Source organism: Pseudophryne corroboree, chromosome 6, assembly GCF_028390025.1.
Source record: "Pseudophryne corroboree isolate aPseCor3 chromosome 6, aPseCor3.hap2, whole genome shotgun sequence".
NCBI lineage: Eukaryota > Metazoa > Chordata > Amphibia > Anura > Myobatrachidae > Pseudophryne > Pseudophryne corroboree.
In genome coordinates, this window is record NC_086449.1 from 195,107,913 (window position 1) to 195,252,091 (window position 144,179).

Genomic DNA, 144,179 nt, shown 5'->3' on the forward strand with positions numbered 1-144,179 from the left:
AGTGCCAATGCGTGTTTTTCTGTCAGATGAGTATTCTGTCACCTCTGACATTGCCGCTCTGCTCTTCGTTCTGCCCTGTCGGTTTATGTAAGCCACTGTTGTTACGTTGTCCGACTGCACTTGAATGGCCTGATTTCGTAGAAGAGGGGCCACCTGAAGAAGACCGTTGTAGACCGGTTTTAGTTCCAGGATGTTGATGGGCAGGCTGACTTCCAGGCTTGACTACCGTCCTTGGAAGGTTACTCCTTGAGTGACTGCTCCCCAGCCCCGAAGGCTCGCATCCGTGGTTAGAAGCACCCAATCCTGAATCCCGAACCTGCTGACCTCCAGAAGGTGAGGTAATTGCAACCACCAGAGGAGCGAAATCCTAGCCCTCGGCGACAGACGAATTCTCTGGTGCATGTGGAGATGAGATCCCGACTACTTGTCCAGAAGATCTAGTTGGAAGGTCCGAGCGTGGAACCTCCCGTACTGGAGAGCCTCGTAAGAAGCCACCATCTTTCCCAACAGGCGAATGCATTGATGAACCGACACCCGGGCTGGCTTCAGGACATCCCGGACCATAGCCTGTATCACCAACGCCTTTTCCTGTGGAAGAAACACCTTCTGCACTCCTGTGTCCAGGATCATTCCCAGAAAGGACAACCTCTGGGTTGGTTCCAAATGTGACTTTGGAAGGTTCAGAATACAACCATGACTCTTGAGGAGGCATGTTGTGAGAACAATGGGCTGCAGCAGCTTCTCCTTGGACGATGCCTTTATCAGCAGATCGTCCAGATATGGAATGATGTTCACCCCTTGATTGCGGAGGAGAACCATCATTTCTGCCATCACCTTGGTAAACACCCTCGGTGCTGTGGAGAGGCCGAACGGCAGGGCCTGGAACTGAAAATGACAGTCCAGCAATGCGAAACGGAGATAGGCCTGATGCGGCAGCCATATCGGAATGTGGAGATACGCATCTTTGATATCCAGGGATACCAGGAATTCCCCCTCTGCCAGATCTGATATCACTGCACTGAGAGACTTCATCTTGAACTTGAACTCCTTTAGAAAGGGGTTCAGTGATTTTAGGTTCAGAATGGGCCTGACCGAACCATCCGGTTTCGGTACCACAAAACGGTTCGAATAGTATCCTTTGTTCTGCATGTGAGGTGGTACTGGCACAATGACCTGTGCCTCCACCAACTTCTGGACAGCTTCTTGTAGTACAGTGCTGTCTGCCAACAGAGTTGGTAAGCCTGATTTGAAAAAAACGATGAGGGGGGAAGACTTTGAAATTCCAGCCTGTATCCCTGGGATACAATATCTATCACCCAGGGATCCAGGCCGGACGATACCCAGACGTGACTGAAGTGTCTGAGTCTCGCTCCCACCGGCCCCACCTCCAGGCCGCGCGGTCCGTCATGCAGAGGACTTTGGTGTACCTGATGCAGGTTTTTGTTCTTGGGAACCTGCAGCGGCAGGTTTCTTGGACTTAACTCGACCTCCCCTAAAGAAGGTATTGGACGGTCTGGCCTTTCTAGGCTTGTTAGGCCGAAAGGACTGCGTTACAGATGAAGAAAAGGATTTCTTCGGAGCTGCTGAGGGAAGAAACGGAGACTTACCCGCTGTAGCCGTGGATATCCACGCGTCTAGAGCTTGCCCAAAGAGAGCCTGACTTGTATAGGGTAGGGACTCCACACTTTTTCTGGATTCCGCGTCGGCCGACTACTGGCGCAGCTATAGTCCCCAACAAGCTGAAACAGATATGGAAGAGATTCCCGCAGACATGGAACCCAGGTCTTTCATGGATTCTACGATAAAACCTGCTGAATCATGTATGTTGCGTAAATATAATGCCACATCATCCCTATCCATCGTATCCAAATCCTCAAGTAAGGTAGCCGACCACTTTACTATTGCCTTTGCAATCCATGCACTAGCAATAGTGGGACGTAATATGGCCCCTGAAGCAGTGTACAGTGTAAGTGTGTTATCAATTTTTCTTTCAGCCGACTCCTTTAAGGCGGTAGATCCTGGAACAGGCAAAAACACCTTCTTTGAGAGTCTGGACACAGATGCGTCAACATTCGGCGGGTTTTCCCATTTTTTCCTATCCTCAGGGAAAGGAAACGCCACCAGTACCCTTTTAGGGACCCAAAAAAAATTTTCAGGATTTTCCCATGCTTTCTCAAATATAGCATTTAATTCTTTTGATGCAGGGAAGGTTAGCGAGGCTTTTTTATTTTCAGTGAAAGAGGCCTCCTCAGCCAGCTCAGGTGTGGTATCATTAACATTCAACACATCCCGGATAGCCTCTATCAACAATTGCACCCCCTTTGGAAGAGATTTGGAACCCCACAACATATCCCCATCACCGTCTGTGGTGTCAGAATCGGTATCCGTTGTCTTGTGTGACATGCACAAGCGCACGCTTATGGGGGTATATAGCGGAGCGTCCAGAGGTACCAGAAACCGGCCATACTGCCATAGAGCTCTGTAATACCTGGGTTGCAGATTCATTTACTTGCAATCCTGTTAGAAATCTGAGAAATCCAAGATTTGATAGAGGAAAAGCACTCAGGTTCCCTTGCTGGTATCTGTGCTAAACCAGTGCTATCCTGATTACATGGAATGGGATCATCCTGGGAGGATAAATCCTCTGCAGCATATGACACAGTGTCCCTGGACATAGCTAAAGGAGACCACCAAACACTATACACACACACAGGTGAGGGCAGATAGAGTCCCCTCCCCCCCCAAGAATGGCAATAAAGACAGAGATTGGAGCCAACCCACACACAGCGCTTTTACCAAAGGGAGACCCCTTGTCAGCGCTGACTGTGCACCTTAATAGGACACACAGTCGTATTACAGCCTCCTCCCCTTCTGCAACCCCCTGGTACCGTGTACAGATAGCTGGAGTTGCTGTGGAGGGACCTGTTCTCCTTCTCAGCGCTGTGCAGGCAGGAAAATGGCGCTGAAACGCTGCTGGGTCCGCTCTGAGAAGTTCTGCCCCTTAATGGCGCTGTCATCCCGCTCTTCATGGATTATACTGGCCTGAGGAATTAGTGCTGGCTGAGATCTGAGGACCCCGACAGGCTTCTGGACCAGTGTACGGGGTAAGCACTGGCCCAGGGCTCCCCTCACAGCGCCGCACCATGTACCGCTGAGCCTTCCCAGGAGTTAATACTGCGCTCCGTCCCCGCTGCTGCCATCTTCACACCGGCCCTCCACTTGCTAGGGGGGTCGGTGTCTCATTCACCACATCTTCAGCTCTGTAAGGGGTTGGCGGCATGCTGCTGGGGCGAGCAATCCCCTGTGGCGGGGAGCGATCCGACCCCTCTGGTGCTCAGTGTCCAGTCAGCGGAGACAGTGGCTCAGACCCCGCAGGGCGGACACTGCTCCCCCCCACCCCCCCCTTAGTCCCTCGCTGCAGGGAGGCTGTTGCCAGCAGCCTCCCTGTAAAATAAAAAACCCTAAAATAAACTTTTCTAGAAAAGCTCTGTAGAGCTCCCCCTGTGACCGGCTCCTCTGGGCACATTTTCTAAACTGAGTCTGGTAGGAGGGGCATAGCGGGATGAGCCAGCCCACACTCTCAAACTCTTAAAGTACCAATGGCTCCTGGTGGACCAGTCTATACCCCCATGGTACTAATGTGGACCCCAGCATCCTCCAGGACGTAAGAGGTACAGTATATGAATACAATAAATGTAACTAGATAACAGCATAGCTGTTTCAGGTTCGATTGCTACCAAGGTTGTCTGTGTGTTGTTGTTTTTTTAACACGGGGCCTGATTCAGATTGGTCAGCAAAGAAAAAAACCCCACAAAACTGGGCAAAATCATGCTGCACTTAAGGTGGGGCAGATGTAACATGTGCAGAAAGGAGTTAGATTTGGGTGGGGTGTGTTCGAACTAATATCTAAATTGCAGTGTAATAATAAAGCGGTCTAACATTTGTGGGCTACATGCAAAAGTAGCCAGTACCCTGCACAGAAACAATATAACCCACCCAAATCTAAACCTCTCTGCACATGTTACATCTGCCGCACCTGCAGTGCTGCTTGGTTTTGCCCAGTTGTGTGCTTTTGCTTGCTTTGCTAATATAACCTGAATCAGGCCCTCAGAACGTAAGCTCCTATGGGCCAGGGACTGATTACGTAGAACAAGTAAGTGCATCCTAGCAGGTTGCCCCAATAAGTGTCGCAGTCGTACATTTTTATTTCTTTTAAAGCAGCAAACATTTACAAGGCAAAACCAGGTTGGTTTTGCCTTGTAAATGATTGCCGCTATAAAAAAAAAAACGTACAAGTTTCGCCGGAATCTCGGTGGTCCAGTCGTCTTGCGTTGCATTACATCCGGCCTATTGTGCGAAAGTGCCTGTATAAAGAATTATGATTATTTGTATTAGGTCAAACCTTTCTAAATATACAAATTATATATATATATATATATATATATATTATATACAAAAAAATAATAATATATATATATATATATATAATATACAAAAAAAATAATAAAAAAATAATAATATATATATATATATATATATATATAAATTGCAATACACAGAGGCACTCCCGGACTTCCAACTTGGTGAAACAAATGCGGTGATTTAATTCAACGTTTCGGGGAACTGCCCCCCGTCATCAGGACACACACACGTGTGACGGGGGCAGTTCCCCGAAACGTTGAATTAAATCACCGCATTTGTTTCACCAAGTTGGAAGTTCGGGAGTGCCTCTGTGTATTGCAATTTGTATCCAGGGATCTTTTGACCCAAAGGAGAGCACCCTGGCAAGGTATCAGTAGCTATCCATGGAGTGCCGGCTGATGGAAAGTGCTATATATATATATATATATATATATATATATATATATAATGTATTTTTGCAGCAGTTTCTGTATAACTAATTTTCCAATACCTAAGAAGAACGATCATACTTACTGAATCCAGAGGTGTCATGCCAAGTATTGCTGTGTAATATGAGCACACATGAAATTTGCAGGCAGGGGAGACAGGACTTGCAGGAAGGCTATCATTTTCTCTTGCAATTTAATTAAATCCATAAGTTCTTTGTGGCTTATTGTGCAACATATTTACTCAGTTTAAAGCTAAAAAGGCAGTGTCATAATAAGCGAGGTACTTTAACGAGGAAGCTCTAGTTGTCATAACTTGGATCAGTCTCAAACAGATCACTGTTAATGAAGTGTTTTTTTGGACAAACAAATTATATTTGCTACTAATGAAATCCACATTCCTGTACAAGGTCTTTATTCTGTTTCCATGGAAACCACCACCAAAGAGGATTGTGCCTGTAAATGTGGAGACATTCTACTGCTGCCACTCTGCTGTACAACATGCCTCTGCAGAAACCGGCCATAGGCCTCTCGGAGCCTGTAATGGACAATAACACAAATCTAATTATATTAGTAAAGGACAGCAACATTAGATATTTGTTCTTTCCATTTTCAACTTCTGGTTAGTTAGGAAATGAGAGAAAAACACTTTTTTGCGGTGGTGCTCTTAGGAAATACAGCTAAAATAATAACTTTTATTAACAAACCTTACAAATCCTTGTAAGGACTCTGCAAAATTGAAGTATGTGATTGCGTCCTATGGTTGAATTCCACAGGACATCGGATGGCGAAAATATCAACACATGCAAATAATAAACAATCAGAATTTGCTGATGCTAATATAACTGGAAGCAGACTCTGCTAAATAATATTAATCCAATCAGTACAGTACTGTGTGAGAAAGAAAACCCACAATATAATCCCAACGTAAGTACATATTAATGCACATTAAACAGTGGGAAAAGGTCCACAACAAAATGACAGACCTCTGTTTGTCAATCATCATTCAGTAATTGGTTAATAAATGAGTGCATCTAGGGTCATACAAGGTGCCGCTATTAAATAACAAGACTGTAGAAAATCCCCCTCTGTTTCCTCACCGGCTTCCTCTTACCTATCCTTTTTATTTAATGAGCGATTTCCCCCTGGTATGGACACGCGGGCCTTCCGGTCTTGGTATGATTTAGGACTCTGGAGGGTCGGGCAGCTGGTGGATGGGAGTGGGATCGTCTCCTTTTCGGATTTACAAGAGAAATGGCATTTGCCGCCGAGAGATTTTTGGCGTTTTCTGCAAGTTCGCCACTTTTTGGTGTCTCAGGGCTATCCTGGGAAGAGACCCCCAACCCTCACGCCATTCGAACGCCTCTGCGATAGCCCATCACCTCCGCACCATTCTATCTCCTTGATATACAACCTTCTATTGGCAGACTCCAGCTCAACTCTCCCACCCTTCACTGAGACGTGGGATAGAAATCTCGGCCGGGAGCTCGGCGAAGATGTTTGGGAGAAAATATTTAAACAGGCTCATGCGTGCTCCCCTAGTACACTAGTAGTAGAGACTCAATACAAATTGATCTGTCGGTGGTATAGATGTCCTGACATTCTCTCTAAGATGGGTCTTGGAATCCCCAATACCTGTTGGCGCTGCTCTTCTGGCCCAGGAAACCCGCTCCATATATGGTGGTCGTGCCCCTTACTCCAACCCTACTGGAAGGAGATACTTTCACTTTCTGCTGAAATTACGGGAGAAGAGGTACCAACGGATCCCCTGTTTTGGTTGTTTCATTACTCGTCCAAACCCATCTCAACAACGCCGCCAAAGCGGTGATTCCTTTCCGCTGGCGATCCTCCTCCCCTCCAACCGTTAGGGATTGGTTGGATAGAGTAGATCTTTATATGGATTTGGATGATATAATAACATCTGCTGATGGGGATTATTCATCCTTCAGGGACACGTGGGTTAGATGGCTACTTTTTAAAGATTCCCCAACCTTTAGGTCCATCCTCGCCTCCAGTTCTTCCACGTCCTCTTAGACATTTCCCCACCTCAACTTACTGCTCCCCGTTGTGTAGTAGGCAAGAGACTCTCGCTTTGGACCAGGTGATTCTGATTCTTGTTCTTATCCTTTCCCCTTTCATTTCCTCCTCTACTTCTTTCCGTACCTTTTCTTTCCTCCTCTTCTTTACCCTGTTTCCTGATTTGTGCTAATAGGGTTAACAAGACATGTTTAACTATCAAATTATTCTTTTTTACGTGTTTGAGCTGTTATAAAACGTTGTTTACATGCTCTCCTGTTATTAGCTATAGGAGCTAGACAAGCCCGCAGTTGTATTATGATACTATTCTTTATTGCATTTGTCTATATGTTAACCATTTGCCATTGCTACTGTTTTTCCAATAAACATATTTTGCACTAAATAACAAGACTGATGTTATAATTTTAGTTGTGCTCATAAGTTTATATACCCTAGCAGAATTTGTGATTTTCTGGCCATTTGTCAGAGAATATGAATGATAACTCACAAACTTTTCTTTCACTCATGGTTAGTGGTTGTGTAAGACATTTATTGTCAAACAACGGTGTTTACCCTTTTTAAATCATAATGACAACAGAAACTACCCAAATGACCCTGATCAAAAGTTTACATACCCTGAAGATTTTGGCCTGATAACATGCACACAAATTGACACAAACGGGTTTGAATGGCTACTAAAGGTAACCATCCTCACCTGTGATCTGTTTGCTTGTAATCAGTGTGTGTGTATAAAAGGTCAGTGAGTTTCTGGACTCCTGAAAGACCCTTGCATCTTTCATCCAGTGCTGCACTGACATTTCTGGATTCTGAGTCATGGGGAAAGCAAAATAATTGTCAAAGGATCTGCGGGAAAAGGTAATTGAACTGTATAAAACAGGAAAGGGATATAAAAAGATATCCAAGCAATTGAGAATGCCAATCAGCAGTGCTCAAACTCTAACTAAGAAGTGGAAAATGAGGGATTCTGTGGAAACCAAATCACGGTCAGGTAGACCAACAAAAATTTCAGCCACAACTGCCAGGAAAATTGTTCGGGATGCAAAGAAAAATCCACAAATAACTTCAGCTGAAATTCAGTACTTTCTGAAAAAAAGTGGTGCGGTTGTTTCAAGATGCACAATAAGGAGGCATTTGAAGAAAAATGGGTTGCATGGTCGAGTCGCCAGAAGAAAGCCATTACTTCGCAAATGCCACAAAGCATCCCGCTTACAATACTCCAAACAGCACAGAGACAAGGCTCAAAACTTCTGGAACAAAGTCATTTGGAGTGATGAGACCAAAATTGAACTTTTTGGCCACAACCATAAACGTTACATTTGGAGAGGAGTCAACAAGGCCTATGATGAAAGGTACACCATTCCTACTGTGAAACATGGAGGTGGATTGCTGATGTTTTGGGGATGTGTTATCAGAAAATACTGGAGGAAAATTTGCACTCATCAGCCCGGAAGCTGCACATGGGACGTACTTGGACGTTCCAACATGACAATGATCCAAAACACAAGGCCAAGTCGACCTGTCATTGGCTACAGTAGAATAAAGTGATGGTTCTGGAGTGGCCATCTCAGTCTCCTGACCTCAATATCATTGAGCCACTCTGGGGAGATCTCAAACGTGCAGTTCATGCAAGACAGCCCAAGAATTTACAGGAACTGGAGGCTTCTTGCCAAGAAGAATGGGCAGCATTACCATCTGAGAAAATAAAGAGCCTCATCCACAACTACCACAAAATACTTCAAGCTGTCATTGATGTTAAAGGGGGCAATACACGGTATTAAGAACTGGGGTATGTAAACTTTTGATCAGGGTCATTTGGGTAGTTTCCGTTGTCATTATGATTTAAAAAGAGTAAACACAGTTGTTTGACAATAAATGGCTTCACCCAACCACTAACCATGAGTGAAAGAAAAGTTTGTGAGTTATCATTCATATTCTCTGACAAATGGCCAGAAAATCACAAATTCTGCTAGGGTATGTAAACTTATGAGCACAACTGTATGTTTAATTATATTAAGTACATTTTTAACTCCACTACCCTTCTGCAGCCACACACCGCTGCATTCTTATTTTCTATTGGTCAAGGCCGTGCTGTAGCTCATTATCTTTCAGCTGTCTCAATGGGAGGCAATCGGGAGACTGCCTGTCGCACCCCAGCGGTCACAATGCCGACGCCGGAATCCCGACAAGCTGTGAAATGCCGCTACCAGAATACTGTTGCCACAGGCTTTTCTCCCTCTGTCCATGACACCCACAGAGGGAAAATATATCCTGTAATAAGCGTAGCAAGCCCGCAAGAGGCTTTCTAGCCGGCAGACTGGTGGCCAGGATCCCGCTGTCAGGATCATGACAGCTGGGATCCCGGCCGCCGTTAAAAAGGAACGTATTACATTTCAACAGCTCTGTCGTTTTCTTCTTTACCTAGTAACTGATGCAAAACGGGTTTATTTGAGTACAGTCTTTCAGGGGAAATAAAGAGGTCATGCGGTGCGAGGTCTGGGGAGTATGGAGGGTGTTCTAGCACTGCAATCTGTTTCTCAAAAACTGCTCCACAGAGAGCTGTGTGGACTGGTACCTTGTCCTGGAAGATGAAACCATGTTTTCACAACGCTGTCTTCTTTCCCACAAAAGTTGCTAGAACATATTTGTAGTAATGCTGATTCACTGTTGCACCTTCTGGTACCCAGTCTTCCAAAATAAGTTGTTGTTTTTTTAATATCAAGGGTGTTAACATGGCTATGAATTTGGATTTGCTTTAACGTGTGTTCTTCATTCTTGGTGATGATGGTGTTTTCAAGAGCATGGACTGGCATTTTGTCTTAAGAGCGTACTGGAAGATCTAGGTTTTATCACAGGTAATAACTTCATCTAAAAAAAATATTGGTTGGGTTTGAAAAATGGCAGGTATGAGCTGATTGGCTGGTACATTATCTTCATTCAAAGCTTAGTAAATAGACCCCACAGCCTGTGACATGGAAGTTAGGAGCTGATTGGTTGGTACTTTATCACTGTGCTATTCATCACTCCCCAAGGCTTGATAAATGGGGGCCTTAATCTTTTGTACCACTCAAACACATGTGCATGTGACATACAATCTGACCCATAAGTATTGGTTAGCATACAGAAAGATTAAGTGGCTGTTTTGTTTAATTTAACCAAAAATGTTAACATGTTGCTCTACTTTTGAATTATGCATTTTGACAACGTGTGGGAAAAACACAACTTCTTCCAAAGCAGTTTGACAGCAAACTGTGTGAGAGGGGTGAAACTTGCAAAACAGTTCTGGGATAGTTCAAAGTCGGTATTCCTCCCCTCCCTTTTAATTTGCACAATATGGTATATTTTGTACAGTCTTATTTAATAGTCACACCTTAGATGTACTTGGTTAGAGATAACGTACCACAATCAGCTCCTGTTATGCTACTGGCAGTGTTTGAAAAATGACAGTTAAGAGCTGTTTGTTAGTTTCTCTCTCTCCAAGGCTTAAGCTGTGTACACAGAGATGTGTCCCCAGCCGATATGTCGGCCCGACAAATAGAATCCTGGGTATACATTAGAACGATGTATGAAGGACAGAGCAACAAATCACTCTGTTCTTCATTAACAAAGAACTAGGTCGCTAGCGTTATCGCCCAGTTGGCCGTGCAGATGTCGCTAGCGACCGCGGGCACCCGCTTACCCACTGAGAGATTTGGCCAATATGTCACTAATTCAGACAGAAATTACATACCGGGCCATATATTGCACCAGTGTGTACCCAGCTTTAGGTTGGAACACACTAGAACAATGTGTACCCAGCCGATCTGAAAGGCCCCTGCATCAGCAAGTGCGTACACACTTATATAATGTAGGGGACGACAGCGCGATGTAGGATCACAGCTGACCTGCAAGATATCACGTGACCACTGGAACGTGCAAATCTGGCATACACAATATTAAGATGTTCTGATTTGGACAGAAACGACATATCGGTCTAAGATCGTTCCAGTGTGTGCCCACTATGTACATATGCCCCCTCATCACACAGTGTTTCCTTGTATCATGTTCCATTGTAAACTCTAGAGGCGCATCACCAGAGATTATCAAAATCAATGAATGTGTGGGAACCCCCAGCCCACATGAGTATCATTCTGGTTTAATCATTACTTTCTGTTTGAACCTGCACAGGAAACTACTCCTACTTTGTAGTAAGTGTAATTATAAAAGTCTTATCTCACACACAAAAAAAAAAAAAAAACCCCGACAATATAACAAAATATCAAATAAGATTTTCACTATATTGATTTTGTTTATTGATTCTGTGCTGGAAGAACTGTAAAAGCCAAAGTGCATTTTATTTGTATTTAAGTTCATATACACATTGCACCATACATAAATAATGACATTGTAAAAATGACTCCGTATTTACAAGTATAATATATATTTCCATATAATATATAAAACATTTTATATTAAATCTAGGGCATGGTATTTGGGAGAATCTCTCTGTAAGGAGGAGTGTGTGTGTGTGGGGGGGATTCCACGCTGAAAACTGTGAGGGGTAGTAGGTGGGTGGGACCTTGCTGTTCACAAGGAGATTAACCCATTCCCTACCAGAGGCCTACAGAACACTGCAAAGCAGGATAAAACTCAAAGCAAGCAAGGCAGTTCCAGGCCTCTGCTGTAAGGAAGAGGTTAATAAATATGGCACCTGAAAGGTTTGTCACATGGCATTCTGCAACTCCTGTTAGTGAGCAAAGGGGGCGTCATTTTGTAAAGCTGTGTACAGTTGTGCACCACCCAATCTGTTATAGCTGTTTGCAGCAGCATTCCTTAAAAACCATGCTGAAGTATTAATCTCTGCAGGATAAAATGGCGTATATACCCTACAACATAATGATGATACAACTTAGGCAATGGTTCCCCTTTCATTCCATAGTTACTTTGTGTTTTGAGTCGGAAAACCCCATCTTCTGACAAAGAGGCACGAGGTGTAGTGCTTAGACAGCTCTGAGCATGAGAATACATGCCTCCCTGACAGCTAAGGCGTTTACCAAGGGCGCTCACCCACTCAACTTGTCTGCTCACAGTGGTACATATCCTTCCTTATTTATATATCAATTGAAGGAAGTGGGGTACACAGACCGATTGCTACCGCCCCAACAGGACCTCCAGCCAGCAAGGACATGAAGTGATCATCTGACGAGAGTAGCATGGCCCCCAGCCTTTTGCAAAACTGATGCGTACACTGTGAGGGTCGTAAGGTCCATCTGCGAATTCAGGGGGTGGGGGGAGATGCTGAAGGACGCACGATTTTTTATAGTCAAACACTTTGAGGGAATATCCAGGCATCACCTTTCGCACAACAAGGGATCGACAGGTGGGTGCATCAAGCGTTGGAGAGTTAACAAAAATGGGATGGTCACTGCGGTTATAGGCCCACACCCCATCCGCCTCTTTGCTTAGCAGAATACCAAGTCCGATCTTCCCCCGTGTCCTGGCTGCAGCCTCACTCCGATTCTCCAGGCTCAGCTGGCCCAGGCAGAAGCCACTCCCTTGAGGTAGGTCATAGAAGATGCTGACTGAAGGCTGGCACACGGCGTAGAGACGGCCCACACGTGTCCGGTGCTCCCAATACGCTACACTGCACCAATGCCCTTGCTTGCTTGCATCAAGAGAGAGGCTGGTGTCTAATGAGGCAAAGAGACAAGAATCAGTACTCAGTATTTTGTCACCAGTGACAGCATTTTACACAACTTCAAGAGACAAAAAAAGAGAAACAGTTTATATCATTTCAAGTGCAAATGTAACAGACACACACACAGACATTTAATGGGTAGCAAAATATACACTAACACACAGACTGTTGGGGATATTCAATTACCCGCGGTACATTACTGCTGGTAATATCACTCATGGCTATCCTATTAGCATCAGGATTGTGATACATGCCTCAGCACCAGTCCAGTGGCTCCCCTGACAGCGGCCCCTTCATCTCATGACCCCCGCCCACCTGGCTGGGGCAACCAGGGCGGCTGTGGGTCACAATGCTGAGCGCCAGCTTCCAGGCACCCACCCTGCAGTCCACGGCGGCTGCTGCGGGCATGGGGCACTGACTGGAGATGTCGCCATGGCTTTGATAAGCAATGGCTTTTCGAGCCTGTGGTGGCAAAAAACACACAAGCATTACTGAACCTGTGTGTTTTCGCACAAATATAAATAAATAAAACAAATTATATATACTTTTTATGGGAGATCTAATTGAAGAAGAAAAAATCATCAGTGAGACATCAGGAAAAATTGCAAAACACCCCATTTTCCGCTCCTAATGTCTCATCGCACCTACTCGGACCCCCCTTACGCCATATGGTAAATGCAATAGCCTGTGAGTTTACAAACAGTCACAACATTTTATTTATTTAACCACTAGATGAAAAAAAAAAAATCAAAATATAAAAAAGCAGTCATTTAAGAGGCAAAGTCAGGTTGGTTTTGCTTTCCAAATTATTGCTGCTGTACACATAGTGGCTAAATAACAAAAACCTTGTTTCTACCAGCAACTCAAGGGTTATTACATTTACCCTATAAAATCACTAGAAACTATTTCATCATCATGAACACCAGAACCTCGGGAGGGCAAATTGTTTCCTTTGAATGAATAAGCTGTATTTCAAATAATGTCTTGCCCAGTGTTTTTTTCAGTAAAACTAACACCCAGGCAGCAGTTACTGCATTGGCTTGCGTGTGACATATCGTCATACAAGGTATCCGAATGATAGATCTACACTGTCTAGTTAGTCAGTAGGTTGACAGGTACAAAAAGTTGACATGACAATGGTCGACACATTTTCCCAACATTTGCTTGAGTTACTATCAATGTGAACTATTACTAGGAATAGTAACCTGTGGCGAGAGTCTACGTTTCTACTGATGGTAGTTGCAGAACATTAAATATACAAAATCTACCCTTTTGTGGTCTACATTTGTTATGTTGACTTTTTGATGTTGTCGACTTATTAACAGTCTATCTAGACAGTGTAGAGCTTCTATACCACACCCATCACACAAACATCCACTATAATGCATGCACCTATGGAGCTTTGGCGAAAAAAAAGAAAATAGAAAGCTAGAAATGAATAGGCAGTAAAAGTTTCACATGTAGCTGTGTAAAGCAATACATCAGCTTAAGGGGGATTCAATTAGCTTAGCTTTTCGCTGTTTTTAGGGCAAATGGGGATTCGCCCTATGCAATAGCAGGGCCAGATTTTCGCCTAGGCAAAATATACAGCAGGGGCGGAAAACACATGGATTGGCAAATCAACATGTTTTCCGTTGAAAATGCGGGCCATTTTCTCAGATTGAGGAATTTTTTCCAATGCCTTTCAATAAAAAAAACAAAATGGAAGGAGGGAGAAAAGGCATTGGCGAAAAACACCTTCAAAACGGATGAAAACTCAGTGGGGCAAATTCATTAGCTCCAAAATGATCAGAGCTAATTGCATACCCCCTAAGATGGAAATCCCCTTTCAAGGATCATGACAACTTGACAAAAGGAGGCAAAGCTTTATTTTAGGTATATAAGCGAAAGGAGAAAAACAAAAGGCCGAATATTAAATCTAAAGACAGAGACTGGGAGTCTTGTTGAGGGAGACAATGTAATAGCAGATCATCTTAATTATTTTTGCTCAATATTCACTACCGAAAGAGTGTGGAAGGGGCCACAGATAAGTTGCAGGGGTATTCAGGAAAATGAAACAAGTACATTTACAGAGGAGGAGAAGGTCCTAACAGAACTCTCAAAGCTGAAAGTGGACAAATCTATGGGGCCAGATGGGATACATCCAAGGATACTACAAGAGCTTAAAGAGGTGCTGGTAGCACCATTAACAGAATTATTCAACCAGTCACTAGCTACAGGAGTAATTCCAGAGGACTGGAGAAGAGCGAACGTAGTTCCACTGCACAAAAAGGGAAGCAAGGAAGAGGCAAACAACTACAGACCAGTGATTCTTACATCAGTAGTAGGGACACTGATGGAAACACTCTTAAAAAATCCAGCAATTTACAGGACCCCAAACAGCATGGATTCAATGGGGTGGGGAGATCATATCAAACAAACCTCATTGACTTTGACTGTGTAAGGTTTTTTACACTACCCCACATCACAGACTGATAAATAACCTCGAAAGCTTGGGATTGGTTACTAAGATTGTTGAATGGATAAGATCTTGCTTGCAGGATAGAAAACAGAGAGTTGTAGTAAATGGAGTACAGTACATTCACAGGAGGGAAGTGTTACAAGTGGAGTACCCCAGGGATCTGTACTTGGACCAGTGTTTTTTTTATATCTTGATTGCTGACATTGCAAATGACATTAAAGGGAAAGTATGCCTTTTTGCAGATGACATAAAAGGTATGCAACAGGGTAGACGCACCAGGAGGGATAAAACAAATGATTGAGAATATAGGTAAACTAGAGGAATGGTCAAGACTGTGGCAAAAACAGTTTAATGCCAAAAAAAAAATGCAAAATCATGCACTTGGGTATCAAAAATCCAAAATGCTAATGGCACTATACTGGGAACTACTGAGGAGGAAAGGGATCTAGGAGTCTCTATTTTTCAGGTGACTTAAAAGGCAGGTAAGAAATGTAACAAAGCAATGGGGAAGGCTAGTCAGATGCTTGGCTGCATTGGGAGAGGAATCAGCAGCAGAAATAAGTAATAATGCCACTGTATAGGTCATTTGTACAGCCTCATCTAGAATACTGTGTTCAGTTCTGAAGGCCATATCTTCAAAAGGATATTAATACATTAGAGACTGTACAAAGAAAAGCAACTAAAGTGGTGCATGACCTACATCACAAAACTTACCCAGAAAGACTAAAAAAAAATCTCAATATGTATAGTTTGGAGCAGAGAAGGGAAAGGGGGGACATGATAAAACCCTTGATAAATTTGAAAGTTTCTAACAAAGTCCAGGAGGGAAACATTCTTCAAATGAAGAGAAGCAATAGCACACGAGGATATGCACTGAGACTGGAGGGAGGAAGCTAGTAGGTTTAGGGGAAATCTGAGGAAAAATGACTTCACAGAAAGGGTAGTGGACAAGTGGAATAGCCTCCCATCAGAGGTTGTAGAGGCAGATAGAGCAATTTAAACATGCATGGGATAGACATAAGGATATCCTTACAAAGAAATAAGGATCTAATAAGGGGGGTAATTCAGATCTGATCGCTGCAGCAAATTTGCTAGCTAATGGGCAAAAGCATGTGCACTGCAGGGGGGGGGGGCAGATATAACATTTGCAGAGAGTTATATTTGGGTGGGTTATATTGTTTCTGTGCAAGGTAAATACTTGCTGTTTTATTCTTACACTGCAATTTAGATTTCAGTTTGAACACACCCCACCCAAATCTAACTCTCTGCGCACATGTTATATCTGCCCCACCTGCAGTGCACATGGTTTTGCCCATTAGCTAACAAATTTGCTGCTGCGCTCAGATCTGAATTAGTCCCAAGGTTTCAGATAAATATATGGTAATAAAAATAAATAAAAAAAATTAAAAAAAAGGCAGACTAGATGGGCCAAGTGGTTCTTATCTGCCATCAATGGAAGGAGTTAGATTGAGAAGGAGCGGGGAAAGGGAGGAGAGGGGAAGGAGTTATATTGGGGTATATTCCATTAGGGTCGAAAGCTGCCGTCTGTCGAAAAGACGTCAGTTTTCGACTTTTTAAGGTCGAATCGTGATTCGACCTATTAAATCCCCGCCATTTTTATTCGACAAGTCGGGGAATTCGACTTGTCAAATAGTACGTGAATCGGCGGTATAGCTGCCGATTCACGTACTTTTGAGGGAAACGGGGCCAAATTCAACAGGATTTGGCCCAGTTTCCTACCATCTCAGTCAGACATAAAAAAAAATTTAAAAAAAAAAGCCGGACTGAGATGAGGGACCTTAGAGGAGGAAAGCCGCGGGCATACAGGGGAGAGCAGCCCTACAGCACCGCGCTGCAGAAGGATGTCTCAGCCGCACCGCTCATGGCAGCGTCCACCCAGGCTCCAGCAAGTGAGGTCACACTTGCCGTGAGGGCTGGCGGCTGTGAGACCTACCGGCTGTAGCGCTGCTCTCCTCAGTCTGCCCGCGGGCTCTCCCCGCTGGTCTCCCCACTCTCCTCCGCTCACAGGTCTCATCTCAATTCAACTTTTTTTAAAGTCGAATTGAGATGGGATTGAATAGGGGTTGTCGGATCCATTCCGACAAATGCATGTCGGAATGGATCCGACCCTAATTGAATATACCCCTATGTGTCTACATTTATATTATTTTTTTACAGTTTAGTGTTAATTACACTGCAAAACTGCAGTCATCTCTGAAATTTGTGTAACTTGGTCTCTATATGGCTTCTCGCAGTATTTCTATGCTGTGGACACTAAGTGGCTACTTCATTACCTAACTAATAGGGATGCCTGAGAGTTAAGCTGGGTACACACTGGGACGACAGGGATTCATTCAGCCATCGGAAGGAATGCCCGTCAACACAGATTGTAAACAAGGACGCTAGCGATATCGGTAGGTTTTATGTGTAGCACATCAAACCTAGCGAGTGTCGCAAGTGTTCGTGGAAGAGCGCAATCCTGCATACACACTGAGCGATGTAAGGGATATGTAATCTCAAAACGGCATTTCAGAATGACATCGCTCCAGTGTGTACCCAGCTGGGGGTAGCCCCCAGCCCGGTCGTCAAGTACCCTTAATAGTTCACATTTTCACTACCATTTACCTGGTGCACAGGTGTATTCATTCCAGACATTATACAAATCCACTGGTAGTCTAGAAAACATGAACTATTAGGGTCCTTGAGGAGCAGTTTGGTCATCCCTACTTTAGAGCGACTTGACCTGAGGGCAAATACAATTGCCCATGCATACTGTATGTATGTTTTAAGAGCCTGAATAAGACCTACTGTATGAATGGCTCGGAGAAACCATTAGACATAAATAGACTCTGTAATTATCTGGTTTAAACAAAATAGAACCAGTGATTCGAAATCAATATATGAAAGTGTGAAAAAATAAATAAATAAATATCTCAACCTTCTATTTTTTTTTTTTTTACCATTGATAACTATTTATATATTTATTTTAAACAATGCTCCCCCCACCAAATAGTCTAATGATAATGGGCCTAATTCAGACCTGTTAGCTGGGCAAAACCATGTGCACTGCAGGTGGGGCAGATATAACATTTGCAGAGAGCGTTAGATTTGGGTGTGTTATTTTATTTCTGTGCAGGGTAAATACTTGCTGCTTTATTTTTACACTGCAATTTAGATTTCAGTTTGAACACACCCCACCCAAATCTCTCTCTGCACATGTTACATCTGCCCCCCCCCCCCCCCCCCTGCAGTGCACATTGTTTTGTCCAACCGCTAACAAATTTGCTGCTACGATCAGATCTGAATTATCCCCAGTATTCCTTCAACAAGAGGTGGCAAATGTGACCTAAAAGCATGCTACTGCTGTGGTTCCGCTGCACTGTAACCCAACAGGACTCTAACAGCACACCACAGCAGTCTACTAGCTGCAAACAGGATGGGCCATGCTGAACGCTGGGTAGATATTGGTGGGATTACAATGCAGGTGGCACCAGTCACCCAGAGCAGGCTCATTTTGGTGAGAACTTAAAGTTGCCGGAGGCAGAGGAAAGAAGGTAAACACAACTTTCCATGAGAAAAACAAATCTGGGGTAAAAACCACTTGTAAGGGTTTTCTACAAGGTAGATTCTGTGCAGTGCTTCAAAAAAATTTTTTATACCCTCAGTTATAACACCTAAAAGTACTGCTCATTAATTGCTGGCTTGTACACAGCAGCCCCCGTTGGTGAAGTAGGAGAATAGATTGTACATTCCTGCTTTGCTGGCAAGTCTGTTTTAACATGACATTACATGGCTTCTTAATAGATGTAAGATATAGGATGATTAACACTGAACATACAGCTGCTGTTCAGTCCATCATATATATTCTATGGTCAAACCCCATTCATCATGGAAGAGACCTAAAAATTCAATCGTGGCACTGGAAAGGGATGGACTGAATAAAATGTGCACGAGGTCCCTTTAAGATGGTGTAGTTCTCTTTCTCTAGAAGCAGCAAGCTGGTTTTCAATTAACTGAAGTGATAAGTTGAGTGAGGGAGGAAAGAGGAAGAGATAAGACACCAGGCAGAGTATTCCGCAGGAGGATACCAGAACCTGATTAGGGTTACTTCAACGTGCCAGACCTTGTACCCTGCCCTGGGCCCCTCACACAGGAAGCTGCCTCATCCTGCAGCCATTGAAAGAAAAAAGTAGGACGAGGGGAAGGAACCATGCAAAGACTGTTAAGAGTCATACATTTAGACATAGGGTAAAAGGTCACCTTAAAATAAACAGAAATGGGCAGATATGAAGCAGTGCTCTGATCATAAAAAAACAAACAAAAAAAAACACGCATATAATACTCCTAAGTAGTCATTTAGGACTCCTGTGGATGGCCAAATTCTATTCCCAGAAGCCCGTTTAAAACCAAGAAGAGCCACTGGATTGTAATTTGTGCCATTCAGTACCAGCCATCGCCCCTGCATCACACAAGCACTCTCTCATAACCCCCCTGGTCTCACAACAGGCCCTGGGGATAAGGAGAGAACCATATGATTTTACTTTAGGCCTGGCTATTCTTGCACTAAATGGAAAGTCTGTGACAGAAGCTTGGAGAGGACATCAAAGAGCTCTGTGGTCTGAGAGGAGACGGCTCCTGTAGAGTACGCACATCCTAAATCTTCCCAGCCCTACTGGCAAACTCGGATAGGGGCAGGACGGAACTTTTCCTGCCAAAGACTTATGTAATGACATGATAACTAGAGGCATGTAACAGAACTAGCCACATATTCCGTACTGCCTCTAACTTCATTGTGTAAAAATAAGAATTTACTTACCGATAATTCTATTTCTCGGAGTCCGTAGTGGATGCTGGGGTTCCTGAAAGGACCATGGGGAATAGCGGCTCCGCAGGAGACAGGGCACAAAAGTAAAGCTTTTACAGGTCAGGTGGTGTGTACTGGCTCCTCCCCCTATGACCCTCCTCCAGACTCCAGTTAGGTACTGTGCCCGGACGAGCGTACACAATAAGGGAGGATTTTGAATCCCGGGTAAGACTCATACCAGCCACACCAATCACACCGTACAACTTGTGATCTAAACCCAGTTAACAGTATGATAACAGAGGAGCCTCTGAAAGATGGCTTCCTAAACAATAACCCGAATTAGTTAACAATAACTATGTACAAGTATTGCAGATAATCCGCACTTGGGATGGGCGCCCAGCATCCACTACGGACTCCGAGAAATAGAATTATCGGTAAGTAAATTCTTATTTTCTCTATCGTCCTAAGTGGATGCTGGGGTTCCTGAAAGGACCATGGGGATTATACCAAAGCTCCCAAACGGGCGGGAGAGTGCGGATGACTCTGCAGCACCGAATGAGAGAACTCCAGGTCCTCCTTTGCCAGGGTATCAAATTTGTAAAAATTTACAAACGTGTTCTCCCCTGACCACGTAGCTGCTCGGCAGAGTTGTAATGCCGAGACCCCTCGGGCAGCCGCCCAAGATGAGCCCACCTTCCTTGCGGAATGGGCCTTAACAGATTTAGGCTGTGGCAGGCCTGCCACAGAATGTACAAGTTGAATTTTGTTACAAATCCAACGAGCAATCGACTGCTTAGAAGCAGGTGCACCCAACTTGTTGGGTGCATACAGTATAAACAGCGAGTCAGATTTTCTGACTCCAGCCGTCCTTTAAATGTATATTTTAAGGCTCTGACAACGTCCAACAACTTGGAGTCCTTCAAGTCGTCTGTAGCCGCAGGCACTACAATAGGCTGGTTCAGGTGAAACGCTGATACCACCTTAGGGAGAAAATGCGGACGCGTCCGCAGCTCTGCCCTATGTCGAATGGAAAATTAAATAAGGGCTTTTATAAAACAAAGCCGCCAGTTCAGATACTCTCCCGGCCGAAGCCAGGGCCAGTAACATAGTCACTTTCCATGTGAGATATTTCAAATCCACATTCTTTAGTGGTTCAAACCAATTGGATTTGAGGAAATCTAAAACTACATTTAGATCCCACGGTGCCACCTTAGGCACCACAGGAGGCTGTATATGCAGTACTCCTTTGATAAAAATCTGGACCTCAGGGACTGAGGCCAATTCTTTTTGGAAGAATATTGATAGGGCCGAAATTTGAACCTTAATAGATCCCAATTTGAGACCCATAGACAATCCTGATTGCAGGAAATGTAGGAAAACGACCCAGTTGAAATTCCTCCATCGGAGCACTCCGCTGCTCGCACCACGCAACATATTTTCGCCAAATACGGCGATAATGCTTCGCGGTGACTTCCTTCCTTGCCTTTATCAAGGTAGGAATGACTTCTTCTGGAATGCCTTTTCCTTTTAGGATCTGGCATTCAAACGCCATGCCGTCAAACGCAGCCGCGGTAAGTCTTGAAAAAGACAAGTACCCTGCTGAAGCAGGTCCCTTCTCAGAAGTAGAGGCCACGGATCGTCCGTGACCATCTCTTGAAGTTCCGGGTACCAAGTCCTTCTTGGCCAATCCGGAGCCACTAGTCTTACTCCTCTTTGCCGTATAATCCTCAATACCTTTGGTATGAGAGGCAGAGGAGGAAACACATATACCGACTGGTACACCCAAGGTGTTACCAGCGCGTCCACAGCTATTGCCTGCGGATCTCTTGACCTGGCGCAATACCTGTCCAGTGTTTTTTTGAGGCGAGACGCCATCATGTCCACCATTGGTTTTACCCAACGGTTTAATAGCATGTGGAAAACTTCTGGATGAAGTCCCCACTCTCCCGGGTGAAGGTCGTGTCTGCTGAGGAAGTCTGCTTCCCAGTTGTCCACGCCCGGGATGAATACTGCTGACAGTGCTATCACGTGATTCTCCGCCCAGCGAAGGATCCTGGCAGCTTCTGCCATTGCCCTCCTGCTTCTTGTGCCGCCCTGTCTGTTTACATGGGCGACTGCCGTGATGTTGTCCGACTGGATCAACACCGGTCTTCCTTGAAGCAGAGGTTCCGCCTGGCTTAGAGCATTGTAGATTGCTCTTAGTTCCAGAATGCTTATGTGAAGAGACTTTTTCAGGCTCGACCACACTCCCTGGAAATTTCTTCCCTGTGTGACTGCTCCCCAGCCTCTCAGGCTGGCCTCCGTGGTCACCAGGATCCAATCCTGCATGCCGAATCTGCGGCCCTCCAATAGATGAGCCTCCTGCAACCACCACAGAAGGGATACCCTTGTCCTCGGCGACAGGGTTATCCGCAGGTGCATCTGAAGATGCGACCCTGACCATTTGTCCAACAGATCCCTTTGCATGGAATCTGCCGAAAGGGATTGCTTCGTAAGAAGCTACCATTTTTTCCCAGGACTCTTGTGCATTGATGTACAGACACCTTTCCTGGTTTTAGGAGGTTCCTGACCAGGTCAGATAACTCCTTGGCTTTTTCTTCGGGAAGAAAAACCTTTTTCTGAACTGTGTCCAGAATCATCCCCAGGAACAGCAGACGAGTTGTCGGCATTAATTGGGATTTTGGAATATTCAGAATCCATCCGTGCTGCTTTAGCACCTCTTGAGATAGTGCTAAACCCATCTCTAGCTGTTCTCTGGACCTTGCCCTTATTAGGAGATCGTCCAAGTATGGGATAATTAATACGCCTTTTCTTCGAAGAAGAAATATTATCTCGGCCATTACCTTTGTAAAGACCCGAGGTGCCGTGGACAAACCAAACGGCAGCGTCTGAAACTGATAGTGACAGTTTTGTACAACGAACCTGAGGTACCCCTGGTGTGAGGGGTAATTGGAACGTGGAGATACGCATCCTTGATGTCCAAGGATACCATAAAGTCCCCTTCTTCCAGGTTCGCTATCACTGCTCTGAGTGACTCCATCTTGAACTTGAACTTCTTTATGTACAGGTTCAAGGACTTCAGATTTAGAATAGGCCTTACCGAGCCATCCGGCTTCGGTACCACAAAAAGAGTGGAATAATACCCCTTCCCTTGTTGTAGAAGAGGTACCTTGACTATCACCTGCTGAGAATACAGCTTGTGAATGGCTTCCAAAACCGTCTCCCTTTCTGAGGGGGACGTTGGTAAAGCAGACTTCAGGAAACGGCGAGGTGGCTCTGTCTCTAATTTCAACCTGTACCCCTGAGATATTATCTGCAGGATCCAGGGATTTACCTGCGAGTGAGCCCACTGCGCGCTGTAATTCTTGAGACGACCGCCTACCGCCCCCGAGTCCGCTTGCGAAGCCCCAGCGTCATGCTGAGGCTTTTGTAGAAGCCGGGGAGGGCTTCTGTTCCTGGGAAGGAGCTGCCTGTTGCTGTCTCTTCCCTCGTCCTCTGCCTCGTGGCAGATATGAATAGCCCTTTGCTCGCTTATTTTTAAAGGAACGAAAGGGCTGCGGTTGAAAGGTCGGTGCCTTTTTCAGTTGGGGAGTGACTTGAGGTAGAAAGGTGGATTTCCCGGCCGTAGCCGTGGCCACCAAATCCGATAGACCGACCCCAAATAACTCCTCTACGCATCGCATGTCCACTGTCGTGTCCATAAAGCTCTTCTGGCCGAAATGGACATAGCACTTACCCGTGATGCCAGTGTGCAGATATCTCTCTGTGCATCACGCATATAAAGAAATGCATCCTTTATTTGTTCTAACGACAGTAAAATATTGTCCCTGTCCAGGGTATCAATATTTTCGATCAGGGACTCTGACCAAACTACCCCAGCACTGCACATCCAGGCAGTCGCAATAGCTGGTCGTAGTATAACACCTGCATGTGTGTATATACCTTTTTGGATATTTTCCATCCTCCTATCTGATGGATCTTTAAGTGCGGCCGTCTCAGGAGAGGGTAACGCCACTTGTTTTGATGAGCGTGTTAGCGCTTTGTCCACCCTAGGAGGTGTTTCCCAGCGCTCCCTAACCTCTGGCGGGAAAGGGTATAAAGCCAATAACTTCTTTGAAATTAGCAGTTTTTTTTTTTTCGGGGCACCCCACGCTTCATCACACACGTCATTTAATTCTTCTGATTCGGTAAAAACTACTGGTAGTTTTTTCACACCCCACATAATACCCTGTTTAGTGGTACCTGTAGTATCAGCTAAATGTAACATCTCCTTTATTGCCAAAATCATATAACGTGTGGCCCTACTGGAAAATACGGTTGATTCGTCACCTTCACCACCGGAATCAGTGCCTGTGTCTGGGTCTGTGTCGACCGACTGAGGCAAGGGGCGTTTTACAGCCCCTGACGGTGTTTGAGGCGCCTGGACAGGCACTAATTGAGTGTCCGGCCGCCTCATGTCGGCAAACGACTGCTTAAGCGAGTTGACGCTATCCCGTAATTCCACAAATAAAGGCATCCATTCTGGTGTCGACCCCCTAGAAGGTGACATCCTCATATTTGGCAATTGCTCCGCCTCCACACCAATAACGTCCTCATACATGTCGACACACACGTACCGACACACAGCAGACACACAGGGAATGCTCTATACGAAGACAGGACCCACTAGCCCTTTGGGGAGACAGAGGGAGAGTCTGCCAGCACACACCAAAAAGCGCTATATATGACAGGGATAGCCTTATGATTAAGTGCTCCCTTATAGCTGCTTTTATATTAATATATTGCCATTTATTTTGCCCCCCCTCTCTGTTATACCCTGTTTCTGTAGTGCAGTGCAGGGGAGAGACCTGGGAGCCTTCCTGACCAGCGGAGCTGTGACAGAAAATGGCGCCGTGTGCTGAGGAGATAGGCCCCGCCCCTTTTCCGGCGGGCTCGTCTCCCGCTATTTAGTACATTTAGGCAGGGGTAAATATCTCCATATAGCCTCTGGGGCTATATGTGAGGTATTTTTAGCCTTTTTAAAGGTTTTCATTTGCCTCCCAGGGCGCCCCCCCCCCAGCGCCCTGCACCCTCAGTGACTGCCGTGTGAAGTGTGCTGAGAGGAAAATGGCGCACAGCTGCAGTGCTGTGCGCTACCTTAAGAAGACTGCAGGAGTCTTCAGCCGCCGATTCTGGACCTCTTCTTGCTTCAGCATCTGTGAGGGGGCCGGCGGCGTGGCTCCGGTGACCATCCAGGCTGTACCTGTGATCGTCCCTCTGGAGCTTCATGTCCAGTAGCCAAGAAGCCAATCCATCCTGCACGCAGGTGAGTTCACTTCTTCTCCCCTCTGTCCCTCGTTGCAGTGATCCTGTTGCCAGCAGGAATCACTGTAAAATAAAAAACCTAAGCTAAACTCTCTAAGCAGCTCTTTATGAGAGCCACCTAGAATTGCACCCTTCTCGGCCGGGCACAAAAATCTAACTGGAGTCTGGAGGAGGGTCATAGGGGGAGGAGCCAGTACACACCACCTGACCTGTAAAAGCTTTACTTTTGTGCCCTGTCTCCTGCGGAGCCGCTATTCCCCATGGTCCTTTCAGGAACCCCAGCATCCACTTAGGACGATAGAGAAAGCTGGGTGCATAATAAGGAGTCTATTAAGATTATTTCGGTTATGACAAAGATCTGCAACAAACATCATGTATTTGCAATTTGCAAATGCCATTTTCTGCAATATGCAATCAGTCACAAAGCCACTGGTGCGATATTGCTATTAAATTGCTTTGTGTGTGCAAAAAGTTACTTTTGCTATAGTTTGTAGTAAAAAGGTACAACCACAAACCATGAAGGTAAAATACACGGTTCTCTGAAGCTCCTCACACATCTTCAGAACAGCGAGCGTTATGGGATCTGACACAGCTGAAAATAGAGGAGGCTTAGATGCTGGCCCTGCCCCATGTGTGAGTGAAACCACTCCACAATGTACTCTCCTGCCTAGCTGTCACTCATATATCCTATTTTCCTAATCTGGACCTCTATCATTTGTGGTTTCCAGAAGGTGCCAAGAAAAATTGTAAAAAAAAAAAAAAATTCACTCCACTGAGTATTAGCAAAACATTTATTGGATACAGAAAATAAAAAAACCTAGCAAATCTTATTAAAGCCTCCTACCAGATCAAATGCAAAAAAAAAAAAAAAAAAAAAAAAAAAAGGGCCTTGGACAACCTCAGACACCCTGGGGGATTCATTTTGCCTTTTTTTCTTTTTAATTTTAATGTTTTATTTTGTGGTTTTCGGTATTCAAGTCAATGTTATGCTACACTACGGAGTGATTTTCCAGTTTTCCAGGCAACATCAGAAACATCACAAATAAGAGGTCCAGCTTTGGAAAACAGAAGATAGGCGAGTGACCTGTGACCTGCTTTATTTCATGCCTTTACCCGAGAGTGCATTACCTAGGCAACCTGTGGCACTCCAGCTGCTGCCGTACTACACATCTGAGCATGCCATGACAACATTTCAGTATGCCTCAACATCAAAACAGTGAGCCGGATGTACTAAGCAGAAAATGCGTTAAACCCCCTGTTTACCGCATTTTCCTGATGTACTAAGCCCCGTTCGGCTGGTCAGCGCCGCGGCGGGGTTCGCCAGCTTTAGCTGGCGATAGTCCATAGAAGCCTATGGGCTTCTCTCCGCGGCGCTGTGTGAGGGATCCGATCGGATCCCTCCCAGCATGCCCTGCGGCCGCCCCCCGTCACCCCGCGCATGCCAGACTGACTCCTGGGGCCGAATCCCGGAAGTCAGGCTGCCGCTGCGCATCGCGGAGGACAGCTCTTATCGGAAGAGCTGTCATCCGCAATGCTGATCGCATATGTTAGTACATATGCGATCAGCGTCGTGGTGCAGGGCGGCGATGTACATTAGTACATCCCGCCCTATGGCAGAGTATGGTTGAATATGCAGTTCGGAATGTAGTCATTTTGTTGACATGTACAATTCGACAAACATGTTGACAGTTATGCCAACATTGTTGAAATGTCGATGTGACACGTCAACATCCTGCGCTGTCCGGAGGGCAAGGGCTAGGCTGTGGGTTAGGGCTAGCAATACAAACCACTGCAGGAACAGCTGGAAGTCACTGTCTTCTGACTGCGGACCTGCCGAATCCGGTAAGTCATCACTAGACCACCAGGTATATTGTATCAGCATTCTAATCATGCTGACCTTAAAAAGATGTCGACACGATGAATGACAATATCAACATGCCAGCCATGTCGACAACACATACTGCATGCTGCAGTTCCATAGGTTGCTTACCCCTGACTCGAGACGGTGCCGACAAGGTGGATGGTTATTTCTGGGTATACTTTAATGACCACAGCGTGTCATCTACAATGCACACCAGAATTTAATTTCAACGTACGCCATAAACTTTTAGTATGTTTCTTAAGATTAATCCATTGTAACCAGGACAAGAATTTCCTTTTTTTTAACCTTTTATTGGTTTCTTTGGCCATTTCTATCTAGGCAGCTCCTGGCGCCCTTTATACATTTCATTTTAATAGAGTATTCTTTGCAATATAAAATAGGCATACACTAATATGGCCATATAAGATGACATGACAACATGTCAACTAGTGCTGGCCAAATTATAACATGCAAAAATGACAGAGATACACATACTGCATGCGGCTCTCCTGTGTTATAGGTTTTAAAACCCCCAACATTACCCCATTTAGAGTCCATGCATTTTTTGACAAATCATTAAACTTGTATATATGGTTCCAGAAGTGTCTCTGGATATGTGGAACAGACATTGGGGCAGATGTATTAACCTGGAGAAGGCATAAGGAAGTAATAAACCAGTGATACGTGCAAGGTGATAAAGGCACCAGCCAATCAGATCCTAACTGTTAATTTACATATTGGAGCTGATTGGCTGGTGCCTTTATCACCTTGCACATATCACTGGTTTATCACTTCCTTATGCCTTCTCCAGGTTAATACATCTGCCCCATTGTTCCTACACAAGGCATACAAATGTGCATATGTACAGCTCGTGATAGCAAGCTGGTATTGCTAGTAGTAAATGGAAACCTTACACTACCCCATATGCTATAGGATGTCATGAAGAGTCATTAAAAAGAGACAGGTCTTGATAAGGTTTATAATAAATGTAAAAAGTTGCATATTTCATATAGTTATCACTTCACAAAATGAAATGGCAGTGACAATGCTGATGAATGAAGTACTATAATACCCCTTTCACACAGCCCAAAATTTCCCGGGTTAAAACACATGAACGCGCATCAACCTGGGAAATCTCAGTGTGAAAGGGTACAGGGACAAAATCCCGGGATTTCTGTCCCTGCATTTCAACCCTGCAATGGACCAGGGTTGGTCCCTGGAACCTGGACAGTGTGAATGGTGCAGGGACATGTCCCACCTTCCCGGGTTGCCTCTGCTGATGCCGATTGGCTATTCAGGGCACTTCCTGGTCTTGTGTTTTTCTGAGACGCCCATTCTCAGAAAATGCAGGGCCATCCCGGGTTCAGTGTGAAAGGTGCCGACCCGGGATGTCCCGGCTCCAAATGCTGGTATAAACGGGCCCAACCCGGGAATGTCCCTGCATAATCCCGTGGCAGAATTCCCGGGTTTTGCCCCTGCATTTCTGGTGTGAAAGGGGTATAGTTGAAGTGGTCAATATGAGGTTACATTGTACTGCGCTGCAGGTGTTACTGTATATATTTACACCAAGCCTCATTAACCAGAAAAAGATATCTGTGGATGCAACTAGCCTTAGAGGGTGATTCAATTACATGTGCCGCAAGCAATAACCACCACTGGGCAATGGCACCCTACATCATACATTTTATTTTGCACACTCATAGGGGTGCACAGGAACAAGTAGGATGCTAGGTTACTGTATGTATGAGCCATGTGAGCACTGCACATCGTACATCACGCCTGGACATGTAATTTTACTTAACCTCAAGTGTCCTGCTTCTCTAGACGGTGTACTACACTTAGGTGCACATGCCCTTACTGTAGTCTACTCTACTCTAGGCCATCCCGGTTCCTCCTCTCCAGACGTAAAAGGTGCCAAAATACTGATTTAGGCACTCGTAGTACAGAAATGCATACATTTATGCCATAAAAATGGATCCAATAAGGCTCACTGTCTTACATTAACCCATCTGTGCAGACAAAGAGTAAACTTATTTTTGGTACATCCTGGATGTGGCTGCTTACCAGGTGTGGTCACTACCTGTCCACAAAGAAGCTACACTTTCTCTTTAAATAATTCACATCGCTCCCTATTCCTGTGGAGCTCCCAGTGAATTTACACCGAAACAAATGCACAGCACCCCTAAACTTACCAGAGAAGGTTGAGGAGGCATACACAAACATTAGAAGAACACACAGAAAGTGCCATGGTGGGAACAGAAGCCATGGTCCCAGCACAATGTGGCAGCAATGCAGAGAAGAAGTGTCTATTCATGACAACTGAAGAGAATGGTGATCTCAAAAACATTTATTAGCACACCATAGAGATTTGACTAACGCTTACCCTTAATATTTACATTATACAAATACAGAGAACAAGAAAAAAAGTCTAGAATTGCTTAATAAAATATCATATATAACATACAAGTATTTTTTTTCAATGTACTTCCTTTTCTCCATAGAGTACCAAGGCACCCATATAGAGGGTCAGTTCATTCACTTCAAAACAGCACAGGCAGAAGCCTTACAGGCTTACACACTCCCCTCCTCACAAGGTCAGGATCTTGTGGTCTCCCTGTGCAGAGGTTTTGGTTTAGAAGCAGGATAAAAGCAGGATGTTTGTCTGAGGTTACCCTGCCCTCAAATAAACATCCCGCAGCAGCCTCATCCCAAGCACAGGCTGAGCAGTGTGAAATTGCTGGCTCCATTCTACATTGCTCCCATATCCTGCTTGTGCTGAGCAGGGCACGTCTTCTAGAAAAGCTGGGAGATCTGGGATGGGGGGGGGGGGGGGGGGGGGGAGCGGAGGAATGTATAGGAGGGGAGGAGTACATCAATGTAGAAAGGAGAAAGCAAAGCGGTAGAGGAATTTGACTGAAGCAAAGGCCTGGAATGTTGGGTGGGAGATTAGGGCAGAGGAGAGAAACCATAAGTGGGGGGCAGAGGGAAGGTGTTAAAGGGTCTGTGAAGCAAACAAAATACTAGGCAGTTTGGAAAGGTGGCTTCTGTTCTGCAAATTAAGTAAGGAAAGCAAACTCTTGATTAAAGACTGCAGTTATGGCGAGGCATGGGTCTACATTGAGAGAATGAAAGCTCAGAGTGCACCAGGACCTGCCTTATGCTGGCACAATTACAAAAAAAAAACTGCTGCCAGCACTAACAGGGGTAATGTGGGCAAGGGAACTTCCTAGCCAAAATGGAGTAGTCTGACTGTGGCCTCCCAGCAGACATGCTGAATTTGTAAATAGCATAAGATTTACCTACCTCACCTATAATACAACTTCATGTGCCTACGTCACCCTGAGATGGGAGAGACTGAGCTACAGCGGAGTGTTCCACCTTAAGTCATCTCCAGCTAGGTGTCACGGAGGACACACAGACACAGCACATCTATGGAAACACATACTTTTTCAATACTTGATGACTACAGTGGGTGTATAAACACTTCCTCAGGGAATCTCAATTCTTATTACTTTTTATTGACGGAGCAGCAGTTTGGGTTTATTTTTTCCATAAAGTCAATAGCATAACTAGCTGTGCTGAGCTAAAGATCATCAGACTATGCAGTTAATAGGTTAAGTTGGCCACACATGGTACAATACTGCCACTCTGCTTCAGTGACAAAACCAGAATCCTTTTGGCTATACCCAATTTGAACAAAAACCAGTGGTCCCAGGTTTATACCGAGTAGAATAGTTCTGGCATCAGCGGGGCTCTTTAATGTGGTTATAAGAGGACCACACACAAAGCTATAGCAGTCACCTTCCAAGTATGCCTGATAACGATCAGACTGATTTCAGTTGGCTTATTGTAGAGCCCAGGGATAGTTCTTAGTTTTATGACTGCATGCTGCAATATCAGGCCAATATTGCAGTGTGTGTGTGTGTGTGTGTGTGTGTGTGTGTGTGTGTGTGTGTGGCCAGCATTATGTAGACAGACCCTGGCTGCAAGTAAATGCAGCAAGTTATTGGTGCAAGACCTAACGGACCCATTGCAGGCACAGGGCTACTTGTTCTCAAAGTGATTCCAAACTACAGAGACTAGGAAGTGTGGTAGAGCGAATTAACGGATGGCTGCAGTGCAATCACGTTTGACTAACATAACATTTATAGCAGCTCCCCCCAGAGACTTCACGCTATAGGAAAGGTTATTCGGATTGTTAATGGTGACAGGACAACAGGCTTTCCTGTTTCTCAGGGCACAGAAATTTCAAGACAATAACAGGGGGGAACTAGGGGGCCTGTCCTTAAAAAGCATTTACACCATGTGAAGAAATACCCAACACATAAATCAAAACATCCCTTGTAGTAGGCTCCAGACAGCCTATCATGAATCTATTGTTAACAATAACAAATCATATTACATTATTAAAAGAAAAGTAGCAGTAAGCTAATTTACTAAAACTTTAGTGCTCACCCGTTTACATGTACCGCAATGGGACCTCAGACAGTTTTAAGGGGTACATTAGTCTGTTAATAGAACCTTAACTAAGCCTTGGATGGAGGTAAAGTACCAGCCAGCCAATCAGCTCCTAGTTATGTCATAGGCTGGGTTTGAAAAAAATGACAGGAGCCTATTGGCTGGTACTTTATCTCTGTCCAATTTATCTCCATCCAAGGCTTAGTAAATAGACCCCTTAGTATCAAAATACAGGCAATACAAAACAGAGGATGTATTCTTAACTAAAGGGTACTTTGAATAAACACACACAGGGTAGTACCGGTTAAATATAAGCCACCACAAGGGAATTCATGTTAATTATGAAAACAATTCAGTTGAAAACCTTGATGACCAACAACTTCCTGTATAAAAGGTTATGAACCTTTTATTGTACTTTAAAATACACCAAACACATAAGTGGTTATTGTATTAAATGAAGAATTAGGGGTATCCACGACATGATGGTCGCAGATCGCAAGATTGGAAATAAAAAAAAAAAAAAAATAGGATTTTAGTACCTACCGGTAAATCCTTTTCTCCTAGTCCGTAGAGGATGCTGGGGACTCCAAAAGGACCATGGGGTATAGACGGGATCCGCAGGAGCTTGGGCACACTGCAAAGACTTTAACTGGGTGTGAACTGGCTCCTCCCTCTATGCCCCTCCTCCAGACCTAAGTTATAGGAACTGTGCCCAGGAGAGACGGACATTTCGAGGAAAGGATTTTTGTTTAAAGTATGGGCTACAACATACCAGCCCACACCAGAAACATACCGTACAACCGGAGTAACAGTAAACCAGATAACAGTATGAATTAACAACAGCAACAAGCTGAAACCAATAAATACACACCCCGTGTATAAACAAATTTAACCCGCAAGAATACACTGCAAGTAACAGTCCGCACTGGGATGGGGACTCCAAAAGGACCATGGGGTCTGTACCAAAGCTCCAGACCGGGCGGGAGAGTGCGGACGATTCTGCAGCACCGATTGAGCAAACATGAGGTCCTCCTCAGCTAGGGTGTCAAACTTGTAAAACTTAGCAAAAGTGTTTGAACCCGACCAGGTAACTGCTCGGCAAAGCTGAAGTGCCGAGACCCCTCGGGCAGCCGCCCAAGATGAGCCCACTTTCCTGGTAGAGTGGGCCTTTACTGACTTCGGCACCGGTAGGCCAGCCGAAGAATGAGCTTGCTGAATCATACAACAAATCCAGCGTGCAATAGTCGGTTTCGAAGCAGGATGACCAATCCTGTTGGAAGCATACAGGACAAAGCGCCTCTGTCTTCCTGGCAACAGCCGTTCTGGCGACGTAGATTTTTAAAGCTCTCACAACATCCAGAGACTTTGGAACTGCCACAGCATCCGTAGCCACGGGTACTACAATAGGTTGGTTAATGTGAAACGAAGAAACCACCTTCAGCAGAAACTGTTGACGAGTCCTTAATTCCGCTCTATACAAATGGAAAATCAAGTACAGACTCTTATGAGATAAGGCCGCCAACTCTGACACTCGCCTGGCAGACGCCAGAGCCAACAGCATGACTACCTTCCAAGTGAAGAACTTTAACTCAACCTTACGCAAAGGTTCAAACCAGGAAGACATAAGAAACTGCAAGACCACCTCAAGATCCCATGGTGCCACAGGGGGCACAAACGGAGGATGGATATGCATCACTCTTTTCACAAAAGTCTGAACCTCTGGGAGGACAGCCAATTCTTTTTGAAAGAAAATAGATAAAGCAGAAATCTGCACTTTAATGGAGCCTAATTTCAGGCCTGCATCGACGCCTGCCTGCAAAAAATGGAGAAACCGACCTAAGTGGAATTCTTCCGCAGGAGCCGTTTTAGTCTCACACCACGAAACATACTTTCTCCAAATACGGTAATAATGTTTCGCCGTAACCTCCTTCCTAGCCTTAAGGAGAGTGGGAATGACCTCCCCGGGAATACCTTTTCGAGCTAAGATTTGGCGCTCAACTTCCATGCCGTCAAACGCAGCCGCGGTAAGTCTGGAAACACGCATGGTCCCTGCAATAACAGGTCCTTTTTTAGAGGAAGCGGCCAAGGATCTTCCACAAGTAATTCCTGAAGATCCGGATACCAGACCCTTCTTGGCCAATCTGGAACGATGAGAATCGCCTGAACCCTTGCTCGTCGAATGATTCCCAGTACCTTTGGAATGAGAGGAAGTGGAGGGAACACATACACCGACTGGAACACCCACAGAGTCACCAGGGCGTCCACTGCACTGGCTTGGGGGTCCCTTGACCTGGAACAATACCTCAGAAGCTTCTTGTTGAGGCGAGACGCCATCATATCGATCAGCGGAATTCCCCAATGCGTCGTCACTTCTGCAAATACCTCTTGGTGAAGAGCCCACTCTCCCGGATGGAGATCGTGTCTGCTGAGGAAATCTGCTTCCCAGTTGTCCACTCCCGGAAGGAAGACTGCTGACAGGGCGCTCACGTGTCGTTCCACCCAGCGAAGGATTCTTGTGGCCTCCGCCATAGCCGCCCTGCTCCTTGTTCCGCCTTGACGGTTGATATGCGCCACCGCTGTGATGTTGTCCGACTGTACGAGGACAGGACGACCCTGAAGTAGGCTTCTTGCTTGTAGCAGGCCGTTGTAAATGGCTCTTAACTCGAAAATATTTATGTGGAGACAAGCTACCTGGAGCGACCATTTCCCCTGGAAATTTCTTCCTTGGGTGACAGCGCCCCAGCCTCGGAGACTTGCATCTGTTGTCCGTAGTACCCAGTCCGGGATACCGAACCGGCGCCCTCCTAGGAGGTGAGAACTTTGTAGCCACCACAGGAGAGAAATCCTGGCCTTGGTAGATAGACTTATCTTCCGGTGCATGTGCAGGTGAGACCCGGACCATTTGCTCAGCAGGTCCCACTGAAATACTCAGGCATGAAAACCTGCCAAATGGAATGGCTTCGTACGCCGCAACCATTTTCCCCAGAACACGAGTACAGTGATGAATCGACACACTTGTCGGCCTCCCTGACCATCGTCTGCAGTTCCAGAGCTATTTCTTCCGGAAGAAACACTCTCCGTAACTCCGTGTCCAGAATCATGCCCAGAAAAGGCAGCAGAGTGGTCGGAATCAACTGAGATTTTGGCAAATTTAGCACCCAACCGTGCTGTCGCAGAACCGACAGTGACAAATTCACACTTCTCAGCAACCGTTCCTTGGACGTCGCCTTTATCAGGAGATCGTCCAAGTACGGGATAATGGTAACCCCTTGCTTGCGAAGGAGAAGCATCATTTCTGCCATGACCTTGGTGAAAATCCTCGGGGCCGCAGAAAAGCCCAAACGGCAACGTCTGAAATTGGTAATGATAATCGTGTATCGCAAACCTGAGGAAGGATTGATACGGAGGATATATCGGGACGTGTAAGTAGGCATCCTTTATGTCGACTGACGCCATAAAATCCCCCCCTTCTAGGCTGGAAATCACAGCTCGAAGAGATTCCATCTTGAACTTGAAAACTTTCAAGTATGGATTGAGGGAATTTAGGTTCAGAATCGGTCTGACCGAACCGTCCGGTTTCGGTACAACAAAGAGGCTCGAGTAGAACCCCTCCCCCCGTTGGGACGGGGGAACGGGAACAATGACCCTCTGTTGACACAACTTTTGTATTGCTGCCAGCACCACCTCCCTGTCCGGAAGAGACACTGGTAAGGCCGAAATGAAAAACCGGTGAGGGGGCACCTCCTGAAACTCCAGCTTGTATCCCTGAGATACAATCTCTAGGACCCAAGGATCAAGGCCTGATTGAATCCAGACCTGACTGAAGATCCGCAGACGGCCCCCCACAGGGAAGCCCCAGCGTCATGCGGTGGACTTGGTAGAGGCAGGGGAGGACTTTTGGACCTGGGCGCCTGACACTGCAGGCGACTTCCTTCCTCTTCCTCTACCCTTTGAAGCGAGGAAGGATGAACATTTTCCACGCCTGTATTTATTTGGACGAAAGGACTGCATCTGCTGATGTGGTGCCTTTTTCTGTTGTGTGGGAACATAGGGAAGAAAAGACGACTTACCCGCAGTCGCGGTAGAGACCAGGTCAGCCAAGCCGTCCCCAAACAAGACATTACCTTTGAAGGGGAGAGCTTTCATAGCTCTCTTGGAGTCGGCATCAGCATTCCATTGATGGATCCACAGCGCCCTCCTGGCCGAGATCGCCATGGCATTGGCTCTTGATCCCAAGAGACCAACATCCCTCGCCGCATCCTTCAGGTAATCTGCAGCGTCCTTGATATAACCAAGAGTCAAAAGAACATTATCTTTATCAAGGGTATCCATATCAGCAGCTAAATTCTCAGCCCATTTAGCAATAGCACTACTCACCCATACCGACGCCACAGCAGGTCTGAGCAATGCACCCGTATTAGCGAAAATGGACTTCAGAGACGTCTCCAGCTTGCGATCCGCCGGATCCTTGAGAGCTGCCGTGTCAGGAGACTGAAGCGCCACCTTCTTGGACAAACGAGATAGAGCTTTGTCAACATTTGGAGACGCCTCACATTTTTCCCTGTCATCAGAGGGGAAAGGATACGCCATGTAAATTCTCTTGGGAATCTGCCACCTCTTGTCCGGCGACTCCCAAGCCTTTTCACAAAGAGTATTCATTTCATGAGAGGGGGGAAACTTCACCTCAGGTTTTTTCCCTTTGAATAAACAAATCCTTGTTTCCTGCACCGCAGGTTCATCAGAAATGCGTAAAACATCTTTTATAGCCACAATCATGTACTGAATACTCTTAACTAATCGTGGATGTAAAGCAGCCTCAGTGAAATCGACCTCGGAATCAGAATCAGTGTCGGTATCAGTATCTACCACTTGGGTAAACGGCCGCTTTTGCGACCCCGATGGGATCTGCACCTGAGACAAAGCATCCTCCATGGATTTCCTCCACACCTGTGTCTGCGACTCTGATTTATCTAACCTCTTTGACAAAGAAGCCACATTTGTATTAAGTGTACTTAACATTGTGAGTAAATCAGGTGTCGGCTGTGCCGACAGAGCCAATTCCAGACCCGCATCTGCTCCCCCGGTAACCTCCTCCGGGGAATAACATTCAGCCTCAGACATGCCGACACTATCGACACACACACACACACACACAATGCCTCAGCTAGGGGACAGGCCCACAAGGAAGCCTGGATAGAGAAAGACTGAGGGAATATGCCAGCTCACACCCCAGCGCCCATATATCCCACCAAAGAACATGTGTGTAAAGCGCTGCTTCAAGGACAATAAAAATGCACCACAAAACTCATGCAGCCGCGTGTATGAGGTAAAATGACGCTGGTGAGCGGTGCGGCTAAGCCCCGCCCCTTCCCGGCGCGCTTCAGCCCGCTAAATTTGAAAATTGAAAATCCCGGCGGGGGTTGAAAAACGGTGGCCTTCTGCCGGCTTCCCAGACCTCAGTAACTGCTGCCCAGGGCGCCCCCACCCAGCGCCCTGCACGTGCCGTTGGTGAAGTGTGTGGGAGCATGGAGCGCAGCGCTACCGCTGCGCTGTACCTCGTCACTGAAGTCTTCTGCCTACTGCATACTCACCCGGCTTCTTTCTTCTGGCTTCTGTGAGGGGGGTGACGGCGCGGCTCCGGGAACAAGCAGCTAGGCGCACCAAGTTATCGAACCCTCTGGAGCTAATGGTGTCCAGTAGACTAAGAAGCAGAGCCCTTAAACTAAGTAGAAGTAGGTCCGACTTCTCTCCCCTCAGTCCCTCGCTGCAGGGAGCCTGTAGCCAGCAGGTCTCCCTGAAAATAAAAAACGTAACAAAAAGTATTTTCTAGAGAAACTCAGGAGAGCTTACCTAGTGAGTGTCCAGTAAGTCCTGGGCACAAAGTCTAACTGAGGTCTGGAGGAGGGGCATAGAGGGAGGAGCCAGTTCACACCCAGTTAAAGTCTTTTCAGTGTTCCCAAGCTCCTGCGGATCCCGTCTATACCCCATGGTCCTTTTGGAGTCCCCAGCATCCTCTAGGACGTAAGAGAAATAAAAAATGAAAATCATGTGCCCAGCTTTCTGTATAAAACATTGTACAACATGGGATGTAAGCTATATACCCATGGCTGCACCTGGAGTCTAAATAGCCAGAAAAGCAGCGCCAGCTCAACCGACAGGCTCCGTGCTGTTGCTGGCAACTCAGATTGGTAATGCAATCCAGTGTACTTTGGTCTAAAATTAAAAAAAAACAAGGAATGAATGAAAAGAAGCTATTGCTCCTATAGTGCACCTGTCTTCCTGTGATATGGGAGGAGGACAGTGTCACTAGGCCAAAAGTACTAGAGCATTCCCGAGACTCATTGTAGGCAGTGTATGCGCCTTAAGGGCCCCATACACTAATGCGACATGTCGGACCCTTATGTCGCAGGCGATCACCCCAGCAGCCTTCCGGGCGGCAGGATCGCATAAGATACATCGTATGCGGTCCTTTTGCTTATGATGTACCTTGTGCAATCCCAGCCATGCCTGCGGGGTCAGACATGTCGCTAGTGCAGCACAGTCAATCTAGGGGATCCGATCCGATCCTCACGGGACCACGCATCAGATCAGATCGGATGTAAAACACATCCGAAATGCCCGATTTAATCCGATATATCGTCCCACATGGCCAAAATCGGATGAAATCGGGCATTATCGTTCTAGTGTATGGGGCCCTTTAGTCTGCACAACGCATAGTGTAAAACGCAGTCTGTACATACACAGCACCAACACTCCACTGTGTAAGCAGAAAGAAAAAAAAAAGGGAGGAGGAGGAGGCTAGACATCAGATTCTGTGAGAAATCCCAGCACAAAAATGCAGGACCCATGGAGACTTTAAAAAAACTCAGTCACCACTTTATTAGGTCTAGAACTGGATAGGTTCCCCCTTTTGCCTAAATTATTTATGGACTACACAAGATGCTGAAACCATTCTTTAGAGATTACCATTCATATTGGCAGATTAACGTTGCACAGTTACTGCAGATTTGTCGGCTACACAGCTCCCATCCCACCACATCCCAAGGGTACTCTTTCATTGAACTTCTGTCCATGGAACCATTTTCAGGTGATGTATTTGTGACATGAAGCTTTGTCCTGCTGGGATTGTCATCAGATAAAATATGGATAGATTGTCGCCATAAAGGGATGCCAGCAACAAGGGTTCAGTATGGTATGCCGGCGGTCGGGCTCCCGGCGACCAGCATACCGGGGCCGGGAGCCCGACCGCGTGGCAAGCGCAAATGAGCCCCTTGCGGGCTCGTCATGCTACGGGCACGGTGGCGCGCCACGCTATTTTATTCTCCCTCCAGGGGGGTCGTGGACCCCCACAAGGGAGAATAAGTGTCGTTATGCCGGCTGTCGGGATTCCGGCGCCGGTATACTGTGCGCCGGGATCCCGTCAGTCGGCATACTGAAGACCACCCCAGCAACAATGCTCAGTAAATATTAACAGACCTAATGGGTGCCACACCATTGCGCCAGCCTGTAGCACTGACAAGGCAAAATTATCCATGGATGTTTACAGCAGATTCTGACTGATACCCCTTTTCCACTAGCTCAAAAAACACGGGTTTTTGCACGGGGGCGCGCATTTACCCGTGTTTTTTTGCTAGTGGAAACGGCTCCCTCTGAAAAAACCCGGGTCAAGTGATCCGGGAATCCTACCCAGGTAGCTACCTGGGTAGGACACGGGAATGACCCGGGTAAGGTGTAGTGTAAACGGGTTACCTGTGTCAGCCGACATGGGACCAGTTTACAGCATGTGAAGATCCCATACCTCCCTGACCGCAGGGTCTCACGGGCGGTCGGGAGGGGATAGCGCATGCTATCAGCACTGCTGTCTCTCCTGCTATGCAGACAGCAGCGCTGGCCGAGAAAGCGTGTGCCGGAGGCTGGGGGCAGCCCAGCAGTTTACAGAATGCTGGGCTTGCCTCCAGAGAGACGGTGGGCAGCATGGAATTGGGGGCGTGGCCTAACGGGACAGAGGCCATGCCCCGGGGTTCCCGATCTGCCGGTTTTCCTGGCGCTTGGAGATGACGACATCTGCAGTAGACACTGTACACGGGTGCAGTGTAAACGGCGTCTATACAGGATTATTCCCAGGTCGGCGCCGTAGTGGAAAAGAGGTCCGTCTCGGGTCTGACCTGGCTTGGAACAGTGTTCCAAATCCCGGGTCAGACCAGATACTTCTAGTGGAAAAGGGGTATTATTACACTGTATCATGACAAAGCAGAAATCAGATTGGTCAGAACTGGTGGAGGTTTAATTTTTCTCTCCAAGGGAAAATTATCTAAAATACACGTCGTCATGTTGCCCATAGCAACAAATCAGATTTGAACTAGCATTCTGTTGCATTCATAAAATAGACAGAATCAGATTGGCTGCTATGGACACCACCACCAATCGTCTGTTTTAGACCGCAAGTCTACCCCCCCAGGTTATGGTCTTCTGCTGCTGTTGTCCACCAGTTCAAGGTTAGACATGTGTAATAAGGGATGCTCTTTTGCATACTGCTGTTGTAATGTGTTGTTACTTTGGTTAAAATCGCTTTCCAATTAGCTTGTATCAGAATGTTAATTAGAATGGTCAAAGGAAAATAGTCAATTATATTATTTTATTTTTTTGCCCACAGAACTACCACTCACTAGATTTTTTTCTTTATTCTCTGAGATTTTATTTTGTGAAAACTCCAGGAGATCAGCTGTTTGAGATACGGAGACCACCTAACAAAATCAGTCCACAATCAATGTCCCTTAAACCTTTATTCCTCAGCCTGGAGTTTGGCCTGTAAAACCAAACATCTTGTCCAGGTCTGCGTGCTTTTATGCATTGATTTGCTGCTACATGATGGATTGTTAATACAAACATCTCATCAGCCAGACACACAGACTACATGGCCAATAGTATGTGGACGCCCCTTCTGATCGGAGTGATTGGGGATTTCAGCACCACCTATTGGTAACAGGTGGATAAAATCAAACGTGCAGCCACGCAAACTACACAGTCAAACATCTGAAATAGAATTGGACATAATGAAGAGCTCAGTGTAACTGTCATGGCTCTATCAAAAGGAGGAAGTCCTTTTCAACAAGTCCATTTATCAAATGTCTGGGTTGCTAGATCGGCCACGGACAACTAGAAATGCCATTTTTATTAGTTGAAAAATATATCTAGGAGAAACAAAAGGTCAACCACAAAGTGGTAGATCACAGAACAGGACCACCAAGTGAAAATAGAAAGAAAAAAAATAACCTACTGCTCCTGGAAGCAACATTCATCATGGATTTGGTGTCCATGACAGAGAAGCTCACAAAAACCTCAGATCACCAAGCACAATGTCAAATGTCAGCTGGAGTGGCATAAATCACAGCGCTATTGGACTCTGGAGCAGTGGAAACATTCTGTGGAACGACAAAACAAAACAAGATTCACCATCTAGCAGTCTGACGTATGAATATGACCCCCAGGATTCATACGGTCAACTGATGGAGGAATAATGGTCTAGGCACCTTAGTTCCAACTTATAACACATTTCTAGAGAAATGTGCTTCTATCTTTGAGAGAGTCCATTAAACACAATGGCCGCGATGTGCCATCCCAGAACAGAACATTATGAGCAGCAACATAATATTTTAAACACCCCATAGTGGTACATAGGAAAAGTAGCGATGCTGAGGGTATCTTTTATGGCAGATATATACACCAATCATTGAGGTGATGTTCTGTGGCACATCGTCCTCAACTGAATTGGTGCCTTACTGGAAACAGTTTGGAGAAGGCTTTATCCTGTTTCAGCATGACAATGCCTTCACTAACACAGAAATGTCCTTTAAAAAAAAAAAAAAAAAATGGTTTACAGGATTTGGCATGAAAGACCGCACAGAGCCTCAACATCCACATTTAGGATGAATTTGAGGATCACTATGCCACAAATAGCATTAACACCTGTACGGAAAGCCTATTCCAAATTTTAAAGCCAGTAAAGAAAAAAAAAAAAAAGTACCCTAATTAGTAGAACCAACTACAGAAACTTTTTTTTTTCTCAAAAAAGCCCATATTTGTTTGTCCATTCGGACAGGGCAGAGCTGCGGACTCGTCCCCAGTTCTCTCCCTAAGGTGGTGTCAGTGTTTCACCTGAACCAGCTTATTGTGGTGCCTTGCACCTACTAGGGACTTGGAGGACTCCAAGTTGCTAGATGTTGTCAGGGCCCTGAAAATATAGGTTCCAGGACGGCTGGAGTCAGGAAAACTGACTTGCTGTTATCCTGTATGCACCCAACAAACTGGGTGCTCGTGCTTTTAAGCAGACTATTGCTAGTTGGATGTATAATACAATTCAGCTTGCACATTCTGTGGCAGGCCTGCCACAGCCAAAATATGTAAATGCCCATTCCACAAGGAAGGTGGGCTCATCTTGGGCGGCTGCCCGAGGGGTCTCGGCTTTACAACTTTGCCGAGCGGTTATTTAGTCAGGGGCAAACACGTTTGTAAAATCCTACAAATTTGATACCCTGGCTAAGGAGGACCTGGAGTTCTCTCATTCGGTGCTGCAGAGTCATCCGCACTCTCCCGCCCGTTTGGGAGCTTTGGTATAATCCCCATGGTCCTTTCAGGAACCCCAGCATCCACTAGGACGATAGAGAAAATAAGAATTTACTTACCGATAATTCTATTTCTCGTAGTCCGTAGTGGATGCTGGGCGCCCATCCCAAGTGCGGATTATCTGCAATACTTGTACATAGTTACAAAAATCGGGTTATTATTGTTGTGAGCCATCTTTTCAGAGGCTCCGCTGTTATCATACTGTTAACTGGGTTTAGATCACAAGTTGTACGGTGTGATTGGTGTGGCTGGTATGAGTCTTACCCGGGATTCAAAATTCCTCCCTTATTGTGTACGCTCGTCCGGGCACAGTACCTAACTGGCTTGGAGGAGGGTCATAGGGGGAGGAGCCAGTGCACACCACCTGATCGGAAAGCTTTACTTTTGTGCCCTGTCTCCTGCGGAGCCGCTATTCTATTATAAGAAACTATTATAAGAAACTTCAGCTCAGAGAACAGTAAGACTGGAATAGGTTACTTTAAGTATAAGCGGCCAAATGGGAATTGGTGAATATTTAAATAAATTCTGTTGCAAATAAATCACACGGCAGCAACATATCCAGGGTAAAAAAAACAAAAAAACAAAAATGAAGATGACATGCCTTTTCAAACTCTGTCTTTCAAGACCATAGCTATAAGGTCATGAGACAATATGAAATACCAGAAACAGTATCCACAGCTATAATAGGAGACAACATGGAATATGAAATTATAATTTCTGAAAAGTTGGAAGTCAAAGACCATTGTCTCTTTATAAACCTTTATGAAACAATGTAACAGGTTTTTAACCACAAGACTCATTATACAACATCAGCCATAAATATGAAAACCACTTACAGGTTAAGTGAACAACACTGATTATCTTGCAACTCTGTCACGGGGTGGGATATATTAGGCAGAAAGTGAACACTCCATTCTTGATGTTGATTTGGTGGAAGCAGGAAAAATGGGCAAGCATAAGAATGTGAGTGACTTTGATAAAAGGCCAAATAGTGATGGCTGGACAACCGGATCACACTGGGGTGTTCCCAGTATGCCGTGGTTATAACCTACCAAAAGTGGTCAAAGGAAGGACAAACAGTGAACCGTCAGCAGATCATGAGCTCATTAATGGACATACAGATGTGTCCTCATACATCATTGCTGCAGTCGCACCAAACAGCACCTCTGCTTGAGGTAAAAAGGTATCAGAAGTTGCACACAATGTCACAGCTCCATGTTGACCTCTGACCACCACCAAAAGTGCGTACAATGGGCATGTGAGCTTTAAAAATGGACCATGCAGCCATACAGGAAGGTTGTCTGATCTGATGTATCACGTTTTCTTCTACAACACATGGACAGCCTGGTGCGTGTGCACTGTTTCCTAGGGAAGAGATTGCACTAGGATGCACTATAGGATGTAGGCAATCCGCTGGAGGCAGTATGATGCTCTAGGCAATGTTCTGCTGGTAAATCTTCATTCATATCTATGTTACTTTGACATGGATCACTTACAGTACCTAAACATTTTTGCAGATCAGGTACACCCCATAATGGCAATGGTATTCCATGATGCCAGTGGCCCTGAGCAGGATAAACTGTAGTTCGGGAATACTTTGAGAAACATGACAAAGATAAAAGGTGTTGACTTGGCCTCAAAATTCCCTAGACCTCAATCTGTGGGATATGCTGGAAAAACAAGTTATACCGCTTTCAGGGGGTAATTCCAAGTTGATCGCAGCAGGAAATTTTTTAGCAGTTGGGCAAAACCATGTGCACGGCAGGGGGGGGGGGGGGGGGTTTGGGGCAGATATAACATGTGCAGAGAGATAGATTTGGGTGTGGTGAGATCAATCTGCAATCTTAAATGCAGTGTAAAAATAAAGCAGCCAGTATTTACCCTGCACAGAAACAAAATAACCCACCCAAATCTAACTCTCACTGCAAATGTTATATCTGCCCCCCCCCCCCCCCCCCCCCCCCCCCCCCCCCTGCAGTGCACATGGTTATGCCCAACTGCTAAAAAATTTCCTGCTGCGATCAACTTGGAATTACCCCCTCAGATCGCAAATGCTCGGTCATACCCGGGATTTGGAAAGTGGTCCTTCCTGGGAGCGACCCGGCATTGGACCCTGAGAACTAGCTTCCCGACCTGGCAATATGCCGAGTTGGACTGCCAGCAAGGAAATGCGGCAGCATCGCGGGTGGGTGCGGAGGCGGCGCTGTGAGATGAGATCATCTCCGCGCCGCCTCTCCCTATGTTGTGAAGGTACCGGGTCGCATCACCCCGGCTAACCTGTTCACACTGCACCTGACCCGAGAGACTTCTCCTCGGTCCACCGACCAAGAAGAGTGTGTTGTTCCAACACCGCGCCCCAACCTAGTCCGTCGTCAGGAGGACCCAGTTGGATATCCAGAAGGGACAGCCCCTGCTCAATCGTTGGTCCTGGAGCCACCAGCTCAGTGACAGGCGGACCTCCGGAGACAGGGAGATCATATGAGATCTGATCCGGTGAGGCATGCTATCCCACTTGGTCAGAATTAACTTCTGTAGAGGGCGAGAATGGAATTGAGCATACTCCACCATGTCGAAAGCCGACACCATGAGACCTAGCACTTGCACTGCCAAATGTATCGACACTTGCGGACGAGATAGGAAGCATCGAATCCTGTCCTGAAGCTTCAGGACTTTCTCCTGAGACAAGAACAACCGCTGGTTGTGAGTGTCCAATAACGCTCCCAGGTGTACCATGCTCCGAACAGGAACTAGGGAGGATTTCTTCCAGTTGATTAGCCACCCGTGGGCTTTCATGAACCGGACAGTCAGATCTAGACGACACAGGAGAAGTTCTGGGGAATTTGCCAAGATCAACAAATCGTCCAAGTACGGTAGGATCCTGACCCCTTGACGGCGGAGTGTAGCCGTCATGACCGCCATTACTGTGGTGAAAACTAGGGGAGCCGTTGTCAAATCAAAGGGTAACGCCCGAAATTGGTAATGCAGGTTGCCCACCGCAAACCACAGGTACTGCTGATGAGACACTGCAATAGGAATATGCAGGTAGGCATCCTGTATGTCCAAGGAGACCATATAGTCCCCAGGCTCCAAGGCCAGAACAATAGAGCGCAGAGTTTCCATACGAAACTTGTAGACCCGCACATACTTGTTCAAGGGACTTCAGATTGAGAATGGGCCGTGAGGACCCGTTCGGTTTCGGGACTAGAAACAGAGGTAAATAGTACCCATTGCCTCTCTGAGCCAGAGGCACCTGTACTACCACTCCTGTGGTCAGGAGGGAATGTACCACCGAATGCAGAGTGTTTGCCTTTGCCGTGTCCAGAGGAACATCTGTCAGGCAAAATTGATGAGGGGGGACGATTCTTCAAGGGTACGGTGTAACCTCGAGTGATGACTTCCCTTACCCAGGCATCGGAAGTGGTCATTAACCATTCCTGGTCAAAACCTAGAAGTCGGCCCCCCACCCCCTGGGATCCCCCAGAGGGAGGCCCGCCCCGTCATGCAGCAGGCTTGTCAGTTTTGGAAGCAGGCTGACGGGCATCCCAGGCCCGCTTCGGTCTGGGCTTGGCAGCTGTGGAAGCACGAGCTTGCTGTGGGTACGCCTGACCTTTTGCTTTACCTGGAGGACGAAAGGGCCAAGGGAAAGTAATTTTAGCCTTCTGCGTAGAAGGAGCCGTACTAGGTAGGCAAGCTGTTTTAGCAGTAGCCAGATCAGCCACAATCTTATTGAGGTCTTCTCCAAAGAGAATGTCTCCCTTGAAAGGAAGCACCTCCAGGGTTTTCTTGGAATCCATATCCACCGACCAGGATCTCAACCAAAGGATACGCCTGGCCAAGATGGACGTAGTAGCAGCCTTGGCCGCCAGCACCCCGGCATCGGAGGCCGCCTCCTTAAAGTACAGAGAAGCTGTGGCAATATATGAGAGACATTGTCGAGCATGCTCAGACGCGTTGGAAGGCAGCTCCGCCTCTAGCTCCTGAGCCCACGCCTCAACAGCGCATGTTGCTGCAATGGTTGGCCTATGCACAGCCCCCGTTAGGGTGTAAATCACTTTCAAACAACCCTCCACATGTCTATCCGTCGGTTCCTTCAGAGAGGTGACGGTAGTTACTGGCAGAGCAGAGGAAACTACCATGCGTGCCACATGAGAATCTACAGGTGGAGGAGTTTCCCAATTTTTACATAGCTCCGTAGGGAGAGGATAGCGAGCCAACAGTCTCTTATACGGTGTGAATTTCGTTCCGGGATTTTCCCAGGATTCCTGATGTATGTCAGCCAGGTGTTGAGAATGAGGTAAAACTTGTTTAACCACCTTCTTACGTTTAAATCTGTCCGGATTTTTAGAGAGACAGCCGCAAGGCTCAGGTTCATCAGAGACCTGAAGAATGAGCCCGATGGCCTCAATCAAATCAGGGACATCCACCATTGACTTCCCTTCCCCATCAGAAGCATCGGAGTCCGTGTCTGTGGGGTCAGTATATGCACAATCCTCCTCAGAGGATGTGTCCGGAAGAGCAGTAGATTGTGAGGAAGTAGCGGCCCGTTTAGAAGACGTCTTAGTCTTAGGTGGGCGAGAGTGAGATTTAGATTTAGTCAGTGACCGGTTCAAGTGCTGTAACTGAGTTGAGATTTGATCCGCCCATGGCGAATTAACTGCAGGGACCATAAACTGCTGCATTGGCACAGGTGGTCCCACAGGGGTGTCTGTTTAGTTACGTATTTAACAGCGTGGAAAAGGTAGCCCCAGGTGGGTCATTTGTTAACCCCGGTGCTACAGACACACTGGGGGTTAAGGAACCCCCTGAACCTGAACTCTCTGCTGCCATATTTTCCTCCAAAATGTCTGCAACATCAACACCACGCAATGTGGGAGAAGCCCCAGCTCCGTTGCCTCGTGTAGTGGACATAATAAATAAGCACAATATAGGGCAACCTGGTACAATCTTAGCAGAGATATACCTATCAAGAACTCCCAGTGCAGTGTGACTTTCCTGTCAGAGATTAGATAGATAGAGATAGATAGATAGATAGATAGATAGATAGATAGATACACACACACACACACATACATACATATATACTATAAATCACAAAGAAAAATACACAGCAAGTATATCTTGTGAAATACCTGTATCAGTTCATAAACCTGACACACTTCGCCCTCTCAGGTTACAGAATATAGGAGTAGCACACGGATTGAAATACCCGATATGGCAGCCACATGCACACACACACATATATATATAGTCACAAGCAACCATGCAGAAATTATACACCATAAAACTGCACTGGACTAGCAATACAAAGTAATACTCAGTATAGCTATATATGTAAACAATAGATATAACAAAACACAGTAGGTACTGGATGTATATCACAGGGTGTTTGTACCACGCAACCCTGAATGTATGCACTCTTTCTTAACTAACACTGTCCCTTGACAGGTAGAATACTTAAGTGTCCTGTAAAATGCACAGCGCTGGCGCGCAGGCGGCTTTACAGAGGAGGATTTGCCCTAGCAGTCCCAGGAACAGCACAGCTCCGTTGTGATGGCCGCTGACGGAGTGAGGGAGAGATATGCAGCTCCAGGGCGGGAACATTTACCCAAATGGCGCCCAGGGGCTGGGGGAGGGGCTACAGGTTAGGCCTTATCCCCCTGCTGGCTTCCCCACCGGGCGTTGCGGGCTTGTTAAAATGGGATTTTATAAGCGCAAAAACCCCCACCTGTGCCCTGTGACTAGTGGAGCGGCTGCCCTTTACAGTGTCCATGCCAGCGCACGCGGCCCGCCTCCTACGGCGCGCCGGATCGCGGTAACAGCGGGCCAAAGAGACCCCTTACCTCCCCTTGTACCTACGGCCACGCAATCCCAGAGGTCAGCGGCGAGTGTGTGTGACTAACAGAAGGACACCGGAGCCTCCGCTGTAGTTACCCGGCAACCAGGGCTCGGGAGTATACAGCGCCGCTGGGGGAGTGATGGAGCTGCAGCAAACGATGTCTATTTGACATACATAAAAGCTGCAGCCCTTGAAGTCTTCAAAAGTTCTTATTTTCTTCTGAAATAAGCTATAATATGGGCTGCAATGGCAGCCCTCCTGTTGATTGCCTGCTTACTGCATGGCACCAACTTACAAACTGAGTTCCTGTGCATGGAGGCAGGGTTATAGAGGAGGCGGCGCTGTGCATCTTGGGAACAGTCAAAGCTTTGAGCCTGTTGGTGCCTCGGATCAAGATCCTACTCTACAGCCCGATGTTAATCCTTGTGGAGCCCAGTGTACCCCGCAGCAGAAATCATATTAAAAGCCAATAATCTTTGGATTGTTACTGTTGGAAAGCAGCAAAACATGGTTGAGCAAGGTTTCTAATACAGATCAATGTTTCACAGTATTAATATGGTAAGCAGGAGTCAATTATGCTCTTCATTAACATAATTAAAAAAAACAAAAATAAAAATAAAATAAAAAAACACAACACTTTTTCCAATCCTGGTTTTCAGATTTGTGTATGCGCAGGATCTGTACTGCGCATGTACTGTTTTGTCCACAGTGCCCCCCAAAGCTGCAAGCCTGAGTGACTGCGGCCACTTGGGGGAGAGAAAGTGTCGGCAACAGCCAACAATACAGAAAACTTGGGGTGGTCAGGCTGCAATTTCTAGGTGTGCCGAAGCCAGTGCGATCGGATGCTGTCCCTTCAGACACAGCAGTGGATCACAGTATCCGGCAGGAGGCATCTTTTTATACAAGACATTTTAGTACAGCCGTTGCACACAGACACAGCAGCTGTGCTAATGCATCCATCTCTGAATCAGGCCCAGAGAGGAGGCTTCCTGCACTGGCCAGTGACTTGACTTCACAGGATCTCAATACTATTCCAAGTAGTACAGTGTAGTGATGACCATTACATTTTCATAGCACTGAAGGTGTTAAGCACCTTACTCGTACATAAAGTGGATGGTAGGGTACTTTCCACTCTGGCAGACAGAATGAGCACCACTTGTGGAAGTACAGGGAGGTACGGCGTCTGCTTATTAATTGCCACCAACCTGATCCTGCCCTGTCTCTACTTAAACATTAATTCTTCCTCCCACTCCTCTAATGACTTCAGACTGTCTGGACCTGTCCCCCATAAAGAATAGGGATAGGCGCAGGCATTTCTGTCTGACTGCATAAAAAGTTCTATTAAACGCCATGACTTCCTGTGGTAGAGAACGGGGGAGGGAGGCGTTGTCAATTCTCTATTTAATAATTGCATCAATAATCTACTCATCATTAGGAACAATCCAAAATACAAACAAGTTTGGGTCTGTTTTGTGTTCCTGCTAAAGTCTGCTTGGTGGACTACACAATCAGTTCAAACTTACAGTGCAACATTTACATCAGTAAAAGATACACGAGTTTATCAAACTCAAAGATGCCCCATGAGAACATTTTATTAATTGGGAAAGCCTTTTTCTCCAGCCAGCCAGCAAGCAAGCCTTTTCAAGGACACAGCATGAAGCCTTTCACAGGGCCCTTGCTAACTACACTTTCTCAGTTGCAGAAAATAGAAATGCAGCAAGTAAGCAAATAGAGGAGGCCTTATTTGAGCATCATTTTTAAGTCATATGGCACGAGATGCATGGCGCAACTTAGATGCCCCCTCACCATGGGTAGCGGATGTCAAAAATTTATTTCCGTGTTTATATCACGCCCCCACTTATTTGGTATAAAGTCGCACAGAGGCTCAATCAGGTGCGGCCGCAAAGTGGCTATTGTATGCACACTGGCCGAGGTTTTCTTACCGCGCATGTATAAGAGCTGCAATGCACATGCGCAGCGACTGAATTGCTATAGCGGTTGCAACAAGGAATTAGTTGCAGAGTGAGTGATAGGAAGACAGCGTTTGGGGTGGTAACGGAGTGCTCGGCCAAATGTAGGTGTGTCATGGCCATTCAGACAGCGTTTTCTGGGCGTGCAGAAATTAGCAGTTGCGATCTTACTTGCTACTGGAGCGCAATCGGTGTCCAGGGAGATCAGTTCAGCCTGCGTTTCCTCAGAGGAACTCAGACTCTATGACATGTTTCGATTTGTGACGATGGTACCGATGTATCAGCGTTGTTAGACGGAAATGATGCAACAGCAGTGGGCGTCCCTATGCTTAGGTTAGCTTCTGCCCATATAATCGCAATTATGTATGGAAAAAGATAGCAACGGCAGCAGAAAGAACAACCGCACCTGAGTGAGCCCAATGCTGCCTGGTGAAACTCATGTCTCACCTCACTTGTACTGGCACTCAGCCTTTTGCCTATTTCTTAGGTTCGCATTCTGCGATGTACGCAGTTGCTCATTACAAAGTCAATAGCAGTGGTGTTTAGGGAACTCGTGCACTGTACTATTGTCATAGTTGTGGTGCATTCAGTACAAAACTGTGTGGAGGATGCATGGCACAGTTGTCACATTTTCGCCGGCGTGCCAAATAGCACAGTTTGGCACGCTGCGTAAAATATGATTTGAGGATAGATTAGGAGGACACAAGCTTTTAAAGCGTTTGTTTTTTTTATCCACTAAACCGAACTGTAATTGAAGGAAACAAATGCTTAAAATAGAATAAAAGTGCAGCAAGGTGCAGAGACAAAGGGGAAACACAATGCACTATACAGTCCATGCAATGGTAAGAATGATGATGCCAACTTGTTGGCCGACAGCGGAGGACAACCACTTGCAGTGAGATCAACAAGGTTATATACAATGACAAACTTTTTTTGTGGTTTTTACACCTACTCTTGTGAATCCTACACATACCCTTCCCATCTACCCCAGATTTTCCAGAGATAACTGGTGAATGATTTCCTTCTAAGTGATGCCCCTTCAATCAGAACTTACCAGTGGCAGCAGCATGCGTAGCTTAAGCAGTGTTATTGGGGGTGAAGGGGGGGTGTTAGGGAAGAACGAGAATGAGGATATGCACCTTCCTGTGTAGCTATACCACAACCCGTTCTTGTGCTGTGCATCTTATTCACCAGCGGTATTTAACATACATCCATCGCACAGCTGTGGAACTACACATTCCAACATGCCCTGCCATACTTTTGCTAGGACGGCATGATGAACTGGGTAATAATGCTGGGAAAACTACTAGACATATGAGTACACATCCCCCTAAAGATACGGTTGCCTAAACTTACTTATACATAATTATGGACATACAGCAAGAACTTTAGTTAAGATGGGAATAAAATGTACAAGGTAGAGATGCTTGTGATACAGTACTCTGCAAAGAGGCATCAAAGATAAACCAAAACCAAGTAGTCCTTCTCTCATTTCCCATAGAATGGGAAAGGGTGGTGTCTTTACCCTGCTGTAACATTAGAATGACCACATACAGTGACAAAAGCAGGACAGGATGCTCATTCATACGTAGAATAAAGCCACTATACATAAAGGAATAAACAGAACACATGTACAGCAAATACTGAAGAGAATGTAAACATACCTGAGACATCACCAGCAGTGATACACAGTGAGCTTGAGGCATCCATTTCAGTGTATGAATCCGAGAGATCTAGAAACCCAACCAGAACGTATATATCACTACAGAGGATCACAACATTGTTTGAGGATTGCACACTAAATTCTATACATATACACACACACACACACACACACATGCAAATTATAGAGTAGACAATGCCTTGGTGCAATCTCTATTGCGAGCACATATTATGCAGCTAATCGTCCTGATTTGGCGGTTATTGGTAGATCAGGCTGATAGTAGCATAGTGTGTAACCACAACCACCCAGATATTAGGGATCTGTCAGACATGCCGAATCGTCAGTCATCTCCAACAGATCAGATAATTTGACAGTTGCAGTTGGCCACATTGGGCAGTGTACGTGCTGCCCCTGTCCAAGCGACAGACATTTATCCTGTTCCTTCCAGGGTTGGAATGGGAAAATATCTCCTCCCCAGGGGAAGAATCCAAATATCATGTGGCCATCACGGAGATATCTCACAGCATATAGCACCACTGGGCGGGATGCAGCAAGCATCGCATTTTGCTTGTGATGTATCCCGCCACTCTCTGCATGCATATCGGCATTTACTAACACTATATGTATGAAGAAAATAACAAAGGACAGCTCTTGCGGTAAGAGCGGTCCTTTGCGATGATAGGGCTTCCGGGTTTAGGACCTGAAGTCCGATCTGCGCATGCGTCAAGTGACGCCCACACCGCAAGGGGTGCAGGGAGGTATCCAGTTGGATGCCTCTCAGAAGGGGCTGTGCGATTCAAGCCCATAGGTTTCTATAGGACAAAGCTATTTGAATATAGCGTTGCCCACTGCATCCAAGCAACAGAATCTATCATATTTCGGAGCTTAGTGCATATGCGGTACGCGACCAAACCTCCAGAAACTGCATTTTCGCTCGCTAGCAGCTTTTAGCAGCATTGCACACACTAGGCCGCCGCCCTCTGGGAGTGTATCTTAGCTTAGCAGAATTGCGAACGAAAGATTAGCAGAATTGCTACTAAAAAATGTCATGCCGTTTCTGAGTAGCTCCAGACCTACTCCTATCTTGCGATGAATGCAGTCTGTTTAGTTCCTGGTTTGACGTCACAAACGCGCCCTGCGTTCAGCCAGCCACTCCCCCGTTTCTCCAGCCACTCCTGCGTTTTTACCTGGCACGCCTGCGTTTTTTAGCACACTCCCTGAAAACAGCAAGTTTCCGCCCAGAAACACCCACTTCCTGTCAATCACACTACGATCACTCGAGCGATGAAAAAACACGTTGCTCGAGCTTGTGTAAATCTACATAGTTTTGTGTGAAAGTACTTAGCGCATGCGCGCTGCGTACCATGCACATTTTTGCCTTTTTTTACTTAATCGCTGCACTGCGAAAATCGGCAGCGAGCGATCAACTCGGAATGCCCCCATACTTCAAAAACACACAGAAAAAGTGTGCAGCACTGCAGCTCTTTGCCTCTCCAGCCAGGGTAACCTCTATAGTGCGCCCAAAATGGCTGCCTTGCCCGCTACCTTTCGCGGGTGGATTATGTAACCTGTGGAATTTATCAAAATGACTGAAACAACCTTGCATTATGCTCATTGAGCTCATTATGTTTTTCATGCTGTAATACTAAACCTCTGTGCTATGTTTTTTATGCTTGTAAAGATTCCTGCTGTAGAAAGCGCTATATAAATGAAATTATCATATATGTAATCTGTAACCGTTAAACTCACCAATACAACTTTCTGTGCATTGATATGTACACTGTTTATTCCAGCCCTTAGCCATATTTGGGACTTGAACATATTTAACGCATTGATGTGACATGTACAGTGCATGATCACATTCAATACAACAAAAAGGGGAAACCCCCTCCACATATACATGTCAGAATGGCAATATCCAACCACAACATCAAGAGAAATAAAAGTGTTCTTTTATTATAATCTCCAGATGTGCGAGGGGCACTGGGAGAGTCTATAATCCAGGTGAGTGGAGGCTTACAATACGGTCACCAAGTCACCGCTGCAGCCCTGCCGAGATCGCAGCACTGCCTGCAGGGGCTACATACCCTCCTCCTGTTACACTTACCCCCCTCCTTTTGTCTCTAGCATGTAAAATTTCAACTGCCCTGACCACAAAGCAGGCTGGAACATGGTGCTGGAAGGATAAAGTTACACGAAGCCTTTAAATGCTTCATAGTTACCATACTTAATTACCCACATTAACATTCTTGAAGCTGTTTATTCCTGCAGGTTTCCTTCCTTCCTCCCTCTGCTACTGAAGCACAAGAAACTTTGTTTTAACAAGTTACCCACATTGTTCCCTTTCCATAAAAAGAAGAAGTCCTTAACCCTCAACTTCAATATAAGCTCCATACAGAGCAACATGACAACAGCTAAATAGAAGTCTGATTTCCAGCAAACAAGCTAGAAAATCTCCACAACCAATTTCCAACATGGCCTAAGTTCACGCGCGTTCTCTGTATTGCATGCTCAGACTATGGTCACCAGTGGGCTCTGTCTGCATGGGAACCCAGAAACTGTTGCAAAGCAAAGACTGAATTCACAAGGCTGGAATATTAGGACCATTGAATGGACATGTCCTCTGCAGCTCAGTAATACACACTACAGTACATCAAATAGGTAAATAAGGACTTCACATGGAGGATGCTTCAGAGATGTACCCAAGTCCACTTCACAGATGGATCTTGTGGTTCTAAGTAGTTTGACTGCTCTGCAGCCAAGTGTACGGGTGATCCAGGGTCATTTGCATCTCCACTAAAATGGACATAATTGGGTGGTACTGGGGCATTTACACATGGGCTAATTTGAGTGAAGGTGTGGTGGGGATATTGTGGGTTGTGCAGAGTGGAGTGTATTCACAGATGGACCAGGTACAAGGTTGCTATTTGAACAAGTGCATTTATAGAGATGTGCAAATCTATATACAGATGAATATCCGCAGTTAGCCTGTGCATATATAATGGAAAGACTTGCGTGCAATGCCCAGCCACGAATTTACTGTGACCGATTGGTTGCCATGGGCAACTTCTCCACTCTTTTCACTGCTTAGTAGATCGCCCCCATAATTGCGAAGTTTAATACCCAGCAGCGTTATGATCCAGAAATGCTTCAGCACAAACGTGGACCAGAAAAAAGAAATACGGTGCGTACGGTCTTCCAAAATAAAAATCTTTAATAAGAAAAGATTCTCCTATGGTGGACTTGATATTGGGGGTAATTCTGAGTTGATCGCAGCAGCAAATTTGTTAGCAGTTGGGCAAAACTCCGTGCACTGCAGGGGAGCAGATGTAACATGTTAGAGTTAGATTTGGGTGTGGTGTGTTCAATCGGAAATCTAAATTGCAGTGTAAACATAAAGCAGCCAGTATTTATCCTGCACAGAAACAATATAACCCACCCAAATCTAACTCTCTCTGCACATGTTATATCTGCCACACCTGCAGTGCACATGGTTTTGCCCAACTGCTAACAAATTTGCTGCTGCTGCTATCAACTCTGAATTACCCCCATTGACAATTTTCCGTGAGGAGCATCATAGAACACATATAGGCTATAAATGTATGGTGTAGTAAGCCCTGGGTTAATTTGTTTTAGCCTGGATCTGTGCAGAAATAAGATGGCCTTTTTAAAACTTTGTAATAGCACAATAAATCTAATTTTCTTGCAAAACAATGAACAGAAAGTTTGACTAGAAGATGACCGTAATGTTGTAAAGAGCTAAAAAGAAAATGCAGAATCCACTATTTTATGGCTTACAAACTACGCCATGAATAGATGTTAGTTTTTTATATAGATCCTCACTGAAAATTGGTTTGAGCCCTATAAAAAGAAAAATCAATCAACGTGGCATCCGGAACCCAGGAACCGCAGTCCATAACATTTCCAATTCTTGAGACCATTGAGACCATCAAAGATTATGCAAAGGAGCGCCGAAAATCTGTCACTAGTAGTAGAGAAGGGGTGAGACAACAGCAGCTTTCAAATATATCAAGGGTTTCAACAAAGTTAAGGAAGTAGGCATTTAACAGGAGGAGACAAGTATTAGCTCAAGAGGACATGCAGTAAAACTCAAGGGTAGCATGTTCAAGGAAAATATGAAAACTACTTATTTCACCTGAAACAGTGGTTCACAACACCAGTCCACAAGTAGCACCACCAGGTCATGTTCAGTGGTATTTTTTTCATTATGCACATTTTGAAGTTCATCTATATGGCTGGGTCAGTAATTGTCCCACCTGTTTCCACAGACAGAAATCCTCAAAACATTACCTATTGGGGGATACTCGAGGGTTGTGTACCACTGACCTAAAAGGGCAGCAGACCAGTGGATTAGCCTTCCAGCAAAGTTGGTAAAGGGGGAATTTGCGTACCAGGTAAGCCACCATGGACAGTTTGGCGGCATGCTAAGCATGTCGATATTATGCATGTTGTTAAGAATATAGCCACCCATTTACATGCTTGGGAGACAAAGTCTAGGCTAAATTTGAATTGTAAAGCGCAACGGAATATGCTGCGCTATATAAGAAACTGCTAATAAATAAATAAAACAGTGAAGGTTCAACTAGAGTCTGAAGTGTTTAGGAATAAAAAATGGGCAGACAAGATGGGCCATGTGGCTGTTATCGGTCATCAAATTCTAGGTTTCCTTAATGAGGCCAAAAATGCTAATTTCTGTTTCCTTTCTGCCTATATTCTGTGCACAATGGTCAAAGTGAACTCTAAAAGGTACAACCTTTTCCATAAAGGAAAACCGTAAGCTGCTCTGCCAAGCAGCCTTAGTTTTTAGTCTTAAATGTATAATATGTCTACTGTACAGTTGCATATGTGCAGTATGAACTCATATGTGTAATGTTTGTAATGTATGCTACATTTTTTTCCTCCATGTTGCTGCTTGGCGATGCATTGTACCACAAAGAATTCCTAGTGTACGTGAGTACACCTGGCCAATAAAGCTGATTCTGATATCACACTACGGGGGAATTCAAATACCTGCGATAATACGGTAATTAACTGCGATCTGACTTTTTGCGAACATTGGCAAAAATCACCACGAAAAGCAGTTTATCAGGATTTACTCAACCTATCCTATTGCAAATTTGCAAAAATGGCAATAACAGTGGCACTTTAAAGCGGGGAGGGGGCGTGGCTATAATAAGAATCCACGCAATTTGTGTTACTGGCCATCTGGCCCGCACACTTTACCTAGGGAAGTGGGCGTTGCCAGATGGATGGCACTGCGGGATACTTGTATGCCTTTCCTGGAGGCCGGAGCAGCACACGATTTTCGGCAGCATCCCGGGAGGGTAGGCAAATATGCCTTTGTAAAGACTATATAAAGTGCATGAAACGTTTCATGGCATAAAAATAATTGGTACACTTATGCTCAATTTTTGGGGTAAAAGAACTACAGGGTTACAGAAAATGATATCCCTGTTTGCCTAGATAATGTAATTACAATAATCAAAATAAAATTCTAATCTGTAAAAAAAAGAAAAAAGAAAAAGTTTAATTTTCTAGCGCACACAAAGTAGTCCCTGATAAACTACTTTAAAAATGTACTAGTGACTGTATATAATAGGTGACAGGTACGCTTAGAGCCCGGCAGTCCTAAGTAACCTACTTGCCTAGTGCATTACATGCTTCCCGTCCATCCTCTCATGCAGATTTGTTTGACTAATGGAGACAGCACAATTAGTTTAGTGAAATAATGGAAATAATATTTACACAAGGCGTAAATACGGAATTTAGAGAGTTTGGACATTTGTCAAATGGACAGAGTTTACAATGGGACAGAAGATAATTGATAAAGAAAGAGGAGCGCACTCTCCCACAGGTTTGTTTAGAAAAAGAAAAAAGTATTGCTTGATTAAAAATAATAGGAATAAAACAAAGAAACAGAAAGTCAGATTTCACAGACAAACAGGGCTATGTTGCACAAGTGGGATATCCACGTGTTCTCTAAATGGATACATTAGTAAGAACTACTTGCAAGAGGTCTTTTGAGCCCTATGTAGTGACTAGATCCACAAAAGGGTTTGTAAGAAAAAGGATGCAAATGTCATTACAACATGATTTCCTCATTGTGTATTTCGCTGCTGCCCATGCAGAGTACACATTGGCCCAAATGCAATAGCCAGTGATTTGGGGTTCACTACGGCTGGCCGGCGGTCGGGCTCCCGGCGCCCAGCATACCGGCGCCGGGAGCCCGACCGCCGGCTGACCGACAGTGTGGCGAGCGCAAATGAGCCCCTTGCGGGCTCGCTGCGCTCGCCACGCTACGGGCACGGTGGCGCGCCACACTATTTTATTCTCCCTCTATGGGGGTCGTGGACCCCCACGAGGGAAAATAAGTGTCGGTATGCCGGCGGTTGGGCTCCCGGCGCCGGTATACTGAGCGCCGGGAGCCCGACCGCCGGTATACAGAAGACCACCCGTGATTTGTGACCATTTGTGTGATTTCTGGTACAACCTTGATTTAACCACTTAACTGATGATTTTCTCTTCAAAACTGATTTTTTTCCCCCTTTTAAATTCTTTTTTTAATATAGTTTAAACCACTTGCCTGGCATGGTCGCATCAGATGCGACCACACCAGGCAGTGCTTTATCTGACCTGGTCGCATGGGATGCGGTCAGATAAACAGTGTTAGAAGCGTCAGGAAAGAGAAACTTCCCGCTGCTGCTCTCAGAGGGACCGGAATGTCCCCTGCCTCCCTGCACCCTCCCCTCAGTCTTGCCGTTCTGCCGATCATTGCTGATCGGTCAGCATGGCAGGACCCCCCACCCAGCAGCTGCAGACAATGGCAGCCACTGGAAAAGTGTAAAACAACTGCCCCCCTCCTTCCTGTGTACCTGGCAGCTGTCTTAGGAGTAAAAAGTAACGTTGCGATGTTACCGATCTTCCCGACCGATGTTCCAATGTTTAAGAAATTTTTTTATTTTTTTTACTAAAATCATTTTGGATAAGGTTAAATTCATGTTCTTCACCTATTTCACTAATTAAAAAAAAAAATGACAATTTCGGAGCGGTTTTTGGTGAAAAAAAATAGTTAAGTGGTTAAAAAGTTTTTTTTTTTAAAGATTTAAATATTACATTATGCACATCTGCAGAACGAATCTCCTCCTCAAAAAATGGGGGACACAGTGGGCCAGCGCGTAACAGGTGATTTGGCCATGCCAGTTAAGTGGTTAAAGCACCAATTTGTTTTAAGACAAAACAGGGATGGTTTCAAAATAATTGCTGCTTTAAATTTAGTGGCTATAACGCTGAAATCACAGTGGTGTCTGTAAATTGCTGACAGTTACATTTGGGCAATTGCAGGGGTCAGATGACTGAGGGCCTAATTCATAGCTGTATACAAACCTAATGGTTGGTGTACAACTTTAATAGTGGGTTAACTGCGCATGACCCATTCTGCAGAACAGGTCCTGCGTCATCATGCTCTGTGGCCCCAAGCTGCAGCACATTTGACAAATTTACAAAACAGGGACGCGCTGCACCGTACAAGACGTAGGTGTGGCCAGGCCAGGGTCTATATCTTTAAGCACAGACTTCATGGCCACAGAAGAGAAGAGGAGAGGTGTCACCCAATCTGAGTAAGCTTAGACTTACTCAAGATAGGCAATGACTGCGGCCATCGCCAGGTATTCCAGATGGTTGCGATGATGATCCTGTGCTGCATCTTCAGATGCAGAACTTGGATCTACGATGCTGAAATGTGTAGACTTTTTTCTTCAGACGCTTCCTGCAACATTAGAAAATTAGCTAGATGGTATTGCACAGCCGCTACCTGGCAGTTGTGTTATACTATAGAACTATGTATCAGGCCCCGAACACGCAGCATTATTGTGTTCACAACGAGGCTTCATTTACCAACACACAGATTTTGATAAAATTAGCTGGCATCTCGTCTGATAAAGCTGCATGTAGAGCAACATGTGACCAGTATCTTTCTCAGTGTTGGGACCAAGGTTAAAATCAAAAGCGAGATGTAATAAAACAAAACATTACATTTAAATATTTCAACCAGTAGAAGCGATCATGTAGAAAACCTAGAATGTAAACAGTTTACTGAAAACATAGTGGGTGCGTGGAATAGACTGCCAGCAGATAAGACAAGCAAACAACAACAAAAAACCACAACACTGATGAGATAAACAAGTAGAAAAACACAGGTCCATATTTACACTCCCACTCACATAACTACAATGTTTGTGCCAGAAAAATTAAGTTGCACACACTACCAGACCGCACTAGTATTCTGCCACTCTAATTTCCAGTTTTCTTCATATTTCAACTAATATTATAAATAAGAGGCGTAACAAAATTCTACACCGAGATCAACTGGTAAAGTCCCCAATTTTCTATAATTGCAATTACTTGAACAATTCACTGAGACAATAACATGAAGATGATGAAAATGATAATAGCTGCCATTTGTACACCATTCTTCCTGCAGCTTTCAGTAGCCGCTGATAACTTATACCACTTTTCCACTAGCTAAATTTACCAGTGTTTTTGCACGGGGGCGTGCATCAACATGGGTTTTTATTAAGTGGAAACGGCTCAACACGGGTTGAGTGACCCTGGAATCCTACCCGGGTAGCTACCTGGGTTGAACACGGTAACGACCCGGGTAATTGTGCAGTGGAAACGGTCATTACCCGTGTTTTCAGACCTGAGTAACAAGTGACATCAATAGCTTTTACAGAGCTTACCCAGGTTAAGTGGAAACAGATCCGACCCGGGAATAACCTGTGTCAAAGTGCAGTGGAAATGGCGGGGCCGACACGGGTTGTAGCCAGGGTTAAACATTCTGGATCGGACCCGGTACTCAGGTGGAAAAGGGGCATTATACATTTCATAGCGGACATCCCAGTGGTAATTAAGAAAATGATCAATCAGACTCACCCAGAGGGTTTTGCTCAAACTTTGGAGAGAGACGTGAATATGGAGGAGGCGGCGATTCTGCAGAAAAAGGAAAACAAGAGATAGTCAGTTTGAACAAATAGTAAAACAGAACAATGACTATACAACATCAACTCTGCAGTACACAGACTCATTAAATTCATTTCAAGTGCTTATTTAATGAAATGGATTAAAGCGTAATAATGTTACCGTCAACCACAGCAACTATACAGGCAGACTGAATGTTTGTACATAGGGCAGTGTTTGTAGCACACATGTTCTACATTCTACACATCAAGAAGAGGATTATTATTCCTGAAAGTATGGCAGTCTGTGCATATACTGATGGATAAAAGTGACAGATCAGGTAGCGTGCGCACACATGCGCAGATTGTATTTTATGGATTTCCAATCAACAGTGACTAAATGGGAGTAAATTGTAGTGTTCAGTCTACACACAGACCAACAAAGTCACCTCAGCCAGAAACTGGTAAAAAGTAAAACACACTGCAGATCCAGAAAAGATCAGAAGAAAGGGTACAGGAGTGGAGATGGGAAGCAGAGTCAGGGCTGGCCTCCCTCCTACAGCTTATTACAGAGCTTTGCTGAGAAACTAGATGCCATTTCCTAGGACAGAGTCCCTGAACGAAAGCAGTAGGGAGGGGGGGTAGTGGTGACTGCAGCTTTAAGAAAGCAGCTGTAATTGGCGAGATCTCCAGATAAACAGTCATTCTGGCGCCAGCAAAAAAAGCGAACTCTGTATTATCACCACTCCTACTCTTCAACAGCAGAGGGACCTCCTGAGGAAAGCAGGACTGAGAGTGATCTTATTTCAAAGGGAAAGCATGCCAGACCAAATAACAAACTTCAAACTCCCTAAATCCTGGACTCCTCTCCTCCCCATTAGAGAGGACTCGACCTCATAAAACCATTACAGGGAAGAATGAGTTTATCTTGCAGTCTGGGTTCAACAACTGATACAGAGCAGCTAATTCTACTTTCTAGAGACAGGCCCCAGAGTTTGGTCCCCCACCCTCCCTCCTGCTGTCTCCTACAATGTTTGTATTTAGTTTCTCTATCTGTGGACTTGCTGTGGTTTATCCACCAGAGAGAAGATGCCAGCACAGTCCAAGTCTGTTTAGGAAGATTTTTACTAATTTAATACTGTAGGTCATATTTAGGCTACGGCAATGACAGTTATAACAGGTTTCGATTTGTCACAGTAGGTTTGAGCAACTACCTGTATGGTGGCACACAATTCACATTATGCCACCCTGACACAGTCTACGATTCTCTAGGCTTTGAGGTACTATAAATTCCAGCAAGCCCTGCAAGAAATGTATCGTGCCAAAGTTAACACCGTACTGTCACCATAGACACAAAGGGGGCAAGTAAATTATTTCTGGCTATTGTAGCTTCTGTATAAATTGACAGGGAGCTATTCAATTGTACCACATGGAAGCAGTTAATTCCCACAATGCTCGCTTTTTTGTGCCCTGATGCACGGGATTAGCGGTGTTAAGCAGCTTTCCCCGCGATAAGTGCCGGGCGTACCTCAGTAGTGTGTTGCCAGCACCAAAGTCCTATTTTATGCTCTCTGCTGCGATAAGTGTAGTCTCCGGCTGTTTGCGCAAGAGATTGAATAGCTCCCGGTCACTTTAGATGGGAGCTACAACACCCAGAAACAATTAAACCACTCCCTAGAGGCCAAAAAGGGACAGCCTCCAAGATTTCTCTGTGCAGTCATGGACTCTTCTTGATACATTTACTACACAGCCCTTTCCAAAGCCACCGCTGGATTCAAATTGGGGCAACTATGGTCAATACAAAACACAGCTGTTTCTGTATTAAATGTAATTGCCACTTTATAACCATCAGCTTAAGATGTGACAGATTTTAAAAGTGACAAATAGTAAATTTAGCCTTTCATTATACAGGTTGAGTATCCCATATCCAAATATTCCGAAATACAGACTTTTTTGAGTGAGAATGAGATAGTGAAACCTTTGTTTTTTGATGGCTCAATGTACACAAACTTTGTTTAATACACAAATTTATTAAAAATATTGTATTAAATGTCCTTCAGGCTGTGTGTATAAGGTGTATATGAAACATAAATGAATTGTGTGAATGTACACACACTTAATTTAATGCACAAAGTTAAAAAAAATATTGGCTAAAATTACCTTCAGGCTGTGTGTATAAGGTGTATATGAAACAGCAATGCATTCCGTGCTTAGATTTAGGTCCCATCTAGTGATGTGCACCGGACATTTTTCGGGTTTTGTGTTTTGGTTTCGGTTCCGCGGCCGTGTTTTGGATTCGGACGCGTTTTGTCAAAACCTCCCTGAAATTTTTTTGTCGGATTCGGGTGTTTTTTTACAAAAAACCCTCAAAAACAGCTTAAATCAGTGGTTCCCAAACTGTGTGCCGTGGCACCCTGGGGTGCCGCGGGACACTTGCAGGGGTGCCTCGGATTGGTGGTCCAGAACCAATTCAAAATATTTATTATCCATGTAATAGGAAAAACTAGTACTTGTGGCTGGCAGTCATAAAATATGTGTACAAACAGAAGCAAATCTTGTCCCTCACCACATAACTGAACCTAAGTATGACATATAAACATAATTTACTTAATTTCATATTTTTTATAAATTAGAAACTTTTGGACTAGGGGTGCCGTGATAAAAATTCTGATACTCTAGGGCGCCGTGATTCAAAAAAGTTTGGGAACCACTGGCTTAAATCATAGAATTTGGGGGTCATTTTGATCCCATAGTATTATTATCCTCAATAACCATAATTTCCACTCATTTTCAGTCTATTCTGAACACCTCACAATATTACTTTTAATCCTAAAATTTGCACAGAGGTCGCTGGATGACTAAGCTAAGCGACCCAAGTGGCCGACACAAACACCTGGCCCATCTAGGAGTGGCACTGCAGTGTCAGGCAGGATGGCACTTCAAAAAAATTGTCCCCAAACAGCACATGATGCAAAGAAAAATGAAAGAAAAAAAAGAGGCGCAAGATGGAATTGTCCTTGGGCCCTCCCACCCACCCTTATGTTGTATAAACAGGACATGCACACTTTAACCAACCCATCATTTCAGCGACAGGGTCTGCCACACAACTGTGACTGAAATGACTGGTTGGTTTGGGCCCACACAAAAAAAGAAGCAATCAATCTCTCCTTGCACAAACTGGCTCTACAGAGGCAAGATGTCCACCTCCTCCTCATCGTCCGATTCCTCACCCCTTTCACTGTGTACATCCCCCTCCTCACAGATTATTAATTCGTCCCCACTGGAATCCACCATCTCAGGTCCCTGTATACTTTCTGGAGGCAATTGCTGGTGAATGTCTCCACGGAGGAATTGATTATAATTCATTTTGATGAACATCATCTTCTCCACATTTTCTGGAAGTAACCTCGTACGCCGATTGCTGACAAGGTGAGTGGCTGCACTAAACACTCTTTCGGAGTACACACTGGAGGGTGGGCAACTTAGGTAAAATAAAGCCAGTTTCTGCAAGGGCCTCCAAATTGCCTCTTTTTCCTGCCAGTATACGTACGGACTGTCTGACGTGCCTACTTGGATGCGGTCACTCATATAATCCTCCACCATTCTTTCAATGGTGAGAGAATCATATGCAGTGACAGTAGACGACATGTCAGTAATCGTTGGCATGTCCTTCAGTCCGGACCAGATGTCAGCACTCGCTCCAGACTGCCCTGCAACACCGCCAGCGGGTGGGCTCGGAATTCTTAGCCTTTTCCTCGCACCCCCAGTTACGGGAGAATGTGAAGGAGGAGCTGTTGACGGGTCACGTTCCGCTTGACTTGACAATTTTCTCACCAGCAGGTCTTTGAACCTCTGCAGACTTGTGTCTGCCGGAAAGAGAGATACAACGTAGGTTTTAAATCTAGGATCGAGCACGGTGGCCAAAATGTAGTGCTCTGATTTCAACAGATTGACCACCCGTGAATCCTGGTTAAGCGAATTAAGGGCTCCATCCACAAGTCGCACATGCCTAGCGGAATCGCTCTATTTTAGCTCCTCCTTCAATGTCTCCAGCTTCTTCTGCAAAAGCCTGATGAGGGGAATGACCTGACTCAGGCTGGCAGTGTCTGAACTGACTTCACGTGTGGCACGTTCAAAGGGTTGCAAAACCTTGCACAACGTTGAAATCATTCTCCACTGCGCTTGAGTCAGGTGCATTCCCCCTCCTTTGCCTATATCGTAGGCAGATGTATAGGCTTGAATGGCCTTTTACTGCTCCTCCATCCTCTGAAGCATATAGAGGGTTGAATTCCACCTCGTTACCACCTCTTGCTTCAGATGATGGCAGGGCAGTTTCAGGACTGTTTGCTGGTGCTCCAGTCTTCGGCACGCGGTGGCTGAATGCCGAAAGTGGCCCGCAATTCTTCGGGCCACCGACAGCATCTCTTGCACGCCCCTGTCGTTTTTTAAATAATTCTGCACCACCAAATTCAATGTATGTGCAAAACATGGGACGTGCTGGAATTTGCCCAGATGTAATGCACGCACAATATTGCTGGCGTTGTCCGATGTCACAAATCCCCAGGAGAGTCCATTTGGGGTAAGCCATTCTGCGATGATGTTCCTCAGTTTCCGTAAGAGGTTGTCAGCTGTGTGCCTCTTATGGAAAGCGGTGATACAAAGTGTAGCCTGCCTAGGAACGAGTTGGCGTTTGCGAGATGCTGCTACTGGTGCCGCCGCTGCTGTTCTTGCTGCGGGAGGCAATACATCTACCCAGTGGGCTGTCACAGTCATATAGTCCTGAGTCTGCCCTGCTCCACTTGTCCACATGTCCGTGGTTAAGTGGACATTGGGTACAACTGCATTTTTTAGGACACTGGTGACTCTTTTTCTGAGGTCTGTGTACATTTTCGGTATCGCCTGCCTAGTGAAATGGAACCTAGATGGTATTTGGTACCGGGGACACAGTATCTCAATCAAGTCTGTAGTTGCCTGTGAATTAACGGTGGATACCGGAAACACGTTTCTCACCGCCCAGGCTGCCAAGGCCTGAGTTATCCGCTTTGCAGCAGGATGACTGCTGTGATATTTCATCTTCCTCGCAAAGGACTGTTGGACAGTCAATTGCTTACTGGAAGTAGTACAAGTGGTCTTCCGACTTCCCCTCTGGGATGACGATCGACTCCCAGCAGCAACAACAGCAGCGCCAGCAGCAGTAGGCGTTACACTCAAGGATGCATCGGAGGAATCCCAGGCAGGAGAGGACTCGTCAGACTTGCCAGTGACATGGCCTGCAGGACTATTGGCTTTCCTGTGTAAGGAGGAAATTGACACTGAGGGAGTTGGTGGTGTGGTTTGCAGGAGCTTGGTTACAAGAGGAAGGGATTTAGTGGTCAGTGGACTGCTTCCTCTGTCATCCAAAGTTTTTGAACTTGTCACTGACTTATGATGAATGCGCTGCAGGTGACGTATAAGGGAGGATGTTCCGAGGTGGTTAACGTCCTTACCCCTACTTATTACAGCTTGACAAAGGCAACACACGGCTTGACACCTGTTGTCCGCATTTGTGTTAAAATAATTCCACACCGAAGAGGTGATTTTTTTTGTAATTTGACCAGGCATGTCAATGGCCATATTCGTCCCACGGACAACAGGTGTCTCCCCGGGTGCCTGACTTAAACAAACCACCTCACCATCAGAATCCTCCTTGGCAATTTCCTCCTCAGCGCCAGCAACACCCATATCCTCATCCTGGTGTACTTCAACAGTGACATCCTCAATTTGACTATCAGGAACTGGACTGCGGGTGCTCCCTTCCAGCACTTGCAGGGGGCGTGCAAATGGTGGAAGGCGCCACCTCTTCCCTTCCAGTGTTGGGAAGGTCAGGCATCGCAGCCGACACAATTGGACTCTCCTTCGGGATTTGTGATTTAGAAGAACGCACAGTTCTTTGCTGTGCTTTTGCCAGCTTAAGTCTTTTCATTTTTCTAGCGAGAGGATGAGTGCTTCCATCCTCATGTGAAGCTGAACCACTAGCCATGAACAGAGGCCAGGGCCTCAGCCGTTCGTGTCGTAAATGGCATATTGGCAAGTTTACGCTTCTCCTCAGACGCTTTTAATTTTGATTTTTGGGTCATTTTACTGAACTTTTGTGTTTTGGATTTTACATGCTCTCTACTATGACATTGGGCATCGGCCTTGGCAGACGACGTTGATGGCATTTCATCGTCTCGGCCATGACTAGTGGCAGCAGCTTCAGCACAAGGTGGAAGTGGACCTTGATCTTTCCCTATTTTACGCTCCACATTTTTGTTCTCCATTTTTTAATGTGTGGAATTATATGCCAGTATCAATAGCAATGGCCTACTACTATATATACTGCGCACAACTGAAATGCACCACAGGTATGGATGGATAGTATACTTGACGACACAGAGGTAGGTAGAGCAGTGGCCTTCTGTACCGTAATGCTATATATTATATACTGGTGGTCAGCAAACTGTGCAAAACTGAAATGCACCACAGGTATGGATGGATAGTATACTTGACGACACAGAGGTAGGTAGAGCAGTGGCCTTCTGTACCGTACTCCTATATATTATATACTGGTGGTCAGCAAAATTATGCACTGTACTCCTACTATATACTACAATGCAGCACAGATATGGAGCGTTTTTTTAGGCAGAGAACGTATAATACTGGTGGTCACTGGTCAGCAAAACTCTGCACTGTACTCCTCCTATATAATACTGCTGGTCCCCAGTCCCCACAATAAAGCAGTGTGAGCACAGATATATGCAGCACACTGAGCACAGATATGGAGCGTTTTTCAGGCAGAGAACGTATAATACTGGTGGTCACTGGTCAGCAAAACTCTGCACTGTACTCCTCCTATATAATACTGCTGGTCCCCAGTCCCCACAATAAAGCAGTGTGAGCACAGATATATGCAGCACACTGAGCACAGATATGGAGCGTTTTTCAGGCAGAGAACGTATAATACTGGTGGTCATTGGTCAGCAAAACTCTGCACTGTACTCCTCCTATAATACTGCTGGTCCCCAGAATAAAGATATGCAGCCCCCTGAAACAAAGTGAGAGGACGCCAGCCATGTCCTCTCACTATCATTTCCAATGCACGAGTGAAAAATGGCGGCGACGCGCGGCTCCTTTTATAGAATCCGAATCTCGCAAGAATCCGACAGCGGGATGATGACGTTCGGGCGTGCTCGGGTTAACTGAGCCATACGGGAGAATCAGAGTATGCCTCGGACCGGTGTAAAATGGGTGAAGTTCGGGGGGGGGGGGCGGATTCCGAGGAACCGAACCCGCTCATCTCTAGTCCCATCACCATGATATCTCATTATGCTATGCAATTATTCCAAAATACGGAAAAATCCCATATCCAAAATACCTCTGGTCCCAAGCATTTTGGATAAGGGATACTCAACCTGTATAAGCACACACTCTATTAAAATATACCAGTCATATTTTAAAAAGCGCAGTCCACTTTTTAATTAAATGATGCAACTGTCAAACAGCAAATAAGGATCTCATCTTTGGTGACCCCAAGCGGATACCCGACTTAGGGGGACATTTACTAAGCAGTGATAAGAGTTGAAAAGTGAGCCAGTGGAGAAGTTGCACCATCAACCAACCAATCAGCAGCTCTGTATGATTTTATAGTATGCAAATTATAGATGTTACTTCAGTGCTGATTGGTTGCCATGGGCACTTCTCTGCTCTTATCAGTTAGAAGCCGATTGAAGATCAAGTACCAGCCAATCGGCTTCTGTCATTTTTTCAAACGCAGCCTGTGGCATAGCAGTTAGGAGCCGATTGGCTGGTACTTTATCTCCAGCGACATTATCTCCATTCAAGACTTAGTAAATAGACCCCTTAGAAGGTTCATTAGTATATATACTCATTTACAGTTCCATTGAGCGCCACTGAAACGCTATGAATGGAAGGTGTTGGCTCTTCAAGTCAGGGAGTGATTAAAGAATTATGTCCGAAGTGACAACCCCTTTGAATCACGTTTGGCAAGTGTCCAATTCCACATTTATTGCAATAATTTGAAAACTGCAAATTACATTACCGAAAAAAAAGTTAAATAGGTCACAAAGGCAATTAACAGCTATAGTTTTGTTCATAGGAATACACACAAACGAAATGTTTTACTAACATAGGGAAACCTTAGGGAACACACTGGAAATTAGAAGTATATTATCAAGCGCCAAATAAAGCATGCGCCGTACCAAAATACAGGGAGAAAAACAGGGTTTGTCGTTTTGGGGGGTTTCTTTTTTTGAGCTGGGAAATTTAGGAAGAAAACTGTTGTGCCTCATCGAGGTCACATGTTCCCAGTGAACGAATAGGTTGAATATGGTTTCAGCTCAGAGTGGCTGTCTGCAGTGTGATAAGATGTGTACACAACTCTTCTTGTACTGTACAGTAGAAGTATTTCATATCAGCCCCAACCATAACCAAAGAAAACTAAATTGCATCAATTTGCAATGTGTGCGTTACTCACTAGATCAGCAAAAGGAGTAAAAAGCAGAGCAAATGAGGGTATTGACTGCTCTGATCTCTTTATGCTGTACTGCTATTAAACAAACAGTGATACTGGCAGCATGACCACCACGCAACCCTACTTTTCTTAATAAGATGGGAGCCAGCATCCCCCTCGGTGCTTGATCCCTACACGCATTGCTGGTTGTCTGTTATTCAACAAATGCAGCTCTCAGGACCCAAAGAGCTCCTTCCCGAAATGAAACAAGTATTCTGTATGCGCTGATTCTCCATAACACTGAGGAGCAGATTTATTAAGCCTGGTGAAGTGATAAAGTGGAAGGTGATAAATGACCAGCCAATCAGCTCCTAACTTCCATGTTATAGGCTGGGTTGAAAAATGAGTTAGGAGCTGACTGGCTGGAGCATCATCCCCTGCCACTTTATCACTTCACCAGGCTTAATAAATCTGCCCCTGAGTACTGTAATGCTCACCCTCTACCCCTTGCCAGATCATACTGCATCAGCACTTTACAGGGAGTGATAGAGCCTTCAGTATTTATCAACTGAATCTTTGACGGAAGATGAATGGCGTTCAATCCTTAAAATGGGTTTTCAAATATCCAAAATGTATTTCCCATTCGGAACATTTAAAAAAAAAAAATATTACATCGTTTATACCTTACGCCAGTAATGCTCCATAAATTCTCCCCATTTTACGCGAACCTTTACTGGGCAATTGTGGCAATGTTGGCTCACGCTTCCATATTTCCTGGGAGTGCCCCGCCCTACGTACACTATGGTCTCTAGTTTTTGTTCTTATTTCCACAGTTTTAAATACCCCAATCACCCCGAACCCGGTGTTGGCGTTATTCCATCTGTATCGTGGCGACCTCTCATATAATGATAAATACATAATGGGACACATTTTAAATTACTACTAAATCCCCGATTGCTCAAAATTAGCGATTTCCATACATCCCAACTATTGCCCAAGTCGAACAATATGTCCATTCTCACTATCAAAAATGAAACAGCGGGCAGATTTTATTCCTTCTCTGCCTCCAACCCCCTGATTCGATGGCTCCCATGAAATGAATATTGGATCGCTAGATTGCAGAACTAGTGTATAATCTTATTTTTTCTTTATTATAATGTGGATGTACAGTTGCCATTGCGATTCTCTTCTTCAATAATGCTGGAAACGTCCGTTGCCTACCCTCTTTTACGGTGCCCTAAATCTTTGCATTCATTTCTGATTTTTTCTCTCTTATAAACAGATGCTGTTGCTATGTGCTGTTACTCTGTATTGTGTATTGCAAAATGTTTGTTACAATGCTGTGTTTGCCCCATCTTGTCTTCTTCCGGGAGATGAATATTTTGAAGTGTGCTCCCCACCCATTTCCCTCCCTATTTTCTGTATCCCTTCCCTTGACTCTTGTCTTAAAAAAAATAAAAATAAATATTGAAAAATAAAATAAAACCAGGACTGTTGGGGTGTCTTGAGGACAGTGTTTGGGAACCTCTGCATTATACCATCAGTAGTGCCCAATGCATGTATATGTCCTGTTTATTGGGATGGGATGAGAGCCATGTGCTCTGATGCCCAATTGGTGTGCGCGTTGTAGGAACATGGCCATTAAAGAAGGTGGGAGGTACAAGGTGAAGCATTAAACCTAGCAGAGACTAGTATGTGTCCCCTCATGCCTGGAAAGTGTCAAGCATAAAAGGGTTATCATGCTGTTTACTCATGACAGGCCTGTGATGTTTTCCACTAAAGACCTGTTTCTCTGTGTAATTACAATAGTGGCCCCAGGCAGGGAATGCAAATACTAGCCTAGCTGAGATAAGGAATCTAGCAATGAGTAATTCCTTCTTGTGTTGACACAGGCCATATTCAGCACTTCAGTGCAGGTTTTGTGACCCTTTACTTTTGCAAAAAAAAAAAAAAACTATTATTAATTATGCGTGTAGAGGAATAATACATCACTCTGCTAAAGTGTAAGAGAAACATTAGAGTAATTAATGGATAGCAATGAAAAAAAAAAAAAAAAAAAAGTAATTATGAAAATAATTACACTAAAAATGGGCGCATAGAAAAGTTTTGTTTTCCCAGTAAACATTACATAGTAATTGATCATAGGTGGGTGTTCACATACTTCATGTTCCACGATTTCATTAATTAAAGACGCATAAATAAATCAAGCAGCCATGCTATTCATTGTGGTACAAACTGAATTTCACATTACTACTGTGCAGGGTTGGAATAAAACAAAAAAGTTTTAATGAAAAAAAAAAAAAAAAAAACCTTTTTTGGGGTTTAGACCAGTGTTTTTTTTTTTGTTTTTTTTTTGCATTAATGCTTTACTGAAAACAAATGTGAATCATATTAATACTGTGAAACATTGCTATGTATTAGAAACAGAACACATCAGTATACCGACAACGGCATCCCATCTTTCAGAATCCCGGCAGCGAGTGCACGTGCCACACTTTGGGCCTTGTGTCTTACTTCGCTCACCACAGGTTATATTCCCACTCAGTTGGTGGCGTAGACCCACCAACTGAGTGGGAATACCCGGCATTGGTTGGGATTTCACCAGCATCGGTCTCCTGAATGCCAGGATCCCAACAGTATTGTTACTGCATCACGTTAGGAACCTTGATCAACAATGTTTTAATGCTTTCTAACATTAACAAAGTTACTAGGCTTTGATTGGATTTATTTTACGTCTTACAATAAAACCATTTTTTACTGCTTATTATTCCTATTACACCTGAATATATGAGGATAGACTAAGCATACAAAAAGGACACACACAGATAAAATTGAAAATAAGAACAAGTTAATATTAAGCATTAGTCCTACTTATTACTGCTAAATAAATCTGAATACAGGTTGAGTATCCCTTATCCAAAATGCTTGGGACCAGAAGTATTTTGGATATCGGATTTTTCCGTATTTTGGAATAATTGCATACCATAATGAGATATCATGGCGATGGGACCCAAGTCTAAGCACAGAATGCAATTTTGTTTCATATACACCTTATACACACAGCCTGAAGGTCATTTTAGCCAATATTTTTAATAACTTTGTGCAATAAACAAAGTGTGTGTACATTCACACAATTCATTTATGTTTCATATACACCTTATACACAGCCTGTAGATCATTTAATACAATATATTTTATAACTTTGTGTATTAAACAGTTTGTGTACATTGAGCAATCAGAAAACAAAAGTTTCACTAGCTCACTCTCACTCCAAAAATTCCGTATTTCGGAATATTTGGATATGGGATACTCAACCTGTAGTAACAAAACGGAAAATGCAAAAGCACTTTTCATCGAAAACACACACGAGAAGTTAAGCAATAGTGTTGGGCATGCCACTGGCATTAAAAACCATTTTGAATTAAAAAAAAAATATATATATATATATATATATATATATATATATATATATATATATATATATATATATATATATATATATATATTTTTTTTTTTGGTATAATCGTTTTTTTTTTTTTTTTTTTAAATAAAATCACAAAATTAAAAAAAAAAAAAAAACTCTGGCTTTTTTAACATTTGGGTTAAACCAAGGTGGTTTTAACCAGCCAACTGTGCTGTGTCAAATTTATTCGCCAGATTATTTTTTTTTTTGCCATACTGTACAGCACATGTATGAGAAGATATAGGAGGACTAAATAAATGACAATATGCTGTAAGAATAATGTAACATTTATATATTGTGCTAGAGGTGGCAGGAGCTTCTCTATACAGCCATTTTTCCCCAATGCTCCTCCTTTCTTCTTAGAACCCTGTCCGAACTCCAGAGTAGGCTTCTCACTGTGGTAGCCACTGCAGCTCCACTGATGCCAGATATGTACTTCCCTCTTGCAGGCCAGCTTCCATGAGAGGGGTCTCAGACACCCTATTAGTGTCAGGACACAAAAGTCCTCTGCACCCAGACTCTGCCTATAGCAATAACACCCCTCCTCCAGCACCAGAAGTCATAACAGTGACTAGCAGCTGGAAGGGATAACACCTACCTGAACCCCTCCTACTACAGGAGGCATAATCGTAAAGCAGGTAAACCACCACATGTTTAAAAAGGCCTAGTACCAAGTACACCGGGGGTGCATACTCAGGGGGGGGGGGGGGGGGGATTCAGTGGTTCTTTTTCTTTTAGTCCCAGTTCCCATCTAAACTGACAGGAGCTATACAAATAAAAAATAAAAATCCTAGCGGGCGCCCATTATTTCTGCTTGCACACCCTTCTCAGGTGGCAAGCAGAAATCCGGTCAGAGTTGGGCTTTTGGGTGCCCAAACACAGCGCGTTCAATAGTCTGCACAAGTTTAGCCTCTTTACCGGTTGAAACCTGGTGCATTTTGGCACAACATGCATGGTAAGTAACAGGAGCCCAGTAACTCGCAGCCATCAGCACAAACTGAATATTGCCTGACTAGTTAGTATTCAACTGGGTGAGTTTCTATTTTTATTTATTTTTACTTTTTTGAGCACCTTCACAGCAAATCCAAATATTAAGAAAAAGTTGTCACAATTTGCTTTAGAACCCTTTGGTTTTTATTTTTTTGATTTAAAATTACCCCTTCCGGGATTTAGCTTACAAAATCGGAACATACCTGCAGTAATTCAAAATTGGGCGCAAAGTCAGCAGACTTTGTGGGCAAATTCTTGCACCTAATAGAATATGCCCCTAAAATGTGTTTCAGGGAAGAACTATTAACTAAAAACCCTTAAATAAGACATTGTCAATTTACACATTAAAATGCATAAACCGTTTACGTCAAAATAAAAATGTACCCTCCTGAGTAATCAGCACTCTGGCCATAAAAATCCTAGAGTGAACACTATTAAAGCATATCAGGAGCATGTCATGGGTTCCATTTACTAAAGCTTCTAAAAATGAAAACCAATCAGATTCTATCATTTTCCAGATGTCCTTAGAGAAATGAGAGAATCAGTTTGGTAGCTACAGTATGTGCACCACTTTCCATTTTTAGAAGCTTAAATTAGGCCTCTATCAGCATAGATTTTGCATGTTATGCCCATGTCTGCATGGGTTTCCGGAAAAACAGAAAGCACGTTTTATTGCGGCAGAGAGTAATGTGAAAGATTAGTATTCTCTATAAAGCACTGCTAAATATTTAAAGATATATAGAGGGGTATATTCAATTGAAGACGAAAGCTGCAGTCTGTCGAAAAGACGGCAGTTTTCGACTTTTTCAGGTCGGAAGGGGTTCCGACCTATTCAATATAACTCCAAATTATTCAACAAATCGAGGAATTCAACTTGTCGAAAAGCACGTGGATCGGCTGCATAGCTGCTGATCCGCGAGGTGCAGGAGGAGACCAGCGCTACAGCAGCGGCTATAGCAGCGTGGCCGGAGGATGTGTCACAGCAGCGTCCACCCAGCTCCAGCAAGCGAGACCTCACCATGAGCGGCGGCTGTAACGCTGCTCTGCCCGTCACAGCTCCCGCATATCAATTTGACATTTTTAAAAGTCGAATTGAGATGGCATTGAATAGCCCTTGTCGGATCCATTCCGAGAAATGAATGTTGGAATGGATCCGACTTCAATTGAATATACAGTACCCCTTAATCTCTACAGAGTATAAAATAAAGTTCACAATAGGCATCTGTTTGTTTGGGATAATTTCGAGAACTGGGCGGATTTTGAGGCGATTTTCACAATTCTATAGAGCATTTGTCGAGGAAGGGTTAGGTGTATGAAACATTAATCTATGACAAAAGAGAGTCTAACAGTGACAATTTTAGTAAAGAGAGTCAAAGAAAAACAACCATACAAGCGCTTTCTTGGCTCACGCAGCCTAAACCATAAGATATATCACAACAGTTAACTTTATTTTAATATGAAGGCCAAACGGCAGAGGACAATCGCATACCCCCCAACTGTACCTTTTTGGCAGGTACAGTATCTTTTTTTTTTTTTATGGTCTGTACCAAATTTTGGTTCTCCAAATTTACATTGAAAGAATAGGAAAAACCCTTTACCTATGACCACCCCTTCCTTTTCGAATTTGTACCAATTTGTGTGTGTAAAATGTTGGGGGGTATGCAATCATAGGTGCATGCGTGAATGTGTACATGGTGCTTGACCATACACAAAATGATTTTAAAATTGGGGCTCCTATATTATTACGTAATCTAAACCTGACAATGTTATGCAATTGTAAAGCGCAACAGAATTTGCTGCGCTATATAAGAACCTGTAAATAAATAAAAATAAATAAATGGGACACTATTGCAATTAAAAACTTTAAAAACCTTTAGATTGAAGCTACTATTTCAACTGGCTGTAGCACTGGAGAAACTGTTTTCTCTAGTGGTAAACTATAAACATTTGAGTAATTGTGTAAATTAAAAAATATTACCAAAAACCATTTTATCCAAAAAAGAATAAAAATAAAAAAAAAATCATACAAATTAAAAAGTTGAGGGAACAGCTGTACTCCTGTCAGCTATAGTACGAATATATCACTCACTGAAACTAGGTTTATACACAACTTGTATTTACCTGGGTGGATTTAAATAAAAAATAAAAAAAATCTGTCAGCTGTTTGTAGATTGCAGTTTTCCAACCTAACCTTATCAAAACGTTTACCAAAGGCTCTTATGTGCCCATGAATATCAGGACAGTCCCTATTTTCTACCCCACTCAAAGGGGTCAAACCAATTAGATGCGAGTTGGCTTGTGCAAGCAGTTTTAACGGTTAACTTGCACAACAAATTCGACATGCAATCCAATTCCAGACTGGCATTGCTTTGTCAGAGGAAATTTGCATTTGTGTATACCCTCCTGAAGGTGAGAAACGGTAGGGAAAAAGCTTTACTGTAACGTAAAAATGTCAGCACTTGGTTCAGAACTCCTTGGACACCTCCCTAATTACTAATCAAGAACTTGGAGTTAAAAAACAAAAATGGCCTCAAATTACCCCAAAATCAGCATTTTATAAGCACCCTTAATTTAATTTAAAAGTATTTCAATGAAAAATAATTGCTTTATATCATTTTATTTGAAACACTTAAAGCAGCCTCAAATTACCTCAAAATCACCTTTTTTTGGAGGTTTCATCTTAATTGGTTTGCTTTTTAGCATTTTTATTAAAAAAACACAACCAACTTTCCGTATTCCCACTGACAGCCTTCTATATGATTCTGACAAGTTGTCACTTTTTGGGGGTCCAAGAAGGTTTCCCCCCTTTTTTAAGCACTTCTCCCAGGTCGCATTTTGTAGAAAATTTGCACACCATCGCCGCGAGTACTACAAATAGGCATTTCATAGGTATGCGCATTTGTGCATATTCTGCGAGTTTCATGAGACAAACTAGCATTGGCAGACTCACACCTTGAGGGTAGTTCAGATCTGATCGCTAAGAAAGAAAATATACAAGTGCGCAGCCAGTAGCAGTTGGTATAGGGATGGTCTTTTATGCTCCTGAGGAAGCTGGATGCTTAAGAACCAGTGAAATGCGTTGAGCCCTCACTCTTCACCATCCATCCGAATCAGATTCCACTCTTTTGCAATTAATTGGACTTTGAGGCTTCTCTATTGGCAACCTTTTGGACATCACTCCACCATTGAACTTCGTAATACAGCACTTTTTCCAACTCATCCCTTCAGCTACACAAATGGACTATTCCTAAGGCTGATGCATCATCAAGGGATCATCATCGCTCTGGTAAATACTACTATATAAAAGTGACTGCATTGGACTGGAGGTTGTACAAGCCAAAAATTTCTGGAACCACATAATATATGAGTGGACTTGAAATTAAGATCTGGTTTAGGGAGGTGTCTATATATGATTTTAGCCTATTTACATAGATAGAAGGGTATATATTACACACTATGTTTTTTATGAGTTTATGGAATAAATTTTGATTTTCTTTTAAGCAAGTGTGTGTGTGTGTGTGTGTGTGTGTGTGTGTGTGTGTGTGTGTGTGTGTGTGTGTGTGTGTGTGTGTGTGTGTTTATTTTATTTTTATTTTTTTATTTTTTTACAGCCAGCGCTGGTTCATTTATTTATTCAGATCTGCGTTTTCGCACAGCGGGCGTTCAGATCTGAACTGTGCATGCATCTGAGCCACAATGCACAGGCGTGTCAGACAACTACAACGGGCATCAGCGGTCACAACAGGATGGTGCGAAGGATGCATTCGCGAGGTGATTGACAGGAAGAGCCCATTTGTGGGTGGTAACTAACTTTTTAGGAAGTGCCCGGAAAAACGCAGGCGGGCTCAAGAGTTTTGAGGGAGGGGGTCGGACGTCAGCTCCGCCCCCGATCAGGGGGATTCAATCGCACTGGAAGAGTAAGTCCTGGACTGCACAAACAGCTCAACTATACATGCAAACGCACACTTGCACAGCTAAAATGCACTCCCCCTGTAGGCGGCGACTATCTGATGACAGGGCAGCAAAAAAACGCAGCCCAGCGATCCTATCTGAATTAGGCCCCTAATTTGATAAAGCACAAAATCTTTAAGTCACAAGGTTTTCTATTTGTTAAAAAAATAAAAAAAAAAACACACACAACCTTCAGGTCACGTCTTTAATTTTCAGATTATGGGAGCCATGCACATATGCATGAGTATGCAGTGAATCATGGGATTTGTAGTACAACTTAAACTACAGAGTCAAGACGAGGGTCCAGTGTTCCGAACGAATCACTGGGAGGTTTCCCAATTCTACACTGTGCAATAGGAAAACAACCCTAAACACGCTATAGCATTTAAACCCATTTCCCTAGAGTCAAAAAAGTAAGAAAATAGGTGTAATGTACAGGGTTTGTTTGTATCAACATTCAGCAGCGTTCTTTTATAGTTCTGTATTTCACCTCACAGTTTATATTACAGCAGGTACAATGAGAATAATGTATTGTGCCTATTAGAAGTCATTATGCAGAAACACAAGAGGCTTGTACAGTCTGAACAGCGCATTTTACAATGTCAGACGAATATAAGCAAACAGATATTAAACCATACGTAGATATTGATCTGCATAGGCGTTACTATAGTTACCATTAGGAAAACATAAAAATACTGGAAAATTAAGGGGATATTATCATGGTTGCACGATTTAAATCAAACGATTAAATCAGGATTTAAATCAAATCGTTAAACTACAACTTTTGCTTAGAAAGAGACAGACTAGTAGGTGGGGGCAGTATTTTTTTTTTTTTTTTTATCTCAGTTGGGAAGAATAATGGATGTCAAGTACAGATGGGTCCCACGGTTATCTTGGCTAGTTTGCTGCGCCTAGGCACAACATGGTTTATGAACATAAACCCTTCATCTATTGTTCTCAGCTGCAATACAATACAGAGAACAATACAGCAGGGATTAAGTCATTACAGCAGGGGATTAAGTCCGACTGCCCAGTCTCGGTTAATCCTATTAAAGGTCAAGATAAACATGGACCCATCTGTATATAGAACCAAGTGACGTACGCTGGAATACTATGGCAATCTGCTTGGAGTCCTTTCTGAAATACTGGCCCATTCTTGTTAGAGTATGTGATGAAAACAAAGATGATATCCCATAAGACATTATTAACAAAGTTAATAAGTTTGGCATTAAGCGACTGCTGAAGATTATTTGGCTCGACTGAAACCTGTAGCTGTAGCCCTGGATCATGCACAAAGACGCAATGCACAATCAGTGAGGTCGTACAAGTGTGGAAGAAGCTGTTACATGATCTTAAAGAGATTGGGCATCACATCATTGTAATAAAGATGGCAAAGGCAAGAGCTAATATTGCACTCACAGATGCCTACCTGCTGGCTAATCTACTTGAGCCTAGGCACAGGGGAAAAAAAGCTTAGTCCTGATGAAACCGAGACAGCTATAGAGTTTGCCCATGTCAATAATCGTCAAATTATGCCAGTCATCAACTTTTGTGTATCCATGAAAGCATTTGCACAATACAGGTTTGAAGTGGACACTACGCCAAGTATTTCCTCTAGCCTGGTGGATGTCCTACGCAGCTCAACTTCAGTTAGACACTTCTGTAATAAATCTTCTGAAGCAGATGTTCACCAGTTTCAAGTGCAGGAACTGAAAGGATTTTTTCAACGTACAGTTTTATACAATCAAAAACAAGCAACAGATTGGGAAATGAAAAAGCAGCTAAGCTGGTTGCCTGCTACAGAGCCTTTTCGGTTGAGGACAAACGTGAGGACGTGGACAAAGACATGTACATGTTTGACTCGGACAACTGGGTGAAAATCAGAGCCTGATTGCACTTCTTGATGCAACCGTTTATGGTGTATTTATTCTATTACTGAGTTCATTATGTTACTGTTCTCACTTCAAGAATTGTTCATGTATTTCTAAAACAAGGTGGAAACATCTCAAATTAAACAGGTTACTTAAAAAAAAAAAATAATAATCCTATTTAAATCCCAAAAATCTGATTTAAAAATCAATAAAAGCAGGATTTAAAATCAAGTAAATCAGATTTTTTTTTTAATTAAAATAAATCAGATTTTTATGCAGCCCTGGATATTATAGCAATACAGAGCTCCTGTACATAAATGCGACCTAACAAACATTTGTGAGCCTTAAAAGATAATTCAGCCACCTAATGCCTGCTGGAGAGTGGAATAAAAACAGTAACTCAGGCATTTAAAATGCTTGTGACCAAATTGGATATACTATAGTAACCCTGACATAACATTAACCTATAAGGAAAGGTAGCTAGGTATAATTCCAAATCACAGAGTCAATTTAGAACCAGATAGGTACTAATTTCTTTAACACAGACAAAAAAAATAAAAAAAATAAAAATAGGATTTTAGTACCTACCGGTAAATCCTTTTCTCTTAGTCCGTAGAGGATGCTGGGGACTCCAAAAGGACCATGGGGTATAGACGGATCCGCAGGAGCTTGGGCACACTATAAAGACTTAAACTGGGTGTGAACTGGCTCCTCCATGTCCTCCCTCCAGACCTCAGTTAGAAAACTGTGCCCAGGAGAGATGGACATTTCGAGGAAAGAATTTATTGTTATAAACACTGTGAGTGTCCTACCAGCTCACACCTCAAACACACTGTAGAACGTGGCATTCAGTAGAATACCAGCCCACGGCATGAACAAAACACAGCCACATGCTGAGAGAATATGTAACACAAACCGTGTGTCCACATAAGCAAAAATAAGACCCCGCATGCAATGGCATGAAAAACGGTAGCAACCGCCTGACAGAGAAGACACACCACCAGGGTGTAACCAAAAACACTAACTGCAGACACCGTACGCACTGGGACGGGCGCCCAGCATCCTCTACGGACTAAGAGAAAAGGATTTACCGGTAGGTACTAAAATCCTATTTTCTCATACGTCCTAGAGGATGCTGGGGACTCCAAAAGGACCATGGGGTTTATACCAAATCTCCAAAACGGGCGGGAGAGTGCGGACGACTCTGCAGCACCGAATGAGCAAACAAAAAGGTCCCCAACAATCAGGGTATCAAACTCGTAGAGCACAGCAAAAGCGTTTGATCCCGACCAATAATCCGCTCGGCCAAGTTGAACCGCCGAGACTCCTCAGGCATCCGCCCAAGAAGAGCCCATCTTTCCATTATAATGGGCTTCCACCGACTTCGGTCACGGCAATCCAACCGTAGAACAAACATGCCAAATCGTATCACAGATTCAGCGTGTAACAGACTGCATACTGCAGTCGCCCCAAGCATGTTGGGAGTATACCGGACAAACAGAGCCTCTGTTTCTCCAAACTGGCGACCTAAATAATCAAATCCCCGGTAACACCGAGAGACTTTGAATCAGCTAATGCCTAAGTAACCACCAGCATCAAAAAGACTTTTCTGCGAAACCCAGAAACCACTCTTTGGCAGAACTACAATCCGAGTTCACATTTCCTCTCTATCCACATGGAAGATCAATCAAGGCTCTTGTGAGACAAAACCACCACTTCAGACACCCGCCTTGCGGACGCCAAAGCCAATAGCATGACCACTTTCCAAGAGAGAAATAAAAGAAAATAATAAGGCCATACTGCACCGAAATGAAGCATAACTGTAGGCCTGCATCCACACCGGCTGGATTCACACCAAGACACAGAATTACGCCAACCACGGCAGTAAGGCTTTGCCATTACTTCTTTCCTAGCCTGAAACATTGAGGAAATGGCTTCACTGGGAACATCCTTCCGGCTTAGGATATGGCATTCAACCGCCACGCCGTCAGACGCAGTCGCGGTAAGTCTTGATACAAGCCCTGATCTAGTTGTAACAGTTCCTCACGTAAAGGAAGAGGGAAGGAATCTCCCATGAGCAAATCATGAAAAACTGGATAGCAAACCCTCCTTGGCTAGATCAGATCCGAGAGGATCGCCTGAACCTTTGTTCTTCTTACGTTTATCACCTTCAGAAAAAGTGAAAGAGGAGAGGCCACACAGACCGACTAAAAACACCCACGGTGTCACGAGGGTGTCCACTGCTACAGCTTGAGTGTCCCTTGACCTGAAACAATATCCCTGAGGCCTCTCGTTGAAGCGAGACGCCAACATGACCAATTGCGACCCTCCACAAAAAGTTGTCACGTCTGTGAAAACTTCTCGATGACTGAATTTTTCCCGGATGGAGATCGCGTCAGCCGAGGAAATCTATATCTCCTTCGCTTACCACCGGAACGAATACTGCTAATATAGTGTTTACCAGACTTTTCGCCCCACGGCAAAACTGTGCATCTTCTGCCATTGCCGCTTTGCTCCTTGTTCCGTCATAGCGGCTTACTTACGCCACTGCTGACAAGTGGTCTGGCAGACCTAACATGGGCCGAACACGAAGAATACATTCCTCAAAAATATCTCTTAAAACAAGAAAGCTTATTGCAGACAAGCTTTCCAACTTAACCTTAACCTCTGGAAATACGTCCCTTGCAAGGACTGCTCCCCAGCCTCGGAGATCTGTATGCACGGACACCAGGATCTAAACCTGGATCCCGAACCTTCATCCCTCTAGAAGGAGAGGACCGAGCAAACACCACAGGAGTGATGTCCTGGCCTTTAGGATTATATTCCGGTGAATGTGCAGGTGAGACCCGGACCACAAGTCCAACTGGCCCCTTGAAAGCCACTCTGGCAAGTAGACCTGCTCACCAAAACAGGCCTTGTAAGCCGCACCCATCTGTTTTAGTAACAGAACATATTGATGAAGTGTCCCAGCAAAGCTGATCCAACTCTGGATCCTCAGACCTCTTTCCACAGGAAAAACACCGAACATTGGGGGTCATTCAGAGTTGTTCGCTCGTTGCCGATTTTCGCTGTACTGCGATTAGTCGCTTACTGCGCAAGGTTCGCAGAGCGCATTGGCTTAGTTATTTTACACAAAAGTTAGGTATTTTACTCACGGCAGAACAAAGCTTTTGTATCGTTCTGGTGATCGTAGTGTGATTGACAGGAAGTGGGTGTTTCTGGGCGGAAACTGGCCGTTTTCTGGGAGTGTGCGAAAAAACGCTGGCGTTTCTGGGAGAAACGGGGGAGTGTCTGAAGAAACGGGGGAGTGTCTGAAGAAACGGGGGAGTGTCTGAAGAAACGGGGGAGTGTCTGAAGAAACGGGGGAGTGTCTGAAGAAACGGGGGAGTGTCTGAAGAAACGGGGGAGTGTCTGAAGAAACGGGGGAGTGTCTGAAGAAACGGGGGAGTGTCTGAAGAAACGGGGGAGTGTCTGAAGAAACGGGGGAGTGTCTGAAGAAACGGGGGAGTGTCTGGGCGAACGCTGGGTGTGTTTGTGACGTCAAACCAGGAACGAAACTGACTGAACTGATCGCAATGTAGGAGTAAGTCTGGAGCTACTCAGAAACTGCTAAGAAATTTCTATTCGCAATTCTGCTAATCTTTCGTTCGCAATTCTGCTAAGCTAAGATACACTCCCAGAGGGCGGCGGCTTAGCGTGTGCAATGCTGCTAAAAGCAGCTAGCGAGCGAACAACTCGGAATGAGGGCCATTAACCGGTCAGTATCTACTCTGAAACCCACCTCCGACAACTGTGTCGGTGGGAACAACAGCCAATCCCTGTGTCGAAGAACAGAGAGAAACAACGATTTGCACCTTTATACAGGGACAACGTCCTGAACCTGACGCACCTCCGTATGACGTAGCGTACTACCTCCCCATCCAGAGGGGAACGGCAAGATCTATTAGAAAAACAGTAAGGGGAACAACTGTAACTCAGAATGCTCCCCTTTTGGATTCTATAAATAACTCACAAGTCTTAGTCTATTCCTGGACTAACTGAAATTAGTAGACGAGTGCTCACCGGAGTGGGAACTAGCCAGATAGACTCAGCGACAAGTGGTGGATGTGTTGGAAACAGAAAACGACATCCACTTCTGCGAACCTACCACGGCTGCAGAACTCTTACCTTTCAACCTTCCACTGTCTGCACAGAAAAGGAAAAAAGAACGGTATCGAACCGATTAAAACGACTGCGTCCCACAAAAGAATGCGTCACCAACCGTTGTGAAGGAGGCTAACTCACGAAGTTAGACTTACCAGTTGTATCCGCCGAGAGTGACTGAACAGAGGGCTCACCAAACAGCTGTATACCTCCCTCGAATATATTTCGGAGACAACCTCAGCATTTTCCCAGCTACACCTCCTGCTGTCACGCGGCAGCCTGCTGCAATGTTATAAAGTAGAATCAACATAAGCAAGCTTACCCACTCTGGGTAGGGTAATTCTATCGGATGCCTACCCGAATACAACACTCCCTCAAGTGCATACAGTGCAAATAAGGCCAAAGTATAGAAATAAAATATCACTTAGCTTCCTGTGTATGATCCTTTGCGACCGGGCTCTGCGTCGACCAGGAGTTGACTGCCGTAATGTTCCCTCCGCGTCGGGAAGAGAATAATATTCGGACTCCTTGAGAGTATCGAAAACCAACTCGTCACGGCCAATCTAGAGCTTAATCAACAGAGCGATCAGCATATGAGAAGAAAACCATTATCTCAGCACTCATGGATATACATAATGTAATACACAATAAAACACACATATCCAAACCATGCATATATAAATATATATAAATATATATATATATATATATATATATATATATATATATATATATATATATATATATATATACACACACACATATAGATATAACCTATACGCAAGTGGATTGTCCAGACCCGTCAGGTCCCTAGTGACAGTAATGTGTTGTGAATGTGTATGACCATGTACTGACGTGCCCCCGATGTGTATCTACTAGGAACGTTATGGTCGACAGAAACTGAGTAAATGTCGACAGCAAGGAATAGTAAGCGGCCAAAAAATCATAATAATCTTGGAACCCCGAGGGGTCTGAGTAGGGAGGCCAATCCCGGGGCATTTTTTCAATCCCGGGAATCGGGATTGAAAATTCTCAATCCCGGGATTCCCGGGATTGAACTGTGATTACATTTTTCTCCCACCCCAGCCCATTTCAAGTTTAGATTAAAAAAATAATAACATACTCACTACAGGCATGAGCACAGTCTGGCGGCGTCCTCCTCCATTTAAGATCATAGAAGGCGGGCTGGAGGGCAGCCACGATGCAGCCCAGATGCGGCGGGCCGCCGGAGGGAAGGTGTGCGGATGCGCAGCGTGACCTCGTTGACGTCACGCGCGCGCAGCCGGGCAGCTGGGGCCGGCCTCCTCCATTGATCAGGTGGGCTGGAAGGCAGCTGAAGAGTAGATGCTGCGGGCCACCGGAGGTAAGGTGAGAGATGCGCACGCCACGCACAGCCAGGGCCGGGCAGCGTCTGAGGCTGAGCCGAGCGCTTGTGCTCAGCAGCGCTGCCCGGACAAGAAAAACACAATGCGCATGCGCAGTTTAATCCCGTGAATCCCGGGATTGGAGGCTCCAATTCCGGGATTCAAATCCCGGCATTTTTGGCCTCAAATCCCGGGATCCCGCCGATCCAGAGATTGGCCACCCTAGGTCTGAGGGAAGTATACATATACAATTTCAATAACACTCCCCCCACATATACATATATACAAATACAGGTACAAGGCAATAACAGCCTGTTAATTTTTTTAACCCGGAAATACCGTTGATGCCGACAGGGCATCCACAAACAACTGTGTCTCCCCTAGCGTGTTTACTTGTTTTCAAGCACACAAAACCAACCTGCTAATACTTAATTTTTCGAAGCAAGTACCGCCAAGCGTCGGCGAAGCCGACAGTTATCCCCACAGCAGCTTGTGACAAAGCCCTCACACCTGTCGACATATGTCGACTAACCGATAGTGGGTAATAAACAGGGAAACAGTGAGTTTATGTATCACAACAAGGATTATGCGTCCATTATTAAACATAATGCTATATGACACCCATATAGCATTAAACACTCTGTGCCCCCCCTCCTTCTTACTATACAGTAAATCCTGGTGGGGACCTGAGGAAAATGGCGCTGACTCCTCTGTGAGGGCTAAGCTCCGCCCCCTCCCGGCGCGCTTAAGCCCACTCAATTATATAAATATATAATACCCTAAAAACTAGCTGGGGACCCTATATACAGGGGATAACCCCCTGTATAACTTACTGCTTGTCCCAACGCAGCCCAGGGCGCCCCTCCTGCGCCCTGCACCCACAGAAGCCGCTGGTGTGTGGGAGCTATGGACCGCAGCGTGCACGCTGCGGTCTCCCGGCGGGGCGAAGACACCCGGTGTCCAGGTATGTTCCCCTGCCAGGGATCCTTTTATAAATGCCGCCCAGGGCGCTCCCCCCCAGCGCCCTGCACCCTGGAGGCCGACGGGGAGCGGGAGCAGAGAGCGCAGCGCTACCGCTGCTGCTCCCTCCCGTTCGCGGCGCACTGGCGCCGAAGCATGCCCCCCCCCCAGTGATCTCATCTGTTAAATGCTGCCCAGGGCGCTCCCCCCCCCCCCCAGCACCCTGCAAGCCCGGTGGAGTGCGGGAGCCGGGAGCGCAGCGCTACCGCTGCTGCTCTCTCCCGTTCACGGCGCACTGGCGGGGCGGGCACCAGAGTATGTCCCCCCGCCAGTGAAGTACAGATTTTATGCTATATGCTGCCCAGGGCGCTCCCCCCCCCCCCCCAGCGCCCTGCACCCTGCAGGTGATGGTAAGCGCAGGAGCAGGGAGCGCAGCGCTACCGCTGTCTCTCCCCCCTGCAGCACCCTGGCGGGGTGAACATACGCTGTGCCCAGGCACCGTAATACGTCCCCCGCCAGCATTGTAGACCGTCAGCAACATGCCCCCAGGGCGCTCCCCCCCAGCACCCTGCCAGAGACGTTGGTGTGTGGGAGCCTGGAGCGCAGCCCTACTGCTGCTGTTACCTCCGTTACTGAAGTCTTCTGCCGTCACTGAAGTCTTCTTTTCTTCCAATACTCACCCGGCTTCTTTCTTCCGGCTTTTGTGAGGGGATTGACGGCGTGGCTTCGGGAACAAGCAGCTAGGCGCACCAAGTGATCGAACCCTCTGGAGCTAATGGTGTCCAATAGCCGAGAAGCAGAGCCTTTAAACTCAGAAGAAGTAGGTCTGACTTCTCTCTCCTCACTCCCACGCTGCAGGCAGCCTGTAGCCAGCAGGTCTCCCTGAAAATAAAAAACCTAACAAAGTCTTTCAGAGAAACTCAGTAGAGCTCCCCTAGTGTGTGACCCATCAACTCCTGGGCACAAAGTCTAACTGAGGTCTGGAGGAGGGGCATAGAGGGAGGAGCCAGTTCACACCCAGTTTAAGTCTTTATAGTGTGCCAAAGCTCCTGCAGATCCGTCTATACCCCATGGTCCTTTTGGAGTCCCCAGCATCCTCTAGGACGTATGAGAGAAAAAAAAATAAGAATTTACTTACCGATAATTCTATTTCTCGGAGTCCGTAGTGGATGCTGGGGTTCCTGAAAGGACCATGGGGATTATACCAAAGCTCCCAAACGGGCGGGAGAGTGCGGATGACTCTGCAGCACCGAATGAGAGAACTCCAGGTCCTCCTTTGCCAGGGTATCAAATTTGTAAAAATTTACAAACGTGTTCTCCCCTGACCACGTAGCTGCTCGGCAGAGTTGTAATGCCGAGACCCCTCGGGCAGCCGCCCAAGATGAGCCCACCTTCCTTGCGGAATGGGCCTTAACAGATTTAGGCTGTGGCAGGCCTGCCACAGAATGTACAAGTTGAATTTTGTTACAAATCCAACGAGCAATCGACTGCTTAGAAGCAGGTGCACCCAACTTGTTGGGTGCATACAGTATAAACAGCGAGTCAGATTTTCTGACTCCAGCCGTCCTTTAAATGTATATTTTTAAGGCTCTGACAACTTCCAACAACTTGGAGTCCTTCAAGTCGTCTGTAGCCGCAGGCACTACAATAGGCTGGTTCAGGTGAAACGCTGATACCACCTTAGGGAGAAAATGCGGACGCGTCCGCAGCTCTGCCCTATGTCGAATGGAAAATTAAATAAGGGCTTTTATAAAACAAAGCCGCCAGTTCAGATACTCTCCCGGCCGAAGCCAGGGCCAGTAACATAGTCACTTTCCATGTGAGATATTTCAAATCCACATTCTTTAGTGGTTCAAACCAATTGGATTTGAGGAAATCTAAAACTACATTTAGATCCCACGGTGCCACCTTAGGCACCACAGGAGGCTGTATATGCAGTACTCCTTTGATAAAAATCTGGACCTCAGGGACTGAGGCCAATTCTTTTTGGAAGAATATTGATAGGGCCGAAATTTGAACCTTAATAGATCCCAATTTGAGACCCATAGACAATCCTGATTGCAGGAAATGTAGGAAAACGACCCAGTTGAAATTCCTCCATCGGAGCACTCCGCTGCTCGCACCACGCAACATATTTTCGCCAAATACGGCGATAATGCTTCGCGGTGACTTCCTTCCTTGCCTTTATCAAGGTAGGAATGACTTCTTCTGGAATGCCTTTTCCTTTTAGGATCTGGCATTCAAACGCCATGCCGTCAAACGCAGCCGCGGTAAGTCTTGAAAAAGACAAGGACCCTGCTGAAGCAGGTCCCTTCTCAGAAGTAGAGGCCACGGATCGTCCGTGACCATCTCTTGAAGTTCCGGGTACCAAGTCCTTCTTGGCCAATCCGGAGCCACTAGTCTTACTCCTCTTTGCCGTATAATCCTCAATACCTTTGGTATGAGAGGCAGAGGAGGAAACACATATACCGACTGGTACACCCAAGGTGTTACCAGCGCGTCCACAGCTATTGCCTGCGGATCTCTTGACCTGGCGCAATACCTGTCCAGTGTTTTGTTGAGGCGAGACGCCATCATGTCCACCATTGGTTTTACCCAACGGTTTAATAGCATGTGGAAAACTTCTGGATGAAGTCCCCACTCTCCCGGGTGAAGGTCGTGTCTGCTGAGGAAGTCTGCTTCCCAGTTGTCCACGCCCGGGATGAATACTGCTGACAGTGCTATCACGTGATTCTCCGCCCAGCGAAGGATCCTGGCAGCTTCTGCCATTGCCCTCCTGCTTCTTGTGCCGCCCTGTCTGTTTACATGGGCGACTGCCGTGATGTTGTCCGACTGGATCAACACCGGTCTTCCTTGAAGCAGAGGTTCCGCCTGGCTTAGAGCATTGTAGATTGCTCTTAGTTCCAGAATGCTTATGTGAAGAGACTTTTTCAGGCTCGACCACACTCCCTGGAAATTTCTTCCCTGTGTGACTGCTCCCCAGCCTCTCAGGCTGGCATCCGTGGTCACCAGGATCCAATCCTGCATGCCGAATCTGCGGCCCTCCAATAGATGAGCCTCCTGCAACCACCACAGAAGGGATACCCTTGTCCTCGGCGACAGGGTTATCCGCAGGTGCATCTGAAGATGCGACCCTGACCATTTGTCCAACAGATCCCTTTGCATGGAATCTGCCGAAAGGGATTGCTTCGTAAGAAGCTACCATTTTTTCCCAGGACTCTTGTGCATTGATGTACAGACACCTTTCCTGGTTTTAGGAGGTTCCTGACCAGGTCAGATAACTCCTTGGCTTTTTCTTCGGGAAGAAAAACCTTTTTCTGAACTGTGTCCAGAATCATCCCCAGGAACAGCAGACGAGTTGTCGGCATTAATTGGGATTTTGGAATATTCAGAATCCATCCGTGCTGCTTTAGCACCTCTTGAGATAGTGCTAAACCCATCTCTAGCTGTTCTCTGGACCTTGCCCTTATTAGGAGATCGTCCAAGTATGGGATAATTAATACGCCTTTTCTTCGAAGAAGAAATATTATCTCGGCCATTACCTTTGTAAAGACCCGAGGTGCCGTGGACAAACCAAACGGCAGCGTCTGAAACTGATAGTGACAGTTTTGTACAACGAACCTGAGGTACCCCTGGTGTGAGGGGTAATTGGAACGTGGAGATACGCATCCTTGATGTCCAAGGATACCATAAAGTCCCCTTCTTCCAGGTTCGCTATCACTGCTCTGAGTGACTCCATCTTGAACTTGAACTTCTTTATGTACAGGTTCAAGGACTTCAGATTTAGAATAGGCCTTACCGAGCCATCCGGCTTCGGTACCACAAAAAGAGTGGAATAATACCCCTTCCCTTGTTGTAGAAGAGGTACCTTGACTATCACCTGCTGAGAATACAGCTTGTGAATGGCTTCCAAAACCGTCTCCCTTTCTGAGGGGGACGTTGGTAAAGCAGACTTCAGGAAACGGCGAGGTGGCTCTGTCTCTAATTTCAACCTGTACCCCTGAGATATTATCTGCAGGATCCAGGGATTTACCTGCGAGTGAGCCCACTGCGCGCTGTAATTCTTGAGACGACCGCCTACCGCCCCCGAGTCCGCTTGCGAAGCCCCAGCGTCATGCTGAGGCTTTTGTAGAAGCCGGGGAGGGCTTCTGTTCCTGGGAAGGAGCTGCCTGTTGCTGTCTCTTCCCTCGTCCTCTGCCTCGTGGCAGATATGAATAGCCCTTTGCTCTCTTATTTTTAAAGGAACGAAAGGGCTGCGGTTGAAAGGTCGGTGCCTTTTTCTGTTGGGGAGTGACTTGAGGTAGAAAGGTGGATTTCCCGGCCGTAGCCGTGGCCACCAAATCCGATAGACCGACCCCAAATAACTCCTCTACGCATCGCATGTCCACTGTCGTGTCCATAAAGCTCTTCTGGCCGAAATGGACATAGCACTCACCCGTGATGCCAGTGTGCAGATATCTCTCTGTGCATCACACATATAAAGAAATGCATCCTTTATTTGTTCTAACGACAGTAAAATATTGTCCCTGTCCAGGGTATCAATATTTTCGATCAGGGACTCTGACCAAACTACCCCAGCACTGCACATCCAGGCAGTCGCAATAGCTGGTCGTAGTATAACACCTGCATGTGTGTATATACCTTTTTGGATATTTTCCATCCTCCTATCTGATGGATCTTTAAGTGCGGCCGTCTCAGGAGAGGGTAACGCCACTTGTTTTGATAAGCGTGTTAGCGCTTTGTCCACCCTAGGAGGTGTTTCCCAGCGCTCCCTAACCTCTGGCGGGAAAGGGTATAAAGCCAATAACTTCTTTGAAATTAGCAGTTTTTTTATCGGGGCACCCCACGCTTCATCACACACGTCATTTAATTCTTCTGATTCGGTAAAAACTACTGGTAGTTTTTTCCCACCCCACATAATACCCTGTTTAGTGGTACCTGTAGTATCAGCTAAATGTAACATCTCCTTTATTGCCAAAATCATATAACGTGTGGCCCTACTGGAAAATACGGTTGATTCGTCACCTTCACCACCGGAATCAGTGCCTGTGTCTGGGTCTGTGTCGACCGACTGAGGCAAGGGGCGTTTTACAGCCCCTGACGGTGTTTGAGGCGCCTGGACAGGCACTAATTGAGTGTCCGGCCGCCTCATGTCGGCAAACGACTGCTTAAGCGAGTTGACGCTATCCCGTAATTCCACAAATAAAGGCATCCATTCTGGTGTCGACCCCCTAGGAGGTGACATCCTCATATTTGGCAATTGCTCCGCCTCCACACCAATAACGTCCTCATACATGTCGACACATACGTACCGACACACAGCAGACACACAGGGAATGCTCTATACGAAGACAGGACCCACTAGCCCTTTGGGGAGACAGAGGGAGAGTCTGCCAGCACACACCAAAAAACGCTATATATGACAGGGATAGCCTTATGATTAAGTGCTCCCTTATAGCTGCTTTTATATTAATATACTGCCATTTATTTTGCCCCCCCTCTCTGTTATACCCTGTTTCTGTAGTGCAGTGCAGGGGAGAGACCTGGGAGCCTTCCTGACCAGCGGAGCTGTGACAGAAAATGGCGCCGTGTGCTGAGGAGATAGGCCCCGCCCCTTTTTCGGCGGGCTCGTCTCCCGCTATTTAGTACATTTAGGCAGGGGTAAATATCTCCATATAGCCTCTGGGGCTATATGTGAGGTATTTTTAGCCTTTTTAAAGGTTTTCATTTGCCTCCCAGGGCGCCCCCCCCCCAGCGCCCTGCACCCTCAGTGACTGCCGTGTGAAGTGTGCTGAGAGGAAAATGGCGCACAGCTGCAGTGCTGTGCGCTACCTTAAGAAGACTGCAGGAGTCTTCAGCCGCCGATTCTGGACCTCTTCTTGCTTCAGCATCTGTGAGGGGGCCGGCGGCGTGGCTCCGGTGACCATCCAGGCTGTACCTGTGATCGTCCCTCTGGAGCTTCATGTCCAGTAGCCAAGAAGCCAATCCATCCTGCACGCAGGTGAGTTCACTTCTTCTCCCCTCTGTCCCTCGTTGCAGTGATCCTGTTGCCAGCAGGAATCACTGTAAAATAAAAAACCTAAGCTAAACTCTCTAAGCAGCTCTTTATGAGAGCCACCTAGAATTGCACCCTTCTCGGCCGGGCACAAAAATCTAACTGGAGTCTGGAGGAGGGTCATAGGGGGAGGAGCCAGTACACACCACCTGACCTGTAAAAGCTTTACTTTTGTGCCCTGTCTCCTGCGGAGCCGCTATTCCCCATGGTCCTTTCAGGAACCCCAGCATCCACTTAGGACGATAGAGAAATACAAACATATTGCAAGAGATGTGTAAATGATACACTTGTGTCATACATATAAAAAAATAAAATAAAAAAACCCTGTGGCAGGAAAAACATTCTTGCCATTCACTGGTGTCACCACAGGAGCACTAGACCCCAGTGGCAAAATGTGACCAGCACATGAGTTCTGGAGGTGTGGAACCTTTATAAGAGTCTGCCCATTTTAAAGCAGCAATCATTTGCAAAACAAAACCAACCTGGCTGCTTTAACAAACCCCCCCCAAATAAATGGGCACACACTGACAAAAGTCCCGCGACTACATTTAGCTGCAAGACTTTCTGTAAGTTCAACGCCACCCTGACTTATTGCTCTTACACAAAACTGTGCATTTTACTTAATTTAGAGTTTGTATACCTTTCAGTAACCTTTTCTTTACCAGTAAAGCCTCCTCCACTAGTGCTTAGAAATTAAGCACTGATCTCATGTGTATGCCCCCCCCCCCCCCCCACTATCGTCAGCGCTGTGTAAAGTGAGCAGCCCCCATCTCTCCCCCCCCCCCTCCACCAGCACACATCGGGCTGAGTGGGGGGAGAGATGTGTGAGGAGCGTTCTGTGATAGATCGCTCAGCACACATCTCTAGGTGTGTACCCCCCTTTATGAGGGCACTATGAAATAAGACAGGACTATACAGAAGAGAACATCAGACTCTACTGGATAGCTAACTGCAGCTCATTCATCACAATTATTCTTTCATAAGGGACTTCTGACTATCTCGGATTTTGACTGTGCGACTTCCCTTGAACTCCCCCAGAGCCCAGAAGCACGGATTATGCCTGCGATTTTCACTAAGTGCCAATTTTGACTATACTTTGTACTAGATAGTACACTGTATAGTTAAGACCGACTTGCCTGCACAGTCTATCTTTCCTCGCAATACCGACCCCAGTGCGCATCGGTACTGCAAGCTGCCTAACAGCGCGATTTGCACTAACTTTCCTTGCGATTTTGACTATATAGTCAAAATCGCAAGGATTAATCTCACCGTGTGTACTTTGTTTAAACAATTGGTAATATTACATTTTATTTATGAAGTTGTACAACAACCTTCATGTTATTAGATACAAATATGCTGTGAAATAAGGTCTTATGAGCAAAAACCAAACATTTACAGAAAGAAATGAATGGGGATTCAATTCAGCAAAACACCACATCTAAAAGGTGCCCACACACAGTGCTATCTGTGCTAGATGATATTTGAGCTATATACTATTTGTGTTATGAGATTTGTACTTTAGTGGTATGCGATTTGAACTACACTACAATATGTAATGTATGCGATGTAGTTCAGAAATACTTTGACTGCACACACTATTTTGCCTTGCGATATTGACTACACGGGTACGGGCATCGCAAGGGAACCTAAACACCATGCAATGTGAACTAGACTCGATGATACTTGAACTAAAAAATAAGATTTTAAACCTACCGGTAAAATCTTTTTCTCGTAGTCTGTAGAGGATGCTGGGGACTCCGTAAGGACCATGGGGATAGACGGGCTCCACAGGAGACATGGGCACTTTAAAGAAAGACTTTAGGATTTGGGTGTGCACTGGCTCTTCCCTCTATGCCCCTCCTCCAGACCTCAGTTAGAGAAACTGTGCCCAGAGGAGACGGACAGTACAAGGAATGGATTTTAGTTAAACCAAGGGCAAGATTCATACCAGCCCACACCAATCACACCGTATAACTTGTGATAAACTAACCAGTTAACAGTATGAAATTCAACATAGCTTCAGTTAGAAACTGAAAGCAACCATAACATAACCCTTATGTAAGCAAAACTATATACAAGTCTTGCAGAAGTAGTCCGCACTTGGGACGGGCGCCCAGCATCCTCTACGGACTACGAGAAAAAGATTTACCGGTAGGTTTAAAATCGTATTTGCTCTTACGTCCTAGAGGATGCTGGGGACTCCGTAAGGACCATGGGGATTATACCAAAGCTCCCAAACGGCCTGGAGAGTGCAGATGACTCTGCAGCACCGATTGAGCAAACAGGAGGTCCTCCTCAGCCAGGGTATTAAATTTGTAGAATGTCGCAAACGTGTTTGCCCCTGACCAAGTAACCGCTTGGCACAGCTGTAGTGCCAAGACCCCTCGGGCAGCCGCCCAAGAAGAGCCCACTTTTCTAGTGGAATGGGCCTTGACTGATTTAGGTAACGGCAATCTAGCAGTCGTATGTGCCTGCTAAATCGTGGTACAGATCCAGCGAGCAATAGTCTGCTTTGAAGCAGGAGCACCAACCTTGTTGGCTGCATACAGGATAAACAGCGCTTCAGTTTTCCTGACTTTGGCCGTTCTGGCCACGTAAATTTTCAAAGCCCTGACTACATCCAGATACTCGGAATCCTCCAAGTCTCGTGTAGCCACCGGCACCACAATAGGTTGGTTCATATGAAAGGATGACACCACCTTAGGCAAGAATTGAGGACGGGTCTGCAATTCCGCCCTATCCATACGGAAAACTAGATAGGGGCTTTTGTGATACAAAGCCGCCAATTCTGACACTCGCCTAGCCGAAGCTTAGGCCAACAACATGACCACCTTCCAAGTGAGATACTTTAACTCTACTGTCTGAAGTGGTTCAAACCAGTGCGACTTAAGGAAACTCAAAACCACGTTAAGGTCCCAAGGCGCCACCGGAGGTACAAAAGGAGGCTGAATATGAAGCACTCCCTTTACAAAAAAGTTTGTATTTCTGGAAGTGAAGCCAATTCTCTTTGAAAGAAAATGGATAATGCCAAAATCTAAACCTTAATGGAGCCTAATTTTAGGCCCAAATTCACTCCAGTTTGTAGAAAGTGAAGGAAATGGCCCAGATGGAATTCTTCCGTAGGAGCATTCCTGGCCTCACACTAAGCAAAAATTTACACCATATACGGTGATAATGTTTAGCTGTCACATCCTTCCTAGCCTTTATCAGAGTAAGAATGACCTCATCCGGAATGCCCTTTTCCGCTAGGATCCGACGTTCAACCGTCAAACGCAGCCGCGGTAAGTCTTGGAACAGACAGGACCCCTGTTGCAACAGGTCCTGTCTTAGAGGAAGAGGCCACGGATCTTCTGTGAGCATCTCCTGCAGATCCGGATACCAGGCCCTTCGTGGCCAATCTGGAACAATGGGGTACATTTACTAACATTCGTAATTTCCGAAAATAGGTCAAAGTTCAATCACGAATGACATCGACAGTGTAAAACTGCAACTTTTTGAATTTATTACGATGGATTTACTAAGCTGTCGTATTCGTGTTTTTCTTTTCTTCCGATGTCGATGTCATTCGTTTTTTTTTACCTAATTTTACGGCAGTGATTAGCAAAACACTGCCGTTTTTTTTTTACAATCAATCTCGGCCGGATCTGTGTGATCCGTGCTGGGGTTCTTTTTATTTTTTATTTTTAATTAAACAATGTAAAATCCCCCAAAAAAATGCGTGGGGTCCCCCCTCCTAAGCATAACCAGCCTCGGGCTCTTTGAGCCGATCCTGGTTGCAGAAATATGGGAAAAAAAATGACAGGGGTTCCCCCATATTTAAGCAACCAGCATCGGGCTCTGCGCCTGGTCCTGGTCCCAAAAATACGGGGGACAAAAAGAGTAGGGGTCCCCCGTATTTTTAAAACCAGCACCGGGCTCCACTAGCTGGACAGATAATGCCACAGCCGGGGGTCACTTTTATATAGTGCCCTGCGGCCGTGGCATCAAAAATCCAACTAGTCACCCCTGGCCGGGGTACCCTGGGGGAGTGGGAACCCCTTCAATCAAGGGGTCCCCCCCCCCCAGCCACCCAAGGGCCAGGGGTGAAGCCCGAGGCTGTCCCCCCCCATCCAATGGGCTGCGGATGGGAGGGCTGATAGCCTTTGTTGTAAAATAAAAGATATTGTTTTTAGTAGCAGTACTACAAGTCCCAGCAAGCCTCCCCCGCATGCTGGTACTTGGAGAACCACAAGTACCAGCATGCGGCGGAAAAACGGGCCCGCTGGTACCTGTAGTACTACCACTAAAAAAATACCCAAAAAAACACAAGACACACACACCGTGAAAGTATAATTTTATTACATACATACACACATACATACATACTTACCTATGGCCCCACGCAGGTCGGTCCTCTTCTCCAGTAGAATCCAAGGGGTACCTGTTGAATAAATTCTACTCACGAGATCCAGGGGTCCAGGCTCCTCGGCAAATCCAGGGATAATCCACGTACTTGAATAAAACAAAAAAACGGTTGCCCGACCACGAACTGAAAGGTGACCCATGTTTGCACATGGGTCACCTTCCCACGAATGCCAGAAACCCACTTTGCCTTCTGGCTAAGTGGGTTTCTTCAGCCAATCAGGGAGTGCCACGTTGTAGCACTCTCCTGATCAGCTGTGTGCTCCTGTCCTCACTGACAGGCATAACGCGGCAGTGTTACAATGTAGCGCCTATGCGCTACATTGTAACCAATGCTGGGAACTTTCTGCCCTGCGGTTGACCTAAAGTGACGTCACCGCTGAGCAGAAAGTTCCCATCATTGGTTACAATGTAGCGCATAGGCGCTACATTGTAACACTGCCGCGTGCTGCCTGTCAGTGAGGACAGGAGCACACAGCTGATCAGGAGAGTGCTACAACGTGGCACTCCCTGATTGGCTGAAGAAACCCACTTAGCCAGAAGGCAAAGTGGGTTTCTGGCATTCGTGGGAAGGTGACCCATGTGCAAACATGGGTCACCTTTCAGTTCGTGGTCGGGCAACCGTTTTTTTGTTTTATTCAAGTACGTGGATTATCCCTGGATTTGCCGAGGAGCCTGGACCCCTGGATCTCGTGAGTAGAATTTATTCAACAGGTACCCCTTGGATTCTACTGGAGAAGAGGACCGACCTGCGTGGGGCCATAGGTAAGTATGTATGTATGTGTGTATGTATGTAATAAAATTATACTTTCACGGTGTGTGTGTCTTGTGTTTTTTTGGGTATTTTTTTAGTGGTAGTACTACTACAGGTACCAGCGGGCCCGTTTTTCCGCCGCATGCTGGTACTTGTGGTTCTCCAAGTACCAGCATGCGGGGGAGGCTTGCTGGGACTTGTAGTACTGCTACTAAAAACAATATCTTTTATTTTACAACAAAGGCTATCAGCCCTCCCATCCGCAGCCCATTGGATGGGGGGGGACAGCCTCGGGCTTCACCCCTGGCCCTTGGGTGGCTGGGGGGGGGGGACCCCTTGATTGAAGGGGTTCCCACTCCCCCAGGGTACCCCGGCCAGGGGTGACTAGTTGGATTTTTGATGCCACGGCCGCAGGGCGCTGTATAAAAGTGACCCCCGGCTGTGGCATTATCTGTCCAGCTAGTGGAGCCCGGTGCTGGTTTTAAAAATACGGGGGACCCCTACTCTTTTTGTCCCCCGTATTTTTGGGACCAGGACCAGGCGCAGAGCCCGATGCTGGTTGCTTAAATATGGGGGAACCCCTGTCATTTTTTTCACCATATTTCTGCAACCAGGATCGGCTCAAAGAGCCCGAGGCTGGTTATGCTTAGGAGGGGGGACCCCACGCAATTTTTTTTTAAAAAATAAGCACTTTCCCACCCCTTCCCACTGATATACATGCACGGATCTCATGGATCCGTGCATGCCTATCCAATCACGAATAAAAAAAAAAAGTTCTGTTTTTTTTTAGCACTTTTTTACGAGTTGAAATTTTTCACGGCAGTGTTTGTTCTTTTTTGGCTTTGCACTTCTTAGTAAATGACCGAGATTCATACTTAAACAGCCGCGTTTTGACCGATGGTGTATTCATTCGTAATTTTTTACCTGAACTTGCAAAAAATTACGAATGCCCTCATCACTGCCGTGATTAGTGTTTAGTAAATGACCGAGATTAACCGAGATGACACTTTGAAGAAAAAACGGCATCTCGGTCAAAATCGGGAGCTTAGTAAATATACCCCAATGAGAATTGTCCAAACTCCTCCTTTTCTTATTATTCTCAACACCCTTGGGATGAGAGGAAGGGGAGGAAAAACATATACCGAGTGGAACACCCACGGTGTCACTAGTGCGTCCACCGCTACCGCCTGAGGGTCTCTTGACCTGGCGCAATACCTTTGCAGTTTTTTGTTTAGGCGGGACGCCATCATGTCTATCTGGGGTAGGCCCCACTGGCTTGCAATCTGTGTGAAGACTTCCTGATGAAGTCCCCACTCTCCCGGATGCAGGTCGTGCCTGCTGAGGAAGTCTGCTTCCCAGTTGTCCACTCCCGGAATGAACACTGCTGATAGGGTGCTTACATGGTTTTCCGCCCAGCGTAGAATCTTTGTGGCTTCCGCCATTGCCACTCTGCTCTTTGTGCCGCCCTGGCGGTTTACATGAGCTACTGCGGTGATGTTGTCTGATTGGATCAGAACTGGTAAATCGCGAAGCAAAGTCTCTGCTTGACGAAGGGCGTTGAATATGGCCCTTAGCTCCAGGACGCTGATGTGAAGACAAGTCTCCTGACTTGACCAAAGACCCTGGAAGTTCCTTCCTTGTGTGACTGCACCCCAACCTCGGAGGCTCTCGTCCGTGGTCACCAGGACCCAGTCCCGAATGCCGAATCTGCAGCCCTCTAGAAGGTAAGCACTCTGCAGCCACCACAGGAGAGACACCCTGGCCCTTGGGGCCGGGTGATCAACCGATGCATTTGTAGATGCGACCCGGACCATTTGTCCAGTAGGTCCCATTGGAAGGTCCGTGCATGGAACCTGCCGAATGGAATGGCCTCGTAAGATGCCACCATCTTTCCCAGGACTCGCGTGCAGTGATGCACTGACACCTGTTTCGGTTTCAATAGGTTCCTGACCAAAGTCACGAGTTCTTGAGCCTTTTCTATCGGCAGATACACCCTTTTCTGGTCCGTATCCAGAATCATGCCCAAGAAGGGTAGACAAGTCGTAGGAACCAGCTGCGACTTCAGGATATTGAGAATCCAGCCGTGTTGCTGTAACACCTTCAGTGAAAGTGACACGCTGTTCAGTAATTCTCTTGATCTCGCTTTTATGTGATCGTCCAAGTATGGGATAATTGTGACACCTTGCTTGCGCAGGAGTACCATCATTTCCGCCATTACCTTGGTGAAAATTCTCAGGGCCGTGGAAAGCCCAAACGTCAACGTCTGTATTTGGTAATGACAATCCTGTACCGCAAATCTCAGGTACGCCTGATGAGGTGGATATATGGGAACATGAAGGTATGCATTCTTTATGTCCAGAGATACCATAAAATCTCCCCCTTCGAGGCTGGCGATGACCGCCCTGAGCGATTCCATCTTGAATTTGAACCTTTTCAAGTATAGGTTCAGGGATTTTACATTTAAAATGGGTCTGACCGAACCGTCCGGTTTCGGGACCACAAACAGGGTTGAGTAATATCCCCTGCCCTGTTGAAGCGGGGGAACCTTGACCACCACCTGTTGAAGATAAAATTTGTCGATTGCATTTAACACTATCTCCCGTTCTTGAGGAGACGTTGGCAGAGCAGATTTGAAAAACCGGCGAGGAGGCACCTCTTCGAATTCCAGTTTGTAACCTAGGGAAACAATTTCTATTGCCCAGGGATCCACCTGCGAGTGGGCCCAGATGTGGCTGAAAATTCGAAGACGTGCCCCCACTGGGGCGGACTCCCACAGTGTAGCCCCAGCGTCATGCGGTGGATTTTGCAGAGGCCTGGGAGGACTTCTGTTCCTGGGAACTAGCTGTGTTGTGCAGCTTTTTCCCTCTGCCCTTACCTCTGGCAAGGAAGGACGATCCACGGCCTTTCTGGTTTCTATTTGATCGAAAGGACTGCATTTGATAATGCGGTGCTTTTTTAGGTTGTGAGGGAATATTAGGTAAAAAATTAGATTTGCCTGCCGTAGCAGTGGAGACCAGGTCTGAGAGACCTTCCCCAAACAATTCCTCACCCTTGTAAGGTAAAACCTCCATATGCCTTTTTGAGTCGGCATCACCTGTCCATTGTCGTGTCCAAAAGACTCTTCTAGCCGAGATCGACATAGCGTTGATTCTCGAACCCAACAGACCAATGTCTCTTTGTGCATCTCTCATATATAAGACAGCATCTTTTATATGTCCTAGGGTCAATAGGATGGTATCCTTATCCATGGTATCAATTTCCGCTGATAAGGTATCTGTCCATGCTGCTACCGCACTACACACCCATGCCGACGCAATAGCCGGTCTGAGTAAGGTACCTGAATGTGTATAAATGGACTTCAGGGTAACCTCCTGCTTGCGATCAGTAGGATCCCTGAGGGTAGCTGTATCTTGGGAAGGCAGCGCTACCTTTTTGGATAAGCGTGTCAAAGCTTTGTCCACCCTAGGGGATGATTCCCACCGTATCCTGTCCATTGGCGGGAAGGGATACGCCATAAGAATCCTTTTGGGAATCTGCAGTTTCTTGTCTGGAGATTCCCAAGCTTTTTCACATAACTCGTTCAGCTCATGTGAGGGGGGAAAATTTATCTCAGTTTTCTTTCCCTTATACATGTGTACCCGCGTGTCAGGGACAGGGGGTTCATCTGTGATATGCAAAACATCTTTGATTGCAATAATCATATATCGAATACATTTAGCCACCTTTGGCTGTAATTTTGCATCATCATATTCGACACTGGAGTCAGAATCAGTGTCAACTATTTGGGATAGTGGGCGCTTTTGGGACCCCGAAGGTCCCTGCGACATAGGTACAGGCATGGGTTGACTCCCTGACTGTTCCCTAGCTTCAGCTTTATCCAATCTTTTGTGCAATAAATTTACATTGGCACTTAAAACATTCCACATATCCATCCAGACAGGTGTCGGCGCAGTCGACACCACATTCATTTGCTCCTCCTCTTCCCTCTAAAAGCCTTCTACCTCAGACATGTCGACACACACGTACAGACACACCACACACCCAGGGAACCCTCTTATCTGAGGACAGTTCCCCCACAAGGCTCTTAGGAGAGACAGAGAGAATATGCCAGCACACACCCAGCGCTATAATAACCCAGGACAAAAACACAATATATATGTTTACCCAGATAGCGCTTTTATACTCAATTCGCCAATTATGTGCCCCCCTCTAATTTAAAACCCTCTTGTCACCGTGATCTAAGCAGGGGAGAGTCCGGGGAGCTTCCTCTCAGCGGTGCTGTGGAGAAAAAAATGGCGCTGGTGAGTGCTGAGGGAGAAGCCCCGCCCCCTCGGCGGCGGGCTTCTGTCCCGCTCTAAAATACAAAACTTTGGCGGGGGCTCGTAGGTATGTACAGTGGCCGGCTGTATATACCCATCTTTTGCCAGGAGAGGTTTATTTGCTGCCCAGGGTGCCCCCCCCCCCGCGCCCTGCACCCTTACAGTGACACAGTATGTGAGGTGAATGGGAGCAATGGCGCACAGCTGCAGTGCTGTGCGTTCCCTCAGTGAAGAACAGTGAAATCGTCTGCCGCCTCTGATGTCTTCTAACTTCTCATACTCACGTGGCTTCTACCTTCAGGCTCTGTGAGGAGGACAGCGGCGCGGCTCCGGGACGGACGGCGAGGATGAGACATGCGTACCGATCCCTCTGGAGCTGATGGTGTCCAGTAGCCTAAGAAGCAAAGCCTTTCAACTCACAGAAGTAGGTCTGCTTCTCTCCCCTCAGTCACACAATGCAGGGAGTCTGTTGCCAGCAGGCTCCCTGAAAATAAAAAACCTAACAAAATACTTTCTGTCAGAAACTCAGGAGAGCCTCTGAAAAGCACCCAGTCTCCTCTGGGCACAGTAATCAACTGAGGTCTGGAGGAGGGGCATAGAGGGAGGAGCCAGTGCACACCCAAATCCTAAAGTCTTTCTTAAAGTGCCCATGTCTCCTACGGAGCCCGTCTATCCCCATGGTCCTTACGGAGTTCCCAGCATCCTCTAGGACGTAAGAGAAAGATCAAATAGCATGCGATAATTGCACAGTGTGTGGGCACCATAAGGGTTGCTTGCACTTCATAGACATGTATAAGAAACATGCGATGATCGGTTATACCGTAACGGCATTTATGTGCACCAGCTGAACTGTGTGTGTGATGCTGGGTGGCACATCACACCGATTTGTTTCAGTACCAACTACATTCTAGTTCACAGGTTCTCAAACTCGGTCCTCAGGACCCCACACAGTGCACGTTTTGCAGGTCTCCTCACATGATCGCAAGTGAAATAATTAGCTCCACCTGTGAACCTTTTAAAATGTGTCTGTGAGTAATGAATACACCTGTGCACCTGCTGGGTTACCTGCAAAACATGCACTGTGTGGGGTCCTGAGGACCGAGTTTGAGAACCTGTGTTCTAGTTGTTTACTGCGAGCATGGAAAAAGCTCCCAGCTGGTAACACTGCGCCGATATGGCTGTACATAGCATTAGAGTTACCACCTCATCCCTTTAATTCTGGACACATTAATTACACAGGTTCTGTGGCTGATTAATACCAAGTGAAATGGAGTCTTGAAGTCAGCCAGCCACAGAAACTGTGTCATTAATACGTGTTCAGAATTAAAGGGATGAGGTGGTAACCCTATAGAGCACCCATCTAGCATATTCCAATACAGATGTGGACAACTAGCATCATACATTCAACTAGTTTCATGTGCCTGAGCAAAGCTAAATATTCACGTGTTAGCCACCAATAAATTGTTTATACCAAACGCACACATAAGTGGGAGCAGGACCAGATTTATTCATTATCCAGGAAACACATTACCTGCCCACAGCTACCGAGGGACAACACCTTGCACTTGGACAGACAAATGACTTCATAATGAGAAGATCCCCATTAGGGACATACTCTTTTACATTTCTCCCAAAGCTTTTCATCTACAAAATTTAATTCTCAAATAATTTAGGAGCTTACAATATAGAGGAAAGAAGTCTGATGAACATAAGCACGCAGCCCGTCGGCACAGATTAAACGCTTACATTGTAGATTATTCACATTGTACCAGTAGCACATACTTCCCATTGCAGCAACCAGTTTCCTCATAAGGTTCCCAGAGCCACATTGTATAGACAGCGAGCTTTATGCAGTCCTTTTAAGACCAACTGCATAGATCTCCCAGTCGACGTAACCTGGAGATCCTCCTAACCATACAGTACTGGTCCCACTACGAACAGCTCTCACATCATCAGTACTCCTACAGATCTGGGGCCCAGAGCCTAACCCAGGCCTGGCCAACCTGTGGCTCTCCAGCTGTTGTGAAACTATAAATCCCAGCATGCCCTGTCACAGTTTTGTTATTAGGGAATGCTAAAACTGTGGCAGGGCATGCTGGGACTTGTAGTTTCACAACAGCTAGAGAGCCGAAGGTTGGCCAGGCCTGGCCTAACCCATCCAAGGAGCACAGCGCAGGACCACTGTCCTGAACACTACATCTCCAGCACGCTATGACCACAACTTCCAGCTGTCAGCGCTCCTTGCTTACCCAGGTACAAATGTACTAAGCCTTGGCGAGAGAGATAAAGTACCAGCCAACCCATTCCAAACTGCCATGTTACAGGCTGTATTTGAAAAATTAGTCAGAAGCTGATTGACTGGTACTTTATTTCTGTCCACTTTATCTCTCCCCAAGGCTTAGTACATATGCCCTCCAGTCTGAAGATCATTTTCATACCATTTGCTGCATTGCTTAACATACTGCATGGTCACTTACTGCCGCAATTCAGAATGTTGTACCCCCACAATCTAAGTAAAATCACCCGAGCAATACTTATTTAAATGTATAGATTTAGAAAATATCACTATGAGCTGTGTATGGTGTCTACAGCTTGTTAGTAAATGGATATTATTGTATGGAGATACTATACTACTTTCTGCGCGGTTACATTGATCTGCATGCGATTACAGTATGATCCTTGTCATTGTGCTGCTTCTCAGATATCCTGTAGCCTCTTTCTGCCCAAGAAAGGGAGGGCGGAGGGACTTGCCGTGCTCTGCCTCTATTACATTGGAATGCAATCCTGGAAATACAGCTCTAGTTTAATGACCGCTTTTTTTCAGACATTTTGTGCTCAACTCCCAAAGAATTATAGGGACAGGTTTGTGTGGAACAGCTTAATAAAGCTATGCCGCAGTATATCCTGTGAGCTTTGGTCCCCCACACCAGAGAAATTGAATCACAAGGCAATTACATCATTATAGACAGTAAATAATTGCAATTTTAACAGCGAGCATTCTGACTAATACAACAATTAGACATGTTTAAAATAATGGATAAATCAAATGCTAGTGTTTTGGTATTGCTTCACATGAAACGTCATTAAAGCGTGGTGTGCAACCAATGCTTATAGCTGTGGGTGTAAGGGCTGTAAGTGAACATGCAGATGGTGGAGAAAGTAAAGACCCCCCCAAAAATGCAGCCACTGCTTTACTGGTGTTAATCCTTCGCAGAAACGTGCAATTTAGATTGTAAGCTTGCGAGCAGGGCCTTCCCTACCTCTAGGTCTGTCTGTTTTTACCCAGTTTTGTTCCATTACTGTTCTAAGTGTAAAGCACAACGGAATATGCTTCACTATGGGGGTAATTTCAAGTTGATCGCAGCAGGAATATTTTTTTAGCAGTTGGGCAAAACCATGTGCACTGCAGGGGAGGCAGATATAACATGTGCAGAGAGAGTTAGATTTGGGTGTGGTGTGTTCAATCTGCAATCTAAATTGCAGTGTAAAGATAAAGCAGCCAGTATTTACCCTGCACAGAAACAAAATAACCCACCCAAATCTAATTCTCTCTGCAAATGTTATATCTGCCTCCCCTGCAGTGCACATGGTTTTGCCCAACTGCTAAAAAATTTCCTGCTGCGATCAACTTGGAATTACCCCCTATATCAATTAACGGTTAATAAATAAATAATTGACTGCTAGTGTGTAGCCAGTGCTAAAGAAAGGCAGGAAGTCTACTTGGTAAATATGCTGCCCTTATTATCAGCGCTTTATGACAAGCATCAGCGCTCATCTCTTGACTAAATATTTAAAGACTAAAGCTAGGTACACACTATACAATTATCTGTCAGATAATCTGCCAGATCTAGCTGGTTGGAATGAAATTCTGGTAATGGATGAGAGCAAATGATAATCTACCATTGCTCCCAAATACTGGAAAACAAACAAAACTTGTTCATACAAACTGGTTCAACACAATTTTAACCAACTTGGATGAACAACTGTTTCTCTGTTTATATGTATAGTGTGTAACTATCTTACATTTAACTTTTTAATTAGATAAAGGTTATTATTATTATATTAGGCTCAGAGATACTTTTATAAATTAAGCTAAACTTAAACCAACCCCTAATGACTCCATTAAGTTTTGATTAATATGAACGCCCTGGACCCACCCATCAAGTATTCTAATCAGGAGAACCTTCTTCTTGCTTGTTGCCATCTTCCTTGTGAACTTCTCATTTGCATTAACGAGAAGCTAACCTGGGAGGGGCTTTGACAACACTATCACAGCCCCCAAGAGCAGAACAGATGACTGCTTGACAGTCAGACATCACAGAGGGTCTGTATTCTCTAGATTCCTATAAACATTCATTTAAAAATTACATGGATGTAGGTGCCTGCTCCATGCCAGCAACCAATGTGGTTCAGAATTACCCCACCCACCCCCATATAAAAGGCTATAGTTCAGACATAGACAACCGTGAGGTGCGGGTCTTCCAGTCCACACTGATGTTAGAAATGGACACAACGTTTTTGGAATCTCTTCATGGTCAATGCCAAGACAAAAAAAGTCTGGTGAGATGAGAAACCTATCTGCAGGGCACAGCTTTGGCTAAGTGGCATTATTAGATGTTTTTGGAAGTGCTGTGCTTTGCCACAGTCATTACCCGGTGCCTGGTTATCATTAAAATGCCATGTTCCACTACTGAAAATTGCCAGAGCCCCACTGAAACACTTTTCCCATCCATTCTCTCCTCCTGTTCTATACTGCTTACCACAACCAATTCAGACAGGAAAAACACCAATTCCAGATCACTGTACTTTACAGAAACATGGGAATGCTTACAAGTGGACTCCAACCTCTATAGTGGAGGCAGTGAGACCAGAAATGGGGTTGTCTACAACAGGAGCATGACTGTTTCACAGTACAGGCTTCAGGGTGCAAGGGGTAGGAGCAGAAGAAGAAAGGGGTGTAGTATGGTATGCCGGTGGTCGGACTCCCGGCGACTAGCATACCGGCGCCGGGAGCCCGACCGCCGGCATACCGACAGTGTGGCGGCCGCAAATGAGCCCCTTGCGGGCTCGCTGCGCTCGCCACGCTGCGGCAACGGTGGCGCTCCACTCTATTTTATTCTCCCTCCAGGGGGTTCGTGGACCCCCACGAGGGAGAATAAGTATCGGTATGCCAGCTGTCGGGATTCCGGCGCCGGTATACTGTGCGGCGGGATCCCGACAGCCGGCAAACTGAAGACCACCCGTAGAAAGGTGGGGGTGGGTTTAAGATAAGACCACTCCTTATGGTGCCCATACACTTGTGCGATGCCCCGGGACATCGCACCGGCAGTTCAGGTGCAATGAAATCGCACCTGAACTGCCAAAGTGATTACCATGCGATCATGCAATAGATCGCATGGTAATCACGTGATGGGCACGTCAATGCCGAGTGGGAGCAGCCTCTGGCCGCTCCCGGCGGGTGCCCATCGCACATTGCAGTGCGATATATCTCATGTGGTTTTAAAACCACATGCGATCGCACTGCGATGCAAGAGATATTAAGTGCAGCACATATCTTGATAGTGTTCCCTCTAGAAATGAAATGGGGCAGGGCGCCGGACTCCAGTCATGTAAATTAGGGGGCGTGGTCATGCTAACGTCATTTTAGTGGGCAGTGCGGCCCACAGACGTTGCTGTAGGGGGCGTCCGTGGCCGGCGGCGTCACTGTTGGGGGCGTGCCCAGCACCTCCGTCGGTGCTAGGCTTCCCCCATAGCGTGAATGGATGCCGTGCACACGGCATCTTTACACGCTGGGAGGGCAGGAAGCGGGCGGCTGTTCTAGCAGGGCGCCGCAAAAGGGGCAGGGCGGGTTTTGCCTTTTAAAAAACATGCATGGCGTGGCGCCCTGCTAAAACAGCCTAGAGTGAACACTACTTGAGATGCGACATTTGAGTGGCATGCCCGCGCATCGCGTCTCCAGGTACCTAAAATGTGCATACAATCCTTCGATTTCTCTCACAGATGAGGTTGAAATCGAAGTTAGCACCGATTATCTCACAAGTGTATGAACACCATAAGAGACCAGCAAGGTGCAGGCCAATACAAAGACATACATTACAGGGGCCTAATGTCTCCTGTTCCACTTTAATAGGCCCTACACACATGCCGATTTGTTTGAAAGATATGAACGATCTCGTTCATAAATGAACGAGAACTCGTTAATATCTTTCAGTGTGGAGGCTCAAGCGATGAACGATGCGCGGCCACGCGCTCGTTCATCGCTGGTCCCCCATCGGCTGTGCATGCAGGCCAATATGGACGATCTCGTCCATATTTGCCTGCACTTCAATGGAGCCGCGTGACGGGGGGAGTGAAGAAACTTCACTCCCCCCGTCACTGCCCCCCGCCGCCGCCGGGTCGCTCGTCTCCGCCGTCGGGCAGCTCGGCCAGTGTGTAGGGCCCTTAACAGGATACAATTTAGTCACCATGGTGACTGTAATATGTCCAGCCCTGGAATGAACCTTATTAATTATTCAAACTCATGAGCTGTACATCACATTCTGTTATAAGGGATGTCCACTTGGCTGCATATTTCCCTGCTTCCATCTAAAGGTCTCTCTGTTTAACACACGTTCTTAAAGCCTATTAATAGCTTTCACACAGATAGTCTAAACACATAATGCTAGTGAATGGACCTGTACACACACTTTCTAGTATTTCCTGCACTTTAATTTCAATACCGCCTGCAGCGTTTCAAAGTGTTAACACACTAAAGTCCAGAGGAGTTATATGGGAGCGCTCATTAAGTACATTATAATGTAAAAAAGCTTTGAGATGCATTAGTGAATGCGCTTCTCATGCTCTGTAAAAGTGAGGACAGAGTACAGTTTTGTTTATGCTTTTAATTAGCATTGTTTGTCAACGCCCAAGTATACAGCCCTAAACGAGCCCTTTAGAAGTCTGCAAAAAGGTGGACATCCCATTTAAATGTGACATAACAGTCCAAGTGAAAACAAAGACACACAGGTCTTATCTCAAAGCAATTGGTTAGACCTGGGTAACATCAAATACTTAGGTTAAAATGGTTAATCCCAGTTCAAAATATTCCAGATTATACACAAACAGAATATTTGGGAGAAGCCTGGCGCAAAACTATTAATAAAAATGATTTAAACTGCTCTTACATAACAGACTTGGCGCATGAAATTCTGTTATTCCCTGCTTTTGCAGCTTAGGAGGTGTGTGGCCTAAGAACAAGCACATTTTTATTTTAAATACTACATGGACACTATGTTCTGTTGAACTACTCTGATTTACAACAATCTTCAAAAATAACTCACAAATCATGCACCATTTAAGGCTCACAGATAAGCAGCGCAGATATTGTGAGCAGGGCCCTTTTACCTATGTCTGTTATCACTCATCCTCTTCATACAACTGTTTTGTACCCAACTGTAAAGCGCAAGGGAATATGCTGGCACTTTAGAAACAACTTAATAAATGCATTTACACAGCAATACTCCATAATTTTATATTATACACACACACACACAATGTGCAAACCCATCAAACTAGAAGGGATGATTCAACTGTTCTGCATGACCAACTGAATCTACCCCTTAATTCTTTCCTCAGTCCTTTTCTTTCACCCTAATGCACAGGTAAAACCCCTTTCACACCGCCAATGCCGGAAACGGGTCCTTCCCGAGTGGGATCCGGCATTGGCCGCTGCTGCAGGCTTTCCCGACCCGGCAATACGCTGGGCGGGTTGCCATAGCAGCATGGGGCGGATCTGGGAGATGAGATCATCTCCATGCCACCTCTCCCTGCTGTAGTAAACGGGTACCGGGACGCATCGACCTGGGAGCCCGTTTACGCAGCCACTAACCCGGTATTCAACCCGGGTATAACACTGCTTTATTCCCGGGTTGAATTGCCAGGTCAGGCGACCCATAATTCGGCTATGCCCCTTTCACACCGCACGCCGACCCGGCAATATGCCGAGTCGATACCGGGTTATTTGTGCAGTGTGAAAGGGGTATAAGTAACTTTTCCCGTGCCAATTGCTGGGCATGTTACGGTTAGGGTGCACCCATCACTCACGACAAACACCGCATCCCTACTTTGCATGAATTTCTGCTACCACCTCAGGAGGATGCGAGCAGAAATCTACGATAAGTGCAGCCTTGGAACTGGTCATCCTAAACAATTGAATAGCTCCCAGGCTCTTTAGACAGCTACAGATAACAGAATAGCTTCCAAAGGGTAGGATGCATGGCACTGTGAATGTGATGTATTCCGCCAGTCATTGCACGCAAATCGGTGTTTACCAACGCCGTATGCATGAGTATTTCAGCAAAGGACAGCTCTCCTGGTGCAGTATGCATCAAAGTTAAAACTGCGGCAAACCTCTGAAAATGCAGTTTCCTTAAATGGACCAAGCTCTTGGATGCGGTGGGCAACACCATCTTCAGATGGTGAAACCCTATAGAAGCCTATGGGCTTCTTTTTATGTTGACCCTGAGAGGGATACAATTGAATCCCTCCCAGCACCCGCGAGGCGCGTGCATCACTCAAAGCATGCGCAGAAGGACTCCAGAGTCCTAAACCCGTATGCGATGCACCATGCATCCCACCCCGAATGACAGCTGTCCTCTGCTGTGTGGAAACTTCCAGGTTTCAGACTCAGGAGTCCATCTGCACATGCGTTAAGTAATGCATGTGCCTCGGGGGGTGCTGGGAGGAAACAGATTGGATTCCTCTCAGGGGAAACACAAAAAGAAGCCCATAGGCTTCTATAGGGTAATGCCACATAAAGATGGCATTGCCCTCGGAATCCAAGCTCAGGAATGTATCGCTTTCCGGAGTATGGTGTATAGGAGGTAAGCGGCCAAACATCCAAAAACTGCATTTTCTGAGGTTTCGACGCATTTTTAGCGTTGATGCATCCCGTCCAAAGACTTTTACTTCCAAGTCTGAAAGATGCTTAACGCAAAGCAAATGACTAGTGAAATACAAGTACAGTAGTCCATCAATTTCAAATCTCATCCACAAGGGGCAGAGTTCTATTGCTGTCTTTGTACTCTTTACACCTACTGGTAAATGCAACCATGTACACAAGTGTGGACCTCTGCAAAGAATTACTGATCTCTTGTTTAACTCGAACTTTAAAAAGGAAGAACATACAATTTATTTGTCTTCACATAAGAGATTGTAGTTGTAGATATGCTACTTTTATACAATTTCATGTTTATTGCCAGCCTCCAGGTAGATTAGGGGGTAATCCATCTAAAATGGGATGGCTGCCACCTACACTTACAGTTTTCTAACATTAGGTTTGTACTATTGATGCCCATTCTACAGCCAAGCAAACTGGAAGAACAGTACAGGACATGTTTAAGACATCCATTACAAATAGTGTCAATGGAATTGGACCTGTATGTATACAAAAGTAATTAATAAAGCCTAGAATACGCACGTCAACACATATTGTCAAAAAGTGATGTATGCGAGTGGCCCTGTATACACACCTTCTGACAGATGCTAGCCTTGTGTCACTTTCAACATTCAGAAGTGTTAATGTTATTAAGTTGTATAGCGCATACATACAGTATTATGCAGAGCTGTAATGACAGTATTTCTGACAGATTAACTCAATATTGAATTATAAAGGGCCACTCAGTATGCTGGAGGGAAGCTTGCTGTGTGCAGCTCTTTAAAAGAACACGGACAGCCAGCATGTTCTGCAACCAGGAGTCATGGATTAAAAAGTCTCAAGAAAGGAGTAAGAGGGGAGACTGCATGCGAATTCGTTTTAAATATAGTTGAAAGCAAATAATAGTGTTAGTAAGGCTGGAATGCCAGCAGAGGTGCCATGCAATGGGAGGGCATCACAGGTTCATATCAAATAGCCACGACAGTTCTGTAGTCACTCACCCGGTCCACACAACCTGCTGTAGTGGTAGGGGTTGCAGCACACGTTGTTGCTGTCGGGTCCTCCGGCTCCCTGACACCCGCTCAGAGCTTTGAGTTGCCCGGGATGCTGCAGCTCTGGCCAGCGGAAGAGTCTGCAGAACAGCAGGTGCGGAGGGGACCCCGTCCGAGCTACCAGCACGCATCCTCCGGGCGCCGCTCCCCGGGACTCCACGGCCTCCAGCAGCGCGCACAGAGCCTGCTCCTTCAAACGCTTCAGGACGCCCGATGCAGCGGACCGTAGCTCCGTGGACCCGGCGGGCGGCTCGGACAGACCGCAACAAGACACTCCCCCATCGCCGCCCGCCCGGCTCCGCCACAGGCGCCGAACCAGCCCGGTGCGTCTGGACTTGAACATGCGGCGCCCCCGGGAATGTGCCCGGGTCACCGTAGCCTCAGTGGCCGCGGCCAGCTGGGGGTGCCGGCATGGGGCTGCGCGGGGGTGGCACAGCCGGGAAGGGCTCTCCGTGGGCACGGCGCTGTGCGGGGCCACTGCTGTACTCTGCAGGCAGAGCGCCGGCGGCTGCCCCCCCTCCTGCACCGGGGGGACACTGCGCTGCGTATCCGTGTGGCTGCGCCCTGCAACACCCAGGGGGAGCGCAGCGCTCAGAGGACGGCTCCCGGGAGGGCAGGCGGGCCGAGGAGGATACACGGGGCTGGACGGCTGGGGTGGCCGCTCGGGTCACATCTCGCAGACTCCCCGCTGGCGGCAGAATCTTCTCTCCCTCCTGTGTGCCGGTCTCCGGAGCTGTCACATAGCTCGGCAGGGATGGAACTCCGGGCAGCGCACATCCAGCATCCTGGGGACCACAGTGCGCAGCCGGGCTGGTGGGATGCTGCGGCCCGGGACTTGGTGGGTAGGTAGATAGGTAGAGAAGATGCAGCAGCGCCGTGGTCAGGCTCAGGGCTGCGGGTGTCCAGTGCGCCCGCTCCGGGCTTGGGAAGCTGCTGCTTCAGTCACGTTTTGCATGGGAGCCGCTGACCCTGGCTCAGCCCTGCAGCGGGGGATCTCATGCACGGAGCAGCGGGGGGGCCAGTGCTCCACAACCCCCTGTCCTGGCGCTCCGGCTACCTGGCCCTTGCAAGCTGCTGCTGGGCTCCCGGTCCTTGCACAGCGATTCAGCAAATGGCTTCTTACAGGCGTGGAGAGTGAGCGCCCTGCTCTGTCACACACGCTCCCGGCGCGTCGTACACAATCCCCCGGTAACGTGCAGGCTGCTCCGTGCTCCCTCGGTCTGGTCCCTGCACACTGATCCGTCTCTTTGTGCTCACGCTCTCTCACACACTCGGGCCCAACAGCTGGCGCCCTATTGGCTGTCGGCAGTCATGTGACAGTCTAGACACTTTGGCGGCTCCGCTGCACTGACTGTTGCGCAAACAAATCTCAAGTTTCTTAACTCTTAAAGGAGCCACTCACCCGGCAGCCCCCTCCCACTCACCCCGCACATACCCGCGTGCTCTCACCCGGCAGCCCCCTCCCTCTCACACTGCACATACCCGCGTGCTCTCACCCGGCAGCCCTCTCCTTCTCGCCCCGCACATACCCGCGTGCTCTCACCCGGCAGCCCCCTCCCTCTCACCCCGCACATACCTGCGTGCGATCACCCGGCAGCCTCTTACCCCGCACATACCTGGACATACCGTTGTGTGATCACCTGTCATCCTCTTGCCCTGCACAAACCTGTACCTGTGTGCAATCGCCTAGCATCCCCATCTCTCTTACCTCGCACATACCTGTACCTGATCCCCTGGCAGCCCTTTCCCTCTGACACCACAATACCTGTGCACGATCACCTGGCTGCCCCTTTCCTCGTACCCTGCACATACCTCACCTGGCAGCCCCCTCCCTCTTACCCTGCACATACATGCACATGTGCGTGATCCCCTGGCAGCCCCTTCCTTCTTATACAACCTGTGCACAATCACCTGACTGCCCCTTATCTCTTACCCTGCCCATACCCATGCACAATCATCTGGCAGTCCCTTTCATCTTACCCCGCACATACCTGTGTACGATCCCCTGGCAGCCCCTTCTTTCTTACACCACAAAACCTGTGCGCAGTCACCTGACTGCCCCTTATCTCTTACCCCACCTACTTATGCACAATCACCAGGTATCCCCTTTCCTCTTACCCCACACATACCTGTGTGTGATCACCTGGCATCCCCTTCCAACTTACCCTGCACATACCTGTGCGTGATCACCTGGCATCCCCTTCCATTTTACCCTGCACATACCTGTGCGTGATCACCTGGCATCCCCTTCCAACTTACCCTGCACATACCTGTGCATGATCACCTGGCATCCCCTTCCAACTTACCCTGCACATACCTGTGCGTGATCACCTGGCATCCCCTTCCATTTTACCCTGCACATACCTGTGTGTGATCACCTGGCATCCCCTTCCAACTTACCCTGCACATACCTGTGCGTGATCACCTGGCATCCCCTTCCATTTTACCCTGCACATACCTGTGCGTGATCACCTGGCATCCCCTTCCATTTTACCCTGCACATACCTGTGCGTGATCACCTGGCATCCCCTTCCAACTTACCCTGCACATACCTGTGTGTGATCACCTGGCATCCCCTTCCAACTTACCCTGCACATACCTGTGCGTGATCACCTGGCATCCCCTTCCATTTTACCCTGCACATACCTGTGCGTGATCACCTGGCATCCCCTTCCATTTTACCCTGCACATACCTGTGCGTGATCACCTGGCATCCCCTTCCATTTTACCCTGCACATACCTGTGTGTGATCACCTGGCATCCCCTTCCAACTTACCCTGCACATACCTGTGCGTGATCACCTGGCATCCCCTTCCATTTTACCCTGCACATACCTGTGCGTGATCACCTGGCATCCCCTTCCATTTTACCCTGCACATACCTGTGCGTGATCACCTGGCATCCCCTTCCAACTTACCCTGCACATACCTGTGTGTGATCACCTGGCATCCCCTTCCAACTTACCCTGCACATACCTGTGCGTGATCACCTGGCATCCCCTTCCATTTTACCCTGCACATACCTGTGCGTGATCACCTGGCATCCCCTTCCATTTTACCCTGCACATACCTGTGCGTGATCACCTGGCATCCCCTTCCATTTTACCCTGCACATACCTGTGTGTGATCACCTGGCATCCCCTTCCATTTTACCCTGCACATACCTATGCATGATCACCTGGCATCCTCTTCCATTTTACCCTGCACATACCTGTGTGTGATCACCTGGCATCCCCTTCCAACTTACCCTGCACATACCTGTGCGTGATCACCTGGCATCCCCTTCCATTTTACCCTGCACATACCTGTGCGTGATCACCTGGCATCCCCTTCCATTTTACCCTGCACATACCTGTGCGTGATCACCTGGCATCCCCTTCCATTTTACCCTGCACATACCTATGCATGATCACCTGGCATCCTCTTCCAATTTACCCTGCACATACCTGTGCGTGATTACCTGGCATCCCTTCCATCTTACCTTACACATACCTGTGCATGATCACCTGGAATCCCCTTCCATCTTACCCTGCACATACCTGTGTGTGATCACCTGGCATCCCCTTCCATTTTACCCTGCACATACCTGTGCGTTATTACCTGGCATCCCTTCCATCTTACCCTGCACATACATGTGCATGATCACCTGGCATCCCCTTCCATCTTACCCTGCACATAACTGTGTGATCACCTGGCATCCCCTTCCAATTTACCCTGCACATACCTGTGCGTTATTACCTGGCATCCCTTCCATCTTACCCTGCACATACCTGTGCATGATCACCTGGCATCCCCTTCCATCTTACCCTGCACATACCTGTGTGTGATCACCTGGCATCCCCTTCCATCTTACCCTGCACATACCTGTGCGTGATCACCTGACATATCTGTGCGTGATCCATCTTACCCTGCACCTGGCATCCCTTCCATCTTACCCTGCACATACCTGTGCATGATCACCTGGAATCCCCTTCCATCTTACCCTGCACATACCTGTGTGTGATCACCTGGCATCCCCTTCCAATTTACCCTGCACATACCTGTGCGTTATTACCTGGCATCCCTTCCATCTTACCCTGCACATACATGTGCATGATCACCTGGCATCCCCTTCCATCTTACCCTGCACATAACTGTGTGATCACCTGGCATCCCCTTCCAATTTACCCTGCACATACCTGTGCGTTATTACCTGGCATCCCCTTCCATCTTACCCTGCACATACCTGTGCATGATCACCTGGCATCCCCTTCCATCTTACCCTGCACATACCTGTGTGTGTGATCACCTGGCATCCCCTTCCATCTTACCCTGCACATACCTGTGTGTGACCACCTGGCATCCCCTTCCATCTTACCCTGCACATACCTGTGCGTGATCACCTGGCATCCCCTTCCAAATTACTCTGCACATACCTGTGCGTGATCACCTGGCATCCCCTTCCATCTTACCCTGCACATACCTGTGTGTGATCACCTGGCATCCCCTTCCATCTTACCCTGCACATACCTGTGCGTGATCACCTGGCATCCCTTCTGTTATGATTCCCGAACTCCAGACCAGAGGAGATCTTATGGCAGAGGTCTGAGTACAGGGAAGATCTGCTGGTAGTGGGAGCAGGAGAGCCTAGTAACCCCTGGCGCCCTAACTCCGTTGTCTCGCCCGTGTTATCAGAAATCCCCTGCGAGACTATGGTTGCTTGAGCCCATGGCAGCCGCGTTCGAAGGGCGGATTATGTCTGCCCAACCCCGATGCCCCCTCAGGTCTTAATGGGAGACAAAGGGAAATCCGAGACAGGGTGATAACAAGGGGCCCTCTGACTAAGCAACCAGGCCAGGGGTTACAAGCTAACTAACTTAAACCAAAGGTATGTGCGGACTAGCCGCCAGGGAAAAGGACAACCAAGGATCCACCGATCCGTTACTCCTATCCAGCACCGCTGGATACCAGAGTGGATCTGTGGGAGCGGAATCCTCCGCAAAAGCTCCAGAACACAAATATACTAAATAATAAACAGTAAGCGGACAAGCCGCAACACACGGCTGCGCCGCGACTCACGAACACCACAGGATGTTAAAGGTGCTCGGTCAGACTCCAGGAATGATGACAACTTTCCGAGTACAGGACCACTGAGGACAGGAACAACCGGATTGAGCAAGACTCGAACTCTCTGCTACTGACGCAGGCAAACAGGAAGCTATCACCGGCGTCTGTGGGAAGTCCAAAGGGTGCTTATAACAGAGAGCTCCCCAATCAGGAGCCAGACTGGGTAATCACAATGAATGCCGTGCAGCTTGCAAGCTGCACGGCCAGCACACCATAAAATAATTAGAACAGACCCAGCAACGGGGAACGCGGCCCGAACGTGGCGTCCCCGTTGCTAGGGTCAGAGCGGCTCCGTGCGCCCGGCGTCTAGCGTTGCCAGGGAGCCGGCGGCTGTACGCGCACGGCGTCCCTGGTTGCTAGGCGCCGGGCCGCACCGACGAGCGGACCCCGGCGCCTAACAGTACCCCCCCCTTGAGGAGGGGTCAAGGAACCCCTAAAGCCAGGTTTCTGAGGAAATTCTCGAAAAAATGCCCTTTTGAGCCTCGGGGCATGAAGATCCTCATCCAGGAACCAAGACCTTTCCTCTGGCCCATAACCTCTCCAATGTACCAAAAAATAAAGCCGACCCCGGGAAAACTTGGAATCGAGAACCTTCTCAACCAGGAACTCCTGCTGACCCTGTACATTTATTGGTGATCTCCCCTGAGATATTTTACGAGGAAATCTACTGGACGAAACATATGGTTTCAGCAATGAGCAATGGAAGGTATTTCCGATCCGTAAAGTTTTTGGTAAACGTAACCGGAAAGCAACTGGATTGACTTTTTTGATAATGTGAAATGGTCCAATAAATTTAGGACCCAATCTGGCTGAGGTTTGTCGAAGTTTAATGTTGCGAGTCGACAACCACACCCTATCTCCTACTTTAAAAGTGCACGGCCGCCGGAGCCTGTCAGAAAATCTTTTTTCCCGGAATGCCGCTTTTCTGAGAGCCAGGTGTACTTTTCTCCAAATGAGTCTAAGATGAGAGGTCAGGGCCAGTGAGGAGACAGAGGAATGTTGAAAAAATGAATTAGCCCTGGGGTGAAAACCAAAAACTGCAAAAAATGGAGACACATTGGTGGAAGAATGACAGGCATTATTATAAGCAAACTCCGCCAATGGAAGAAACTCAGACCAGTCATTTTGGAGTTTGGCCGAGTACAAACGCAAATATTGTTTTAGAGATTGATTAACTCGCTCAGTCTGCCCATTGGATTGGGGATGATAGCCAGACGTTAAAGATAATTTCATCTTTAATGAAGCACAAAAAGACTTCCAAAATTGTGCAATGAATTGTGGACCCCGATCAGAAACAATATCAGTGGGTAAGCCATGGAGTCTGAAAACATGGCGGAGGAACAAGACTGCCAATCCCTGGGCAGATGGCAATCGGGGAAGAGCAATGAAATGGGCCATTTTGCTAAAACGGTCCACTACCACCCATATGACTCGGCATCCGGCTGACAGAGGGAGGTCCACCACAAAATCCATGGAGATATGCGACCATGGCCTAAGAGGAACATTCAAGGGCATAAGTTGACCGATAGGCAAAGAACGAGGAACTTTATGCTGTGCACAGACCTGACACGAAAAAACAAACTCTTTAATGTCTTTGGAAAGACCAGGCCACCATACAGAGCGGGAGACTAATTCCAAAGTCTTAGCGATTCCCGGATGCCCGGCAACTTTGCTATCATGAAACTCCATCAAAACAGTTGCTCTCAAAAACTCAGGGACAAAAAGACGACCAGCAGGAGTATTTCCAGGAGCTTGATGTTGAAGCAGCTTTAACTGGGTAAATACATCCTGTGTGAGGCCTGCCCGAATGACTGAAGACGGAAGTATGGGAGTAACAGGACTGTTGTCTTGAACTGGAAGAAAACTGCGTGACAGGGCATCTGCCTTAGTATTCTTGGAACCTGGCCTGAAGGTGATAATAAATTTGAAACGAGTAAAAAATAAAGCCCAACGAGCCTGCCGGGCATTCAGTCGTTTAGCTGATTCAATGTATTGAAGATTTTTGTGATCAGTCAAAACTGAAATGGTATGAGTCGCTCCTTCAAGCCAATGCCTCCACTCCTCGAAAGCCCATTTAATAGCCAGCAATTCCCGGTTACCAACATCGTAGTTGGATTCTGCAGATGAGAATTTCCTGGACATAAAGGCACAAGGATGTAATTCGAGGGAATCCGGATCCTTCTGAGATAGGATAGCCCCTACTCCAACCTCCGAGGCATCAACCTCAACAATGAAAGGCAATTCTGGGTTGGGATGTCTGAGGACAGGGGCTGAGACAAAGGCTTGTTTCAAGGCCTGAAAAGATAACTCAGCTTCATGTGACCAATTGGTAGGATCTGCTCCCTTCTTAGTCAGTGCCACAATGGGAGCAACTAGGTCAGAGAAGGAGTGAATAAATCTTCTATAGTAGTTCGCAAACCCTAAAAAGCGCTGAATTGCTTTTAAGTTGGTGGGTTGCGCCCAACTAAGGATGGCTTGGAGCTTCTTTGGTTCCATACAGAATCCCCGAGGGGAAATAATGTACCCTAAAAAGGATACCTCCGTGACATGAAATTCACACTTCTCAAGCTTGGCATATAGGTGATTTTCACGTAATTTTTTTAGAACCTGACGCACCTGGGTAACATGTTGTTCTACAGAGTCAGAATAAATCAAAATATCGTCTAAGTAGACTACAACGAACCTTCCAAGAAACTCACGGAGCACATCGTTAATGAGATCCTGGAAAACTGCCGGAGCGTTAGACAGGCCAAATGGCATAACCAGATACTCATAGTGGCCTGACTGAGTACTGAATGCCGTTTTCCACTCATCCCCTGACTTGATTCTGATGAGGTTATATGCTCCTCTCAGGTCAATCTTAGAAAAAATCACAGCCGAACGTAGCTGATCAAAGAGGACAGAGATCAGCGGCAGAGGGTAAGTATTCTTTACTGAGATTTTATTCAAAGCTCTAAAATCAATGCAGGGTCTAAGTGAACCATCCTTCTTCTCTACGAAGAAGAAACCTGCACTTAAAGGGGATTTAGATGGCCTGATAAATCCTTTCCCAAGGCTTTCTTTCACATACTCATTCATGGCCACAGTTTCAGGACCAGACAATGCATATAACCTTCCTTTAGGCAACGTGGCACCAGGAATTAGCTCAATGGCACAATCATAAGGCCTATGGGGAGGCAGAATATCCGCATTGCCCTTGGAAAATACATCAACAAAATCCTGGTATTCCACAGGAATGGGTGCGGGAACGGCGGCAGCTACTCGGATAGGAAGCGTAATACATTCTTTATTACAGATGGTACCCCATTGTAAGATCTCCCCCGACTGCCAATCAATGATGGGATTATGAAAGGCCAGCCAAGGGTGACCCAGAACCACAGGAACTGCTGGACAATGGGTAAGGAAAAACTCAATCTTTTCAGAATGCAGAGCTCCTACCGAAAGTAAAACAGGAGGTGTACAGAGAGAAATAACCCCATTGGACAAGGGACTCCCATCTAAACCATGCATGGTGACACACCTACCCAAGGTTAACTGAGGAATACCTAAGGCCTTGGCCCATGTTAAATCCATAAAGTTCCCTGCAGCTCCACTGTCCACAAAAGCAGAGACCGAGGAACAGAGGCTGCCAAAGGAAACTTTAGCAGGAACTAACAGTGAATTATTTGAGGAGATAAGCTGCAGACCAAAGTGAACCCCCTCACAACTCACTTGGTCGGGAAGTTTCCCGACTTGTTCGGACAACTACGGGCAAAATGTCCCTTACCTCCACAGTATAAACAAAGACCAGAATTTTGCCTCCTGGTTCTTTCTTCAGGAGACAATTTGGAGAGACCTATCTGCATAGGCTCCTCCATGTCCACAGGAATGGAAAAAACACAAGGAGTAGATCCGACAGATGCTCCTTTTTCAGCCCTCCGCTCTCTGAGCCGACGATCTATCTTAATAGAGAGCTCCATGAGTTTATCGAGAGTCTCAGGAGCGGGATACTGAAGGAGACTGTCTTTTATAGATTCAGATAAGCCGAGGCGAAACTGACTGCGTAAGGCTGGGTCATTCCATCCACAGTCGTTCGACCAACGGCGAAACTCCGTACAATAAATCTCTGCGGGATTCCTACCCTGTCTGAGAGCACGCAACTGACTCTCAGCGGACGCCTCTCTATCAGGGTCGTCATACAATAGCCCTAAAGATTTTAAAAAGGCGTCTACAGACAATAAGGCCGGATCGTCTGTCTTTAAACCAAAAGCCCAGGTCTGAGGATCCCCCTGAAGCAGAGAAATAATAATTCCAACCCGCTGAGCCTCCGTACCTGAGGAGACTGGTCTTAAACGAAAATAAAGTTTACAAGACTCTTTAAAATTAAAAAACTGTTTTCTATCCCCAGAAAAACGGTCAGGCAGATGCATTTTTGGTTCAGGGATGACCCTCGGGGAAGTCCGTAACAGATCTTCCTGTGACCTCACCCGGAGGGACAGATCCTGAACCATCTGAGTAAGTTCTTGAATCTGACTAACTAGAAGTTGGCCAGGATTTGGCCCAACACCGGTGGGATTCATGAGGCCGACAAAATCTCCCAACTGAATAAGTGAAAAAAAATTAACTCCTTTTAATTTTTTTTTTTTTTTTGTCTGGCCGGTGATAATGTTATGATTCCCGAACTCCAGACCAGAGGAGATCTTATGGCAGAGGTCTGAGTACAGGGAAGATCTGCTGGTAGTGGGAGCAGGAGAGCCTAGTAACCCCTGGCGCCCTAACTCCGTTGTCTCACCCGTGTTATCAGAAATCCCCTGCGAGACTATGGTTGCTTGAGCCCATGGCAGCCGCGTTCGAAGGGCGGATTATGTCTGCCCAACCCCGATGCCCCCTCAGGTCTTAATGGGAGACAAAGGGAAATCCGAGACAGGGTGATAACAAGGGGCCCTCTGACTAAGCAACCAGGCCAGGGGTTACAAGCTAACTAACTTAAACCAAAGGTATGTGCGGACTAGCCGCCAGGGAAAAGGACAACCAAGGATCCACCGATCCGTTACTCCTATCCAGCACCGCTGGATACCAGAGTGGATCTGTGGGAGCGGAATCCTCCGCAAAAGCTCCAGAACACAAATATACTAAATAATAAACAGTAAGCGGACAAGCCGCAACACACGGCTGCGCCGCGACTCACGAACACCACAGGATGTTAAAGGTGCTCGGTCAGACTCCAGGAATGATGACAACTTTCCGAGTACAGGACCACTGAGGACAGGAACAACCGGATTGAGCAAGACTGGAACTCTCTGCTACTGACACAGGCAAACAGGAAGCTATCACCGGCGTCTGTGGGAAGTCCAAAGGGTGCTTATAACAGAGAGCTCCCCAATCAGGAGCCAGACTGGGTAATCACAATGAATGCCGTGCAGCTTGCAAGCTGCACGGCCAGCACACCATAAAATAATTAGAACAGACCCAGCAACGGGGAACGCGGCCCGAACGTGGCGTCCCCGTTGCTAGGGTCAGAGCGGCTCCGTGCGCCCGGCGTCTAGCGTTGCCAGGGAGCCGGCGGCTGTACGCGCACGGCGTCCCTGGTTGCTAGGCGCCGGGCCGCACCGACGAGCGGACCCCGGCGCCTAACACCTTCCATCTTACCCTGCACATACCTGTGCATGATCCCCTGGCATCCACTTCCATCTTACCCTGCACATACCTGTGCGTGATCACCTGGCATCCCCTTCCAATTTACTCTGCACATACCTGTGCGTGATCACCTGGCATCCCTTCCATCTTACCCTGCACATACCTATGCGTGATCACCTTGCATCCCATTCCATCTTGCCCTGCACATACCTGTGCGTGATCACCTTGCATCCCATTCCATCTTGCCCTGCACATACCTGTGCGTGATCACCTGGCATCCCATTCCATCTTACCCTGCACATACCTGTGCGTGATCACCTTGCATCCCATTCCATTTTACCCTGCACATACCTGTGCGTGATCACCTGGCATCCCCTTCCATCTTACCCTGCACATACCTGTGTGTGATCACCTAGCATCCCCTTCCATCTTACCCTGCACATACCTGTGCGTGATCACCTGGCATCCCCTTCCAATTTACTCTGCACATACCTGTGCGTGATCACCTGGCATCCCTTCCATCTTACCCTGCACATACCTATGCGTGATCACCTTGCATCCCATTCCATCTTGCCCTGCACATACCTGTGCGTGATCACCTTGCATCCCATTCCATCTTGCCCTGCACATACCTGTGCGTGATCACCTTGCATCCCATTCCATCTTACCCTGCACATACCTGTGCGTGATCACCTGGCATCCCCTTCCATCTTACCCTGCACATACCTGTGTGTGATCACCTAGCATCCCCTTCCATCTTACCCTGCACATACCTGTGCGTGATCACCTGGCATCCCCTTCCATCTTACCCTGCACATACCTGTGTGTGATCACCTAGCATCCCCTTCCATCTTACCCTGCACATACCTGTGCGTGATCACCTGGCATCCCATTCCATCTTACCCTGCACATAACGGTGTGTGATCACCTGGCATCCCATTCCATTTTACCCTGCACATACCTGTGCGTGATCACCTGGCATCCCCTTCCATCTTACCCTGCACATACCTGTGCGTGATCACCTGGCATCCCCTTCCATTTTACCCTGCACATATCTGTGCGTGATCACCTGGCATCCCCTTCCATCTTACCCTGCACATACCTGTGTGTGATCACCTAGCATCCCCTTCCATCTTACCCTGCACATACCTGTGTGTGATCACCTAGCATCCCCTTCCATCTTACCCTGCACATACCTGTGTGTGATCACCTTGCATCCCATTCCATTTTACCCTGCACATACCTGTGCGGATCACCTTGCATCCCATTCCATCTTACCCTGCACATACCTGTGCGTGATCACCTGGCATCCCCTTCCATCTTACCCTGCACATACCTCTGCGTGATCACCTGGCATCCCCTTCCAATTTACTCTGCACATACCTGTGCGTGATCACCTGGCAGCCCTTTCCATCTTACCCTGCACATACCTGTGCGTGATCACCTTGCATCCCATTCCATCTTACCCTGCACATACCTGTGCATGATCACCTGACATATCTGTGCGTGATCCATCTTACCCTGCACCTGGCATCCCCTTCCATCTTACCCTGCACATATCTGTGCGTTATCACCTGACACATCTGTGCGTGATCCATCTTACCCTGCACATACCTGTGCATGATCACCTTGCATCCCCTTCCATCTTACCCTACACATACCTGTGCGTGATCACCTGGCATCCCCTTCCATCTTACCCTGCACATACCTGTGTGTGATCACCTAGCATCCCCTTCCATTTTACCCTGCACATACCTGTGTGTGATCACCTAGCATCCCCTTCCATCTTACCCTGCACATACCTGTGCGTGATCACCTTGCATCCCATTCCATCTTACCCTGCACATATCTGTGCGTGATCACCTGGCATCCCCTTCCATTTTAACCTGCACATACCTGTGCGTGATCACCTTGCATCCCATTCCATCTTACCCTGCACATACCTGTGTGTGATCACCTGGCATCCCCTTCCATCTTACCCTGCACATACCTGTGCGTGATCACCTTGCATCCCATTCCATCTTACCCTGCACATATCTGTGCGTGATCACCTGGCATCCCCTTCCATTTTACCCTGCACATACCTGTGCGTGATCACCTGGCATCCCCTTCCATCTTACCCTGCACATACCTGTGCGTGATCACCTTGCATCCCATTCCATCTTACCCTGCACATATCTGTGCGTGATCACCTGGCATCCCCTTCCATCTTGCCCTGCACATACCTGTGCGTGATCACCTGGCATCCCCTTCCATCTTACCCTGCACATACCTCTGCATGATCACCTGGCATCCCCTTCCAATTTACCCTGCACATACCTGTGCGTGATCACCTGGCATCCCCTTCCATCTTACCCTGCACATACCTGTGCGTGATCACCTTGCATCCCATTCCATCTTACCCTGCACATATCTGTGCGTGATCACCTGGCATCCCCTTCCATCTTACCCTGCACATACCTGTGTGTGATCACCTGGCATCCCCTTCCATCTTACCCTGCACATACCTGTGCGTGATCACCTGACATATCTGTGCGTGATCCATCTTACCCTGCACCTGGCATCCCTTCCATCTTACCCTGCACATACCTGTGCATGATCACCTGGAATCCCCTTCCATCTTACCCTGCACATACCTGTGTGTGATCACCTGGCATCCCCTTCCAATTTACCCTGCACATACCTGTGCGTTATTACCTGGCATCCCTTCCATCTTACCCTGCACATACATGTGCATGATCACCTGGCATCCCCTTCCATCTTACCCTGCACATAACTGTGTGATCACCTGGCATCCCCTTCCAATTTACCCTGCACATACCTGTGCGTTATTACCTGGCATCCCCTTCCATCTTACCCTGCACATACCTGTGCATGATCACCTGGCATCCCCTTCCATCTTACCCTGCACATACCTGTGTGTGATCACCTGGCATCCCCTTCCATCTTACCCTGCACATACCTGTGTGTGACCACCTGGCATCCCCTTCCATCTTACCCTGCACATACCTGTGCGTGATCACCTGGCATCCCCTTCCAATTTACTCTGCACATACCTGTGCGTGATCACCTGGCACCCCCTTCCATCGTACCCTGCACATACCTGTGTGTGATCACCTGGCATCCCCTTCCATCTTACCCTGCACATACCTGTGCGTGATCACCTGGCATCCCTTCCATCTTACCCTGCACATAACTGTGCATGATCCCCTGGCATCCACTTCCATCTTACCCTGCACATACCTGTGCGTGATCACCTGGCATCCCCTTCCAATTTACTCTGCACATACCTGTGCGTGATCACCTGGCATCCCTTCCATCTTACCCTGCACATACCTATGCGTGATCACCTTGCATCCCATTCCATCTTGCCCTGCACATACCTGTGCGTGATCACCTTGCATCCCATTCCATCTTGCCCTGCACATACCTGTGCGTGATCACCTGGCATCCCATTCCATCTTACCCTGCACATACCTGTGCGTGATCACCTTGCATCCCATTCCATTTTACCCTGCACATACCTGTGCGTGATCACCTGGCATCCCCTTCCATCTTACCCTGCACATACCTGTGTGTGATCACCTAGCATCCCCTTCCATCTTACCCTGCACATACCTGTGCGTGATCACCTGGCATCCCCTTCCAATTTACTCTGCACATACCTGTGCGTGATCACCTGGCATCCCTTCCATCTTACCCTGCACATACCTATGCGTGATCACCTTGCATCCCATTCCATCTTGCCCTGCACATACCTGTGCGTGATCACCTTGCATCCCATTCCATCTTGCCCTGCACATACCTGTGCGTGATCACCTTGCATCCCATTCCATCTTACCCTGCACATACCTGTGCGTGATCACCTGGCATCCCCTTCCATCTTACCCTGCACATACCTGTGTGTGATCACCTAGCATCCCCTTCCATCTTACCCTGCACATACCTGTGCGTGATCACCTGGCATCCCATTCCATCTTACCCTGCACATAACGGTGTGTGATCACCTGGCATCCCATTCCATTTTACCCTGCACATACCTGTGCGTGATCACCTGGCATCCCCTTCCATCTTACCCTGCACATACCTGTGCGTGATCACCTGGCATCCCCTTCCATTTTACCCTGCACATATCTGTGCGTGATCACCTGGCATCCCCTTCCATCTTACCCTGCACATTCCTGTGTGTGATCACCTGGCATCCCCTTCCATCTTACCCTGCACATACCTGTGTGTGATCACCTTGCATCCCATTCCATTTTACCCTGCACATACCTGTGCGGATCACCTTGCATCCCATTCCATCTTACCCTGCACATACCTGTGCGTGATCACCTGGCATCCCCTTCCATCTTACCCTGCACATACCTCTGCGTGATCACCTGGCATCCCCTTCCAATTTACTCTGCACATACCTGTGCGTGATCACCTGGCAGCCCTTTCCATCTTACCCTGCACATACCTGTGCGTGATCACCTTGCATCCCATTCCATCTTACCCTGCACATACCTGTGCATGATCACCTGACATATCTGTGCGTGATCCATTTTACCCTGCACCTGGCATCCCCTTCCATCTTACCCTGCACATATCTGTGCGTTATCACCTGACACATCTGTGCGTGATCCATCTTACCCTGCACATACCTGTGCATGATCACCTTGCATCCCCTTCCATCTTACCCTACACATACCTGTGCGTGATCACCTGGCATCCCCTTCCATCTTACCCTGCACATACCTGTGTGTGATCACCTAGCATCCCCTTCCATTTTACCCTGCACATACCTGTGTGTGATCACCTAGCATCCCCTTCCATCTTACCCTGCACATACCTGTGCGTGATCACCTTGCATCCCATTCCATCTTACCCTGCACATATCTGTGCGTGATCACCTGGCATCCCCTTCCATTTTACCCTGCACATACCTGTGCATGATCACCTGGCATCCCCTTCCATCTTACCCTGCACATACCTGTGCGTGATCACCTTGCATCCCATTCCATCTTACCCTGCACATATCTGTGCGTGATCACCTGGCATCCCCTTCCATCTTGCCCTGCACATACCTGTGCGTGATCACCTGGCATCCCCTTCCAATTTACTCTGCACATACCTGTGTGTGATCACCTGGCATCCCCTTCCATCTTACCCTGCACATACCTGTGTGTGATCACCTGGCATCCCCTTCCATTTTACCCTGCACATACCTGTGCGTGATCACCTTGCATCCCATTCCATCTTACCCTGCACATACCTGTGTGTGATCACCTGGCATCCCCTTCCATCTTACCCTGCACATACCTGTGCGTGATCACCTTGCATCCCATTCCATCTTACCCTGCACATATCTGTGCGTGATCACCTGGCATCCCCTTCCATTTTACCCTGCACATACCTGTGCGTGATCACCTGGCATCCCCTTCCATCTTACCCTGCACATACCTGTGCGTGATCACCTTGCATCCCATTCCATCTTACCCTGCACATATCTGTGCGTGATCACCTGGCATCCCCTTCCATCTTGCCCTGCACATACCTGTGCGTGATCACCTGGCATCCCCTTCCATCTTACCCTGCACATACCTCTGCATGATCACCTGGCATCCCCTTCCAATTTACTCTGCACATACCTGTGCGTGATCACCTGGCATCGCCTTCCATCTTACCCTGCACATACCTGTGCGTGATCACCTTGCATCCCATTCCATCTTACCCTGCACATATCTGTGCGTGATCACCTGACATATCTGTGCGTGATCCATCTTACCCTGCACCTGGCATCCCTTCCATCTTACCCTGCACATACCTGTGTGTGATCACCTGGCATCCCCTTCCATCTTACCCTGCACATATCTGTGCGTGATCACCTGGCATCCCCTTCCATTTTACCCTGCACATACCTGTGCGTGATCACCTTGCATCCCATTCCATCTTACCCTGCACATACCTGTGTGTGATCACCTGGCATCCCCTTCCATCTTACCCTGCACATACCTGTGCGTGATCACCTTGCATCCCATTCCATCTTACCCTGCACATATCTGTGCGTGATCACCTGGCATCCCCTTCCATCTTACCCTGCACATACCTGTGCGTGATCACCGTGCATCCCATTCCATCTTACCCTGCACATATCTGTGCGTGATCACCTGACATATCTGTGCGTGATCCATCTTACCCTGCACCTGGCATCCCTTCCATCTTACCCTGCACATACCTGTGTGTGATCACCTGGCATCCCCTTCCATCTTACCCTGCACATACCTGTGCGTGATCACCTTGCATCCCATTCCATCTTACCCTGCACATACCTTTGCATGATCCCCTGGCATCCCCTTCCATCTTACCCTGCACATACCTCTGCGTGATCACCTGGCATCCCCTTCCATTTTACCCTGCACATACCTGTGCGTGATCACCTGGCATCCCCTTCCATCTTACCCTGCACATACCTGTGCGTGATCACCTGGCATCCCCTTCCATCTTACCCTGCACATACCTGTGCGTGATCACCTTGCATCCCATTCCATCTTACCCTGCACATATCTGTGCGTGATCACCTGGCATCCCATTCCATCTTGCCCTGCACATACCTATGCGTGATCACCTGGCATCCCCTTCCATCTTACCCTGCACATACCTGTGCGTGATCACCTGGCATCCCCTTCCATCTTACCCTGCACATAACTGTGTGTGATCACCTAGCAGCCCCATTCCTAATACCTGGGACAAACACTGGTGTGATCAGTAGGTGGCTCCTTTCCTTTTTTACCAGACACATACCTATGTGTTCACAATGTGGCCACTTCCCTTTTAACCTGCATACCAGTGTGATCACCAGGTGGTCCCTTCCCTCTTGTCCCACATAGCTGCGTGATAGCCGCTCCCAGTGCAGCTTCCGTATATTGCAGGACCCTTTCATGCCACCAGTTCTTGCTGCAGCATGTTTTATGAATTGAACATCCATGATGCTGCATCATATTCCTGAATCCTCTTCTGAAACATAGTACTCTGTCTAATACCACTGCCATGCACAAACATGCACAGAGCTGACTTAAGCCACTTTACTCAAACATAGGTATTTTGACATCTCCAAATAATACTTATCCTGTGCAATTCCAACACCTCTAGGTTACACAGGAACGTTCAAGCACCAGTCAGGAGAATTAGTGAGTTATTCAGGTAATAAGTGTTCCAGTGTGTATTATTGTAGCACACAGCACTTGTCACTGACTGACCATTGTCATGGGACTCATTCTGAGTTGGGAGCAAAGGAAAAAAGCAAGTATCTTTGCACTTGGAAAACCCATGTTGCAATGCAAGAGGTGCAAATACATTTGTTTTTTCATGCCGGGTAAATACGGTATGCTTTTACATGTAGCCAGGATGGCACAGGGGCAGTAATGTGGATATTTTTCTTGCCCTCACACAGGGAAGATTAAGCTTATCTCCTCCCCCTGATACACTGATATGCTTCACCCTGTTTCCTGACTGGCAAGCTGTCCATATTGTGACACAGCTGGGATGTCAGCACCCCAGAGCTGCTAAAAAAAAGTATGTGTGTGAAGGGGGGGGGGGGGGGGGGGGGTCATGGGCGAGTGTCCCGGGCTTCCTTCTCAGGGGGCCCCGCAGCCTGAGCACTCCTCATATGCCAACTTCCGCGAGCTGCTGTAAAACTGCAGCAGTGGCACACCATGCAAGCAGAGAGGAGACTGCTGCCGCTCAGAGGAATCTGCGTCGCTGTACCCCCCACGGCCCAGAACAGCAGTCTTCTCTCTGCCCATTTTGCCGCTGCCCTGCTATACATTGTTCAGCAGTAGTGTACAGATAAAAAGTTTTATGGGGGCTCCATCCCTTGGGGCAGTGCTGGAGGAGTGGGGGCAAGCCCTCCCTAGGTTAGCCTCCAAAGATTAATCCGTCCCTATTCCCCCCCCCCCCCAACACACACCAGTGACCCAAAGGTAGCATTAAATTCTCTCCGCCACTCCGCCCAAAATGTGACATGACTATCCTTGCTCTCTCTGTCCTTGACTTTACCACCTACTTCACATCCAAAATTTACTCCATTTGTCAGGACATCACATCCTAGTGGTCTCTCAACAACCCGCCCCCTACTTTACCTGACCTCCGATCCCCATCCATCTTATCAACTATGACTTCTTTTTCCCCTGTATCTGGAGATGAAGTCATGACCTCATGAGGTCATCCACCTCCCCACTAGACCAAATCTCATCTCACCTCCTCTGCAACCTCTCTCCTTCTGCCTATTACCATCTTTCCCATCTCCTCAATCTATTCCTCTCATTGGGCACTGTCCCCTCTGCCTTCAAGCGTACCCTTGTCTCCCCTATTTTTTAAAAACCTACCCTTGATTCTAACACTCTCTCCAACTACCGACCCATCTCTCTCATCCCTTTTTCCTCTAAATTCCATGAGCGTATTGTCTACAACTGACTTTCTTTCCTCCCATTCCCTGCGTGACCAATTTCAGTCTGTTTTCATCCTCTCCACTCCACTGAAACAGCCCTCACAAAGTTTGCAATGACCTCCATGCTGCCACATCCACGGACCACTACTTTCTGCTTATTCTCTTTGACCTCTCTGCTGCTTTTAACACCCTCTCCTCATGCAAATCCTTCACTCCATTGATCTGCATGGCAGTGCCATCTCCTGACTGTCCTACCTCTCTGACCGTTCCTTCTCTGTCTCCTATCATGACTCCACCTCCCCTGCACTTCTTCTAACAGTTGGTGTCCCCAAAGTTCTGTTCTTGGACCTCTCTTTTTCTCTCTCTTTATGTCATCTTTAAGTGAGCTCATTAGCTCTTTTGACCTCCACTATCATCCCTATACTGATGATACTCAAATCTACCTTCCCTCCCCTAACCTCTCCTGCTCTTTCTTCACTCATATCTACAAATGTCTCTCTACTAACTCTCCTTGGATGTCTCAGCGCTACCTTAAACTTAGCTGATCATCTTCCCACCCTCCCGTGTAACCTCACCTCCCGTAATTTCATTATCAATGGCACAACTATCTAATCTAGCCCCCCAACTACTCTGTCTCAGAGTTATGTTTGATTCCTCCCTCTCTTTCAAACCACACATTCAGTACATCTCGCAGTCTTTCCGTTTCCATCTCAAAAATATTTCCAGGTTCAGACCCTTTCTTACCATGGATGCTACTAAGACCCTCATCCACTCACTGTTCATCTCCAGATTGGACTATTGTAATCTGCTTCTACTGTATCTGGCCTCCCTGACAAATGCTTCTCTCTACTCAAATCTATCTTCAGTGCAGCTACCCCGCTCACCTTCCTCTTCAAACATGCTTCCCTTCTCTTACAAGCCCTACAGTGGCTCCCCTTCCAAACTAAGCTTCTCACACTCATTTAAAAAGCCCTCACCCATTCCTCTTCCATTTACATATCTTACCTTATCTCCCTTTCAACTCCCTGCCACCCTCTTCGCTCTACAAATGCTTGCCACCTTGCCTGCCAACTGATTACTTTCTTTCTATCCCACCTCCAAGATTTGGCCCGTGGTGTTCCCTACTTCCAGGGGTGTAGGGAGGGTGGTTCCGGCGGAGCGCAAGCTCCAGATGTCAAAACCGTCAGAGGGCGCTGGTGGGTCCCAGAGCTGCAGGGAGGGTAAGTAGCGGAGCAGTGGGTCCCAGAGCTGCAGGGAGGGTGAGTAGTGGAACGGTGGGTCCCAGGGCTGGGAATGTGAGTAGCGGAGGGGCAGGTGATGGGCGGTCGCAGCCATTTTTTTAATCGGAGCTGCTGCGTGTGACGTCATGCAGCTGCCCCGAAAACGGTCCTGGGCTGCCCCACCCCTGCAACACCCCATCGCTGCCCTGAGAACGCCCGCCGCTGTCCATCACATTGCAGTCGCATCCATGGGGGATGCGACAGCAGTGTGTGTTACTGCGCAGCCACGATGCGGCCACTGCGCATGCACAGTTTGTCTCCATCGGCAAACTGCACTGCAGGCCGCATCAGCAGCCGGGTCTAAATGACCCCCTAAGGTCGGTACTCAATTAGCTGTGGTAATTTACCGCAACTAATTGATTTGCTGGGGGCTATTCATTAACCCCGATACCCAGCATTTAGGATTATATTACTGGTGCTTCAGACATGCAAAGCATAATTCCTGATAAGCAGCCCTCAGAGCTGGGTCACACGAAAATGGGACCTTTTTCTCAAGAAAAAAAAATGCCTTTAATTGAATAGCCCAATAATGGGCAAAAATCATATTTGTTTGGGGGGGGGGAATTATCGTGACCAGAGGCGACTCCAGAAGTGGGGCTGCAGCGTAATAGGGGAGCCACATCAACTGCCAGTGAGTCAGTTTGGGATGACAGTTGGTGGCAGTAGGTGTGGCTCCCCTATTTGAATTGTGGACTGTGCTGCAGCCCCACCCCTGTAGCCGCCACTGATTGGAGCTAATTGAATACCAGCCTAATGAGTCTATTCAGACCTGGACGTAGCCGCGTGTTCACACGCAGCAGCCGCATCCAGGGGGTCTGCGCACACGCAACATCTATAGTGTGCGTGTGGGACCCACTTCACCATGCAAGACCACAAGGAGATTGATATCGGTGGCCGTCGGGGGTGCATTGACGCAGCATTTAGTGGGTACGGGCCGGACAATGCAGAAGCCCCAACCCTCACAGCAGACCACAGGAATGGAGACTCTGTCCCTGCAGGTGCTGGATAATACATCCACTCAATATGATCGCATATTTCAGTGCAATCCTGGGTGCTAATAATCGCATTGCGTATGGGATCAATGATAAATGGTTCCTTAGTGTCTTTTTGTCAACAAGTAGATCTTACCAAGCAATACACTTTAACTATAACATCGCGCTCATAGGTGTCACTTTCACAATCTTCTTGAAATGCTTTTTAAAAAGTTGGCAAGTATGTGCCAGGTGTGCAGAGCATATGGGCTCCTGAGTCCGGGGGTAAGTGTGCACAGTAAGTGTCCATCTTTTCATAAGCTTGGTAAACCATCTAAAAAAAATACTTGCCAACTTATAAGATGCCCACCGCTGGGAGAGACTCGGAGGGGGCAACCATGTCCAGGTGTAGGGCTGGCGTCGAGCTGAGATTGCATCATCATGGCTCCACCAACTACAGTGATTAGCAGCAGTTTACAGCCGGAGGCAGAGGCGCTTTAAGAGACAAAGGGGCCGTGTGCAGGACCCAATCGGGCCCCCTCCTCTCTGGCTGTGCAGTAGACTCTGGCATTATGCCAGAGTCTACTTCACATGTGCAGGTCTCCAGGAACATGGTGCCCGCACTGCGTTCCTGGTAACATACCTATTGTGCATGCACGAATTACCAGAAAATGGCTGCGGTGGCCATTTTCCCATTGATCTCTGCAGCCAGCGCCGGCCAACGGAGCGGTAATTATAATTAAATGTGTGCAGGGTGTGGGGGCCCCTCTGGACCGCACACCTTGCCCCCATTATACTGTAGATACACCAGTGGCTGAAGGGGGGTCCACAATGATGCAATTGAATGTGAATTGAGTCATCAATCTCCAAGGACGGCCACTCTATTGGAAGTCTGAGAGAGCCCCTTGAAATTAAAGACTCTCTCAGACATTCCGGGAGAGTTAGTAATCAAATCTAAGAGTATTGGTATTCCTTGTACATTAGCCATTTTGCATCTTGCTTTGTAAATTAGCTACTATTAGTTACTATAGTTTTTGTGCAGAATTGCAATGTTGAGCAATGCCAGTAAATGCTGCTTAAATTGGCGTTATTTACTAGAAAACTGCAAATACGCAGTAACTGTAGGAAACAATCACATATTTGATTTTATCTAACTAGCACTAGATAAAATCAGAGCTGATTTATGGCTGCTACCATAGGCGAGGGGTGCCACTATGGGATTTCCCCCCTCACCGTCCCTCCAGGACATAGGGGGTTATTCAATTTGTCCCGAGTGTGCCGGGGTGATAATTATCGGCGCCGGGGGCTATTTAATTGGCCCCGATAAGCCGGCACATGCAGCGGCTTATCGGGGGTTTTGCTTCCGAAAACGGGGCTTTTTCACCCGAAAAAACACAGGTTTCACTGAACCAGTGTGTTTACGGATGAAAAAGCAGGTTTTACTGGCCGAGCAAATGAAATAGCCCGACCGCAGCACCCGAAGAAACATCGGGGGTTTTTACTCCCGATGTCTCTTCGGGCCAAATTGAATATCCCCCATAGACTGCTTACAGTACCTATGTCTCAGAGCAAGGGGTGTAGGAGGTAGTCCGTGGTCCGGCAGAAGGGGGAAGTCCCAGAGCGGCATGCCCTATACTGGGAAGTAGTAATTAGATCAGTACTGACAATGTTAATATTCATTATGATGTTGACATTGTTCAAATGTCGACAGAAGTTTTGATATTCTCATGTGAAATGTCAACATTGTCCAAATATCGACATTAGGGTTAGGCTGCAGGCGGAAGGGTTAGGCACTAGGGGAGGTTAGGGTGGGGGTATGGCACTAGAGCGAGAGTTAGGAACGGGTCTACTACGTTATGCCGGCTGTCGGGCTCCCGGCGCCCAGCATGCAGGCAGCGGGGTGAGCGCAAAAGAGCCCATTGCGGGCTCGCTGCATGCACCATGCTGTTTATTCTCCCTCCAGGGGTGTCGTGGAGGACAGTTGTCGGGATCCCGGCGCCGGTATGCTGAGCACCAGGATCCCGACAGCCAGCATATCAAATGCCTCCCCACTGGAACGCTGATCCAGAAGTGATGGTCGGTGGGACCCAGAAGCCACACTTGAGCCACTGCAGCTGTCAGGAACAGGTAAGTGACTGCTGGTTGAACAGGGTTAATTTGTCAACATTCTAACACATTGACACTTCATCTCTTTAATGAATGTTGGTCAACATCGACATTATATTCATGATAACTTTCTTATGTCAACATGATTAATGTGGTCATATCATACCAGACACCCTACACTAATAACACTCACATCAGTGTTTCTCAACCTCGGTCCTCGAAGCACACTATGGCAGACCTCCCAACACACCCGATTTTCGTGGGACAGTCTCTTTTTTTGGGACTGCCCCACCTGCGTGCCGCAGTGTCCCCCGGTGGTGGGGGGCGGGGCAGTTGGGAGGCTCCTGTCACTCACTGCGCTGCTTAGCAGAGCATTGGTGATTAGATGCTGTACGCATGCGCACAGGGTCTATTCACTGGGGACAGAGGAAGAGGGGGCAGTGACGAAGCGGGGGGGGGGGGGGAGGCTCACAGAGTAATTCCCCCTTTTCCATAAGCCACACCCCCTGTTCAAAATAAGATGCTGTCTATCATTTCTCTATTGCTTTTTATAAAATTATAGATAGCGTCTGATTGGTTGCTATGGGCAACATCACCAATTCTCTGTTTTAGAAGCTTTAGTAAATTTACCCCTAACAGTGCAGGTTTTAGTGATATCTATGATTGGACACAGAATTAAATAAAAATAACTGAGGTACTAATTAATTCACCTGTGCTCAAGTATGGATATCCTTAAAAGCAGGACTGTTAGTGTGTTTGAGGAGCATGGTTGGGAAAGTCTGCAGTAGAATATGAGACATTAATCAGTCAGCGACATGCTGCTTCTTATTACAGTGTTTATCTCAATGACAGGCAGTCACTCTGATTACTTCAGATATACTCTGTGCAGTTATTTGCAGCATGATTAGAAAGAAATGGAAAGCAGCAGACTGTGTATCAGTACTGAGGACTATGAAAGAGTTAAGTGCTTGAACGCTCTGGAGTCAGAAAGGCTGGCCACGCCCACTAACTGTGTTTACTTGTCCATGGTGGCAAAAGTTCAGGCTTCCAAACCTGTCATTGGGTGCTTATGAGCCTGGCCACACCCCCAATCTTGATTGGGTTCGGTGCGAAAGAAAAGAACAGATGTCAATCAAAGAATAACATGTGCACAGAATGTGTCATAGTGAATCTGTGAATGCTGTATAAATAATTCTGCAACATTACAACACTGGGAAACATAATACAGTAGCAAATTCTGTGTGTGTAGGGGGTGGAGAATAGTAGGAAGCTGATTATAACATTATAAAGATCCTTTACTTACTTTGCTTCCCATCATTTATAAATAACAAACTGGAAGATCCAGTGACCTGAATGTCAGGACAATTAATCCACTTATAATCACTTTTAAAGCTAATAAGAAAGGTAAATGGTCACAAGAAGTCTATATCAACTTGTACTGTTAATTTTAGCGTATTAGTAGTCATAATGATGGCACAATAAGTAATGTCTGCAAAAGAGAAGTGTCCTGATAAAGCAGGGTTTATTAAATCCACCTTCACATGTAACTGGTTAATTAATGTTGATTTAATAATCTAACTCAATGCACTTTCAATATAGAACATTACAGACCCTAACTCACTAATAAAGTGGTACCCTTTGGCCGACAGGACATGATGGGCAGTGGCGCCAAGATGGGGGGGGACTAATTACCCAGGCCCAGGTCTGATGGAGGGGCCCAGGTCCCCCCTCCCCTTACCTGGCAACAGCAGCTGCAGCTTTCCGCCTCAGCCCAGCAATATACGCTGCTGTGTGCTGGGCGGCAGTGTGGCAAGGGAAGCGCTTCAAATACTATTTTTTTCTAAGGGTGTATGGCCACGCCTTCTGTGAGTATACCACACCCCCTGAAAAGTACCTTGACCCAGCCAGGCACTCTACTGCCCTGGTGTTGGGACTTGGAGTACCATAGCAGTCATATGTGGTCTACTTCTGCATTAAAGGATAACTCCATATAATAACTGTAATATCCCTTTCAGACTTAGAGCTGGCAATTTGTTGGGTCTAAAACCGGCAAATTCCCGGATGTCAGCCTTAACCCTGGTAAAAAGCAGGTTCGGGAACCTGGACCTACAAAATCCCGGCTTGATGTGCGTTCACACACAAAAACCCGGGATTTAGGTGCTAGTGTGAAAGGGGTATAATTAAGCTAAAATTTGCCTGGATCTGAGTTTTTGTTTTATTATTGTGAGCCACCAGAAATCCCTTTTGTTGGAGCCTCTGTGAACCCCATCAGCAGTTCTCTAGCTCGGTATCATTTCAAAATTCAGTTCTAGAGGGGTAAGGGCAACTTCATGCCTCGCAAGCAAATCAGGATAGGCCCAATTTGAGAGCTATGTCCTGCCTTTCTGATTGAGTTCTACATCGTCCTAATCAGCATGGCAGGTGAGAAGGTATGACCCATTCAGCAGACCAGTGGTGAAGAGGTAGGAACCATCTATGGTCTAGGGCTGATTAAGTGTTTTGGGGTTTTTCCATCTATGGTGCGGCACCATTGGCACACCATCGATTAAAAATATTGGCGGCGCTGGTCCTATGACCAAGGTCACAGCACTCAGCCATCGATGGTGAAACCAGCTCTGGCTTTCTATTGATGATTTAAAACCATCAATGGTACAGCTTCTGATGGCCATCACTATGAAGCGGTGGCAGGTGTGCGCAGCTGTGTAAGTATGGTTGGAGGGAAGTGAAGGGGAGCGAAGGGGGTAAGGGCCAGCATGCCCCAGAGGCGTGGCCAAGCTAACTCTGTGATGCAGATTCATCCAATCGGGCAGCACTGTGTGCATCAGGCGCCATGCGGCACCTGGGACTTAGCATAATGTATTATACTCCTTCTAAGCACGCCCCCAGACTCCCATTGGCTAAATTCACAAGAGTCTGGGGGTGAGTTTAGAAGGAGTGTGATGCCTTATGCTGAGTCCTGGGTGTCTCAAGGCACCTGATGCAGACAGTGGTACCGATCTCTGGAGGAACCAGTCAGCATATATATTACATACATCATAGCAAGTATGTTTAAATGTGCTAAGCGGTTCCCCTCTACACTATATGGATGGCTGCAGCCGCCGCTGTTGGTAGGTATACTGTAGTGTAGCCTCTACTAGTGTCTGAACCATGCATAGAACTAACACCTGCAGATAAAACAACACAAAATGAAGTGGATGGTACAGACAGTTCCAAGGCTCTATAGTGTCTGTTACCCAGAGTAACCAAATGACACAATATTGCTCCACATGATACCAGGTATATGGACAATGATTTTTATTTTTTATTTTTTCTCTTACGTCCTAGAGGATGCTTGGGTCTACATTAGTACCATGGTGTATAGACGGGTCCACTAGGAGCCACTGACACTTTAAGAGTTTGAGAGTGTGGGCTGGCTCCTCCCTCTATGCCCCTCCTACCAGACTCAGTTTAGGCAAATGTGCCCGGAGGAGCCGGTCACAGCTAGGGGAGCTCCATAGGAGTTCTTTTATTTTTTTTATTTTTTTCAGAGTTTAGGCACAGGGAGGCTGCTGGCAACAGCCTCCCTGCTTCGAGGCACTAAGGGTGGGAGTAGTGTCTGCCCTGAGGGGTCTGAGCCACTATCTTCCCTGACAGGACACTGAGCTCCTGAGGGGAGTTAGTCACCGGCCCACCTGGCAAGCGGGGACCCGGTGTGAAGATGACGGCAACAGGGTAGGGAGCGCAGTACTACCTACGCTCCGGGGCTCAGTGGTACATGGTGCGGTGCTGTGAGGGGCGCCCTGAGCCAGCGCGTACACCCTGCACTGTCCAGCAAGCCCGTCAGGGGCCCAGGATCGCTGCCAGCACAATTCCTCAGGCCAGTATAAACTACAGGAGAGCGGGAAGCAGTGCCATGAAATGGGGCGGAGCTTCTCAGAGCGGACCCAGCAGCATTCAGCACCATTTTCCTGTTTGCAGAAGCGCTGACAGAGCTGTCCATCCAGGTCAACTCCAGCTATCTTGTACGGTACCAGGAGGTTGTGGAAGGGAGGGGGAGGCTGTGTAAAGTCTGTTTAGTCTATTAAGGTACACAGACAGCGCTGGTAGTTTCATTAGTTCTACCTTGAAAAGCTCTGTGTGTGGGTTGGCTCCAATCTCTGTGTGTCTCTCTTTGGCATACTTGGGGGGAAACTGTGTCTGACATTTCCCTGTGTGTGTATGTTTACTATCTCACATAGCCATGTCTAGGGACTCTATGTCATATGCTGCAGAAGATGTTTCCTGTCAGGAGGGATCCATTCCATGTACACAGGATTGTAATGCTTTATCTCAGATCCCTATTGTTGAACCTAAGTGGTTAACTTCTATCAAAAGAATGATCTCTAAGATCCCTACTAGGGTAGCTAATACTGAGACTGAAACTCAGGTGTTGCAGAAGTCTATGGCAGTTTGGTCAGGCTCTGTCCCTATTCCTGCAAAATCCCCTAGCATGTTCCCACAGAAACGTGCACTTGCCCAAATTATGCAAGATGACACAGATACCGATTCTGATACTACAGACGGTGATGGCGACGTGCTGAGGGGGGCGGCATCCCTTGCAAAGGGGGTGCAGCTCATGATTGCGGCCATTAGAGATGTGTTAAACATTAATGACACTACACCTGAGCAGGTTGAGAGGGCTTACTTCACTGATAATAAGAAAGCCCCGCTAACCTTTCCCGCAACTAAAGAATTAAACGCTATATTTGAAAAATCCTGGGAAAACCCGGAGAAAAAATTCCAGTTCCCAAAGAGAGTTCTGGCTGCTTTTCCCTTTCCCTGAGGAAGATAGGAAAAAATGGGAAAACCCACCAATTGTTGACGCATCTGTCTCCAGACTGTCTAAAAAGGTGGTTTTACCTGTTCCTGGTTCTACCGCGTTGAAAGAACCAGCTGATCGTCAGATTGACACTACGCTCAAATCCATATACACTGCTTCAGGAGTGGCCTTAAGGCCCACTATTGCCTGTGCATGGATTTCTAAAGCCATAGTAAGGTGGTCAGGCACATTACTAGAGGATTTGGATGCAATGGATAGAAGTGACATTGAATTGTTTTTACGTAACATACAGGATTCTGCGGGGTTCATGGTGGAATCCATAAAAGACCTGGGTACCCTGACTGCACGGATATCATCCATGTCGGTATCAACTCGCACGGTACTCTGGCTACGCCAATGGTCTGCAGACGTGGAATCCAGGAGAAGTGTGGAGAACCTACCATACACAGGTCAGGCTCTATTTGGGGAAGCGTTAGATGCGTGGATTTCCACGGCAACCGCGGGTAAGTCACATTTCCTTCCCTCTGCTACTCCTTCTACGAAGAAACCGTTTTCTTCAGCTGTGCAGCAGTCCTTTCGGACCGCTAAGACAAAAAAGCCCAAACCTTTTACCACTTTCTTTAGAGGTGGTCGGGCAAAATCCAAAAAAGCCTGGACCCACAGGCTCCCAGGACCAGAGACCTGCCTCTGGTTCCTCAAGATCCTCAGCATGACGGTGGACCTCAAAGCCTGCAGGATGGTCTGGTGGGTGCGAGACTCTAGACGTTTCAGCCACGTCTTGGTGTCATCCGGCCTGTATCCCTGGGTACAGGATATTGTGTCCCAGGGGTAAAAACTGGAGTTTTAAAACTCCTGCCTCACCGATTCTTCAAATCAGGCTTGCCAGCTTTGCTGACAGACGGAACTATCCTACAGGAAGCCATCCTAAAATTGGAAAAATCACAGGTCTTTGTCCCAGTTCCACCTCATATGCAAAACAAGGGTCATTATTCAAGCCTTTTCGTGGTACCGAAATTGTTGAACCCCCTTACCTGAGGGTGTTCAAATTCAAAATGGAATCTCTCAAAGCAGTGATTTCATGTCTGGAGGAGGGAGAGTTTCTGGTATCCGATTTGGCTGCCTCACCAGGCTTATCTCAGATTTGTACTGTTGGACAGTCAATATCAATTCCAGGCACTACCATTCGGCCTCTCCACAGCACCGAGGGTGTTCACAAAGGTGATGGCTGAGATGATGGTTCTCCTCTGCAAACAGGGGGTGAACATAAGCCCATATCTGGTCGATCTGCTGATAAAGGCATCGTCCAGGGAGAGGTTGTTGCAGTCCATTGTTCTCACAATTCATCTTCTCAGGGAACACGGTTGGATCCTAAATTTTCCAAAATCACATTTGGAGCCGACCAGGAGGTTGTCTTTTCTGGGAATGATCCTCGACACAGAAGGGCAGTGGGTGTGTCTTCCGGAGGAGAAAGCGTTGATGATACAAACAATGGTCAGGGATGTCCTGAAGCCAGCCCAGATTTCGGTTTATCAGTGCATTCGCCTTCTGGGGAAGATGGTGGCCTCTTACAAGGCTCTACAGTATGGAAGGTTTCCTGCTCGGCCCTTCCAACTGGATCTCCTGGACAAGTGGTCAGGATCTCATCTACACATGCACCAGAGAAATACGTCTGTTGCCAAAAGCCAGGATTTCACTCCTCTGGTGGCTACAACTACCTCACCTTCTGGAGGGCCACAGGTTTGGGATTCAGGACTGGATCCTTCTAACCATGGATGCAAGTCTCCGGGGCTGGGGCACAGTCACTCAGGGGGAAACCTTCCAAGGAAGATGGTCAAGCCTGGAATCCAGCCTACCAATAAACATTCAGGAACTAAGAGCTGTCTACAATGGTCTTCTCCAAGCGGACCATCTTCTGCGATATCGAGCCATTCAAGTGCAGTCGGACAATGTAACGACAGTGGCTTACATAAACCGACTGGGCGAAATGAAAAGCAGAGCTGCAATGTCAGAGGTAACAAGAATCATCCTCTGCGCAGATAAACATGCGTTGGCACTGTCAGCAATCTTCATTCCGGGAGAAGACAACTGGGAAGCGGACTTCCTCAGCAGACACGGTCTCCATCCAGGAGAGTGAGACTCCATCCGGAGGTGTTCACGGAGGCAACAGATCTTTGGTGTGTACCTCAAATAGACATGTTGGCCTCTCGTCTCAACAAGAAGCTTTGGCGGTATTGTTCCAGGTCGAGGGACCTGCAAGCCGTGGCGGTGGATGCCCTAGTGACTCCGTGGGTGTTCCAGTCGGTGTACGTGTTTCCTCCACTTATTCATTCCAAGAGTTCTAAAACTCATTAGGAGAACAAGAGTTCAGGCGATCCTCATTGCTCCGGACTGGCCAAGAAGGGCTTGGTACGCGGATCTTCTGGATCTACTGCTAAAAGAGCCGAGGCCTCTTCCTCTTTGGGATATTAGCTCGGAAGGGCATTCCGAACAAGGTTATTCCTACCCTGTGACAAAGCTGAATATATTTGTCCTATTAAAAACACGTTAAAGGTTAAAGAACACAGTACGCAATTGGCGCAAAAAGTACCGCAAGGGTACGCCCTTAACTATACCTTAAGGAATGTACTTATACTTTAAACATTTGTGCAGTGACAATGTGTAGATGTAATGCAGTGTAACCTTGTTAGCTTAAAAGCTGTATGAGCGACTATGACGCTCTGAGAACCTTTATGCATTTATAATAATCAATCAAATACCGGTCTAAGGTTCTAACGCCTTTAGTGAGAGAATGAACGTTCAAAAAGAATAATACAATACAAACTATACACTACCAAAATAACATAGAATATCTAACCAAGTTACTACACATAAAATACAATAAAGACACAATTACTTTTAAAAGGGGAAGGAGAGAGAGAATGGCTTATAACATTAAATAAGAGACAATATGGTTGCAGATAAACCTACACATGTGAGAGACAATCGCTGCGCAGTTAGTCAATGCTGAATACCGCATGGGATAGAAGCTAGACTCCATTTTGGGAAAACTCCCATGATTCCAAAGACTGCAACACATGGTTGAAAGGGGGAGGGGAAAACACCCAGCAGCAGCCATTTCTTACAAACCAACTAATCTTATTCCACATTCCAATCCAACTTCCTAGAACCATCTTATTCAATTTCACATTCCAAACAAACTCAGTATCTCAATAACCAGAGCATATGGTATGCTGGCTATGCGATATGAATCATCACAAGACCAGATCACAATGTAACCACACATATCAGTCTGCCATTGCTACAAGCACATGACTACAGTAACAAAAGGAAGTATGTTTTGACTTCAAACCTTCAGCAAGATGCATCATGTAAAACTACTATAATCTGTTATAAATCACCATCCATAAATGTATACCAGGAATGCTATGCTACAGATTGTCTACTGTTCCAATTCATTACAGATTTCATAGAGTATTATCACAAACGCCCAACAATCACACAACTGCACAAGCGTCACTTACCTTAAGCCACTTGTATCTCCAAACCAACCACTCTATACCAATCACTTCACAACTACTCTACCTCAAACACATATCTAAACAATTCTATGCCATTAAGCCATGCGAATTCTATACTTAGCCTTCCGCTTGGAGGTCAGTCCTAGGGATGAACCAGCCATGCTGCTGGATGCTAGCTTAGTTCTGAGTGAGTGAGCCCTGTGATTTCCAGTGGATAATATCATACCTGCATTCCAGATGTGGGGGTGTGTCAACCACAGGAAGTGTGTCTTTCACAGTATGTGGGCTGTCTTGTATCAGTGAGCTGAGCATGTGAGCTTGGTTATGCAAAATGTTGGGTGATGACTAACACATTCCTGTCTTGTGGAAAGCTATTGTTTGGCGAATACAAAACAAAACCCTGTCTCTGGGTTTTGTTCGATATTCATGATGTCCACTTTCAGTTGAGACAATGACATCTCAGCAATCATTCTTCTGGAGACAAACCCTAAGCCCATTTGTAAACACAGGTGTTGGCCCTCCTCATTGAGTCTCAAAGCTCAGTGTAATTAAAGGCTATTGTACTCTGTCTGCGGGAAAGATACTGATTTGGAATACAATTAATCTTCAATTACTATTTCTGTGCTTAACTATGCATAAGATATGTGAAGCCCTCCCAACATGCAAACTATTGTTTGGGGAATCTCTAAGGTCAAAGAGCCATTTGAGACCCACTGATACCTGCTGGACTCAGGGGAATATTAACTTATAAAATCCATTATTTTGATTAAATATGTAGCGTGCACACGCATGAAGTGCATATATGGCAACGTGCAGCGTGATATTTTTCTGACTTTGACAGTCCACCCTTTGGCAGTCACCAATAACTGCCACTTCCTAAAACAGTTCAAAAAGAGAAAAATATATGTCATATGTAAATACATTTCTATGATTGGGTAAGGGAGGAGAGAAGAAGGTGGGAAAAAGGTATGACCTAGTGAGATAGCAGAAGCATGTGTGTATGAATCCATGTTTGGGGGGGTCATGTATCATCGTGCCGTACGTGTTTTAAATCAAGCTTCGAGGTATTGCGAAGTATACATTTGAATTCCTTCTTATCCCGTATTAAGGGTCTGT

General features: G+C 46.5%; 1 protein-coding gene across 2 annotated transcripts; it reads right to left on the reverse strand.

Moving 5' to 3' along the window:
* Positions 1-11,149: 11,149 nt before the first annotated feature.
* Positions 11,150-112,608, reverse strand: SMAD6 (SMAD family member 6). Of its 2 annotated transcripts, XM_063925565.1 has the most exons (4): positions 111,188-112,607; positions 60,491-60,547; positions 51,540-51,608; positions 11,150-12,550 (listed from the first exon to the last, which is right to left on the reverse strand). In XM_063925565.1, the coding sequence occupies exons 1-4, from the start codon at positions 111,579-111,581 to the stop codon at positions 12,012-12,014; spliced, it is 1,059 nt and encodes a 352-aa protein (XP_063781635.1). In that variant the 5' UTR covers positions 111,582-112,607; the 3' UTR covers positions 11,150-12,011. The 2 variants fall into 2 exon arrangements, with proteins under 2 accessions (XP_063781635.1, XP_063781636.1); XM_063925566.1 differs by lacking the exon at positions 51,540-51,608 and having other exon boundaries at positions 111,188-112,608.
* Between the last annotated feature and the right edge of the window lie 31,571 nt (positions 112,609-144,179).

Bases quoted from the DNA above. Each gene is read 5' to 3' on its own strand.
- SMAD6 (XM_063925565.1), bottom strand. From the start codon at position 111,581: ATGTTCAAGTCCAGACGCACCGGGCTGGTTCGGCGCCTGTGGCGGAGC. The intron at 60,548-111,187 runs GTGAGTGACTAC...CTTTTTCTGCAG, and splicing joins CAGCAGGTTGTGTGGACCGG to AATCGCCGCCTCCTCCATAT. The intron at 12,551-51,539 runs GTATGTTTACAT...TTGCCTCATTAG, and splicing joins CACTGCTGGTGATGTCTCAG to ACACCAGCCTCTCTCTTGAT.